Source organism: Triturus cristatus, chromosome 11, assembly GCF_964204655.1.
Source record: "Triturus cristatus chromosome 11, aTriCri1.1, whole genome shotgun sequence".
In the NCBI taxonomy this organism is placed as follows: domain Eukaryota; kingdom Metazoa; phylum Chordata; class Amphibia; order Caudata; family Salamandridae; genus Triturus; species Triturus cristatus.
The window spans coordinates 350,205,850-350,350,028 of NC_140594.1; positions in this window are offsets into that span (position 1 = coordinate 350,205,850).

Genomic DNA, 144,179 nt, shown 5'->3' on the forward strand with positions numbered 1-144,179 from the left:
GCTATATTAAAAAATGGCACAATCTGAAAGAGCCCGGTCTTCAGAGACTTTTTGAAACAAGCTTCGTTCTCTGGTAGCCAAAGCAGGACTGGTAGCTGATCCCAAGCTTTGACTCCCAAGGCCATAAATGACTTCCCTCTTCGGGATTTAAGCCTAAACGATGGAGGTTTTAACAGATTAGCATTGGACGATATGTGTGTCCTCTGAGTCCTGTAGTGACTGAGCCTACCAGTTAAATATTTAGGACCTGTGAGGTGAAAAACTCTGAAAAACTAAACTAGCATCTTAAATAACAGCCTCTTATGAATTGGTCGCCACTTTAGATCTCTAGGGGGCATATTATCAAGCTAGGCGATAAAATTATCGCCGCATTAGCGGCAGAAAACTGCTGCTAAAGCGGCGATAATTGACTTGATAATATGCTCTATGGAATTCCAATTGAAGCCCATGTTAGATGTCCTTCAGATCTAACATGGGTTTCAATTGGAATTCCATAGAGCATATTATCAAGCCCATTATCGCCGTTTTAGCGGCAGTTATCTGCCGCTAAAGCAGCGATAATTTTATCTCCTGTGTTGATAATATGCCCCTGAGTGCTTTAGAACCAGAACTATGTTTGAGAAGTTTAAGCACCAGTCTGGCTGCTGAGTGTTGACCATCCGGAGTTCGTGAAGCATTTGTTTAGATACCTCAGCATACAGACTAATACAGTAATTCAGCCTCGACGTTATGAAGGCGAAGGCAACCGTGTTCCTAGCAGCGAATGGGAGAAAGTCGAAGAAACTTTTTAAAGATTTAATCAATGAAAAGCACATACCACCTACTGATAGTGTTTATGGTCAAATCTAAGAGCACTATCAAACTTCACTCCAAAGTTTTTACGCACTTCTACTGTTTGAGGGCGAGAAGGCACAGAATCTAGCCACCACCTCAGGGGAGAAACATATTTGACTTACCGAACAATAGAATTTCTGTCTTGTCCTTGTTACATTTTAGATGTTTTTTTCCATCCAACAAATGATGTGAACAAAACAGTTTTTAAAATTCCACTGGGACCCAAAAGAACCCTTGTCCAGGGTTTTATCTGCATAGGAAGTAGTTGCAACTGGGACAAGATATTGCATTCTTAGTAATATGGAGTCATCTGGTAACCATAGCAACTTACAAGATCTAATGCCAACAAAACAGACATGCATTGGCAAAAAAGCCAATAGGTCTGACTTTACTGTGTAATGCATACAAAGACTTGCACAAATGTGCTAGTGCCCATATCTGTATTTCTATGGATTGTCGTATTAAAGCCATGTACATTGGCTTTGCCACTACTTGTTTCAAAGGCTGAGATATAGTATGGAATGGACTAAAAGAAGAAAACAGAAGAATCATGCTGAAGGGATCGCCTAAGCCACTCCTCGCTAAATTCAACTCCTGGGTAGGCTGCTCAAGTTTAAGGACAGTCAAAAGTACACTCTTGTGGTACTGCACTGGTAAGGATTGGAATGAGGAAGATGGAATCGGATTAATGTAATCATCAGTAAATTATTGAAGCGTCCACTTCCTCGTCCGAGTCCTTGCTACTTTGAAGATATGACTAAGCCTGTCATTGCCACAAGCCCCACGGGGATCATAGAGACTACACCCCTAAGCCTGCAATGCGGCTGTTCCACCGCGAACGTTGCCACCAGCGAGCCAGGAGGCACCTTTTAAACAGCTCTGGGCTCCCACAGCGTGGGAGCCTATCATTGCCACAAGCCTCATGGGGGTCCCCGAGACTTCACCCCACAGCCTGCATTTGCCACCAGCATGCCAGGAGGTGCCTCTTATATAGCTCTAGGGCTCCCGCAGCGTGGGGCTCACACATACGCACCAGGGCAAATCCCGGGCAAAGGGCGGGCCTGTCTGTGCCCGTCAGAGCCCGGAGGAGGCTGGGCTGGGCCTATCCTCTTGGTTCCTTTATCTTCACTTTTGATTCCGGGATTTTGGTGGCAAGATTCCACCTCATGGAGCTACATGACGGCAAAAGGTACCATTATTAATCTCCCTTAGTTGTGCATATATAAGGCAAACAGTATCATGGGAAAACGGAAACCTGTGCCTGCTCCATAAACTACGGATACTACCCTGGATGGTTTCCTCCAAAAGGTGGTAGGGGCCATTAGTAAGGAAATTGAGCTTGTTGAGCGAATACCTTCATTAGCTCTAATCCCTGACTCACTTGTTTCTCTTTCTGTCAGCATCGACCCTCAGATTGATGTGACTGAAATAGCCACTGAACAGAGGCCACAAGCTCCACTTTTGCCCACTGTTATCGTCTTGAGCCAGGGTGACCCACGTGCCGCGTGGGATGAAGTTGAGCCTACCTCCTGCTCAACTGCGGAGCACACTAGTCTACAGATTGTATCAAGGGGAAGACGAAACGAACTGAGCTGGCAGGGGTCGCCAAGGGTTAAGAGAACCAAACAAGCTCATATAATAGGAAATGCATGTAAATATCATGTAAGAGGAGGAAGAAGCACTGTACAGGATGGGTTTGATACCTCCATTAAAAAATTAGGTAAATTAGAACAGGAGGCCCTGGCATCTATCTTATATTGATTGGTTTGTATAGAAGATCAACTTGCCCGAGTTCTGAAGGATTTAGGGGAAAATTTGTCATCCAAAAATCAGACTGACATGGCAACTCAACCAAGCGGCTCAGATAAAAGGCTGGATGTTTCTGTTTCTGGACCCCCCCGACTAGGGTGGCCCCTATAAGAGCAACACCTACTTTAAATAGCTGGGTTTTTTCTCAAGATCCCCCCATAAAAACGCATATAATAAACCCTCGGTTCTGACACTTTGAGAACTTGCGCCCCAGGGGAATGCACGCATGAATATTCGAAATTTTGGACATGGGGTTATAAATCAAACAAGACCTGACCCGTTAAGTGGGGGCAGACCTCCGTAAGGAGTCACAACTATTAATGGCCTACCACAAAGTTCACCAAGTTGGCAGGGGTCTAAAACATACTAAATTTACCTCCTGATTGCACACCCTACACTTTGATCCTGACAGGGGTTCCTCAATTCCCCCCTGGTCAACAAGAAAGCTGTCAAAGCCTCATCAATAAATCAGCTCATTGGTGCGCCAGGAAAATACCCTCTCATTTAAACTGGTTTGAATACATTATCATGGCCAGGCCGGTTAGTTGGTTGGGTTTCATGGCTAAAAGCCTGCACGGGGAGTGTGTTGTGCTGAACTTTAATGATGCTAGTTGTGTGCATTTTGCTTTAAAGCACCTCAGAGATTCACCTGGTGAACTGATAAAGGCTCGTCCATTGGGTTCTTTCTGTCCTCCCAACCAGGTGACTGCCTTGAGACAGTGGCCTTACAACTAGGTCAGAACATATACACCCCCACAGTCTTTTTCATTTACCCACCCCAACCGCTTTGATGCCCTGTCTCAGGTTTGACTGAGGTCGACTGACTGACCATACAATCTGGACAGCCAGCCGATAAGGGAAGAAGAGGTTTGCAATGTATCCATGCAGAGAGAGTCCCATATGAATATGAACTCTGCAAAATAGAACCTTTAGATGTATCCGGCTCCGATCTGTATAACTCCACTAGTGCAAATGAGGATAAAGGCAAAACTATAAACTGTTTTCAGCCTCCAAATTCAATCACCAAGGGTAACCCCGGAGGGGAGAGGTCCGGCCATACACCTCCTGTTATTATTTCCACCACTAATACTACATCCGTTGGGTTGACAAATCGTGGTTATATTACTCACCCATTTAAAATCATTTCCTGGAATGTCACAGGCATCTGCCCTAAATAGTCCAACGTGGTCTGGTTGGAGAACATTAGGGATTTCAACATCATTTGCCTCCACGAAACGTGGCTTAAAGAGGACATTGTGTGGATGGTTATCAGTCTTTTACTGTCCATGCAACACGTTCGCCGGTCGGGAGGGCAAAAGGAGGGTTGGTGATGTTAATTTCAGTAAAATATGGGTCCATAAAAGCCTTTGGCATAAGCTCGCCACCCTGTTATCAATTGATCATGATTTCTAACCTGATGCAGGTCAGGTTACGAGTGGTTAACTGGTACTATAATATTTTTGACCAAAATAGCTGTTATGTCATTAAAGCCCTATAGGCAGAAGTAAATAATGTCTCTGAGATTTGGCAGCCATTATGTGTCCTTTGGGTGGGGGGTTTTAACTGTACCACTTGTGCGCATAGTACTAAACGAGTCTATGGGCTGCTGCATACAGAGGATCAGCCTCAGCCGCATTTGATCCATACACCGCAGGGCGAGACTTTAAATTCTATTATTATTGAGAATGACCTAGACCTCATCACTAGCCTGATAAGTAGTGCCTCATCCCAGTACCCTCTTTATGTTGGAGGTGGCAGGGAAAATGTTATTGATTTAATGTTAATTTCTAAGATGTTCTCATCGCTCGTTAGTAACTTCGAGGTGGCACCCAACATTGATAGTGATCATAATCCCCTCACCCTCTATTTTAGCATCACAGCTCAGGCAGGGAAAGGTGATGGTCGCCTGATTCACTATAACCCTAATAAAGGGGTAAAACTACATTGGGGTAAAATAAATCCTACCCAATTTGCGGCTAAAACATTCAAAGTAAATTATGTCCCGATTATGAGGTGCCTCCAACAGAATTCTCACTCTGACCAGATCGTTCGTTACATTGAAAGGATTTGTGCAGATGTAGCTAAGAGACTAACTCGACCCGTAAAGAGAAAGGAGCCCCAAGAGGTACGGTGGTTCAATGCTGAATGCACTAAAGCCCAAAAGAATCTGAAAATGGCCCTTCACGCTAGCCCTCGCAATAGAAACCAAATTAAATGTGCTAGCCAAGTGTTTAAAAGTACCATTAGCCTAAGGAAAGAGGAATTGAGGAGATTAGCCTGGGAAGACTCGGAGACAGCGAGTTCCCTTAAAGACAGTAAAAGCTTTTGGGATATCATTAATCGCCCTCTATTCATGGATGAGGTGAGGCAGATGGATTCTCTGATTTAGGGGGACACCTGGGAATCCCACTTTTTGGCTATATTTAACCCAAACTGTTTGCAGTGAGCGGAGAATAGGGGGGGCCGCCCCTGGATCTAACCCTGGCTTCCCAATTCAGTGCATCTCACTCAGTGGCCGAGGTTGAGGAGGCCTTAGTGAAGGGAATTTGTATGAAAGCTCCAGGTCTTGACGGTGTACCATTAGATTTGCATTAAAGGAATTCCAACCTTTAGGCACCCCTGCAGACTAATGTTTTCAAAGCAGTGGTGATTGGTCCCATCCCAGTAACCTGGAAGGAGGCCATTGTAGTTGCTGTGTTTAAAAAGGGCAATAGGAATGGCCCTGTCTATTACAGGCCATTTACCCATATTGATGCTATTGCAAAGGTACTGGAGAAGGTCGTCCTTGCCCGACTTGAGGCTTGGGCAAGTACCACGGGGATCATGTCAAAAACCCAATATGGCTTCAGGAGGGGGTTGGGTACCACAGAGAAGTGCCTCAATTTGTCCCTGATTATGGGCAAGTACATGAAGGTCAGGAACGGTTCCATTGACTTGGCCCTCATGGACTTGTCCAGTGCTTTCGATACCGTTAACAGGGAGAAATTGTGGGCGCTAACAGCGAAAATGGGCGTAGAGGAAACACTGATATCCCTTTTGCGAAGGCTCCATGCTAACACTACCGTTGCCATAAGATACAGTCCACATGGGGAAAAGACCAAGCCCATTGTCTCCACAGAAGGTGTCCGGCAGGGGTGCATTTTAGCTCCTTTTTTTCGTTAATTTACACTAATGGCCTAGAGGCATTTTTATCGGACAAGGAAATTGATTTCCCCCACATTAGGAGAATGCCTGTCCCGCTACTATCGTATGCCGATGCCACCGTGCTAATGGCTCTGACAGCAAATAGCCTCCAAAAACCACTCAATGCTTTTACGGATTTTATGTCGGCGCTTGATCTAAAAGTTAATTTTACAAAAACTTATATTATGGTGTAGGGCCCCAAATTGACTAAAACTACACATTTTGCTGTAAGGAGCAAGAGTATTAAGAGCTGAATAATTTTACTTATTTGGGGAACATATTTAATAATAAGATGAAGTGGGAACTACTCGCCACTGCAAGAGTTCAGCAGACAAGCAAGGTTGTGGAGGGGCCTTTCCGTTTTGCCTGTAAGCTAGGTCACAAGCCGGTGACAGAGCTAGTTACCCTCTACCAAGAAAAATGCTTGTCTGTTGCTTCCTATGGGGCAGGGGTCTAGGGCTACCATAAAAGTCGCCACCTACAAGTCATGGAAAACAAGTTTATAAAATGGCTACTGATGACTCAAATATCGCCTCTACACTCTTTTGTCACTGAGAGTTGTAGCTGGAATATGTAGAGGGCCGCATTGACATTGCCCCTTTGCTCCTATAAGCTAAAATCTGGCTTTCGGAGGAATTATTGTTCTCGAAGGAGGTCATTGAAGACTGTATTAATTTGGAGAGTGCACTGTCGATCCCTTGGCTCTGATTTGTGAGAGATAGGCTCTTTGAGATAGGCCTGGGACATTACTATGATTATCCTGCGAGTATTCGCACAAACACTCAGGTCGTTATAAAAGAGGTGCATTAGTCTATGGCAATTATGTGCCATACACAATCTGAGGCGGCAGGACCCTCTTGCTCTTTTCTTGCCCAACAGCAATTTTATCTAACTTTCACCACTAATGCACAGACACGATTTCTTTTAATTAGATTTCATTTAGGCACTCTGCACTGTTCAATGGCATTTCCAAGACAATCTGGGTGGGTCGACAAACTTACACCCTGCTCATTTGATAGTATGGCAGCTCAGAGCATGCTACACTTTACGTTATTTTGCCCCTTTTAACAAAGAGCCACGGGGAAAAATTTTAGCCCCACTCTTAAGGGATACTCGGCCTTGTACTTACATCGAAGGTTTTAACTACTTGCAGTCTTTGGCTACTTCTGTTATCTGTATTGCTGTCTCTCATTATATCAAAGTTGCAATGGCTATTAGAAAGCCTTATGAGCAATAGCATACAAATAGGAATGTTGTAATTTTTAATGCACAGTTTTAATTCCCATGAAATTTCATGATTGATGATATTTTTAACTCATTGGTTTTATGTATGCGGTTTTACAAAAATGATATGAAAATTTTAAATCGTAATGTTTGTTTGCTAAACTTTTACGGTCTTTGAACCGAATAAAGTTTTTTTTACTTGACTAAGACTGCTTATATACTGTCCAAGAATCCCAAATCAGACAAATCTGAAAACCGACGGTTTTAGTGCAAAGAAAAGGAAAAAACGTTAACATGCTTACTGACCCCTCTGGGCAAAACAGAAGACAGCACAAAATTAGCAAACGTTTTACTCACAGATCCCAAATCTACCCAGTAGTGAGAAATGCTGCTAGAAGGAGAGGACAAAAGGCCTGATTTTGAGTTTGGCGGACATTATTCCATTAAAAACATGACGAATATCCTGTCCATCTTATTACAAGTGCATTAAATCCTAATGCACTTGTAATAAGGCGAATCGGATATTCATCACATTTATGATGGAGTACCAGTCCACCAAAACCCAAATCAGGACCATAGTAGCTGCTGCACAAATATCCTGCAAAGAACTTCCATGTCCTTTGTCCAGTAAGCAGCCATGCTTCTGGTAGATTTTCCCATTTCACTTAATGGGGAAGACAGATGTGGAGAGGATGTGGCGTACTGCTAGACTGCCGACCTTGGAGCTGGGAAACCAAGGTTCGACTCCACATCCTGTGATTCTGGGCGAATCACTTAATCTCCCCGTGCCTATCAAAAAAAAAAAAAGAATGTGTCCTTGTGTAACGTAACTGGTGCTTATGTAAAGCACTCCAATACCTTCGGGTCGAGTTTGCGGTATATAAATCTGAAAAAAAAGATCAACCTGACTGAATGCTTCAGAAATGGTAGACCTCACTCCAGAAAGGGTTATCAAAGAGGGTTTAAACCTATGCCTAGCCGTACCAAAAATCACAAAAAACAAATATTCTCAGCCAAATGCACCTGAGATAGGGAGTGCAAACCATACTGATAGAGACGCCACCCAGTCTTTTTGCTCCTGTAAATAGAAACTAACTAGGAACACAAGGCCTCCAGTAGTAGAAAACTCTTTCCATGCAGCGCAAACCATCTCCAATGTCACAGATCGCTGATGTCTGGTGGTGTCAACCACAAAGAATGATTAGTGGTAGCTGACTTGGCAACATAATAGCTCCTCGATTCCCGCTTACAAGGTGTATGAAGCTTGAAAGAGTGTGCATAGTGGGAGCAGAAGTCCATATCATGGCTCCTCCCCAAGGGTGTAACACACGCCCCAGAAGACTCTGCAGTGCAGGTGGGCTCCTAACCTCTGAGAGTCCCTCATTCAGTCTAAAGCCTATGGATAGCTTTGAGAATGTGAGTCTAGGGTAGCCCCTTGTGACATTAGGTTCCTCCCTTCTGCAGGACTTCCTTTAAAATAATCTATGGCTCCAGGAGGCAAACTGTAATGTAGCATTTATATAGTTGAAAAAGGGGATTGGTGAAATACTTTACTGTCCTTTCAAATGAGTTAGGCAAGGAACCTCGACCCTGCAGGAGCTCATTGCCCAATATTTCCATATTCTCTGAGTCTGTTCCCAGCACCGATCCTAGGAAGAATTAAAATACAAAAAAATGGGTTTCCTGATTGAGACACAGCAGAGAGTTTGTACCGAGCAGCAACAATTCCAGGAGTAGGCTTTAGTGAGAAGGGTTTTATGGGTAGATCATTGTATTTTTAGGTCGAGCCCTGCCAGCGCATGTGCTGCTCTGTGAGCCATGCTGCATTGGAGTATGTACTCGAAGCCCTGCCTACTCTCCGCCCATATTTGTAATTGGCTTGTGTCATTGTTCTTCGTAAATTCTGGCTTATGATTTATTAGGCTTGTTAGTACCTCGTTAGCACCGCCTTGTCTTCATTTGTAACCTCCCATGAGGACTGGCCTTTTTACTTCGGTTGTTACACTCTGCACATTTAGTCTGTAGGCACTATTTACTTTAATGAGTTTCTCTTACTGTTGGAGGGTCTCTCATGCACAGTTGTGACCACCAGGTTGTTGAACTCATAGCAAAAGGGGAGCTCTTCAGGGGCCATGGGAGGCAGAATGAGGCAACTCCGCGATGCCTTTAGGGAGGTCAAAGGTGCATGATGTAAATGCCGCCATTTTTTTTTTTTGAAGGAGCATCTATGTTAAATAGAATATGCTTTAGGTTTGGTCCTTTGCCCACTTGCTAAAAACCATGACTTCAACAAAGGGCTCTTAACCTCATTTCTCAATTTGTTCCCCTGTGAAATGGATCCAAAATGAAAACAACTCTCTGGCAGCAAATGTCTCTTCAGACACACTCTTCTGCAACCACAAGTGAGAACCCCACCAGAAGGTATTGGAGCACTTTACTGAGCAGTTCTACAGTTCCAAAGAAGCACCAGTCTAGGAAAACTACAAGGTACAAAATTAAACTCCCTGCTGGGTACTAGGTTCCAAATCTGAGCATCACTCACGGAATGTGGTTCAGTGTGAGTGTTCGAAGATAAATAGTCTTGATATATAGACTGTGCTTTCCAAGTAATGACAATGTATTATTTTCTAACATTTTTTACTTTGATCTTAAAACAAGTGTTAATAATATTAACAAAGTTAACCGCCTCATTTAAGGCTGAAGTGCAAGGATTTCATCTGCACTCCGCACACATATTTCGAGTCGATGCATAAACAGATGCACCTTCCATTGTCTTGGTGCCCCACAGTCCACCCATGATGCAGCGCCAGATGGCACAAAAACCACAAAAAATTAGCAATGCAATTGTCCCCGCATTTGCAAGAGTTTAAGCTATTTGCATTGTAAATGAGAATGCTTTTTATTTATGTTTTAAAAACCTACACATAAATAAATGGCATTGTCGATTAATGCCACTAGCTCACAGTCTTGCAAATGTGAGACCTATTCCATTGCAAATGCTTATTCTTTTAAATGTTGGGGCGGCTTTTGGGACGAGGACGTGGATGAAGAGGTAATGATTTTGGAAGAGCCCGAAAATGTAACTGCTTGAATCCCCCTCTACCCTTCATTTCCACTGCACAATACCAACTGAACAGCTTGTTCTAGAATTGAGTACTGTTGGGTAGTAGCAACACCCATAATTTATAGTGCTTAGAAATGGTAAAGGTGGGATAAGTGCAATTTGAAAATCCATGCATTAATAATATCCTCCTTGAAAGAAATACATTTTTTGCCTGTAATACAAGGGCAAGAGTCCCTCAGACTTTAGTAGTTTCCAAGGCTGCCATACCTGGAAATGTGGTAACTTATGCAGGCCTCTGTTAAGTCTGATTCATAGGGATTGAAACAGGAGTCAATGTATGCTATCTCAGTGGCCGGGAAACATCCGATTGCCCGAACAACGACTTTGCCTTAACCACGCACATGTGTGGTTAAGGCAAAGGCGCTCTAGTGTTCGGAATGGGCGGGGAAAGAGGAGCGTCAGGAAGCGGATACGGACAGGTAAGTGGGGCTGGGGGTGGGTCTGGTGGGGGTTTGTGGGGTTTTTAGATAGTTTTATGGGGTGGTGGGGATTCTGGGTAGTTTTATGGTGTGGCAGGGGTTTGGGGTAGTTTTAAGGGATGGTGGGGTTTCGGGGTATTTTTTCGAGGTAGTGTTCAGGGGTGGGGGGTTCGGGGTAGTTTTCACGGGTGGGGGTGTTATGGGTAGTTTTTAGGGGTGAGGGTTCAGGTTAGTTTTAGGAGTGGAGGGGTGTATGGGGTAGTTTTTAAGGCTGGAGGGGGTTTGGGGTAGTTTTCAGGGGTGATGGGGATTCTGTGTAGTTTTCAGGGGTGGAGGGGGGTTTGTGGAAGTTTTCTGGTGTGGAGGGGGGACGGAGTAGTTTTCTGGGGGGTCACGGTATTTTTATAGGAGGGTTTCTTAGGGTTCGGGGAGGGGGCAGTTTTTAGGGATTAGGGGAGGGCAATTCGTTTTTAGGGCTCAGGGGGCTGGTAACCTTAGTCACGCATACCCCTTTAGCATGCATGCCTTTACCATGAAAAGCCGTGGTAAAGGCATGCGTAGGTAAAGCAATGCATGGTTAAGAGGCGCTAGTTATACAGATTGCGTTGTTTAGGTATGTGGGGTTGAGGAGCTCGTCGTTCCAACATACAACCTCCGTGGGCATGGTACATATGCCCTCATATTTACTTCACACACACATTGTCGATTTAGTGTACCGCAGTGGGTTTATCGATGGGTTCAGGGAAACCCAAATCAAATGAGATGAAAACGAGTGGGCATTCGTGTGCATTTTGCAATGTGTTTTCCACATTTATTTTCCTTCCTGTAACACATTGTGTGCGGAATTGTAGTTGTACTTATCTAGCCCCTGTGGATGCGCTGAACTAGAAAGATCTAGTAAGTGAAAGAAGCACCTACCTGTGTACGGATCACATAACAGCACATCACATGATGGGTTTAAAAGAGAAGATTTTAAAGAGTAAATTACATTTATTGGAAGAAGGAAAATCAATGTAAGGACAAAGTGAAATTTCCTCTTTTGGGTGTCCAGTACAAGTTCATAAGGAACTGATTCCTGACAAATTTTCAAGATAACTATTTACTTACATTCATTGTATGTACACATATTTTACTTGGTGAGCCTGAAAATCTGGCTTGGATTTTACTGTCCTGAACCTGTCGCTATTGTTTGTGAACTCTACACACTGACAAGTAGTGTATGCCGTGTTTAAATTACACACAAGCAAGTAGTAGGACGTTTGCGAATTCGCCCAAACATAGCTGCCAAGTGGCCCTGTGTCATGTGTGATGACTGTAACCATCCCTAGTTTTCAAGGATTGTCAAATTCCATTCTGGGACTTGCATTTTCAATGTTACTTCTAGAAGTTTGGAATATGCTAATTTACCACACAACCTATGAGACAGAATTTATATACTTCCAGCGTAGTCTAGTTAAATAATAAGCCCCTTATCAATCATAGCATTTGCTTGGACACACAAGACTAACTATACTGGACTAACCACTAACCTTGGGTTTCCGGAGCAGTGTGCTGACCAGCATAAAGTGCTTCAGCGCCTCGTTAGGTGTAGTAAGCTCTATATGAAAGGATTTACAGTTAAAATTACAAACTCAATCAACACGCGCCAATAAACGCTATTCACATTTGTCCATCTCCCAACCCCTTTCCATCAGACCAATGGTAGAATGTGTGCTATAGCGCTCAGAGGTCATGCCAATGGAAGAAAATGGGCTACAAGGCTGAGAGGTCATACCAGTAGCAGAATGTGCTCTATAGTGCTGAGAGGTCATACCAAAGCAGAATGTGTGCTATGGTGTCAAGAGGTCGAGCCATCGACACAATATGTGCTAAATTATTGCATCTAACATAACATTGTAAACTCCAAGCATGAAAGTGGTGTTGGCTAAAATTGAGGACAGGCTGAAGGTGTCATGCATGACATGGGGCAACTTGACAGCTATAAATTATCATAAATCACCACCAAACTTTACATTGTATTTTATGAGTGTTTTCATGATTAAGGACTGTACGCATCTAGTGGAAGAGGTGTGGCGCTGCGGCCAGGGCGACTGACTCCGGAATCTGGGGATCACGGTTTGATCTCCGGCGGCAGGTTAGCCCAGCGCCATGTGACTCTGGGCAATAGCTTGCCTAATCTTCCCGACGGCCCCCAGCGCCTAGAGACCCTTACGGGTGATTGTTCACGCTTTACAAATGTGGATTATTATTGCAGTTCAGAATGCAGTCAACTGAGGTACACACGGAGAACTGAGGTACACACGGAGAACTGAGGTACACACGGAGAACTGAGGTACACACGGAGAACTGAGGTACACACGGAGAACTTTCACATAACATTCAGTGCTTCTGTCTATTCTGAAGCATTCCTTCCAGGACAGCCAAGCTCTGGAAACCTTCAGGAAGCTGTGCAATCAGATATCTTGCTCCCTTTTTGACGCTCATCAGTGTAATTTAGCTGCACAGCTGATCATGCAAATGTATGTAAATTTAGCAAAGTATTTCATGTTATACTCCTGTGCCGTTGTGATAGCAGTGACCCTGCAGGTAATCCTTGGGGTGGGAGGCTGAGTAGGAAATTGCTCAGATTTGTTTCTGCGTGGATCTACGAGAGAGCATCTTGACCCATGGTAAGAGGGAGCAGAAAGAGGTTCTCTGAATCACCTGAAACCTGTAGATCCATAAGGATGCAAGGCCAAGGAATTCATTCATGGATCGAACCTGCAAGAGCTGCGTACTGTGGGCGTTTCCTGGGAAATCGACAGCGAGTACTGATTATTTAACCAACACCTTGTACCGCACCAGGGCCTGAAATTTCACTCCACCCCCCATTATCTGGGCTTCAATTCCAGTGTCCAATATGTTTTATAATACTATTTGTAAAAGTTTTTCACAGATGGAACAGGAAACAGCACCTGTATCCATTTCCCAAACACATTTCTATTTCCTACCTGGTGTATTTCATATTTGCTATTTTTAAAGCATGGGCCAGACCCAATAGGTGACCGAGCGCTTTACCCAATACCATCTCACAAGCGATGAAAAATAGAAACAATCACATTATCAAGTAGGGATGTTTGAACGGTATATGGATTAAAAGGTGTACACCGAAGGCAAACTCAACATTGAATGAGAACGCTCAAGCAAGCCTAAACAAGGGATAACATATACCTAATATGTAATGGAAATATAACACTTAAAGGCCTGCGGAGACAAAATAAATAGCAACCAAGAAATCAACTTATGTTTAATATTAATGTGCTCTAGTAGACCATACAGAAAAAGTAACCATGACAGGAGCCCTTTCATGTACAAGATCTGAAGTCTGCTGGCAAAACATACACGGAAGTGACACTGGAAGAATAAATATTTCACTCCTCTTTCAAATATTTCCAAAGAGGAGATAGTCTTGCTAGTTCGAAGAATAGCCTGGTTGTGGAGTCCTTTTCTTTATACATGCATGAGTTCAAGTAGGAGTGTGCCAGTGCTCCTCAGAGCACCGAAACCACCTGAAATGACCAAGAGGTGGAATTTTGAGAACAGACCTATTTCCCATTTGGTTGGGTCACAAGATTCATCATTGGTTGCAATCTGACCTACTTTATTGGGTTACAGATTGTGACTCCCTACAATTGTTGAGCATTACTGGAATAGTTGCTTGTAGGGGACATCATAGCACCACCTCCGTGATGGCTTTTTAAATATTTTGTATGAAACGCAGCCTGTTTTCCTTGAAGAAAACAGGACTGTAAATTAAAAAAAGTGCTCATCTTTTTAAAAACGTGTTTGAGAGTAGCCCGTGATCCCCTGGACCACTGACTACTCCCCAACAAATCTGTTTTTTTACATTCACAAAGAAGAAGGGATCCACAGGAGACCCCTCCTCTTTTGTGAATGTCTTACCACCATATATTGGAAGTAAATACAATTTCTATGTTTTGTGACTAGATTTTGGTTGCAAAACATTGTTACAAGGAATGGCAAATGGTTATTTGGAAAAGAAGCCCGAACCATGCTCCTTTCAAATAGCCATTCATTATGCCCTACTAAACTTATTTTGTAATTTGTCAACTAGATACCAAATCACAATATGGGTCTAGTACATTGGACATTTAATCACAGTGTTTATAACCACTAAATCACTTTCTATGCCTGGCCCATGATCCTGTGTGACGTAGCTGGTTGTTGCAGGCTGGAGTAACTTGTGGACAATGCAGCTGAGTTCCCACATGCTTCCGGCTTCAATAGGGAGCCATTTAGGCTTGACAAATATGAGCAAGATATGAGTGTGTCTTTTAGTACTTGAAATTAACCTGGCTGTGGCAGGGAGGTGTTGTAGCACTTTTCCCATGTAAATTTGGGGCCTGTACATTGCTGTCTGATTATTCCAAATCCCTGACTAATGCTAGTGAACAAATCAATACATTTAAATGACGGGAAGCACTTTAGAGTCCACAAGGAAGGCAGAGAACAATCAAGTTTTCAAACCAAAATAGGGTTTTTAAAAATGTTCAAAAGGTTTACAGGTTCAAAATCATTAAATTAATGTCAATCAATAATCAATACTCCAATTCATTTGGTAAATATGAGGTACAAATCGATCAAAGTCATATAAGTAAAAAGACAAATCAGTATAAAATTATCGCAAAGGAAAAAGGGTAAGTTAATCAGTTCTCCCACAAAGAAAACACACTACTCTGTTTGTCTGGGGACAAAAGCATATTCTGAAAGGCTCTGCACCAGCTTAAACCATACAATTATAACAATTGGAACATCTACACATGGTTGCCATAAAACACTCCAATCAGGTTAAGGCATACAGTTTCAATCTAAACTCGGTTTCTCAGGATCGTTCTCAAAGAAGCCTCTCTAAGGGGCATATTATCAAGCACGGCGCTAAAATTATCGCCGGTTTAGCGGCAGAAAACTGTCGCTAAAGCGGCGATAATGGGCTTGATGAGATGCCCTGGAGAATTCCAATTGAAGCCCATGTTCACATCAGAACCTGGGCTTCTATTGGAATTCTCAAGGGCATATTATCAAGCCCACTATCGCCGCTTTACTGGCAGTTTTCTGCCGCTAAACCGGCGATAATTTTTACCGCCGTCCTTGATAATATGCCCCATAATTTCCTTCAAAGGTAGAGTCATACGCAACAACACGAGATACATTGGACCAACTTGCATTCGGCAAGTTTACTGTAGCAACTCATTAAAACGTTCTGCAGTTATCACACAATCAGAAACATTTCACACAAGAAAGTAGGCAAAGTAACATTGCACTTGTTAATTGGAAATTCAGCTTCTGCTAGAAATAAAAAGTCATACGTTTATGAAACAAGATGGCAGCCAGATGTTAGCTATTTTAAAAAGCAGGGCTATTTATTAGCAATTGTCAATCGTGAATAATGCACTGTGAACACATTTGCATGTTTACATGTTAATTTCAATCTGAAAGCAGAACAGTTAATATGGGGAAAAAATTGCCATCAGAGGGCAGTAGTCAGTGGGATCAAGTGCATCTGCGAATAGTATCGAGTTGCCATTCTCAACCCTGATAGCTCTATAGTTGCAAGAACTGTTGTGAAATTGTTTCCCGGTATATCAGAAGTTATTTCTGTAATGCCAGGTTTTCATCTGTACGCAACATTTCTGACCAAGTGGTTTTGAAATCCCCTTGACATTCTTATTTTTTCTTATAATCAAAATTGTTCATATTACTATGTCTGTTGTATTTTATTCAGTTTATGATATATCACCAGACTTATATTAATATTTACCTACCTTTTCTTTTTATATTGCTATATGACTCTTTAGCTATGTTTGTTTAAGATTCCTGGAAATATAACTTACCTGTACTGTTATCATATCTTCCCCTTCCTTTTCCTTTTCCCCTTCCCTTTTATTCTTCAATAAACTTTACATTTTTCAAACTCAAAAAAGAAGCTATTTCTCTCTGAAGTCTGAACTGGAATTTAGACATAAAGTTAACATAACATAGGCTTGAATGTTTAGTTTTTGATTAAGCATGAAACCCGGGCACTTTGCACAGGTGATGATGTGGGAATGGTAGCCAAACACATTCATCAAATCTTACCAGGATGGAACTGGTGGAGCACAGAGAGAAGAAGGAATTCTGTTTTCAGTGTAATAAGCTTGAGCTAATGATTGTAATCCAAGTGTGAATACAATTTAGGATTTGGGCAAGGAGGGTGATGCCCTCTGTGCGGATAGTATTGCCAGTGTGTGAGCAGAAGGAGATGATTGGGTTCCTCAGGGAAAAGTCGAGGGTTCCTTAAAGAGGCTGAAAAGAATAATGGAGAGGCTCGAGCCTTGTAAGACTCTGTGCTCCAGAGGTGGGAGGGAGAAGATGGAGTATGGCATTGTTATTATTTGTTGGAGTCTGTGTTCTAGGTTTGATGTAAACAGGCTAACAGCTGTGCACTTGGACCCCATTATTTCCAAGTATTTATTTTTATAGAGGTTAAGCGTTTAATGGAGTCAAATGCCTCTGTCAGATCTAGAATAATAAGATGGCAGCCTTTATCCTCAGGAACGCGGAGAGTACCTTCATCACTTCTGCAGCCAGGACCGTCTCTAGGGCGGTGCGACCGGTGCCACCGCACCGGGTGCTGACTTCGGCATGGGGGCGCCTGTTTGTTAGTTTAGATTGTGCTTAAAAGCGCCTGCTGCCGCGTTCCTGGCCTCCAGCAATTTTCAGACAACCATTAATATGTCAATAAAACTCCGGTGATTTATGTTCTTCCAGGCGAGATCGGAGTTTTGACTCGTGGAAGTTTTGATTCATGGTAAGGTAGCGCAGAGGGTTAATATGCCTGCTGCAAAGAACATGTATCATGCAGATCACAAAGTAAATGTAATGTAAACAGGTCAGTGGGTTACTGCTTCTGTCAGAGACTTCCTTTTGTTAGTTGCAGTTTACAGTGAGCTATTAACTGTCAAAGAACTGCGTGCAGACTTCAAAGTATAGATTAGAGCGCATGGATTTTTTTCCCAGACTTTCATTATTCTAACTTGCAAAAAGGGTTCATTTGGGTACAAATCGGTTCTTGTTATTAATGAGAGCCCCAATCCATTGTGTTACATTTTAAATTCAGAGTTTGTGCTTCTCCAGACCAAGTACTCTTCAACTATACTGCCTACCTGTATGGATATTATGTGAATCCACCCCTTGTTGTCCTCTGTGTTATGTAACATTTCCTATACACTGATTTACACACCTATGATTGATAGTCTCTGTGTAATGTGTGTGTTATGTAAAGTGCTCTGACACCCATCACTTTTATGAGGGACGTTATAAAATTAAGTAAATGCATCCTAGAGAGAGTGATTATGGAGGCTGTTAAAGGGTGGTGGGGAGGGAATCCGTGGTGGAGGTGGTCATTGGGGGGCACCAAAAACATTGTCACACTGGGCGCCACCGGTGCTAAAACCGGCCCTGTCGGCAGCACGGTGGTTTCTGCACTGCATCCTGTCTGAAAGTCCAGTTGTAGTTAGTTCATTTAAGATGCAGATGTTTGTGGTGTAATGTTGAGCCACTATGCAGTGTATTCATTTTTTGATGGCGTTATTTTACATTTTCAATATTTTGTTTCACGATCTGATTTTTATAATTAATTGTGTTTTAAAAGGGCCATTTTTTCCCAAAATGAACTGTTTGTGTAGGAGTTATTTTTAATATTCTCAGATACCTCTGAGAGCAAATTCGTTTGTTGCAGTCCTCTGTTGTGTTTTGAGCTGCCATAGATCCGGTATACAGTGAATGAGTGGGTGATTACATCTATATAGCGCAGAATGCCGAGTGTGCCACCTTTTGGGGCTGGTAATTGTGCACAGTGGAATCACAGGTGCTTCCTGCCTTATGAGAATGGATGGTTCCTAAAGAGTTTTAAGAAGTGTAGATGGCTTTTGTCCCATGTGATGTTGAAAGGGAGGATTTCGAAAGGTGGACACCCGACTCAAATGCAAGTTTTCTCCAGAGGTCTTTCTGTAACACACACAAGCCCCAAAGTTCTTGCTGTAATGCAAACTTTCCTCCAGAGTCGTATTGTAATAAAACCTTTCATCCAAGGGCATACTGCAATACAGGTTTTCCTCCAGCAGCTTTGCTGTAATACATGTTTACCTCTAGTGGTGTTGCTTTAACACAAGCTTTCCTCTAGAGGTATTCTTGTATCAAAAAGTCGCCCCAGAGTTATTGTTGAAATACAAGCTTTCCTCTATTCATGCTCCAGTAAAAATTTCTCACTGTGGTCTTAATGTAATACATGCTTCCCTCCAGAGGTCTTTCAGCATAGGAGGGGATGTTACAATGATGAACAGAAGCGGAGAGCAAGGAGCATGAGGAATAAAAATGTCATATTAGTCCCACATTACTGAAAATCCTTGAACGTGTTCTTCCACCAAAGGGCACGGAGGTCCTTGCATGTGAATTTGAAATATGTTCTTCGGTGAAGAATCCAGTTAACTTTTTGAGTTGAGGATCAATATGACTGAGACTCTATTCCTACTCATCGCAACCTAGAGCTGAATTTTGCTGACTTGTTCTTTGACTACTCTGCTTCTTATCGACGTGACAGTACGCTAAAATATGTGAGGGTGTTTTTACAATGTGATGTAAGTACATTACTACTATGCAACAAGTCATGCCTCTAGAAGCTGGGTTAGTGGTTTGCCATAGAGCAATAGTCCACAAAAAGTATGATTTAAGTTTCTGAAGCTATCCTTGAAGGTAGGGATAGATGTTGTGGATCATAATTCTATAAAGAGTTAGTTCTGCATATAAGGTCCCTTGTATGCAATCGCAAGTCCTTCCATGGACTGCAGGCACAGTACAGCACTCGTGTCTGTTCTCAGATCCAAGTCATACTCTTGATCCCTTCTCTTGCCTCAATCAAAAGCTAGTGTAGTTGATCCCTAACTACTGAAACATGACATCCTTTTCTTAGCTAATTGGCCAGATCCACACCTGCATTTTGAGCTTCAAGCAGTGTAGGGTGTTTCTTGGTGGGCATCAGTTGATCAAATCGGGAATGGTCTTAGTGCCATTGCAATCATGCAAATTACCTTTCTTAGGCAACTTAGTTTGTAAAAAGTATCTTTATCACATAATTAATTATGTTAATATGTTCATAAAATGTACAGAGTGCATGAATGCCCCAGCAACGGGGCTTCCCATCGCTTCATATAATCTCCTCTCTCAGCAGGCGGGTTGACTTCTAGGTACCTTACTTCAGATGAACAACTTCTTCCAACATGGTAAGACTTCAGGTGATGTTCCCTTAACACTAGGAAGCTGGCCTGTCAGGAAGAGACCAGCTCTTGTTGCGCAGCAGTCCTGTTAGTTCTCTGCACAGCACTCCATTCCTTGGTCATAGAGAACTTGAAATCAGGACAGCAATTGGGTTATTGGAGCCCACGTTTATACAGATAAATTAGAAAGGAAAACAAGGAAAGGAGTAGAGAGGTACCACTCAGCGAGTGGTGGAGGTGGATACTTCCTCCCAGTCAATTGTACATAAACAAAGGGATCCACCCACGGGTATAAGGGATCTCCCGATTACTCAATATGTATCCCACGGTCGTGGAGAATACACATTAGTTGTTTAAATACCCCTCACACACCAAAAGGGCCCTTGGTGTCATGCTTCATCATAGGGGTCTTCCTGCCCCTCTACGGGACAGGGCGTGCTACGACCTACGTTTGCGTGGGAGCACTGTTGTTAGTGAGACAGCTATGTGTGATGCGGGGGTGTGAGAGGAAGGGTCAGGAGTGAATAAGGAGTGAGTTAAAAAATACCTGGCTCTCTGGTCTCGAAAAATTTATTCTGCCGTTCGAGCTGGTATTAGTAAAAGGTGGGGGGAGGAGGGTGTATGCCTCAATGAGCTATGCCTCCTAGTGGTGTCGACATGTTTCGAAGCTTCCCCGTGCTTCTTCGTCAGGACCTTAAGGATCCCTTCCTGCCACTAACTGTGATGTGTTAAAACAAAAATTATAAGCAAATAAATGAAAAAAGGAAGTAAATAGCCTCCAAGAAGTCGTAATGCCTTAATAGGTCTTACATAATCCTATTAACCTAAAGGGAACAAACATAAAAGGGAGATAAAGGAACATTAATCACGTAGGAAGTAATTCAATCCATCGTGTGAGTACGGTGATCTGTAAAAAAGGTGAAGAGTACTGGTCTCTTAACGCTATCCGTAACGTTATCACGTGATCTGTGATGAAGGCACTGTGTGACAAATGAACATACAACATTGGACATAACAAACATAAAACAAAAAGCACACACTCTATTCAGAATGGGACTGAAATCCCGCACTAATTCAGTGTATATCCATGCCAGTAAAGAGATCCCCAAAGTATGGACATACTTGCTAAAAGGAGATAAGTAACCTCATGAGCTCGTGGACCGAGTGGTGGGCGTGCCAGGTAGGCTACCTATATGAAGGGAGGAACGGGAGAGGAAAAAGTGGTCCAACGATCAAAGAGGTAGCGTTGTCAGAATATTACCTAGTTCACCCAGATGCGCCGTACTTACGACTCCAAGGATCAATGTCCCGCCAAACGAACCACCCTGGTCGGCTCCGTCGATGGAACTGAGTCGAAGGGAGCCCGTTTAAATGACTGCATCAATTAGTGTAATCGCGCCAAAAAAGGTTAACGCCCTATGCGCGCTGACTCTGCAAACGAAGACCCGGAACCGGAAGGGGACCGGACGGGTCACTAAGATCGACTGACTGAGCCGAGACTGAAAGGAGAAGGACCCCAGGGGGAAGACAGAGGTGTCTCAACCAAATGCCTGCATAGATACAAAACTGATGGAATAAAATAGAGAGCAAGTGCTGGTGTGAGAAAGGAATGGTAAGGTTTGAGAAATGCACAAACGCCACAGGGGAGAAGGGTGAACCTCAATAGAAAGGTAAAGGGGGCTGTGATCACCTGGGTTTGGGAGTGTGTAATAATAGTGGGCAAGGAGTATATTGACTCACAACAACCGAATGTAGATAGAGGGATGGGCATAACTCCACAAAGAAAGGGGAGGGGCCACTAAAGTGACGGGCTGAATAGCCGAACGTCATCAGGGAGAATCCGCCAGAGTGCCAAGAATGTACAGAGATGAAGCAATGAATCTAAGAATAAAAAAAATGAAAAATAGAATCTTAAAAATAGGAGGGGGTGACAAAAACCTCACAGTGGTGAGGGAGAGGTACCGGATAGGCATAATAGAGGAATAATCACCACCCAAAAAATGGAGACAGAGGGGGAGGGGGAAGGGGTTGGGGTCCATCTCAACAAATGGGAGTAAAGGAAACTCCAGTTAAGTTGTAGAACTCATAGTAGAAAGCATTCAGTCTGTAATCAGAACTCTTAAAGAGGGAACTGGTTCCATGGTATATCATCATTTAATCCATGAATGTGGGTACCCAAGCGAAAAACCCAACGCTGTTCTTTTTCAAGAAGGCCATGTTCGCTGCCCATTTGTTCAACCACTGTCCATTGTAGATCATCAACGCCATGTCCACTAGAGATATAGTGGTTGGACATTTTGGTAGTACTTCGCCCACACCTAACATTGCTACGGTGTTCGCCAATGCGTATCTTGATCGGTCTCATGGTCATGCCCACATATTCAAGACCACACGGGCAGGTGATTAAATAGACAACGTTTTTGCTATTGCAATTGGTAAAGCTCCTCTGGTCCCATTTCTCGCCATTGCGGAATTGAATATGTTTGCTTCTTTTTGTGAGTGGACAGGTGCTGCAGTTGCCACAGGGGTGATGACCCTGTACTGGAGGTAGCAGACCTTCAATTCTGGGCCGGGACGTGTTTTTGGGTCTGGTGTGGACAAGCATGTCTTTAAGGTTGCGACCCCTCTTATGTGCAAACATAGGTTTAGTGATGTTCAAGCCACAGCTGTTGAGGAGACGCCAATGTTTATTCACTATCTTAGTGATCTTGTTGGAATGTGTGTTGAAGGTGGTCACACAGATAGGTCTTTCATCGGTCTGAGTGACCACTTTATCTTCCAAGAGGGCCTCCCTGTTATTATTCCTTGCTCTCTTAAGGGCTTTATCAATGATCTGCTCGGGGTAGTTACGCTCGATCAGTTTCAGGCGTAGTTCAGATGCTTGTTTTTTTAACTCTTTTACCTCCGTGCAGTTTCTCCGAAGACGGAGGAATTGACCATAGGGTAGATTTATCCTAAGGTGACGGTGATGAAAACTATCAAACAGGAGTAAACAGTTCTTTGCTGTTGCCTTGAAATGTGTAGTGGTTTTCAGTCTGCCCTGTTCCGGGTAGATATTGAGGTCCAGGAATACCAGGTTGTGAGCCGATACCGTATGTGTGAATTTCAAGAACATATTCTGTTGGTTGAGCCACAGCATAAACGCATCAGTTGAGTTTGTATCACCTTCCCAGACGACCAGAACATCGTCTATGTATCTTTTCCAGACTTTGATGTGTGGGAGGAAGGGGTTCGTTGTGTGCAAGATCCTACTAGTTTCGAGATGGTGTACATAGAGACCTGCTAGACTGGGAGCGAAGGTACTCCCCATGCTGGTACCATGTCGTTGCTCATAGATGTCATCAGCATACATGAAGAAGTTACGAGTGAGCGCCAGTGATACACATTCCATCACTAGATTACGTGGTGTGTGATATTCCCACGGGGCAGAAAAAAGTACCTCCTCAATAATGAGTAATGTTTCGTCATGGGGGAGGCTGGTATACAGGCTTTCCACATCAAGTCCTAAGAGTAAATTCTTCGTAGGGTCAAAATCAATGTCGTGTAGTATTTGCAGGACATTCTTGGTGTCTCGCAGGTAGGTGCTAGTACCTTGAACCAGAGGTCGAAGGAACGCGTCCGCGAACCTGGACAATGGTTCCAAAATAGAATTTACGCCAGAAACGATGGGTCTACCAGGGGGGGAGCTCAGATTCTTATGAATTTTGGGTATCGTATAGAAGTAAGGGATCCTGGGATTGGTATTGACCAGGAATTCTGCCTCCTTCTTAGTAATCCAATCATTCGCTAGAGCTTCCTCCACCATCGTGACGATTCTAATCCTGATTCACTCGGTAGGATCTACCTGTAGAATGCCATAGTTTCTGCGATCGTCTAAAAGTTTCCTACATTCGATGTCATAGTTGACTGTAGTTTGTAACACAATAGCTCCCCCCTTTGTCTGCAGGTTGATGATAATATCATGGTTCATGGACAGTTCACGTATGGCCTCCTTTTCTTCCCTTGTGGTGTTATGAAAGGTGTTATTGTTCACTGTCGGGATATCCTGTATCTCACCCATCACTGCTTTTTCAAAAGCAAGGATTTCCACCGGTAGTGCAGAGTTAGGGGGTACAAAAGTGGATTTGTTGCGGAAACCTGTGTCTTTTAACATCATTACAGTAGTCGGTAGATCATTGAAAAACACTTTCAACTTCAATTTACGGATGAATTCAGTGATCTCAGTCAGGGTCTTAAATTTGTCAAATCGATTAGTGGGCACAAAACCGAGTCCTCTTTCAAGGACCTTGCTTTGTGTCGGTGTGAGGGCCAAGTCAGTGAGATTGACCACTAAGTTCACTTTCGACTCGTTGACGGTTGGGGAGGCATGTTGCTGGTCATGCTCCTGGTTGAGACCCGTGGGGTCTCGGTCTCTGGTGCAGACCAATGGACATTGTATCCCCCTCAGTTCCGCGCCCTCCGTGGTCCTTGGCGTGCCCCTAAAAAAGGTTGTGGGGTATAGTTGTACTCAAATTCTTGTGGAGGAGGTATCCACTGTGGGAAAGGTCCGCCCATCATAGGTGGACCATAAGCAAATGGGGGGTAGGTGGGGGGTCCTTGGTAGCCATTCCATCCACCACCCCTTTGGTAAAATGGGCGCTGGTTGTAATTACCCCTCCTTCTATTGAACCGTTTGCCACTGCCCCTGCTGGAATTTGAGTTATCTGAGCCTGTATCAGAGGAGTCATCATCATAGTTCTGATTCTGATTTTTAGGGACATAGTCGTCTCGTGTGTAAGGGTACACTCGTTCATGGCTGAACCGTGCAGTGTCCTTCTTAAGTTTATTGTATTTACTTTGTTTTAATGTCATTTCAAAATCAGTTATTTCCTGGTTGAGTTCCTCCAGGCGTTTTTTAAGGACACTCGGGGATATATAGGCCTTTAGACGGACTTCTAGGTTCAGAATCTCAACCTTCAGTTCTTGTGTTAGTCTGGTGGCTGTTTTTATAATCAGGACTAACCAGTCCCGGGTGCAATGCCACGAAATTAATGACCAGTCGCGTTTAAAGGTCTCATCTTGTTGAAAGATATAGGGTTCGTTACGGACTATCAAGCCCTGGGGGGCTGCATTTGCCTGTAAGTATTCAGTCATTAATAATCCATGTAGAGCAGTTCTGATCTGATTTCTCCTCAGGTTGGCTAGTTCATCCCAATCAGCATTGTTGGGCCCTGGGTCGGTGTTGCTTAGCCCTTCAAAGGGGTTAATGGCGGCCAGAATCCTTTCAACTTCGTCTTCTGCGAAGGTTAATCCCATGTTATCTGCCATCTTGGTATCTCATAGAATGTAGTTATAGTGTTAATGAATAAAGAGTGTGTGTCTGTCTAGAACTGTTATGTGTCCAATGTTTTATGAAGTAATCGTCTAAAGAAATTTACTATGTCACAGGGGTAGATAGCCCCTGGTCTACGGAGGTAGATAGCCTCAAGTAGAGAAAAATCACAGTGCTACTAATAACAGCACTGATGCCAGAAATCCTAGAGCTAAGAAAAACAAAAAAACTCCCACAGCTGTACGCTGTCTATCATAGAAAGGAAAACAAGGAAAGGAGTAGAGAGGTAGCACTCAGCGAGTGGTGGAGGTGGATACTTCCTCCCAGTCAATTGTACATAAACAAAGGGATCCACCCACGGGTATAAGGGATCTCCCGATTACTCAATATGTATCCCACGGTCGTGGAGAATACACATTAGTTGTTTAAATACCCCTCACACACCAAAAGGGCCCTTGGTGTCATGCTTCATCATAGGGGTCTTCCTGCCCCTCTACGGGACAGGGCGTGCTACGACCTACGTTTGCGTGGGAGCACTGTTGTTAGTGAGACAGCTATGTGTGATGCGGGGGTGTGAGAGGAAGGGTCAGGAGTGAATAAGGAGTGAGTTAAAAAATACCTGGCTCTCTGGTCTCGAAAAATTTATTCTGCCGTTCGAGCTGGTATTAGTAAAAGGTGGGGGGAGGAGGGTGTATGCCTCAATGAGCTATGCCTCCTAGTGGTGTCGACATGTTTCGAAGCTTCCCCGTGCTTCTTCGTCAGGACCTTAAGGATCCCTTCCTGCCACTAACTGTGATGTGTTAAAACAAAAATTATAAGCAAATAAATGAAAAAAGGAAGTAAATAGCCTCCAAGAAGTCGTAATGCCTTAATAGGTCTTACATAATCCTATTAACCTAAAGGGAACAAACATAAAAGGGAGATAAAGGAACATTAATCACGTAGGAAGTAATTCAATCCATCGTGTGAGTACGGTGATCTGTAAAAAAGGTGAAGAGTACTGGTCTCTTAACGCTATCCGTAACGTTATCACGTGATCTGTGATGAAGGCACTGTGTGACAAATGAACATACAACATTGGACATAACAAACATAAAACAAAAAGCACACACTCTATTCAGAATGGGACTGAAATCCCGCACTAATTCAGTGTATATCCATGCCAGTAAAGAGATCCCCAAAGTATGGACATACTTGCTAAAAGGAGATAAGTAACCTCATGAGCTCGTGGACCGAGTGGTGGGCGTGCCAGGTAGGCTACCTATATGAAGGGAGGAACGGGAGAGGAAAAAGTGGTCCAACGATCAAAGAGGTAGCGTTGTCAGAATATTACCTAGTTCACCCAGATGCGCCGTACTTACGACTCCAAGGATCAATGTCCCGCCAAACGAACCACCCTGGTCGGCTCCGTCGATGGAACTGAGTCGAAGGGAGCCCGTTTAAATGACTGCATCAATTAGTGTAATCGCGCCAAAAAAGGTTAACGCCCTATGCGCGCTGACTCTGCAAACGAAGACCCGGAACCGGAAGGGGACCGGACGGGTCACTAAGATCGACTGACTGAGCCGAGACTGAAAGGAGAAGGACCCCAGGGGGAAGACAGAGGTGTCTCAACCAAATGCCTGCATAGATACAAAACTGATGGAATAAAATAGAGAGCAAGTGCTGGTGTGAGAAAGGAATGGTAAGGTTTGAGAAATGCACAAACGCCACAGGGGAGAAGGGTGAACCTCAATAGAAAGGTAAAGGGGGCTGTGATCACCTGGGTTTGGGAGTGTGTAATAATAGTGGGCAAGGAGTATATTGACTCACAACAACCGAATGTAGATAGAGGGATGGGCATAACTCCACAAAGAAAGGGGAGGGGCCACTAAAGTGACGGGCTGAATAGCCGAACGTCATCAGGGAGAATCCGCCAGAGTGCCAAGAATGTACAGAGATGTAGCAATGAATCTAAGAATAAAAAAAATGAAAAATAGAATCTTAAAAATAGGAGGGGGTGACAAAAACCTCACAGTGGTGAGGGAGAGGTACCGGATAGGCATAATAGAGGAATAATCACCACCCAAAAAATGGAGACAGAGGGGGAGGGGGAAGGGGTTGGGGTCCATCTCAACAAATGGGAGTAAAGGAAACTCCAGTTAAGTTGTAGAACTCATAGTAGAAAGCATTCAGTCTGTAATCAGAACTCTTAAAGAGGGAACTGGTTCCATGGTATATCATCATTTAATCCATGAATGTGGGTACCCAAGCGAAAAACCCAACGCTGTTCTTTTTCAAGAAGGCCATGTTCGCTGCCCATTTGTTCAACCACTGTCCATTGTAGATCATCAACGCCATGTCCACTAGAGATATAGTGGTTGGACATTTTGGTAGTACTTCGCCCACACCTAACATTGCTACGGTGTTCGCCAATGCGTATCTTGATCGGTCTCATGGTCATGCCCACATATTCAAGACCACACGGGCAGGTGATTAAATAGACAACGTTTTTGCTATTGCAATTGGTAAAGCTCCTCTGGTCCCATTTCTCGCCATTGCGGAATTGAATATGTTTGCTTCTTTTTGTGAGTGGACAGGTGCTGCAGTTGCCACAGGGGTGATGACCCTGTACTGGAGGTAGCAGACCTTCAATTCTGGGCCGGGACGTGTTTTTGGGTCTGGTGTGGACAAGCATGTCTTTAAGGTTGCGACCCCTCTTATGTGCAAACATAGGTTTAGTGATGTTCAAGCCACAGCTGTTGAGGAGACGCCAATGTTTATTCACTATCTTAGTGATCTTGTTGGAATGTGTGTTGAAGGTGGTCACACAGATAGGTCTTTCATCGGTCTGAGTGACCACTTTATCTTCCAAGAGGGCCTCCCTGTTATTATTCCTTGCTCTCTTAAGGGCTTTATCAATGATCTGCTCGGGGTAGTTACGCTCGATCAGTTTCAGGCGTAGTTCAGATGCTTGTTTTTTTAACTCTTTTACCTCCGTGCAGTTTCTCCGAAGACGGAGGAATTGACCATAGGGTAGATTTATCCTAAGGTGACGGTGATGAAAACTATCAAACAGGAGTAAACAGTTCTTTGCTGTTGCCTTGAAATGTGTAGTGGTTTTCAGTCTGCCCTGTTCCGGGTAGATATTGAGGTCCAGGAATACCAGGTTGTGAGCCGATACCGTATGTGTGAATTTCAAGAACATATTCTGTTGGTTGAGCCACAGCATAAACGCATCAGTTGAGTTTGTATCACCTTCCCAGACGACCAGAACATCGTCTATGTATCTTTTCCAGACTTTGATGTGTGGGAGGAAGGGGTTCGTTGTGTGCAAGATCCTACTAGTTTCGAGATGGTGTACATAGAGACCTGCTAGACTGGGAGCGAAGGTACTCCCCATGCTGGTACCATGTCGTTGCTCATAGATGTCATCAGCATACATGAAGAAGTTACGAGTGAGCGCCAGTGATACACATTCCATCACTAGATTACGTGGTGTGTGATATTCCCACGGGGCAGAAAAAAGTACCTCCTCAATAATGAGTAATGTTTCGTCATGGGGGAGGCTGGTATACAGGCTTTCCACATCAAGTCCTAAGAGTAAATTCTTCGTAGGGTCAAAATCAATGTCGTGTAGTATTTGCAGGACATTCTTGGTGTCTCGCAGGTAGGTGCTAGTACCTTGAACCAGAGGTCGAAGGAACGCGTCCGCGAACCTGGACAATGGTTCCAAAATAGAATTTACGCCAGAAACGATGGGTCTACCAGGGGGGGAGCTCAGATTCTTATGAATTTTGGGTATCGTATAGAAGTAAGGGATCCTGGGATTGGTATTGACCAGGAATTCTGCCTCCTTCTTAGTAATCCAATCATTCGCTAGAGCTTCCTCCACCATCGTGACGATTCTAATCCTGATTCACTCGGTAGGATCTACCTGTAGAATGCCATAGTTTCTGCGATCGTCTAAAAGTTTCCTACATTCGATGTCATAGTTGACTGTAGTTTGTAACACAATAGCTCCCCCCTTTGTCTGCAGGTTGATGATAATATCATGGTTCATGGACAGTTCACGTATGGCCTCCTTTTCTTCCCTTGTGGTGTTATGAAAGGTGTTATTGTTCACTGTCGGGATATCCTGTATCTCACCCATCACTGCTTTTTCAAAAGCAAGGATTTCCACCGGTAGTGCAGAGTTAGGGGGTACAAAAGTGGATTTGTTGCGGAAACCTGTGTCTTTTAACATCATTACAGTAGTCGGTAGATCATTGAAAAACACTTTCAACTTCAATTTACGGATGAATTCAGTGATCTCAGTCAGGGTCTTAAATTTGTCAAATCGATTAGTGGGCACAAAACCGAGTCCTCTTTCAAGGACCTTGCTTTGTGTCGGTGTGAGGGCCAAGTCAGTGAGATTGACCACTAAGTTCACTTTCGACTCGTTGACGGTTGGGGAGGCATGTTGCTGGTCATGCTCCTGGTTGAGACCCGTGGGGTCTCGGTCTCTGGTGCAGACCAATGGACATTGTATCCCCCTCAGTTCCGCGCCCTCCGTGGTCCTTGGCGTGCCCCTAAAAAAGGTTGTGGGGTATAGTTGTACTCAAATTCTTGTGGAGGAGGTATCCACTGTGGGAAAGGTCCGCCCATCATAGGTGGACCATAAGCAAATGGGGGGTAGGTGGGGGGTCCTTGGTAGCCATTCCATCCACCACCCCTTTGGTAAAATGGGCGCTGGTTGTAATTACCCCTCCTTCTATTGAACCGTTTGCCACTGCCCCTGCTGGAATTTGAGTTATCTGAGCCTGTATCAGAGGAGTCATCATCATAGTTCTGATTCTGATTTTTAGGGACATAGTCGTCTCGTGTGTAAGGGTACACTCGTTCATGGCTGAACCGTGCAGTGTCCTTCTTAAGTTTATTGTATTTACTTTGTTTTAATGTCATTTCAAAATCAGTTATTTCCTGGTTGAGTTCCTCCAGGCGTTTTTTAAGGACACTCGGGGATATATAGGCCTTTAGACGGACTTCTAGGTTCAGAATCTCAACCTTCAGTTCTTGTGTTAGTCTGGTGGCTGTTTTTATAATCAGGACTAACCAGTCCCGGGTGCAATGCCACGAAATTAATGACCAGTCGCGTTTAAAGGTCTCATCTTGTTGAAAGATATAGGGTTCGTTACGGACTATCAAGCCCTGGGGGGCTGCATTTGCCTGTAAGTATTCAGTCATTAATAATCCATGTAGAGCAGTTCTGATCTGATTTCTCCTCAGGTTGGCTAGTTCATCCCAATCAGCATTGTTGGGCCCTGGGTCGGTGTTGCTTAGCCCTTCAAAGGGGTTAATGGCGGCCAGAATCCTTTCAACTTCGTCTTCTGCGAAGGTTAATCCCATGTTATCTGCCATCTTGGTATCTCATAGAATGTAGTTATAGTGTTAATGAATAAAGAGTGTGTGTCTGTCTAGAACTGTTATGTGTCCAATGTTTTATGAAGTAATCGTCTAAAGAAATTTACTATGTCACAGGGGTAGATAGCCCCTGGTCTACGGAGGTAGATAGCCTCAAGTAGAGAAAAATCACAGTGCTACTAATAACAGCACTGATGCCAGAAATCCTAGAGCTAAGAAAAACAAAAAAACTCCCACAGCTGTACGCTGTCTATCATAGAAAGGAAAACAAGGAAAGGAGTAGAGAGGTAGCACTCAGCGAGTGGTGGAGGTGGATACTTCCTCCCAGTCAATTGTACATAAACAAAGGGATCCACCCACGGGTATAAGGGATCTCCCGATTACTCAATATGTATCCCACGGTCGTGGAGAATACACATTAGTTGTTTAAATACCCCTCACACACCAAAAGGGCCCTTGGTGTCATGCTTCATCATAGGGGTCTTCCTGCCCCTCTACGGGACAGGGCGTGCTACGACCTACGTTTGCGTGGGAGCACTGTTGTTAGTGAGACAGCTATGTGTGATGCGGGGGTGTGAGAGGAAGGGTCAGGAGTGAATAAGGAGTGAGTTAAAAAATACCTGGCTCTCTGGTCTCGAAAAATTTATTCTGCCGTTCGAGCTGGTATTAGTAAAAGGTGGGGGGAGGAGGGTGTATGCCTCAATGAGCTATGCCTCCTAGTGGTGTCGACATGTTTCGAAGCTTCCCCGTGCTTCTTCGTCAGGACCTTAAGGATCCCTTCCTGCCACTAACTGTGATATGTTAAAACAAAAATTGTAAGCAAATGAATGAAAAAAAAAAAAGGAAGTAAATAGCCTCCAAGAAGTCGTAATGCCTTAATAGGTCTTACATAATCCTATTAACCTAAAGGGAACAAACATAAGAGGGAGATAAAGGAACATTAATCACGTAGGAAGTAATTCAATCCATCGTGTGAGTACGGTGATCTGTAAAAAAGGTGTGGAGTACTGGTCTCTTAACGCTATCCGTAACGTTATCACGTGATCTGTGATGAAGGCACTGTGTGACAAATGAACATACAACATTGGACATAACAAACATAAAACAAAAAGCACACACTCTATTCAGAATGGGACTGAAATCCCGCACTAATTCAGTGTATATCCATGCCAGTAAAGAGATCCCCAAAGTATGGACATACTTGCTAAAAGGAGATAAGTAACCTCATGAGCTCGTGGACCGAGTGGTGGGCGTGCCAGGTAGGCTACCTATATGAAGGGAGGAACGGGAGAGGAAAAAGTGGTCCAACGATCAAAGAGGTAGCGTTGTCAGAATATTACCTAGTTCACCCAGATGCGCCGTACTTACGACTCCAAGGATCAATGTCCCGCCAAACGAACCACCCTGGTCGGCTCCGTCGATGGAACTGAGTCGAAGGGAGCCCGTTTAAATGACTGCATCAATTAGTGTAATCGTGCCAAAAAAGGTTAACGCCCTATGCGCGCTGACTCTGCAAACGAAGACCCGGAACCGGAAGGGGACCGGACGGGTCACTAAGATCGACTGACTGAGCCGAGACTGAAAGGAGAAGGACCCCAGGGGGAAGACAGAGGTGTCTCAACCAAATGCCTGCATAGATACAAAACTGATGGAATAAAATAGAGAGCAAGTGCTGGTGTGAGAAAGGAATGGTAAGGTTTGAGAAATGCACAAACGCCACAGGGGAGAAGGGTGAACCTCGATAGAAAGGTAAAGGGGGCTGTGATCACCTGGGTTTGGGAGTGTGTAATAATAGTGGGCAAGGAGTATATTGACTCACAACAACCGAATGTAGATAGAGGGATGGGCATAACTCCACAAAGAAAGGGGAGGGGCCACTAAAGTGACGGGCTGAATAGCCGAACGTCATCAGGGAGAATCCGCCAGAGTGCCAAGAATGTACAGAGATGTAGCAATGAATCTAAGAATAAAAAAAATGAAAAATAGAATCTTAAAAATAGGAGGGGGTGACAAAAACCTCACAGTGGTGAGGGAGAGGTACCGGATAGGCATAATAGAGGAATAATCACCCCCCAAAAAATGGAGACAGAGGGGGAGAGGGAAGGGGTTGGGGTCCATCTCAACAAATGGGAGTAAAGGAAACTCCAGTTAAGTTGTAGAACTCATAGTAGAAAGCATTCAGTCTGTAATCAGAACTCTTAAAGATGGAACTGGTTCCATGGTATATCATCATTTAATCCATGAATGTGGGTACCCAAGCGAAAAACCCAACGCTGTTCTTTTTCAAGAAGGCCATGTTCGCTGCCCATTTGTTCAACCACTGTCCATTGTAGATCATCAACGCCATGTCCACTAGAGATATAGTGGTTGGACATTTTGGTAGTACTTCGCCCACACCTAACATTGCTACGGTGTTCGCCAATGCGTATCTTGATCGGTCTCGTGGTCATGCCCACATATTCAAGACCACACGGGCAGGTGATTAAATAGACAACGTTTTTGCTATTGCAATTGGTAAAGCTCCTCTGGTCCCATTTCTCGCCATTGCGGAATTGAATATGTTTGCTTCTTTTTGTGAGTGGACAGGTGCTGCAGTTGCCACAGGGGTGATGACCCTGTACTGGAGGTAGCAGACCTTCAATTCTGGGCCGGGACGTGTTTTTGGGTCTGGTGTGGACAAGCATGTCTTTAAGGTTGCGACCCCTCTTATGTGCAAACATAGGTTTAGTGATGTTCAAGCCACAGCTGTTGAGGAGACGCCAATGTTTATTCACTATCTTAGTGATCTTGTTGGAATGTGTGTTGAAGGTGGTCACACAGATAGGTCTTTCATCGGTCTGAGTGACCACTTTATCTTCCAAGAGGGCCTCCCTGTTATTATTCCTTGCTCTCTTAAGGGCTTTATCAATGATCTGCTCGGGGTAGTTACGCTCGATCAGTTTCAGGCGTAGTTCAGATGCTTGTTTTTTTAACTCTTTTACCTCCGTGCAGTTTCTCCGAAGACGGAGGAATTGACCATAGGGTAGATTTATCCTAAGGTGACGGGGATGAAAACTATCAAACAGGAGTAAACAGTTCTTTGCTGTTGCCTTGAAATGTGTAGTGGTTTTCAGTCTGCCCTGTTCCGGGTAGATATTGAGGTCCAGGAATACCAGGTTGTGAGCCGATACAGTATGTGTGAATTTCAAGAACATATTCTGTTGGTTGAGCCACAGCATAAACGCATCAGTTGAGTTTGTATCACCTTCCCATACGACCAGAACATCGTCTATGTATCTTTTCCAGACTTTGATGTGTGGGAGGAAGGGGTTCGTTGTGTGCAAGATCCTACTAGTTTCGAGATGGTGTACATAGAGACCTGCTAGACTAGGAGCGAAGGTACTCCCCATGCTGGTACCGAGTCGTTGCTCATAGATGTCATCAGCATACATGAAGAAGTTACGAGTGAGCGCCAGTGATACACATTCCATCACTAGATTACGTGGTGTGTGATATTCCCACGGGGCAGAAAAAAGTACCTCCTCAATAATGAGTAATGTTTCGTCATGGGGGAGGCTGGTATACAGGCTTTCCACATCAAGTCCTAAGAGTAAATTCTTCGTAGGGTCAAAATCAATGTCCTGTAGTATTTGCAGGACATTCTTGGTGTCTCGCAGGTAGGTGCTAGTACCTTGAACCAGAGGTCGAAGGAACGCGTCCGCGAACCTGGACAATGGTTCCAAAATAGAATTTACGCCAGAAACGATGGGTCTACCAGGGGGGGAGCTCAGATTCTTATGAATTTTGGGTATCGTATAGAAGTAAGGGATCCTGGGATTGGTATTGACCAGGAATTCTGCCTCCTTCTTAGTAATCCAATCATTCGCTAGAGCTTCCTCCACCATCGTGACGATTCTAATCCTGATTGACTCGGTAGGATCTACCTGTAGAATGCCATAGTTTCTGCGATCGTCTAAAAGTTTCCTACATTCGATGTCATAGTTGACTGTAGTTTGTAACACAATAGCTCCCCCCTTTGTCTGCAGGTTGATGATAATATCATGGTTCATGGACAGTTCACGTATGGCCTCCTTTTCTTCCCTTGTGGTGTTATGAAAGGTGTTATTGTTCACTGTCGGGATATCCTGTATCTCACCCATCACTGCTTTTTCAAAAGCAAGGATTTCCACCGGTAGTGCAGAGTTAGGGGGTACAAAAGTGGATTTGTTGCGGAGACCTGTGTCTTTTAACATCATTACAGTAGTCGGTAGATCATTGAAAAACACTTTCAACTTCAATTTACGGATGAATTCAGTGATCTCAGTCAGGGTCTTAAATTTGTCAAATCGATTAGTGGGCACAAAACCGAGTCCTCTTTCAAGGACCTTGCTTTGTGTCGGTGTGAGGGCCAAGTCAGTGAGATTGACCACTAAGTTCACTTTCGACTCGTTGACGGTTGGGGAGGCATGTTGCTGGTCATGCTCCTGGTTGAGACCCGTGGGGTCTCGGTCTCTGGTGCAGACCAATGGACATTGTATCCCCCTCTGTTCCGCGCCCTCCGTGGTCCTTGGCGTGCCCCTAAAAAAGGTTGTGGGGTATAGTTGTACTCAAATTCTTGTGGAGGAGGTATCCACTGTGGGAAAGGTCCGCCCATCATAGGTGGACCATAAGCAAATGGGGGGTAGGTGGGGGGTCCTTGGTAGCCATTCCATCCACCACCCCTTTGGTAAAATGGGCGCTGGTTGTAATTACCCCTCCCTCTATTGAACCGTTTGCCACTGCCCCTGCTGGAATTTGAGTTATCTGAGCCTGTATCAGAGGAGTCATCATCATAGTTCTGGTTCTGATTTTTAGGGACATAGTCGTCTCGTGTGTAAGGGTACACTCGTTCATGGCTGAACCGTGCAGTGTCCTTCTTAAGTTTATTGTATTTACTTTGTTTTAATGTCATTTCAAAATCAGTTATTTCCTGGTTGAGTTCCTCCAGGCGTTTTTTAAGGACACTCGGGGATATATAGGCCTTTAGACGGACTTCTAGGTTCAGAATCTCAACCTTCAGTTCTTGTGTTAGTCTGGTGGCTGTTTTTATAATCAGGACTAACCAGTCCCGGGTGCAATGCCACGAAATTAATGACCAGTCGCGTTTAAAGGTCTTATCTTGTTGAAAGATATGGGGTTCGTTACGGACTATCAAGCCCTGGGGGGCTGCATTTGCCCGTAAGTATTCAGTCATTAATAATCCATGTAGAGCAGTTCTGATCTGATTTCTCCTCAGGTTGGCTAGTTCATCCCAATCAGCATTGTTGGGCCCTGGGTCGGTGTTGCTTAGCCCTTCAAAGGGGTTAATGGCGGCCAGAATCCTTTCAACTTCGTCTTCTGCGAAGGTTAATCCCATGTTATCTGCCATCTTGGTATCTCATAGAATGTAGTTATAGTGTTAATGAATAAAGAGTGTGTGTCTGTCTAGAACTGTTATGTGTCCAATGTTTTATGAAGTAATCGTCTAAAGAAACTTACTATGTCACAGGGGTAGATAGCCCCTGGTCTACGGAGGTAGATAGCCTCAAGTAGAGAAAAATCACAGTGCTACTAATAACAGCACTGATGCCAGAAATCCTAGAGCTAAGAAAAACAAAAAAACTCCCACAGCTGTACGCTGTCTATCATAGAAAGGAAAACAAGGAAAGGAGTAGAGAGGTAGCACTCAGCGAGTGGTGGAGGTGAATACTTCCTCCCAGTCAATTGTACATAAACAAAGGGATCCACCCACGGGTATAAGGGATCTCCCGATTACTCAATATGTATCCCACGGTCGTGGAGAATACACATTAGTTGTTTAAATACCCCTCACACACCAAAAGGGCCCTTGGTGTCATGCTTCATCATAGGGGTCTTCCTGCCCCTCTACGGGACAGGGCGTGCTACGACCTACGTTTGCGTGGGAGCACTGTTGTTAGTGAGACAGCTATGTGTGATGCGGGGGTGTGAGAGGAAGGGTCAGGAGTGAATAAGGAGTGAGTTAAAAAATACCGGGCTCTCTGGTCTCGAAAAATGTATTCTGCCGTTCGAGCTGGTATTAGTAAAAGGTGGGGGGAGGAGGGTGTATGCCTCAATGAGCTATGCCTCCTAGTGGTGTCGACATGTTTCGAAGCTTCCCCGTGCTTCTTCGTCAGGACCTTAAGGATCCCTTCGTGCCACTAACTGTGATGTGTTAAAACAAAAATTGTAAGCAAATGAATGAAAAAAGGAAGTAAATAGCCTCCAAGAAGTCGTAATGCCTTAATAGGTCTTACATAATCCTATTAACCTAAAGGGAACAAATATAAGAGGGAGATAAAGGAACATTAATCACGTAGGAAGTAATTCAATCCATCGTGTGAGTACGGTGATCTGTAAAAAAGGTGAAGAGTACTGGTCTCTTAAAGCTATCCGTAACGCTATCACGTGATCTGTGATGAAGGCACTGTGTGACAAATGAACATACAACATTGGACATAACAAACATAAAACAAAAAGCACACACTCTATTCAGAATGGGACTGAAATCCCGCACTAATTCAGTGTATATCCATGCCAGTAAAGAGATCCCCAAAGTATGGACATACTTGCTAAAAGGAGATAAGTAACCTCATGAGCTCGTGGACCGAGTGGTGGGCGTGCCAGTTAGGCTACCTATATGAAGGGAGGAACGGGAGAGGAAAAAGTGGTCCAACGATCAAAGAGGTAGCGTTGTCAGAATATTACCTAGTTCACCCAGATGCGCCGTACTTACGACTCCAAGGATCAATGTCCCGCCAAACGAACCACCCTGGTCGGCTCCGTCGATGGAACTGAGTCGAAGGGAGCCCGTTTAAATGACTGCATCAATTAGTGTAATCGCGCCAAAAAAGGTTAACGCCCTATGCGCGCTGACTCTGCAAACGAAGACCCGGAACCGGAAGGGGACCGGACGGGTCACTAAGATCGACTGACTGAGCCGAGACTGAAAGGAGAAGGACCCCAGGGGGAAGACAGAGGTGTCTCAACCAAATGCCTGCATAGATACAAAACTGATGGAATAAAATAGAGAGCAAGTGCTGGTGTGAGAAAGGAATGGTAAGGTTTGAGAAATGCACAAACGCCACAGGGGAGAAGGGTGAACCTCGATAGAAAGGTAAAGGGGGCTGTGATCACCTGGGTTTGGGAGTGTGTAATAATAGTGGGCAAGGAGTATATTGACTCACAACAACCGAATGTAGATAGAGGGATGGGCATAACTCCACAAAGAAAGGGGAGGAGCCACTAAAGTGACGGGCTGAATAGCCGAACGTCATCAGGGAGAATCCGCCAGAGTGCCAAGAATGTACAGAGATGTAGCAATGAATCTAAGAATAAAAAAAATGAAAAATAGAATCTTAAAAATAGGAGGGGGTGACAAAAACCTCACAGTGGTGAGGGAGAGGTACCGGAGAGGCATAATAGAGGAATAATCACCCCCCAAAAAATGGAGACAGAGGGGGAGGGGGAAGGGGTTGGGGTCCATCTCAACAAATGGGAGTAATTCCTTGGTTATAAAGAACTTGAAATCAGGACAGCAATTGGGTTATTGAATCCCACGTTTATACAGATAAATGTGACAGGAGATATGGATCCACTGTCAGCACTTCAGAACTGGTTTCGGGTGGTTCTCCTTTCAAGTGTCACCTTCAGGCTGCTCTTCAGACACCGCTTTTGTGTAGAGTTATGCACCTCACAGATGGTTAGTTTCCTGCCTGGAGCTCCCACAACAGAGACACAAAGAGGTGTGCCCTCGCTGCACTGGAATGTCATCAGTCATACTTAACAGTTATCAGGGGAAAGGCAAAAGGCTTGCCTCATGCAAGGGGACTCTTTCAATGTGAACAATAGAGATAGCAGCCCCACCCTTCACCCCTCCATCTACCACCTGACCGTGCTACAGGAAGACTGGTCAGCAGCTTTTCTCATCAAAAGGCCTAGTTATAGCTCTAGAGAAGTTTTTTTACTCTCTCCCCACTTCAGTGAGTTTGTCTCCTCCCTCCAGCATCAACAATGTCAGCAATACACTTCCACTGTGAGGGAAGCAAATTCACTTTCATGTTGTGCACAATGCCAGGCCAAGGGTATCCAAAAAGGATCTCATGAACATTTATCACTCTGGTTCACTCTTGAAAACAATGCATGTAACAGGTAGGCCACTTGTTAATGCTAAGATCTGTGTATGTGCATGAAAATTGAACTTTGTCGGGGTGGGTTTTTAGGCCTCCACTCCAGTAATGCAGATGAAAAGGTCGAGTTGCAACTATAGATTTACAAAACATGGTATGCTGGCACCCCCGCTCTACATGCTACACCCATGACGGAGACAGTGAAGTGAGCACATGCTTGGTGCACACCTCTCGGTGCAGAGTAGATCCAGGACCTCTCTCAAATCAAGAGACAGGCACAGACCTCTGTGCACATACTAGATCAGTGTGAGGCTAGGGGCAAAAGCAAAAACCAGGATACTAAAGACACCTAAATGGGGGCTAGGAAGCAGATCACGATCAGGGTACAGTACTGTCTTAACCTAACTGCTTTCACCCTTTCCTCTCCGTCCATCTCTCTGCCCTCATTTCTTCTCTCTCCATTTCCCCATGTCAAATTACTCTATTTCTCCATATACCTAACCCTCTTTTTCTCTTATTATTACTCTCTTTTTTTTCTTCTTCTCACTCACTGTCTTGTATCCCTCTCACTTCTCATATTTACTCTCCCTCATCCTTGGTTTCCATGGGGGTTCCCCTTCTCTTCTGCCTAATTACATGCATCCACCGGTCCCTGCTCTTTTTGTCTGATCTCCCTATTTCTTAATCTTTCCTTTTCAGTCCATGCTGCTGACACCCTCTATCCCTGGCATGTCTCCTCATCCCCATCTGTTTATTCCTACACACCCTCTCAGTCTCACTCCTGCTCGCCCCTCCACCTCCCTCTCCTCATTGCTCGGAGCTGACAACAGTGACTGCTGATTTATGCGCTTTCCCTGGCTGCGTGCTGACTTATCACACCATCTTTTGTCTCCTAGATAGGGAGATGAGGCTCCGCTTTAATCTTAATTATGTTACACTGCAAGTCATCCACCATCTGCCTTCTTTGATTAACGCTTTGCGGGGGGAGGAGGGAGCCTGCAGAGTTAGATTCACTGTTGAAGAAGTTGACAGTGCTGGAAAGGAGTAATATTCCCAAAACACTCAGCTGGAGAAAGGAGATGTGCGGGTTCAGTCACTGCTGGAACGCCTCGCAGTGTGCTAATATACCGACTAGGACTAAGAGGACAGAGAACATCTAACAGTAGCCAGTGCCATTAGGCCCTGGTTGCTGAGTCTCTCATTTGCAACAGGTGTGAAAATCAGGCTCCTATAGAGATCAGATTACTGCCAAGTTTCCCAGGCCCATCTTGAGGTGCTGCTCCAGTTCAGTTTTTTAGGTCTCGCGTGGCATTGCAGGGTAGAGCCCTGCTCCGCCTCCGCGAGAGATTTTGTAAGAGAGGACTTTCAGAAGAGGGCTTTAAGCCCCACCCCTCATTTCCATTGACCGGAGTCACTGTTTATGCTAAACGGTGGCCTGCCATTGGAAATTAGGGTTTTCTGTGGACGCCCTTTCTCCCCGAGCCGGACTGGCTCTCCTGGTTTGCATCTGTCGTGAAGACATTTCTTATCAGCTTGTTTATTTAACACGCTGATAAGAAATGGCTTTACGAGAGCCGTGAAGGAGCATGCACCAGGCGTCCTGCAACCACGCTGGCTTCACGCCTGGAGCATGCGACAGTCAGCTTTCTCATGGTCTGTCGCTGGCTGGTGAGTGGACTTCAGTGCGGCAGTGCCATTCTCCCCCTCTCGCCTCTGTGTTTAGTGGAAGATGGTTCCCGCACTCCTCCCGTGTACTCTGCCTTGGCAGTGGCAGGCGGTCCCTTATCTGTTTTCACACACACTTTTGTGGTAGGGGCACATATCTCCCTTTTTACAAACACTGCTGCTGTGGAAGGAGGTGCTGGTATTACCACACTTTTGTGGTGACGGTAGGAAGTTTGACCCACCACCACCCCCAGCCTAAGAGCTACCAAACCCCGGGCAAGGATGAGCCTGGCTCATCCCTCACAGACCCACCTGCCTCTCATGCCGCCCACACGTCTCACTCCCGGCACTTGAGCAGCCACACAGCTGACCCTTCCCCACCCTCCTCCGCTGCGCGGCCTGTGCGTGCTTTCTCGCTTCGCAGAGCCGAGTTGTTGGAGGTTGACGAGTCACATACACCCCCGGCACGGCTGTTCGCCCCTTCCCTCTCCACAGCGCCGCACTTGTGCGTGTTCCACCCATCCGCGGTTCCGACAGAGCTCACTGTATACCGGAAAACACAAGCACTGTTGTGTGAGGTGGAAACACATACACCTCTTATGGTCCACTACAGGACCGCAGCCAGATGGTTTGCTAGTGGTGCACGCGCTGAACAGACCCGAGGCGAGTTAAGCGGTTCCGAGGGGCCGATGGCTGCGTGTTTCTACATATCTGCATGTATTCGTTGAGTGATTCCAATGTGTGTGTGTGGCTGTGTGCGTGATGGCTGAGTAGTGGCTTTTTGTGTGTAATGATTATGTTTCCAATGGATGCCTGCATGCAACTGTGTGATTGCAATACATATTGTGTGTGAAGGCTTTGTGCGTAGGTGGAGTGATGGTTGTGTTTGCAACCGATGTCTGCATGCGATGCAATGCTTTTTTTTTTTTGCAGGTTTATATCACGCAAACTTGGCTTAGAGGCATGTGATGGAGCAGGTAAAACAAAATGTTGTATACATCCTCTAATTTGCATGAAATTAATTGCGTAATCATTCTAAAATTAATTTAAAATAACATGTTTGCAGTGGAAGTGTTATTAATCAACCTTTACACCTTGATAAACATAAATACACATGGGAGTAAATTGCTAATTGCACGGCAGAACAATGAATTAATTAACTATGGTACGCAGACTAACCTTAGTTTGTGGTGAAATAGTAAAATTGCACGATTTATGTTGCTTTGTGATCGTTTGTGCTTTAAAGGTTATCAAGTGGTAAGTATTATTGCCAATAAATATTGCTACAGCTAGGAAAATACTAATAAATATTGGGATTATTATGGGTTTGAACATCAGAACTTTAATCTCTATATTTTAATTGCTAATATGTCTATTTCTGCTTAAGTTGACATTCGGGTCTATGAGGCCGCAGTACCCAAGACGGCGTTCTCTGAAGTAGATGCTACCATGAGCACGTGATGACTTTTGCGCATGCCCAGATGGCTCTTGAAATCACGAGTTAGTTTGAACTCCTGACATCGTGTTCCCTGCCAAGGACAAAAGTCGGGAAATTGACTGCAAGCCAGAAGATGACCGAATGAAAGCAAAGGAATAGACAAAGAGAGGACCTATCCGTAGGACCCTTTTACCTTGGAAAAAGATACAACTACTATTTCCCCACCTGGGAAATAAAACAGACAATTTGAGAACTTTGTGAAAAGTCATTATGGAGAACCAGTTTACACTGGGAAAAAACTCAATAAACTGCAGATAACCCTAAACTGTCCAATCCGAACATTAGGTCTGCCCCTAAAATTGCTTTATCTAAAATGAAGTAAGGCAGAAAAAGGGAATAAAACCCTCTCATCAATCATTACGTGTGTAGAGAGAGTGGGTGTTGGATTTGGAAGGGTTGGTTGCAGCAGCGTTCGTTCGTTGGTTCGTTCGTTGGGTCTCAGTTGTGGCTGCATATATCTTTGGGTTATTTCTTTGCGTTTCGCAAAATTCTATGTTATCAGTCTGAGAGTGGAATTGGTCCATGCTCCGGATTGATGTTCGGACTTTGCTGAAATTCTGAACTTTACTACGCTGTATCCTGTATTTTGCCGATGGTTTGATCCTTTGGTGAGGATTGGACTACCTGTTCGAGGGAGCCTTCCTTTGAGAATGCAGATAACTTCCTGTTTGATCTGAACCTGTCGTCATCTTTCAATTGGTAATGATTCAATGTACTTTTCTGAAAATCAGGGTCTAAAAGTAATTTCTGAATGTTCATATTTTTCTCTTTAATACATTTAATGATCAAATAACAAGCGCTAGAAAGTGAATGACAATTTAAGAGTTTAATTAATGGTAAGATAAACAAAATTTGAAATAATAAGAAATGAGTGTGTGGTTCTTAAACTAATTACAGAAAATAACAAATGTTTTCTAGCTGGTTCTAATTCACCATCAACCAGTCCAACTAATTTGTCCATCGACCAAATAGTGGAGTGCCTTGATGATAAAGTCAGGATTCTGAAACTGTATATAGAATGTGTATATAATGTAAAGCAAATTAATCCTGATAGGTAATAAGGTACCCACATGTCCAGCGCCTTTTTTCTCCTGTGTACAGATTTGAGTGAGATTGATTGAATGACGAGCGTGTTGGTGTTATGGGCCCCACCAATGAATGAGTGTATGAATGAGCTGTTGTGAAAAAGAATCTGTGACGTAAGGAGAATATATAAATGTTTGTCCTCCGTGCTGGATCACATGCGACCGCTTTACTTGAACACAAGGTTACATTACACAAGGTCCGACTTTTTTTATTGCTTTAGATACAGGGAGATTAAGTGCTTTGCCTAGAATCACAAGATGTTGACCAGGCGCCGGGACTCAACCCTGGTTCCCTAGCTTCAAAGTCAGGGGGTTAGGCTTGCGATATCTGTATGCCTGCCTGTGTGCGTGATGGCTTTGCGTGTATGTGGGGGAGAGGTTGCTATGGTAAGGTTTGCATGTAATGGCTGTATGTGAGGGGAATGATTATGTGACAGCATTATCTGCCCGGCGCCTGATTCATTTCCAAAATCTGCATATATTCAACACCTTGTACCCTCTGGCAACTCGATTCTTTGATCCTTTTTTTAATCCCCAGGACACCGTGTCTCCTAATTCTTGTGCAGTCCTTCTTTTATGTCTGTGGCTTGTATTTTTTGCCTTAGAAAGTCTTCACCCTGTCTTCAAGGGAGCTTTGGCTAATGTGCTTTATGGGAGAGCTAGATACTGTACATTCGGGTAGCATTAGATGTTGTGCCCGAGGTGAGCACTGAGTGTTTAGAGTCAGGGGAGCACTATTATGTACATGCCAAAGGCAAATGGGTGTGTGCATTATGAGAGACAGAGGATGATGCACAGCAAATTACTCAGAGGGTTGTACAAAGGGTCACACATCGTTCTATAGTAACTGGGCACAGGGATAGTTCCGAGAGGTTGAAGTTGTGCCATCCCGGCATGAGGATCTTATCACGTTCTGCTTTTAATTGCATTCCTGGACTTGTGATATTCCTTCATTATAAATGAAGGACTACTAGTACAAGATGTTAAGCCTGTATTTATGACGAATCCCCCTTGCCTTCGTCTTTAAAAATGCAATAGGTCTCGCCTTTCATTAAGTTAAAGCCATTTGCTTTGCTATACAATACCATTAGCAAAGCAAATGGCTTTAACTGAATCAAAGGCGCGACCTATTGCATTTTCAATGCTTGTTTTCTCTTTCAATTGGGAGAATTGTAGTCCTGTTTCATAATGCACTAAATAAAACTACAAATCCCAGAATTCAACGACAAAAACCGCACTAGAGCAGTGCATCACACATGGACCTGGGAAATTTGGCAGGGCTGCACGTTGACCTGATGTGCACAGCTTATTTGCAGATTTTGCAATCGTAGAGCAACTTTTTACAAGCAGCGATGCCCTTTTGCTGTCATTTCCGAATTGTAAGCAGGGCAGGGCAGGAAAGGGAAACTCCCATTATATTTGTGAATTGCAAAGGTATTTATCAATGATTGTGACCACAACTGCCGGACAGGGGCATAGCTTGGTCAGTAAGATTGGAGGGTGTGAACTTCAGATTTCCCCACAATCACGCTGGTTAAAATACCTTGGGGCAGATGTATGACGACTGGCGCATCCCTGCATATCAACAGGGATGCGCCAGTTATTATGCGCCACAGCTGCGCCACCATGGATGCGCCGCATTTATAATGCGGCGCACCATGGGGCAAAAACGGCACAGATGCGTGACGCATCTGTGCTGAAAAGTGGCGCATTGCTGGAGTTGCGTCGCAAGCGTGACGCAGCTCTAGCAATGATCTGGGGGGCCCTATCTCTACAATGCTGCGTCAATCCTTACGCCTGCTTCAAGCAGGCGCAGGGTTTTGACGCAGCATGGGCCTAAAAGTGACTGAGTGAAATCTTGTAGATTTCACTCAGCCACTTTTAGGAGGCGTTCCTGCGCCGGAACGCCCCCACCTGCCCTGGAACGCCTACATGTGGCGCAGGGCTTTACAACGTGACGCATCTGGGAGATGCGTCACGTTTGTAAATACCCCGCACCATGGCGCAGGATTTGCGCCGCTGCTGCGTCACAAAAGTGACGCAACGGCGGCGTAAATGAGGCGCAAGTCAAACATAAATCTGCCCCCCAATATGAGAAGCAGGGCAGGAGGGTGGGGGGTGGGGAGGCTTAAGGAACTGTATGAAGGGAGAGGAGTGCGGATTGTGAAGGGTACTTAAAACTCAATGTTTCATGAAATAACCACTTTTTTAAGACCTTTAAAACAGAGACGAGAGAGAGAGAGAGAGAGAGATAGTGTGTGTGTGTGTGTTCGACTGCGACTATGTAAAAATACCAAGTGAAATCAGAAAAACACCTCAACATACCCTTATTTAAAGCACCTGTACCCAGATATTTACAACAAAATACATTTATTAGGGGGTGCAACACCCCAAACAACCCCCTGAAGCTATGCCCCTGCATCCGGAGCATACCATTTAGGGCTGGTAACTGATTCGGAAACGGCAATCATGACGCACGATCACGGGGGGAGAAAACAGTGGCCCAGGAGACAACTGCAGAGTTCCTACAATGTCATTCCTATTAGAATGTTAAAAAAAAATATTACTTGTCCCAAGTTGGCCACAATGGTTTTGGCTCACAACGCCTACTGTCTAATTAATATTCATCAGATAAAAGGTTTTGTGACCTCCTACAAATTCACATTTTGCGATGCAACCTGTTGGTACATCAGTCGCATCACAGAATCACGGCAGGATCCTTACCCACTCGGTTTGCGTTTCGATGTGGCCTCTATTACATCAGGTTCCAGATTGCATCACACTGCGATCGCTGTACAAAGTCTGTTTGCAGTCACGAAGGCCACAGTTAACAAAATGACAGGTTTCAGGACTTCACATAGGCAAGCAGCAAAGTATTAAAGGCACATTGGTAGTCGTAATTGGCTACCAAATCACACAACATCATAAAATTGGCAAAGATAAAGAGAGCAAAAGAAGTTCTACTCGTCCTTGAAAATCGCAATGGTATGCATCAATGTTTTGCAACCATAATTACATTTGCACCGATTTACATTTTACCGACATATTAGATCAGTTGGTAGAAATTGCCATTTGTGATAGATTAATACATCTCTTACAGCCACTGTAGCTCCACTGTAGTGTATTGAGTTTTTATTGAACTTTTAGTTTTGCCCCTACTTCCTGTTGCAGGTATGGTCACACTTGAACTATATTACTAGTCAATTATTGTCCAAAGCAATTGCTGTATTTGTAATTCTGCTCCTATACTCATGCCTCAAGCCACTGCTGTTAGTAGTTTTGGTATTAATTCCATGCTTTACTTTTGCTTATGCCATGAGACTTGTCCCAAGCTGTTACAGTAATTCTAATTCTATCATACCTATGTCCCATGGCATTGCAATTCTTGTATTTCCAATATTTATTCTCACATCCAATGTCATTGCTAAGCTTGTACTTTAGTTATTACTCCTGCTCTAGGGCTACCTCACACTGACAGCTCCGCAATACTAATCCCTGAGACAGAACATAACATATTGCACTTATGTCCCATGTCACAACAAAACTGGCACTTTATATCCTTATTATTTTTGTACTGCTGCTGTTAAACTTCTTCCCCCAAACCGTTGTCGTCACGCGCGTTCTGCTATTAAACCTGTCTCCCTTGTCACTGCTGTACCTCTAGTCTGCTACCATCAAATATCATTGGTATAATTGCAGTTCTGTTATTAAACTCATGTATCTACCAAAATAGAACCACGGGATACCAGATACACACAGTTGTGGATGTCCCATGACAATGTTGTGCTTGTAGCTTTGAAATTGAACTCATGGCTAATGCAATTATTTTGCTACCAGTTCTGCTTTTAAACTCGTGTCCCAAATCATTGTTCTACTTCTGTCTCTACTTTTAGACTAATGTCCTAAGCTAATGCGGGGCATGCGGTATACAAACCTTTACAGTATGAGATGTCACAAAAATGGCATTGTATGACATAGCATGCACAGTCTCATATCACTGCTATCCTTACAGTAAGCTCTGGTTCACAAACTACTGTTGTGCTCCTTGCTCTGCTATTTCACTAATGTCTGTGCTGCTATTACACTCCAGTCCCATGTCAAATTCATACTTCAAGCTCTGTTAGTAGACTCATGTCCTGTGTCAATGCTGTTTTCCAGCCTCTGCTATTAGACTCATGTCCTGCGTCAATGCTGTACTCATAGCTCAGATAAAAGGCTCATGTCCTGTGCCAATGCTGCAATCCAAGCTCTGCTTTCATATTCCGCTCCTCTGTCAATACTGTACTCCAACCTCTGCTATTAGACTCATGTCCTGTGTCAATGCTGTACTCCTAGCTCGGATATTAGACTCATGTCCTGTGTCAATGCTGTAATCTAAGCTCCTCTATTAGACTCCTGTCCTGTGTCAATGCTGTACTCCTAGCTCGGATATTAGACTCCTGTCCTTTGTTAATGCTGTACTCCTAGCTCGGATATTAGACTCATGTCCTGTGTCAATGCTGTAATCTAAGCTCCTCTATTAGACTCCTGTCCTGTGTCAATGCTGTACTCCTAGCTCGGATATTAGACTCCTGTCCTGTGTCAATGCTGTACTCCTAGCTCGGATATTAGACTCATGTCCTGTGTCAATGCTGTAATCTAAGCTCCTCTATTAGACTCCTGTTCTGTGTCAATGCTGTACTCCTAGCTCGGATATTAGACTCATGTCCTGTGTCAATGCTGTAATCTAAGCTACTCTATTAGACTCCTGTCCTGTGTCAATGCTGTACTCCTAGCTCGGATATTAGACTCCTGTCCTGTGTCAATGCTGTACTCCTAGCTCGGATATTAGACTCATGTCCTGCGTCTATGCTGTAATACAAGCTCTGCTATTAGACTCATGTCCTGTGCCAGAGCTGAGCTCCAAGCTCTGCTATTAGACTCATGTCCTGCGTCAATGCTGTACTCATAGCTCAGATAAAAGGATCATGTCCTGTGCAAATGCTGCAATCCAAGCTCTGCTTTCATATTCCGCTCCTCTGTCAATACTGTACTCCAACCTCTGCTATTAGACTCATGTCCTGTGTCAATGCTGTACTCCTAGCTCGGATATTAGACTCATGTCCTGTGTCAATGCTGTAATCTAAGCTCCTCTATTAGACTCCTGTCCTGTGTCAATGCTGTACTCCTAGCTCGGATATTAGACTCCTGTCCTTTGTTAATGCTGTACTCCTAGCTCGGATATTAGACTCATGTCCTGTGTCAATGCTGTAATCTAAGCTCCTCTATTAGACTCCTGTCCTGTGTCAATGCTGTACTCCTAGCTCGGATATTAGACTCCTGTCCTGTGTCAATGCTGTACTCCTAGCTCGGATATTAGACTCATGTCCTGTGTCAATGCTGTAATCTAAGCTCCTCTATTAGACTCCAGTTCTGTGTCAATGCTGTACTCCTAGCTCGGATATTAGACTCATGTCCTGTGTCAATGCTGTAATCTAAGCTCCTCTATTAGACTCCTGTCCTGTGTCAATGCTGTACTCCTAGCTCGGATATTAGACTCCTGTCCTGTGTCAATGCTGTACTCCTAGCTCGGATATTAGACTCATGTCCTGTGTCAATGCTGTAATCTAAGCTCCTCTATTAGACTCCTGTCCTGTGTCAATGCTGTACTCCTAGCTCGGATATTAGACTCCTGTCCTGTGTTAATGCTGTACTCCTAGCTCGGATATTAGACTCATGTCCTGTGTCAATGCTGTAATCTAAGCTCCTCTATTAGACTCCTGTCCTGTGTCAATGCTGTACTCCTAGCGCGGATATTAGACTCCTGTCCTGTGTCAATCCTGTACTCCTAGCACGGATATTAGACTCATGTCCTGTGTCAATGCTGTAATCTAAGCTCCTCTATTAGACTCCTGTTCTGTGTCAATGCTGTACTCCTAGCTCGGATATTAGACTCATGTCCTGTTTCAATGCTGTAATCTAAGCTCCTCTATTAGACTCCTGTCCTGTGTCAATGCTGTACTCCTAGCTAGGATATTAGACTCCTGTCCTGTGTCAATGCTGTACTCCTAGCTCGGATATTAGACTCATGTCCTGTGTCAATGCTGTAATCTAAGCTCCTCTATTAGACTCCTGTCCTGTGTCAATGCTGTACTCCTAGCTCGGATATTAGACTCCTGTCCTGTGCCAATGCTGTAATCCAAGCTCTGCTATTAGACTCATGTCCTGTGCCAGAGCTGAGCTCCAAGCTCTGCAATTAGACTCCTGTTCTGTGTCAATGCTGTACTCATAGCTCAGATAAAAGGCTCATGTCCTGTGCCAATGCTGCAATCCAAGCTCTGCTATTAGATTCCGCTCCTCCGTCAATACTGTATTCCAGTGTCTGCTATTAGATTCATGTCCTGTGTCAATGCTGTAATCCACTCTCTGCTATTGACTGATCTCCCCTGTCAATGTTGCACTTAAAGCTCTGCTATTAGACTCATCTACCCCGTCAATAGTGTACTCCAAGCTGTGCTAGTAAACCCGGGTCCTGTGGCAATGTTGTACTCGTAGTTCTGCTTTTAAACTCATGTCCTGTACCAATGCTTTACTCCAAACTCTGCTATTAGAATCATCTACCCTGTCTATAGTGTACCTCAAGCTCTGCTATTAGACTCATATCTGGTGTCAATGCTGCACTCCAAGCTCTGCGATTCAACTCAACTCCCCTGTCAGTGCTGTATTTCAAGCTCTGCTGCTAGACTCGCGCTCGTGGTCAATACCGTACTCCAAGATTTGCTGTTCAACTTACGTCCTGTGTCAATGCAGCTCTCCAAGCTCTGCTGTTGGACTCATGCCCCATATCAAATCCTCACTCCTAGCTTGGCTAGTAGACTCATCTCCCCTTTAAGTGCTGTACCACAAGTAGGGTATTAGACTCATGATCACATGTCGTTGCTGTACTCCCTATTGGGCGCATGCCTGGTGTCAAATCCGTACTCTGAGCTCTGCTATCGGTCTCATCCTCCCTGTCAGTGCTGTATCACAAGTTATGTTATTAGATTTATGTCATGTGACAATGCTGTACTCCTAGCTCTGCTCTCTCATATCCTGTGCCAATGCTGTACTCCTAGCTCTACTGTTAGACTCCTGTCCCATCCAATGCTGTTCTCATAGTTCTGATATTAAACCAATGTCGATGCTGTGCTCCAATCTCTGCTATTGGGCTCATGACAGCTAAAGACCTTGCTTGTTTCCTACAATGAAAGTGGTGTTTACATGTATGTATATTTGTTTAAATGTTTCTCTCTGCAAATGTACGCATATGTGCACTATTAAGTATGTGTTGCGTATGTGGCTAGTGTTGTGTTCCTCCTCGAAAGACATCGTCTCATCCTGGAAGCCATTTCTGGTGTGAAGGAACATCAAATGTATACGGTGCCCCAACATAAGGGTCTCATCTCTGGCACATTTTTGGCTATTTCTCACATAATGGTGGCACTGGTTTAATAATGGTAAATATTTACATATATCGGGGATCCTTGGACTAATCATGGCATGGCAGCTATCATTGCCATGTTGTGAATATAATTGTGCCCATCCTTGGAATAATAATTGTAATGACTGACATGGTGTGGTGGTTCATTATGGGGTGCAGCCATTTTACAGCTGTGACCTTGACATTACAGAGCACATTCGTGGTATAACGTTGGAATCTTTGGTATTATAGGCCTCCCTGCTATGTGATGGTAATACCTGGATATAAGGATACAAATCTATCAATGAGAGGCATTTGTACTGGGGAAATCATAAATTGGAATTTAGAGACCATTCATGAAAATAGATATTTAAGGCAAACATTGATTTTCTTTTTAAAAAGACAAGATTTTTTTAGCCTATTAACCTACTATAGACAGGACATATTTGATAGAAAACATATTTTGAAAAACTGATATGCTGATGTTTAAAAAAAATTATTAAAATACCAAACCATATTTAAACTACTCTTTAAATAATATTCAAACCGAGTTGAGGAGATTTATAGTTGTTAGTATTTCCTTGTGTGATTGGGCACTTTCTGCTGGGGCTGTTAATTCATTAGTTTTGTGGAGGCATTGAATATTGATGAAGCTTTTCCTGACATTGCTGTTAGTAACACTGCCTTATGTGTTGGGGCAGTTGGCCTTCTACTACAGTATCATGTTTTAAATTTCCTCCTCCTGAAATATTGATTACAGTCTATCGGCTACCACAATATCGCTAAAGTAAGTATTTTAAAGAAAGTTTCATTTTGTTTACATAGTTAATTGGAGATTGATATTTTAAAGATATATGTATCCTCAAGATACATAGATGTAGAGATTTGGAATATCAATTCGTGCTTACATATATGCACATACTTTCATAATATTTTATTAGTCAATAATTCTGGTTGCGATATCTTGGCATGACAATACTTTTCACTCAATGTTGTGACATCCATCAGGATGGTTACTACTAGTAATCCTGCAAGATGTGGTCACTACTGTGATTGTATTTGATGTGGTCACTCATGCATTAATGATCAAAGCCATTAGTAGCTCTGGACTATTGTCATTCATCAGAAGCAGCTCCCATTATAGAAAAGGTTGGTGACCCCCATTCTCGCGTCTGGCATGGTTCCTTCACTGAGTATCCAACTGAATTTAAATGGCCCTCTCCTATCTAAAATATTGTGTTTATTTCTACCCCAATTTTCTCCAACAACATCCAACATAACTACACAGTTTCTGACGTTTAGTCTCTCTTGTGGAATGCCCACTTTCTTTGCGACTGGACCTCCTTATCGATTACTCCATCCTCCACGGGCCGCTTATGACTTAAATCCTCTGACTTTGAGTATGTATGAACTAGTTTTTTCTCTCTTTTTGTTATCTCCCTTTTTTGGCTGTTTGATCCTATTCTCTCTAGGGATGTTACCTACCATTGTATTTTATTTTTACCTTGACCATGCATTTTTCATTCTATTTAATTAGTTCTATCGTCTCAGCTACTGAAGGTGCACTCGTTTATCTTCTTTTGGTTTGTCCAGTCTTTCTTTTTGCCACTTGGTTTAGTTTTTGTCACTATCCTTGACACAGTTCACATTTTGACTCATGAGTCATAACTGTTTCTTCCTCCTAATTATCTTAATATTTTCTCCATCCTTTCATCCACAGAATGCCTTATGTTCGAATTGTGTGCTAAATAAGGCTTCCCTGGCTTCTAAACCCTTTAAAAAATATTTTAATCTTTTTTCCAGGGGATCCTTTTCAAACAATTGCATGAGGTTTTTCTACTCTGGTGAGGCTTCTTTATGTTGCAGTCTCAAACGAATGTAATGAGAAATCCACGCTTGAATCTCTTTTCTCCTTCATGTTGTTTATAATGCCCATCTTTCCCTGATGGTGTTAAGAGTTTGTGAATTGTTTAAATCTTGCTGTTTTGGGCTGTATAAAGGGGATACATCTGCTTTCCTCCTTTTATATGTGTTTTCGTCTTTGTTTTAGAAGACGCAAGCACCTTTTTAAGGCTTAAATCCCAAGGATTTCCTAATGGACCATGGAAGGTTCTATTTCACTGACTTATCTATAAGGGATATTAAAATTATCTTTTTTTACTAAACTTTTCAGCGTTTCCTTATACAGGAGGTGTTCCAGGGCATAATCTGCCTTCCTGTAATTTTCTGCTTTTTCCACATGTTCACATGTTCTCACATTTCTTCATGCCTTTATCCCCCTCATTCACAGTAAGCGAGTGCTCCTGCTCCAAGGATGTCCCGTAAGCACCTTCATTAGGATCACAGTCAGTTTTCTGAATCCTTCACGTTGTATAGTAGGGCTGTGTGTGTACCTATAGTCATTCTTCTTAGCTTCTTTGGAACTGGTTTGAACTTTTCCTTAACTGTCCCACCAGTTTACCTCTTTAGTCTGTGCGAGTTGGGGATACTTACAGAGCATTTTACTTCTACATTTACAAGATACATTCAGCGTCCTCTCCATCAGTCAACGTTCAATTCCATATTTGCTGTTAGACACAAAAGAGAGAGAAACAAACACTATCCTCCAGTGGCAAAACCATTATCTGCACATTAACCAAGCCCCCTCTCTCATTCTCAATATGAAAGTGTGTGAATCAAGTGGTGCCCGTCCTTAAGTCCTTAAAGGCACTGTGGCTGCCTTTGCTTACCACATCTAGCTTCTCTTCTAAGTTGGTTTGTTGGGAGAAAGAAAACCTGCTCCAAAAGCTAGTTTCACACCACCACCATCAAATTATCTCAATTGATTTTCTTACAATAAATGAGGCAAATGAGCTAAACCCATCAGACTCACTTTATGTCCCATGGCCTAAAGCTCCTGTGAATATCTAGCTGTATGTGCCCCAGGCTTCTGGAATGGTTTGTTGATGTTACACTTGTTGGCTGCACAGTTGTCTGTCACAATATCAATTTGAAAGATATTGAATTGCACATAAATTGACTGGACAGCATCAATTACTAAAATATCACCAAGTTAAGCATATCTAAAGAAAGATAAGTTAAATATTCCTAACTCCCTGTCTCCTTACGTTGACGATATGTTGGTATTTGATGTTGTGGAGTTGATATAAGTGCAAGTTGCTATTTTCAATTTTACATCATGGTAGAATGTCATCTGTGCATATGCCCAAAGCTCCTCACATTCAGCCCATGTGCTCAAGCCTTCTAGCACTCTCTGCTGTTAACCCAAAGCTCGTTGAACAATCTGTCAAAGGACGCAGATCTAATCAAATTGGCTGCCCATGCCTAACAAGCTGTCTACACTGTCTGTTCATGTACCCCACTGCTGCACAGGTGGGCGAGAGAAAGCTCTGAACCCGGCTCCTGATATGTTCAGGCCAATGATAACCATAAAAGGGAAATTGAAGTCCTTGCTTTTTTTCGAATTTGTTGTTTAAAAGGTCTTTTGAAAATATATATTTTGTTGGTAATTAAATACTTGATACGTCAATACCATTGCTACCAAGCCAGCTCTGATGTAAATGAAGGTACATTTGCTTTTAATTTTTTTTAAATTCAGCTATTTGTCTGTAGTGCAATATTGTTTAGACACATGCAATAATTACGTTATGCACCACAATGAGATGACTCCTTTATGCGTGTATTTGGTATGGTATCATGCAACCAAGCACAGGGTTGAAGACAGAGATACAAATCATTTAGGTGGGTTGCTGGATTGTGAAAGTGAGGTAGCCTCTTGACTGTGTTGCCACGTAATTTTCTACAAGGAGGCTTGTCTTCAGTTCTTTCCTAAATTGACGGAGGGTGGCGGTGGTCTTTAGTGATACGGATGTTGTTTCAGATCCTTAGTGAATGAAAAAGGTCTATTACCTATTTTATTCTTTTTTTCTCTTCTTTCTCATCAATCTGATAGCATCCTGGCTGTCTGTGTGCTGGGGACTCGGATGATGCTGAGCTTGTCAGTCAGATTGGGGTTGCTGTCCATGAGGACTTGGTAGATGAAGCAGCCGCCTTTGAAGGTGGTGCAGGCCTGCCTGAGCAGCCACTGAAGATCTGGTAATGTGTGCGTGATATGGTAATATTGTTTTAGGTCCTTTATGACAAATGCTATGGCATCTAGTGTGTCCTTAAGGGTGTCCAGTGTCCTGTATGAGAGGCTTTGCAGTAGGGTGTAGCCACCGCCCAGATGCAACCCTACAAATGCTTAAACAGCCGTTCTGAACCCGTCTTCTGGGACTAATGGTATCACTTTCTTTAGTAAAAAGAGGCAGTACCAGGGCGTCTTGGCAACTTGTTTCTTGAAGGAATCTTGCAACCATATGAGATTTTAAAAGACTTGCTTTGTTTGTAAGTTGGGCTTTGAATCCATAGAGGTTCATGCCGTTGAAATAGGCGTGGGATACATTTTGTTGTTGCTTAAATAGGAGGAATTCAGTTTCAGGGCCTGATTATGACTTTGACAGTCCTGGAGAGGTCCGCCACGCCGACGTCCCGCTCCAAGACTGCCAAACCCGTAGTCAGACTGTCCGCCAGATTATGAGTTTTCTCCTGGTTTGGCGGGCAGGCCTTTGGCTGCGCCTGTTAAAAAGGCACCGCAATAGTAACACCAAACCCGTTCCTGCATGGCATGATCTGTAAAGTCCATGCCATGCAGGAAAAGGGATGCATGCAGACAGGGGGGGCACACCATGTGCCCCCTGCATGCATTCAACAGGGAGCCCTGTAGGGATCTCTAAGTTTTGTCACTGTGACCAGGATGGCAGCCAGAGCGGATGCAGCTTGAGAAGCTCTGCAGTCGGCCTATCAATAACCCGTTTATTTCTCCTACCCATCCAGTTGCTACATACCAGTACTGTCACTGGTGCTCGGTGGCAAGAATCTGTACTGAGTGGAGCAGTATCACATGTCGGGACCCACAGAATCTACATCCTCCCAGGCACCGAAGGCGGAAATGGACACGTCCCGGCAACAGCAAGCTCTCGAATAGGCCTCATGCCATGGACTGGCTGATCCTGCTGGCCTCAATGCTGACGACAGGGGCAGTCGCCGTGTTCCCTGCAGGCCCCGGTACTGGCTGCTGGAGATGTCTGTATTTGGCAAGCGAGGCCCGATGTGGAGGAGTGATGCCCGGGACCTCGCGTGATGGCTGCTTCTCCCGCAGATCCACAAGGAGAGAGCAGAGATTGCCCCAGCCACTGCGCAGCCTGGATCTGCCCACAGAAGGCATGAGGAAGGCGTGAGTACGGCGGGCCTTGCGGGGGGCTGTGCCTGCATTCCTACGCAAGGCCCTGGCTGAGATTGGTGGCTGGGCCGAGCCGCGGACCAAGTTGGTTTGCTAGGCCTCCCCCGGACTGTTGCTGTATCCCGACTTGGCCACCAAATGAGGCGAGTAGCCAGAGACGCCTTATAGGTTCGGGTCCAGCTGTGAGTACAACCAGAGCAGATTGAAAACTGTTGGACACATTACTTCCTCCCTCCTCACCAATAGCTAAAACAAATGCTGCTGCTGACAATTGGGGAGAGGATTGCACCTGGTCAGAGACCCCTGGGCCTCATCACGCAGCAAACACAAGGAGATGATGGATGGAGTGCTGAAACATTTCAGACACTCACCCCCAGTCACGTATATGGGTTGAATCCATCATCGTTCTTTAGCTCACTTCGCCACCCTAGTTCAGACCCAGCCATATGCAAATCAGTCTTGACCCTGTGCCTCATGGGAACAGTCCATCCCGAACTGCCTGGTCAGGCTTTCCCTGGACCAGAAGCAAGCATCCTGGGATCGGTTTTGGGGTAACATCCCTCATCAGCCAGGCTAGCTTGAACCCAGTGGCAAAGTGAGCTAGGGACCCACGTCTGGGCATAACCTGCCAACTTAGGGCAAGCAAAGCAAACACAAGGAGATGATGAACGGAGTGCTGAAACACCAAAGAATACACACCACTGAGCTGGTGGGGCCACCCCGGGGTGGCCATGGCAGCAAAGAGTTAATACAGCTGCTGCCGACATGTTCCAGTGTGCCTCCACCTGAACACTAATTAAATTACTCCATACCTTGCTCCACTGGGTCCCTAGACTGACCCTGAGCCCATACATAAGAGCCACAACAGCAACATGGGTACAGGTAAGTCAACGGGTACGTAGAGGCAGTTGTTGGCTTTTGGATGGTGCACTGTGGGAGGCCATTGCAGTGAACCATAATGGAATCCACTGACGTGTACCTGGGGTGCCGCCTTGGATGCACGATTCAACCCCTGGATCTATGATGTCATGCCAAATATAATGCCACATTTGTGACACACGAAAATTGTCCGTACCCATATAGCTACCTAAAAAAAAACATAACCACGGGCAAAGACTGGCCACAGAGATGAGCACAGCAACTGAAGATGGATCAATACATGGCACAGGAAGGTGCTTCGAAGTCAGATCCCCCATGTGAGAATCCATTGCAGAGCAAAAATGCACAGACAGTCCCTACAGGAGTCCAAATTCTAGCAGCCATAGAGACTTTCATGGTGGCCGTACAGGCCAAGAATGACGCAATGTCCCTCGATATCGGACTATTGCGGGTTGAACTTCGCACTGTAGTGGAAAGATCCATAGCAGCTGAACAAAATGTCACTGAATTGCAAAGTGAGGTCTCCACCCTAAAGGCACCCCTTACAAGCTTATCTGCCAAGACCGCGGTTTTGAAATGTCAGGCCGAAGATGCAGAGGGCTGCTCTCGAAGATGCAACCTTCGATTTGTCAGATTTCCAGAGGAACAGAAGGGAGAAACCAAGAACTCTTTCTCGATAAATAGATCAAAGAAACATTGCCCAAGACGGAACTCTCTGTGATCTTCGTAATAGAACGAGCACATTGGGCTCTTCTTGCCGCCGCCTGCTGCAGGTGCCTTGCCCCGAACTCTCATTACGAAAGTCCTAAATAACAGGGATAGTGACTGTATACTAAAAGCTGCTCACCGAGATAGAGACCCTGTCTTAAAAAATCATGTAATATGCATCTTCCCAGACTACGCACGCCTAGTGCAACAACAGTGAGCATCCTTCAGAGGGGTGACTTAAAAACTTAGGGTGATGAACCTAAAATATATGCTTCTTTACCCAGCTAAGTTAAAGGTTCTACATGGAGATAATGTTCATTTCTTTACATCGCCAGAGGCCGCATGGGACTGGCTAGAAGTGTGTGGAGAGGGGAGGACCCAGCACCGAGGGGGCACGCTGGTAAGGACCCCAGGCACGATGAGAAAAAACAGTGGATGAGGTAGGATATCTAGACGAGCCTCGCATTTGACTCAGCGAGTGGTGGTACGTCATAAAGGAACACTAGATCTAGAACAGTCAGACTCTGGCAGCGAAGACAGAATGTTGCATAGAGTTGACCCGTTGCTACAACAGGCTGGGCGTGAGGCTGCAAGGGTCCTAGGGGAGGAAGTCACCGCCTCGAACTCTGATGCCAGCATGGGTGTTGTGGTAGAAGACACCCCCCAAACAGACAATCCCTGAAACAGCCATGGACTGAGGCTTCATATGTGAGATGGTCGATAGCTGGAAGGGTGTGACTAATACCTGACAATGGAGGAATGGGGCCGGGATGAGTGTTGATGGCAACTGGGTGGATAGCTGTCGACCTGGGCCGGTATACAGAGTGACTCAGATGGGAACTGACTAACCCTGGGCGTCAAACTCCGCTCCGCCGGTGGAGTTTTCGGAGCTTTGCAAACTCAGCGCTCCAGTGGGTACGTGGAGTTCAGGCAAAAACACTGACTCCGTGGCGGAGCGGAGTTAGCCCCTGCCTACCCACACCCAAAGAGCAAGAAATAGACACTTACTTGCTCTTGCGTCCCAGGGCTTCCCTCCTCCTTTCCGTGGTCTCTTCTCCTCCTCGCCATCACAAACGCTGGTTTGTACATCTTGGGAGGACTGCGCATTTGCAATCCTCCCAAGACGTACAATGTAGGGGTTTGCGACCAGTGAAGACGGCAAGTAGGAGACCACGGCAAGGAGGAGGGCAGCCTGGAGATGCCTGAGCAGGTAAGTGTTTCTTTCCTACTTCTTAAATTTATATTGTAGGTGGAGGGAAGCGGAGCGGAGTTCCACAGAATTTCTTTTCAACTCTGTGGAACTCTGCATAGTGGCGCTCCACCAACTCCGCCCACCCTTTGAACTGTCACAAGATGGGCGGACACTCTCCTCTTCTTCTCTGCAAACCCTTCTTTCGCTCATTTCTCATATTTGCTTTTTTACTTTCCTCGAATCATTGATCAATATTTCTTTTTCCACTGATAATTTCACTACATAGAAAGGTATGACAGATGAGTGATAGGACGTATGTTTGGGCGTGAGTGGAGACCGGGGTTGGTAGGGTGCTGCTGATGAGAGCCACACTGTGGCCAAACTGCACACCAACCCAGCCTCGTGCTTAGCATATTTTCGATGATTGAGAGTGAGTTGTATTGAGGCATGGTTATAGACGCAAGTTGCCGTCTACTGAATGCATGGTTGATGTCTAGTGTGATTTTGTATTTTTTTCTAGCCATGATTTATTGCTCACTCGTCATGAAAGGTCGAATTATGGAGACTGTTTTGGTCCTTTTTTGGATTGAGGGTTTGGGAGGGTCCAGCGGGAGTTGAAAATACATGTGGATGCACATATTATTTTGCAGTGACTACCCGGGGGGTGGGATGTTTCAGTTGTTAATTTTATGTTAATTGCTGGCAGCAATGGTGGTGGAACAGTGGGCAGACGGAGTGGGGACTGTCACAGGTTATGAAAGATAGGGCAATTTAAATTTATAACATGGACCATGACAGGGCTCAACTGATTTGTGAAGCGCTACAGAGTTCAGACTTACCTGACCAGGCAGGGAGCCCATGTGGTGATGGTGCAGGAGACTCACCTGTTAGACCCGGAAATCCAAAAGTTGCATAGGAAATGGAAGGGACAATTATTCTCCTCTACCTACTCCACAAGCGCCAGGGGGGTGGCAATCTGGGTAGCCCCACAGGTCCCGTTCCTGGTACATGGCTATATATCAGACAGAGAGGGGAGATATGTGGTGGTACATGGCATGGAGGTTTGTCTGGTGAACGTCTATGCCCCGAATGTAGATAATGGCGAGTTTAATTCAGATCTAAAGAAACTACTACTCCCTTATATAGGGACGCCATTAATATGGGCAGGAGACTTTAAGTGTGTACTGGACGGCAGTCTAGATAGACATCACCCAAAACTAAATACCAAACCCAGTATGTTGGCAACTCTGTGGGGCTTGATAAGACGCTTTCAGTGCATCGACATCTGGCACGAGACGCACCAGTGCTGCTGGAATGGGGGCTGGAACGCAGTAGGCCAAGGGCACCATTGTAGCATATTCGACCGGAGGCCTTCCGAGACACCATCTTCAGAGGAGAGATTAGGGAAGCCATTGCAAGGTTTTTTAGACACAACGTTGCCATCCACCCCCAGCAGGGGAGTGGAGTGGTACATGCTAAAGGTGGATAATGTTTATCGAAAGTTAGGGGTACAAGGAGATGATTAGAATGGGAACTTACAGAGGCAGAAGAGGAGCTGATGAGGCTGCAACATGGGGTACAGAAGCTGGAGCCACACAACCAATCCATTTTGTGGGTACAGCGCCGAGTCGGCGAGGTGTGGGACAGGCTAGATTGTTTTACTAGATGAGAATATTTCCAGTTGTTGCAATGGGAAGGCAACAATTTGGGAACGACCTCCCCTCTTATATTGACACTTAATCTCTCAGATGGAACCACTGCCATTACACAGGCTGGAGTTACCCCCCTGTTGCATGACCACTTAAGGTGCGGTATATCGGGAGGGCCTCACGGTTGCTCCGCTTGATGCTCTAGAGTTCCTAAATGATGTACCTCCCCCTCGCCTCACCGAAAGCATTTGACACTCTGTGTTGGACGATATGTGGGAGGTCCTGAGGAGAACTGGACTAGGTAGCAAGTACATGGCCTGGGTCAGACTTCTCCATTATCAGTCATGAGCTCGGGTTTGCAGTGGCCGCCTGATATCGGAGAATATATCCATTGAGAGAGCCACGAGGCAGGGGTGTCCATTATCCCCGCTTCTTTTCGCCTAGGCGATGGAGTCATTGACGATCCGTCTATGATGAGACATGGACCGGTGGGGCATTACCATAGATGGTCGCACCCACGTAATTTCACTGTACGCAAACATTGCACTTCTCTATGTTTGCCAGTTGGAGGAAGTGGTACCAGAACTCCTGGATATATTAACCTCTTTTGGATTGGCATCAGGCTTGCATAGTAATCATCAAAAGTCATTCATATTCCCATTGGCGGCATTAGCATGGGGAGACACCTCGGACCTCCATGAGGTGGAGTTTAGCTGGGAGTGGGATCATTTTCGCTACTTGGGCATATAGATAGCTCATTCACCAGATGCACAATAGGCACTGAATATGGATGCGATTATTACTGGCCTGAGGGAATCAGCACATCTTTGTAACAGACTTCATCTCTCGGTTGGCAGGCTTGTGGCCATGGTGAGGATGGTTATGCTCCCCGTTGTCTCTACGCTCTCCAAAACTCATTCTGCAGTGTCCCGAGGTCCACTTTTGACACCTTGAACAGTCTCCTAATCTCATTGGTGTGGGCCGGAGGACACAGCAGGGTAAAACTTGAGATACTCAAGTTAGATGCAGACTCGGGGCGGGGGAGAGTGGGACTCAACTATTTTGCTGGACTGCTGCAGTGGTGCGCCAAGGGCCGTAATGTAGAAAAGGCACTGCTGGTAAAGTGGGGGGACAGCAGAAAAGAGTTGCCAAGAAATGTCATGATGGGCTCCTGGGCCCCTGGGGAATGCCCGTACATAATCCGGCAGGTACCAGAGGCCTGGGAGCAAGTTGTTACCCTGATTTTCCACAGGGTTCCATACAGTAGCTCACTTCCACTTCGGTGGCTACAGGGTTTCTATCAAATGCAGTCTGTTATGGATATCACTAAATGGTATAAGGGGGGCTGCACAATGGCAGAGACTTGTATTTGAACCAGACCTTCTTATCCTTCGATGAGGCAATGGAGTGGCTTCAAGTGCCAGATGGTCACAGCCTATAATATCATGCACAGTTCGCGAAATATGGACCTCGTTTCCAGATGAGCCAGAGGAGTCACACACATTAGCATTGTTAATCGATCTGGGATCCACTGGAGGACTAATCTCAGGTATATATAAAGCCTTGAACGAAGACCGCACAGTTAAGGTATCCATGATAAAAGACAGATGGATAGTGGACTTACCGTCTCCACTCACTGAGGGCAAGTGGAATAGAGCGTTTGCTAAGTACGTAAGGTAGCCAGTAATGCAAGGTTTAAACTTGCTCAGTTTTTCCACCTACACCGTATATATTTAAAGCCTCAGAGATTAACATACTTCAATCCGAGGCACTTCTTGGCTTGCCCCTGATGTGGCACAGACCCGGTGACATTTATACATATGACCTGGACATGTGTCTGCCTGCAATTGTATTGGTAGTAAGTGATCCAGGTGCTCTGAACGGTTAAAGCTGTGCGAATAGAGGTGTCAGTTAAGCAGTGTTTACTAGGAGTACTTCCAATGCCAAAAACAGGAACCCGTATGAGGTACAAATTCACCCTTCTAGGCCTTGACTTAGCTAAACGTCGTATTGGAATACACTGGACCAATGCTGTCCCTCCTCGACTAGGCAGATGGAGGACGAACATGCAACAGTGGGACGAGGCTGAGGAGGAGTGACGCCTGTGAGTTGTGCATACGGACGAGAATGCAGAGCATGATCTGGAAGAGTGTGGATACATGCTGGACTGATTGCAGTTGACAGAGAGCCAGAATGAGAGGGAGGTAGGCTCGACGCAGACGTTGAGTCATACCACCGCAACGCCGAACTCAGGGTGTGGAGTGCGCCCCCACTTTTTTTTTTTAGTTCAGAATTAAAGTTTATTAAAGGTAAAGGGCTGGAAACAACAATACATATTACTAATCAAGAAGAAAAACAATACATCTTGTACATATTCCGGCAAGGGTATAGAAATAAGAAAAAAATGTAAATATAAAACCCCAGCAAAAGGATAAAACAACTAGAAACATAATGCATACATAAGTGAAAAAGTGAGAAAAGACAGCAATGGAAATCACGGGGGTTTAAGTACTTCCTGTTGAGATGGGGTTAGTAAGGAGTATTTTAAGGCACATTTATCAAAAAAGGTTGTGACGGGTGACCATAACTGAGTTCGCTTCATGGCCATTTGTAATGGAAACAGGAGAAATGTATCCAGTCTATGATGGTGGCATACATCATACCACCAAGCTTTATAAAAAATCTTCGAAGAATCCTTCCAATTTCTCGTTATCTGCTGAAAACTAGTAAATCAACAATATTGATATTAATTTCATAGTTATCCCAAATTGGGGAAAGGCTGCCTAGGAAAATGTCCTTTGCATCAAATGGGGCAATGGCACCAAAAATTAGATTGATTTGAGACCAAACCTGTTTCCAAAACTTATTTACAAATGAACACGAGAGAAGCATGTGAAACAAATCAGCATCAGGTGATGAGCATGACCAACATGTATCCTGTACATCAGAGAATCTTTTGTTTAAAGTGTGAGGAGATAGTAAAAGCCTGTTGTATGTATAGAATAAAGTTTGTGTTAAACTAGCTGTTCTGGAAGTTTTACGTATCTTAGCCCAAATCTTACTCCACGTTAACGGGGACCATTCTACACTAAAGTCTCTTTCCCAAGCGAGTTCAGTCGTGGATTTTTGTCTAGGTGTAGCCTTAGATTGGAGAAGAGTGTATAGAACAGAAGCTTTAGGTTTAGTGCGCAAAAGAGTGGATAAGTCAGTAGGCACTTCAACGATGCGAGAAATACTAGAATCATTGGTAAACCTGATGTATACGTCAAGTACTGTATTCCTAAGAGTATGGTATTTAGAAATCAAGGCAGTATGCAGGGTATAAGTCTGTCGGAGCAACGGGAAGGAAATAAATTCATTATTGAAAAATAATTGATGGATCCAAATCAAACCATGTTGCCTCCAAGACTTCCAGTAAAAAGGTTTATTCCTTATTAATAGAGCCTTATTATGCCAAATGATGGACGCCATGAAGTATTCAAGAGTATCAGAAGCAAACGGAAGTAAAGGAGATAGAAGCTTGGAAGTAAATTTAAATATGGGAGAGGACACCGATTGGGGTTTGCGGGAAAAAGAGAGATATTCTTGAAATGAAAAGGGGGACAAAAACTAACTTTCAACTGATACCCATAAGGAGCAATCGTCTGTGAGATCAACCAACCAATATGAGGCTTGCCGCAATATAAAAGCCTTTTGATAAACAGGAAAGTTGGGAAAATTGACCCCACCCTCAGTTTTAGGGCATATTAACTTGGAAAGAGATATGCGAGCTTTTTTAGAGTTCCATAAGAAGGTCGATAATACTGAGTTAATCGATTTGAATAATTTAGGAGAAATAGGGACTGGAATGTTGGAAATGGCGTATAAAACCATAGGGGAGAGCATCATTTTTATGGTATCTAAACGGCCCCACCACAAAGGTATAGGGGATGCCATTTCGTAGTGAGATCGGAAAGTTTTTTAATGCAAGTATTCAAAAATAAAGTAACTGTGTCCTTAATCGTGGGCATAAAACTCAATCCCAGGTATTTGATATGAGAAGATTTCCAAGTGAAGTTCGTTGAGGCAAAATCAAACTTAAAAGTAAATTTGGTCAAAGGTAGGATTTCACACTTATCGCTATTTAATTTATACCCAGAAACCTTTGAAAAAGATTGAACTTCCTTGATAAAGGCAGGAACTGATTCACTAGGGTTGGAGATAAAGAGCAAAATAACGTCAGCGTATGCTGCTAATTTGACGTTGGTAGTCGGAGTCTGGAAGCCATGTATTTGTGTGTTTTGACGAATCTTTGATAAGAAGGGTTCCAGGGCTAAATTAAAAAGAAAAGGAGAAAGGGGGCAGCCTTGACGCACGCCCCTGCCAAGGTCAAAAAAGGGTGAGATGAGACCATTAGCACAAACCGCAGCGCGTGGGCTAGAGTACAAAAGCGAGATTAGGGTTGTAAACTTAGGACCAAAACCAAACCATTGGAGGGCATAAAATAAATATTTCCATTCAACTCTATCAAAAGCTTTCTCTGCGTCAAGCACTATAGCAGCAAGAGAGTGTTGTAAATGCGGAGCTTTAGCTAGAATATTAAAAAACAACCTTGTGTTATCATTAATGACCCGTCCTTTCACGAAGCCAGAATGCTCCTTACCTAGAATATTCGGTAGAATAGGGTCCAAGCGCAAGGCCAGTGCCTTTGAAAAGATCTTGTAATCTATATTTACCAATGAAATGGGTCTATAATTCTTGCAGTATTTTAGATCCTTGCTCTATTTAGGAATTAGACATATATGAGCCTCTGTGAAAGAGCCTGTTGATTCTCCCAGAGATCTGAAAGAATTAATGAGACGGAGTAATTTGGGCAATAATAATTTAGAGAAGTGAAGGTAGAATTCGACAGTGAATCCATCAGGCCCAGGTGCTTTATCTTTTTTTTAAAGTTGAAGTGCCGCCAAGAGTTCTTGTTGTGTTGTGTCTGCTTCTAAGGACGATACCTCAGGAAAGGTTTGCTGAGGTCTATGTATAGTTGAAAAGAATTGTGAAAGGATAGGGTTTGTGGGATTCGTTTCGGGAGTGTATAATGATTTATAAAAAAGTGCGAATTAATTCAAAATTTCCGTGTCATTAAATTTTAAAACAGAGTTTTCATCAAAAATAGAATCAATATTTAGTTTATTGTGTTTAGTTTTTAAGTAGTTGGACAAAATTTTACTTGCTTTATTTTTCCCACCATAGTATTTTGCGCTGGACCTCAGGAGGTAAAATGAAGCACTGTCAGTAGACTCCTTATTAAATTGCAGTTTCGCTTTTATGAGGGCATCAAGAGCATCTTTTGAGTTGGAAGTATAGAAAGAATGCTCCAGTCTCTTAATATCTTGAAGTAGGGCGCTCAAACGTTTGCGAGCAATGTTACGCTTCTTTGCCACAAAGCTGATAATAAAGTTTCTCGCTGAGGCCTTGAAAGCGTCCCAGATAGTTGAAAAAGGTAAAGAGGTGGATTCATTTAAGGAAAAATAATCATCGAAGAAAGTGGAGAATGAGGAGGATAATGCAGGATCCAGAAGAAGAGAGTTGTTGAATCTCCATCTTCTGGGCGTGTTAATTTTTGGTAAAATATCCAAATCGATTGAGATGGGGGCATGATCAGATAACAATATAGGTCCTATTTCAGCATGCAAAAGTGCTTGTGAAATATGATGAGAAACAAAAAAATAATCAACACGTGTTTGAGAATGATGCACAGGAGAATAAAATGTATATTCTCTGGTGGTGGGGTTGCACAACCTCCAGGCGTCCAGAAGTTTGTGCTGGGTAATAGCATGAATGAAGGACTTATGTGGTTTGTTGGGGATGAATGAAGCTTTGGAATTTCGATCAACAAAAGGATCAAAATCTGATTACAATCCCCTGCTAGAATAAAATTATCTTCCATGCAAAGGGCTAACTGCTGGGCAATTGAGCACCAAAAGGAGGTATCGTCACCAGTGGGACCATATACATTAAAAAAAGAGACTGGAACATCCTTCAGCGACAGTTTAACATGGAGCCAACGGCCTTCTGTATCAGATTCCTTTGATATCGATTTACAATCAAGTGACTTATGACAGAGCATCATAACCCCATTACGTTTGCCATCACCATTAGAATAAAATATTTTCCCCACCCAACCTCGTTTTAGTTTTGATGACTCATTCTCCGTTAAGTGAGTCTCTTGTAAAAATACAATATCTGCATTCATCTTTGCTAAGTGGGACATAACTCTTTGACGTTTGATGGGGGAATTCAGCCCTCTAATATTCCATGATACTAATCTTATCGGCATAACAGTTCAAGAGTAAGATAGAACAGAAGGAAAGAACAGCAGCAAATCGTTGCAGTGAAGTGATCCGAGAGGATATACAATACAATCAGAAAGATGGTTGCCAGGGTCAAAATGTAAGAGAGAAGACGAAGAAAAAGTAAGGAAGGAAGATGAGCAAAGCTGTAAGAGAAAATCGAGAAACAGGGGAAAATATATCCGGAATTTTGATGGGAAAGCGAAGGATAAAAAAAAAATAATAATATGTGTAAGACAAGAAGAATACATAACAGTAATAGCTGTGAAATAACCACCTCAGAAAGAAGATCAGACTGATCTGATAAAAGAACAGAACAAAACATGTGAAAGGAAAGGAACTCGATTGCAGTCTAGGAGGAAATAAAAGGGATAAGTAAAAGGGAAAAAAGCAGAAGGAAAAAGAAAACAAAAAGGATGAGTGCACAAAAGGGAAACATACCTACATAGGGAGTGGCCAAGCAGAGACAGAGAGGGGGGTGGAACCACATGGGATGGACGACGCACCAGGGATCGGCAAAGCGGAGGGCCGGGAAGACATCATAAAGCAAAAGTAGGGAACCTGTGGGGACAAAATTGAATCAGTGTAAGAATATTCCGTACAAAGAGACATTAACCGAAAAACTAGGGGACATGAACAGACAAAATCTCAAAAGGGGGAACACAACAAAACATCTACTAAGATACTGTTTAATAAGAAAAAGAAAAAAGAGAAACAACCAGCAATTTACCAAACATCTGAAAGGAAAAAACAAGAATTAGGTCAACATGTCAGTGAAAAAACCATGTTAAGGACTCAAAGAGCAGATGCAGAACCAGAAGAATCCATGACGGTCGGCCTGCAAGAATTGATAAAACTTTGCAGACGCACAGGATCTTCATATGCGGTGGTTTTGTTATTATATGTGACTTTAAAGAGGCACGGATGAAAAAGACCATATCTGGCTCCAATTGAACGCAAGTCAGCACGCATGTTCAAAAAGGCTTTGCGTCTGTTAGCAGTAGCTTTAGCATAGTCTTGCGCAAAATACAGTGACGAGCCAGACCATATGACTTTAGGAGATGCTCTGACTGCTGAGAGAACCTTCATCAGATCTGTGTATTCGAGAAAGTATAAGATGACTCCTCTGGGTCTTGGTGCAGGCGTAGTTTGTGCTGGGAGACGACCTAGCCTATGCGCTCGTTGGATGTTAAGGATCGTCCCTTCCGGCATATGGAGCAGCTTAGGGAGGAATGACTTGAAAAACGCAAGAGAGTCTGTCTCTTCAAGACCTTCTCCCAGGCCATAAATGCGTAGGTTGTTGGGTCTGCTACGATTTTCCAAGCCTGCAACTTGCTTTTGAAGCGTAGAAACTTGAGAGTGCAGATGAGATACAGTAACACAGGTTTCCTTAAAAGAGGATACATTATGCTCTACTGACGAGACCCTAGCCTCCAATTGAGACCAATTGTCCATTAAGACTTGTAGTTTGGTGTTAGTTTCTTCCATGAATGGCCGAAGAGCTCTAATTTCCTCCAATAGTAACTCCATTGATACTGGTGAGGTCGGTTTAGGCGGCGATGGAGGATCTTTCTTTAGGCGTTTGGTGTTGGATTTCCCTGAAGCTGTGGACGAGAGCTCCATTGTTGTATCTGGACTTGAAGCTAAAGATTTTTCTAATTTAGAGACTTCTAAAAAAATCTTCGAATTTTTTATAAAAATGAGTTTTGGTTTGGAGAAAGAAGGATGTGGTGTCTTTGTTCTACACATAAAACGCTGTTAGCGTATTCCAAGCCCGTGCTAGTGTGCTAGTAATCAGACACAATGAGCAGGCACTGGGCGCAAAGAGCAACGACGAAGTGGAACAGGAAGAGCTCTATTAGTCAAAACATTTGTTGATATCCTGTCACCATGCTATCGGCAGAGCATTGGTATGACACACACAGAAGTGCGCAAGCCAAAAAGCTGATGAAAGTGCCAAAGAGGGTGTGCTACAGCCTGTGACACCAGTGTTTTTAAATATAAGAACAATAAACTCAAATGAAGCACTTCAGAGTCTAATTATGAGAGGTTTTTTCCGACAGCAATCTCCTTTAAAAAAAATGAAGCTGAAGGTAAAGGAAAACAGTGTTTCCGCAGTAAAGTAGTATTTCATCCTGAAGGCAAGTTGTGAAAAAAAGAGGGTGACCCCATAATAATTACTGAGGGTGAAGAAGCTGAAAGAATAACAAAAAGGAAAGGCTGAAGCACTAAAACGCCTCAGTTCTCCCAAGAAAAGTAGCTGCCATTTAGCTTTGTTGGTATATTTGGCAATGAGCAAAGTAAAGTAATAGGGAGAAATAGCATTCTGATTGTTTTGTGAGGAGACGCGCACTCGCGCGTTTAAATTCAAAATGGCGGGCACGCTCGAAACGGCACCGCTGGAGCACTCACTTCAGGTATAATAATGTCCTATTGCCGCCGTGGAGGTCCGCGAGGGCTCCAAAACATGCCCTGAGTTTTCACATGCCCATGGACGTTCTCCTCCGATCTGCAGCTGTCCTCAGAGCGCCGAGTCTTCCCAGCGAAACACGGAGCTTCACCCGGGCTCTGCCATCCACTCGGGCGCCAAGCCATGCCCCCCGAGTGCGCCCCCACTTAACTAATAGAAATAGCCTTCCTGGAGGGCAAAGAACTCGCCTCCTACTTCCCCTGAAACCTCTGTTGGCCGTTTGATAGTCCTGCTCTAGATATACTACTTCTGTTCCCTATGGGATGGGCCTCCGCCATTGATAGCTGCCAAGGTTCTTTATGCTATCATTAGTCTCTTGTTATAAGTTACAATGCGTATTGCTGCACACATTTCTTCTGGGTTGGGAAGGCTGTATATACTGTATAGTTATCATTATATGTTCAGGCCAATGATACCCATAAAAGGGAAATTGAAGTCCTTGCTTTTTTTCGAATTTGTTGTTTAAAAGGTCTTTTGAAAATATATATTTTGTTGGTGATTAAATACTTGGGGGCAGATTTATGAGCCCCTTGCGCCACTTTTGCGTCACTTTTAACATGGGGAAAGTGACGCAAAAGTGGCGCAAGGGGCTCATAAATCTGACCCTAGATACGTCAATACCATTGCTACCAAGCCAGCTCTTATGTAAATGAAGGTACATTTGCTTTTAATTTTTTTTAAATTCAGCTATTTGTCTGTAGTGCAATATTGTTTAGACACATGCAATAATTACGTTATGCACCACAATGAGATGACTCCTTTATGCGTGTATTTGGTATGGTATCATGCAACCAAGCACAGGGTTGAAGACAGAGATACAAATCATTTAGGTGGGTTGCTGGATTGTGAAAGTGAGGTAGCCTCTTGACTGTGTTGCCACGTAATTTTCTACAAGGAGGCTTGTCTTCAGTTCTTTCCTAAATTGACGGAGGGTGGCGGTGGTCTTTAGTGATACGGATGTTGTTTCAGATCCTTAGTGAATGAAAAAGGTCTATTACCTATTTTATTCTTTTTTTCTCTTCTTTCTCATCAATCTGATAGCATCCTGGCTGTCTGTGTGCTGGGGACTCGGATGATGCTGAGCTTGTCAGTCAGATTGGGGTTGCTGTCCATGAGGACTTGGTAGATTAAGCAGCAGCCTTTGGAGGTGGTGCAGGCCTGCCTGAGCAGCCACTGAAGATCTGGTAATGTGTGCGTGATATGGTAATATTGTTTTAGGTCCTTTATGACAAATGCTATGGCATCTAGTGTGTCCTTAAGGGTGTCCAGTGTCCTGTATGAGAGTTTGCAGTAGGGTGTAGCCACCGCCCAGATGCAACCCTACAAATGCTTAAACAGCCGTTCTGAACCCGTCTTCTGGGACTAATGGTATCACTTTCTTTAGTAAAAAGAGGCAGTACCAGGGCGTCTTGGCAACTTGTTTCTTGAAGTAATCTTGCAACCATATGAGATTTTAAAAGACTTGCTTTGTTTGTAAGTTGGGCTTTGAATCCATAGAGGTTCATGCCGTTGAAATAGGCGTGGGATACATTTTGTTGATGCTTAAATAGGAGGAATTCAGTTTCAGGGCCTGATTATGACTTTGACAGTCCTGGAGAGGTCCGCCACGCCGACGTCCCGCTCCAAGACTGCCAAACCCGTAGTCAGGCTGTCCGCCAGATTATGAGTTTTCTCCAGGTTTGGCAGGCGGGCCTTTGGCTGCGCCTGTTAAAAAGGCACCGCAATAGTAACACCAAACCCGTTCCTGCATGGCATGATCTGTAAAGTCCATGCCATGCAGGAAAAGGGATGCATGCAGACAGGGGGGCACACCATGTGCCCCCTGCATGCATTCAATGGCCCTGAGGCAACAGGGAGCCCTGTAGGGATCTCTAAGTTTTGTCACTGGGGGTGTGACCAGGATGGCAGCCAGAGCGGATGCAGCTTGAGAAGCTCTGCAGTCGGCCTATCAATAACCCGTTTATTTCTCCTACCCATCCAGTTGTTACATACCAGTACTGTCACTGGTGCTCGGTGGCAAGAATCTGTACTGAGTGGAGCAGTATCACATGTCGGGAACCACAGAATCTACATCCTCCCAGGCACCGAAGGCGGAAATGGACACGTCCCGGCAGCGGCAAGCTCTCGAATAGGCCTCATGCCATGGACTGGCTGATCCTGCTGGCCTCAATGCTGACGACAGGGGCAGTCGCCGTGTGCCCTGTAGGCCCCGGTACTGGCTGCTGGAGATGTCTGTATTTGGCAAGCGAAGCCCGACGTGGAGGAGTGATGCCCGGGACCTCGCGTGATGGCTGCTTCTCCCGCAGATCCACAAGGAGAGAGCAGAGATTGCCCCAGCCACTGCGCAGCCTGGATCTGCCCACAGAAGGCATGAGGAAGGCGTGAGTACGGCGGGCCTTGCGGGGGGCTGTGCCTGCATTCCTACACCAGGCCCTGGCTGAGATTGGTGGCTGGGCCGAGCCGCGGACCAAGTTGGTTTGCTAGGCCTCCCCCGGACTGTTGCTGTATCCCGGCTTGGCCACCAAATGAGGCGAGTAGCCAGAGACGCCTTATAGGTTCGGGTCCAGCTGGGAGTACAACCAGAGCAGATTGAAAACTGTTGGACACATTACTTCCTCCCTCCTCACCAGTAGCTAAAACAAATGCTGCTGCTGACAATTGGGGAGAGGATTGCACCTGGTCAGAGACCCCTGGGCCTCATCACGCAGCAAACACAAGGAGATGATGGATGGAGTGCTGAAACGTTTCAGACACTCACCCCCAGTCACGGATATGGGTTGAATCCATCATCGTTCTTTAGCTCACTTCGCCACCCTAGTTCAGACCCAGCCATATGCAAATCAGTCTTGACCCTGTGCCTCATGGGAACGGTCCAGCCCGAACTGCCTGGTCAGGCCTTCCCTGGACCGGAAGCAAGCATCCTGGGATCGGTTTTGGGGTAACATCCCTCATCAGCCAGGCTAGTTTGAACCCAGTGGCAAAGTGAGCTAGGGACCCACGTCTGGGCATAAGCTGCCAACTTAGGGCAAGCAAAGCAAACACAAGGAGATGATGAACGGAGTGCTGAAACACCAAAGAATACACACCACTGAGCTGGTGGGGCCACCCCGGGGTGGCCATGGCAGCAAAGAGTTAATACAGCTGCTGCCGACATGTTCCAGTGTGCCTCCACCTGAACACTAATTAAATTACTCCATACCTTGCTCCACTGGGTCCCTAGACTGACCCTGAGCCCATACATAAGAGCCACAACAGCAACATGAGTACAGGTAAGTCAACGGGTACGTAGAGGCAGTTGTTGGCTTTTGGATGGTGCACTGTGGGAGGCCATTGCAGTGAACCGTAATGGAATCCACTGACGTGTACCTGGGGTGCCGCCTTGGATGCACGACTCAACCCCTGGATCTATGACGCCATGCCAAATATAATGCCACATTCGTGACACACGAAAATTGTCCGTACCCATATAGCTACCTAAAAAAAAACATAACCACGGGCAAAGACTGGCCACAGAGATGAGCACAGCAACTGAAGATGGATCAATACATGGCACAGGAAGGTGGTTCGAAGTCAGATCCCCCATGTGAGAATCCATTGCAGTGCAAAAATGCACAGAAAGTCCCTACAGGAGTCCAAATTCTAGCAGCCATAGAGACTTTCATGGTGGCCGTACAGGCCAAGATTGACGCAATGTCCCTCGATATCGGACTATTGCGGGTTGAACTTCGCACTGTAGTTGAAAGATCCATAGCAGCTGAACAGAATGTCACTGAATTGCAAAGTGAGGTCTCCACCCTAAAAGCACCCCTTACAAGCTTATCTGCCAAGACCGCGGTTTTGAAATGTCAGGCCGAAGATGCAGAGGGCTGCTCTCGAAGATGCAACCTTCGATTTGTCAGATTTCCAGAGGAACAGAAGGGAGAAACCCAGAACTCTTTCTCGATAAATAGATCAAAGAAAAATTCCCCAAGACGGAACTCTCTGTGATCTTCGTAATAGAACGAGCACATTGGGTTCTTGTGCCGCCACCTGCTGCAGGTGCCTTGCCCCGAACTCTCATTACGAAAGTCCTAAATAACAGGGATAGTGACTGTATACTAAAAGCTGCTCGCCGAGTTAGAGACCCTGTCTTAAAAAAACATGTAATATGCATCTTCCCAGACTACGCACGCCTAGTGCAACAACAGTGAGCATCCTTCAGAGGGGTGACTTAAAAACTTAGGGTGATGAACCTAAAATATATGCTTCTTTACCCAGCTAAGTTAAAGGTTCTACATGGAGATAATGTTCATTTCTTTACATCGCCAGAGGCCGCATGGGACTGGCTAGAAGTGTGTGGAGAAGGGAGGACCCAGCACCGAGGGGGCACGGTGGTAAGTACCCCAGGCACGATGAGAAAAAACAGTGGATGAGGTAGGATATCTAGACGAGCCTCGCGTTTGACTCAGCGAGTGGTGGTGCGTCATAAAGGAACACTAGATCTAGAACAGTCAGACTCTGGCAGCGAAGACAGAATGTTGCATAGAGTTGACCCGTTGCTACAACAGGCTGGGCGTGAGGCTGCAAGGGTCCTAGGGGAGGAAGTCACCGCCTCGAACTCTGATGCCAGCATGGGTGTTGTGGTAGAAGACACCCCCCAAACAGACAATCCCTGAAACAGCCATGGACTGAGGCTTCATATGTGAGATGGTCGATAGCTGGAAGGGTGTGACTAATACCTGACAATGGAGGAATGGGGCCGGGATGAGTGTTGATGGCAACTGGGTGGATAGCTGTCGACCTGGGCCGGTATACAGAGTGACTCAGATGGGAACTGACTAACCCTGGGCGTCAAACTCCGCTCCGCCGGTGGAGTTTTCGGAGCTTTGCAAACTCAGCGCTCCAGTGGGTACGTGGAGTTCAGGCAAAAACACTGACTCCGTGGCGGAGCGGAGTTAGCCCCTGCCTACCCACACCCAAAGAGCAAGAAATAGACACTTACTTGCTCTTGCATCCCAGGGCTTCCCTCCTCCTTTCCGTGGTCTCTTCTCCTCCTCGCCATCACAAACGCTGGTTTGTACATCTTGGGAGGACTGCGCATTTGCAATCCTCCCAAGACGTACAATGTAGGGGTTTGCGACCAGTGAAGACGGCAAGTAGGAGACCACGGCAAGGAGGAGGGCAGCCTGGAGATGCCTGAGCAGGTAAGTGTTTCTTTCCTACTTCTTAAATTTATATTGTAGGTGGAGGGAAGCGGAGCGGAGTTCCACAGAATTTCTTTTCAACTCTGTGGAACTCTGCATAGTGGCGCTCCACCAACTCCGCCCACCCTTTGAACTGTCACAAGATGGGCGGACACTCTCCTCTTCTTCTCTGCAAACCCTTCTTTCGCTCATTTCTCATATTTGCTTTTTTACTTTCCTCGAATCATTGATCAATATTTCTTTTTCCACTGATAATTTCACTACATAGAAAGATATGACAGATGAGTGATAGGACGTATGTTTGGGCGTGAGTGGAGACCGGGGTTGGTAGGGTGCTGCTGATGAGAGCCACACTGTGGCCAAACTGCACACCAACCCAGCCTCGTGCTTAGCATATTTTCGATGATTGAGAGTGAGTTGTATTGAGGCATGGTGATAGACGCAGGTTGCCGTCTACTGAATGCATGGTTGATGTCTAGTGTGATTTTGTATTTTTTTCTAGCCATGATTTATTGCTCACTCGTCATGAAAGGTCGAATTATGGAGACTGTTTTGGTCCTTTTTTGGATTGAGGGTTTGGGAGGGTCCAGCGGGAGTTGAAAATACATGTGGATGCACATATTATTTTGCAGTGACTACCCGGGGGGTGGGATGTTTCAGTTGTTAATTTTATGTTAATTGCTGGCAGCAATGGTGGTGGAACAGTGGGCAGACGGAGTGGGGACTGTCACAGGTTATGAAAGATAGGGCAATTTAAATTTATAACATGGACCATGACAGGGCTCAACTGATTTGTGAAGCGCTACAGAGTTCAGACTTTCCTGACCAGGCAGGGAGCCCATGTGGTGATTTTTGCAGGAGACTCACCTGTTAGACCCGGAAATCCAAAAGTTGCATAGGAAATGGAAGGGACAATTATTCTCCTCTACCTACTCCACAAACGCCAGGGGGGTGGCAATCTGGGTAGACCCACAGGTCCCGTTCCTGGTACATGGCTACATATCAGACAGAGAGGGGAGATATGTGGTGGTACTTGTCATGGAGGTTTGTTTGGTGAACGTCTATGCCCCGAATGTAGATAATGGCGAGTTTAATTCAGATCTAAAGAAACTACTACTCCCTTATATAGGGACGCCATTAATATGGGCAGGAGACTTTAAGTGTGTACTGGACGGCAGTCTAGATAGACATCACCCAAAACTAAATACCAAACCCAGTATGTTGGCAACTCTGTGGGGCTTGATATGCCGCTTTCAGTGCATCGACATCTGGCATGAGACACACCAGTGCTGCTGGAATGGGGGCTGGAACGCAGTAGGCCAAGGGCACCATTGTAGCATATTCGACCGGAGGCCTTCCGAGACACCATATTCAGAGGAGAGATTAGGGAAGCCATTGCAAGTTTCTTTTGACACAAAGTTGCCATCCACCCCCAGCAGGGGAGTGGAGTGGTACATGCTAAAGGTGGATAATGTTTATCGAAAGTTAGGGGTACAAGGAGATGATTAGAATGGGAACTTACAGAGGCAGAAGAGGAGCTGACGAGGCTGCAACATGGGGTACAGAAGCTGGAGCCACACAACCAATCCATTTTGTGGGTACAGCGCCGAGTCGGCGAGGTGTGGGACAGGCTAGATTGTTTTACTAGATGAGAATATTTCCAGTTGTTGCAATGGGAAGGCAACAAATCGGGAACGACCTCCCCTCTTATATTGACACTTAATCTCTCAGATGGAACCACTGCCATTACACAGGCTGGAGTTACCCCCCTGTTGCATGACCACTTAGGTGCGGTATATCGGGAGGGCCTCACGGTTGCTCCGCTTGATGCTCTAGAGTTCCTAAATGATGTACCTCCCCCTCGCCTCACCGAAAGCATTTGACACTCTGTGTTGGACGATATGTGGGAGGTCCTGAAGAGAACTGGACTAGGTAGCAAGTACATGGCCTGGGTCAGACTTCTCCATTATCAGTCATGAGCTCGGGTTTGCAGTGGCCGCCTGATATCGGAGAATATATCCATTGAGAGAGCCACGAGGCAGGGGTGTCCATTATCCCCGCTTCTTTTCGCCTAGGCGATGAAGTCATTGACGATCCGTCTATGATGAGACATGGACCGGTGGGGCATTACCATAGATGGTCGCACCCACGTAATTTCACTGTACGCAAACATTGCACTTCTCTATGTTTGCCAGTCGGAGGAAGTGGTACCAGAACTCCTGGATATATTAACCTCTTTTGGATTGGCATCAGGCTTGCATAGTAATCATCAAAAGTCATTCATATTCCCATTGGCGGCATTAGCATGGGGAGACACTTCGGACCTCCATGAGGTGGAGTTTAGCTGGGAGTGGGATCATTTTCGCTACTTGGGCATATAGATAGCTCATTCACCAGATGCACAATAGGCACTGAATATGGATGCGATTATTACGGGCCTGAGGGAATCAGCACATCTTTGTAACAGACTTCATCTCTCGGTTGGCAGGCTTGTGGCCATGGTGAGGATGGTTATGCTCCCCGTTGTCTCTACGCTCTCCAAAACTCATTCTGCAGTGTCCCGAGGTCCACTTTTGACACCTTGAACAGTCTCCTAATCTCATTGGTGTGGGCCGGTGGACACAGCAGGGTAAAACTTGAGATACTCAAGTTAGATGCAGACTCGGGGCGGGGGAGAGTGGGACTCAACTATTTTGCTGGACTGCTGCAGTGGTGCGCCAAGGGCCGTAATGTAGAAAAGGCACTGCTGGTAAAGTGGGGGGACAGCAGTAAAGAGTTGCCAAGAAATGTCATGATGGGCTCCTGGGCCCCTGGGGAATGCCCGTACATAATCCGGCAGGTACCAGAGGCCTGGGAGCAAGTTGTTACCCTGATTTTCCACAGAGTTCCATACAGTAGCTCACTTCCACTTCGGTGGCTACAGTGTTTCTATCAAATGCAGTCTGTTATGGATATCACTAAATGGTATAAGGGGGGCTGCACAATGGCAGAGACTTGTATTTGAACCAGACGTTCTTGTCCTTCGATGAGGCAATGGAGTGGCTTCAAGTGCCAGATGGTCACAGCCTATAATATCATGCACAGTTCGCGAAATATGGACCTCGTTTCCAGATGAGCCAGAGGAGTCACACACATTAGCATTGTTAATCGATCTGGGATCCACTGGAGGACTAATCTCAGGTATATATAAAGCCTTGAACTAAGACCGCACAGTTAAGGTATCCATGATAAAAGACAGATGGATAGCGGTCTTACCGTCTCCACTCACTGAGGGCAAGTGGAATAGAGCGTTTGCTAAGTACGTGAGGTAGCCAGTAATGCAAGGTTTAAACTTGCTCAGTTTTTCCACCTACACCGTATATATTTAAAGCCTCAGAGATTAACATACTTCAATCCGAGGCACTCCTTGGCTTGCCCCTGATGTGGCACAGACCCGGTGACATTTATACATATGACCTGGACATGTGTCTGCCTGCAATTGTATTGGTAGTAAGTGATCCAGGTTCTCTGAACGGTTACAGCTGTGCGAATAGAGGTGTCAGTTAAGCAGTGTTTACTAGGAGTACTTCCAATGCCAAAAACAGGAACCCGTATGAGGTACAAATTCACCCTTCTAGGCCTTGACTTAGCTAAACGTCGTATTGGAATACACTGGACCAATGCTGTCCCTCCTCGACTAGGCAGATGGAGGACGAACATGCAACAGTGGGACGAGGCTGAGGAGGAGTGACGCCTGTGAGTTGTGCATACGGATGAGAATGCAGAGCATGATCTGGAAGAGTGTGGATACATGCTGGACTGATTGCAGTTGACAGAGAGTCAGAATGAGAGGGAGGTAGGCTCGACGCAGACGTTGAGTCTTACCACCGCAACGCCGAACTCAGGGTGTGGAGTGCGCCCCCACTTTTTTTTTTTAGTTCAGAATTAAAGTTTATTAAAGGTTACTAATCAAGAAGAAAAACAATACATCTTGTACATATTCCGGCAAGGGTATAGAAATAAGAAAAAAATGTAAATATAAAACCCCAGCAAAAGGATAAAACAAGTAGAAACATAATGCATACATAAGTGAAAAAGTGAGAAAAGACAGCAATGGAAATCACGGGGGTTTAAGTACTTCCTGTTGAGATGGGGTTAGTAAGGAGTATTTTAAGGCACATTTATCAAAAAAGGTTGTGACGGGTGACCATAACTGAGTTCGCTTCATGGCCATTTGTAAGGGAAACAGGGGAAATGTATCCAGTCTATGATGGTGGCATACATCATACCACCAAGCTTTATAAAAAATCTTCGAAGAATCCTTCCAATTTCTCGTTATCTGCTGAAAAGCAACTGCTATTAGTAAATCAACAATATTGATATTAATTTCATAGTTATCCCAAATTGGGGAAATGCTGCCTAGGAAAATGTCCTTTGCATCAAATGGGGCAATGGCACCAACAATTAGATTGATTTGAGACCAAACCTGTTTCCAAAACTTATTTACAAATGAACACGAGAGAAGCATGTGAAACAAATCAGCATCAGGTGATGAGCATGACCAACATGTATCCTGTACATCAGAGAATCTTTTGTTTAAAGTGTGAGGAGATAGTAAAAGCCTGTTGTATGTATAGAATAAAGTTTGTGTTAAACTAGCTGTTCTGGAAGTTTTACATATCTTAGCCCAAATCTTACTCCACGTTAATGGGGACCATTCTACACTAAAGTCTCTTTCTCAAGCGAGTTCAGTCGTGGAGTTTTGTCTAGGTGTAGCCTTAGATTGGAGAAGAGTGTATAGAACAGAAGCTTTAGGTTTAGTGCGCAAAAGAGTGGATAAGTCAGTAGGCACTTCAACGATGCGAGAAATACTAGAATCATTGGTAAACCTGATGTATACGTCAAGTACTGTATGCCTAAGAGTATGGTATTTAGAAATCAAGGCAGTATGCAGGGTATAAGTCTGTCGGAGCGACGGGAAGGAAATAAATTCATTATTGAAAAATAATTGATGGATCCAAATCAAACCATGTTGCCTCCAAGACTTCCAGTAAAAAGGTTTATTATTTATTAATAGAGCCTTATTATGCCAAATGATGGACGCCATGAAGGATTCAAGAGTATCAGAAGCTAACGGAAGTAAAGGAGATAGAAGCTTGGAGGTAAATTTAAATATGGGAGAGGACACCGATTGGGGTTTGCGGGAAAAAGAGAGATATTCTTGAAATGAAAAGGGGGACAAAAACTAACTTTCAACTGATACCCATAAGGGGCAATCGTCTGTGAGATCAAGCAACCAATATGAGGCTTGCCGCAAAATAAAAGCCTTTTGATAAACAGGAAAGTTGGGAAAATTGACCCCACCCTCAGTTTTAGGGCATATTAACTTGGAAAGAGATATGCGAGCTTTTTTATAGTTCCATAAGAAGGTCGATAATACTGAGTTAATCGATTTGAATAATTTAGGAGAAATAGGGACTGGAATGTTGGAAATGGCGTATAAAACCATAGGGGAGAGCATCATTTTTATGGTATCTAAACGGCCCCACCACAAAGGTATAGGGGATGCCATTTCGTAGTGAGATCGGAAAGTTTTTTAATGCAAGTATTCACACATAAAGTAACTGTGTCCTTAATCGTGGGCATAAAACTCAATCCCAGGTATTTAATATGAGAAGATTTCCAAGTGAAGTTCGTTGAGGCAAAATCAAATTTAAAAGTAAATTTGGTCAAAGGTAGGATTTCACACTTATCGCTATTTAATTTATACCCAGAAACCTTTGAAAAAGATTGAACTTCCTTGATAAAGGCAGGAACTGATTCACTAGGGTGGAGATAAAGAGCAAAATAACGTCAGCGTATGCTGCTAATTTGACATTGGTAGTCGGAGTCTGAAAGCCATGTATTTGTGTGTTTTGACGAATCTTTGATAAGAAGGGTTCCAGGGCTAAATTAAAAAGAAAAGGAGAAAGGGGGCAGCCTTGACGCACGCCCCTGCCAAGGTCAAAAAAGGGTGAGATGAGACCATTAGCACAAACCGCAGCGCGTGGGCTACAGTACAAAAGTGAGATTAGGGTTGTAAACTTAGGACCAAAACCAAACCATTGGAGGGCATAAAATAAATATTTCCATTCAACTCTATCAAAAGCTTTCTCTGCGTCAAGCACTATAGCAGCAAGAGAGTGTTGTAAATGCGGAGCTTTAGCTAGAATATTAAAAAACAACCTTGTGTTATCATTAATGACCCGTCCTTTCACGAAGCCAGAATGCTCCTTACCTAGAATATTCGGTAGAATAGGGTCCAAGCGCAAGGCCAGTGCCTTTGAAAAGATCTTGTAATCTATATTTACCAATGAAATGGGTCTATAATTCTTGCAGTATTTTAGATCCTTGCCCTATTTAGGAATTAGACATATATGAGCCTCTGTCAAAGAGCATGTTGATTCTCCCAGAGATTTGAAAGAATTAATGAGACGGAGTAATTTGCGCAATAATAATTTAGAGAAGTGAAGGTAGAATTCGACAGTGAATCCATCAGGCCCAGGTGCTTTATCTTTTTTTTAAACGAATCCCACAAACCCTATCCTTTCACAATTCTTTTCAACTATACATAGACCTCAGCAAACCTTTCCTGAGGTATCGTCCTTAGAAGCAGACACAACACAACAAGAACTCTTGGCGGCACTTCAACTTGGGTACGTGGCATTCGTCAGGACCTTAAATATTGGGCTCCACATCAAGGTCTACCGAATGACAACTATTTTGAGTATTATATGTTTGTCTCACCCCCTCTCTCTTACAGGTTTCTCTAAACAGGTGGCAGCTGGCTATAGGCCTACGCCCCCAGTGGTAAGATTGGAGCCCAATATTTAAGGTCCTGACGAATGCCACGTACCCAAGTGGACAATACAGGCAGAAACATGTTGACCCCCTATTAACAATCACTGATTCACAGCAGCGACGGGATGATAAGGTCCCCACTCACCGCACTTATATATTTTAATCCCACATAGTAACCCCATAGAATAAAAATTGTTCAGGTATACTATGATGGTTTTTAAATTCACTCACTCCTTTTTTTGTTTGGGCCCCCACTTAGTTTAAAAGTGCATCCCTGTCTTCAGGTGTATGCCCGCCCTCTATCAAACGCGGTTTTTAGAGGGCGAGGACTGGCAGATGATGAAGCATGACACCTGGTGGTGTGTGATGCCAGTCCGTCATTTTTTGTGATTTGCCCCCACTAAATTGGGCATCTCTTAGACACAACTAGGGACGGTCCTTTCTGTGGTTCATAGCTTTGGTTGGAGGCTGACCGTTCTCTAGTGCCCTAACGCCTCTAGTTCCCTCCCCGGGCCAGACCCTGGGTGTAACTGTGGTTCTTCTCTTCGTTATTCATATGCTTAACAGCAACTAAATACATGTTAGAATATTCATATAGGTTTTTTTCATTATGGAATACTGTTAGATCTGGGGGTCTCTAGTTGGCAGAGGTAAGCACCTTAGACCAAATAGGGACCCTTGCTTCTAGTCAGGGTACAGGGACACACACGGTAGATAACCCCTGCTCACCCTCTAGGTAGCTTGGCTCGAGCAGACAGGCTTATCCCCAAGGCAATGTGTAAGGTATTCGCACTTAACAACTACAATGACCCCCCTAGTACACCACAAACGTAGACCACACAGGTAAGTATATCAAAAATATAACTTTATCTAGTTTCAGCAGTGGAAATCAATTATCATAGCGTTGCACATCAATCTTTTTCTTAGGTTGTTAGGAGCGTAAAAAGATAGTCTCTAGTCTCTCGTGGGACTTCGTATTCAAAGGAAAGGAATACGTTCGTAGGTTTTCAGTATTTAAGTAATCACGTTCCTCCAGCGGTACCTCTTGCGCTTAGAACTAAAGCGCTCCTCTCAGGCTTCGTGGTGCAGGGCTTTCACAGCTCCCGAGCGATGGACCAATCTGGTCGCGGCTCCCTCGACGAGCCCCCAGTGATTATGTCGACGTCACCGGAGTCAGCCACTCGCAGCGCGGCTCCTCCAGCCAAGCCTCCGGTCCGCAACCGATCAGGTCGCAGCCTCCTCGTTCTCTTCTCCGCGGCTTCGCAGAGCGGGAAGTGCAGCTCTTGATCAGTTTCAGGCCCCCGGGCCGCGGCGGTGTATCGCGGGCAGAATATTTCACGCCGCCCCGTGTCAGCGGGTCGATCGTGACGCCGCCAATCTGTACAGCGGCCTAGTTAGCACGAGGGCGCCCTCAATCCTGCGGCCACAGAAATACACGTGCCGATGAGCACGTCGGTCTTCACAATGCGGCAACCGGTGTCAGGCCAGAATCAGCGCGGCACTCTCCAGCAAAACAGAGAGCGGCCAGCGCACTTTCCGGGGCAGATGTTTAGAAGCTTGGTAGAACAGTCCACGGTCCTCGCAGCACACAGCAGCGCAGATGGGACACAGCAGAGTCTTAAAGTCTTGGCAACCTTTCTATCCCTGGGTTGCAAAACAGGAGGCCAGCCCTTCTCAGGCCCTTGGAGATTCCGAGTTGAAGAAACAGCACACAGCAAAGTCTTGTTAGGTCAAGTAGGTAGGGTCACAGCACACAGCAAGGCCCCTTCTCCTCCTCAGCTTCAGTTGCACAGCAGAACAGGTCAGCCCTTAGAGCACACAGCAAGGCAATCTTCCTTTAGTCCTTCAGCAGTCCGTCTTTCAGCAGAGGTTCCTCTTGATGGTAGAATCTAAAAATCTGTTGTCAGGGGTCTTGTACTTATACCCCTAAAAGTCTTTGAAGTCTTTGTGCAAGTGGGTCCTGAGCCCGGTCTGATCCAGTTCTGGGTGTTGCTGAAGCACTTTGTTTTCCTGGCTTCTTCTTTCCTTTCAGAGTGAGGGGCAGAGTCGTCAGCCGCCCAGCAGGAGGTGGAGCCAGCACTGTGGCAGGCAGGCACATCCCTATTCACTCCCAGGTGCTACCTCCTCCCTCCACTCTACTTGCAAATGTCGTCATTCCGCAAAGGGCTGACTCAGCCAACCTCCTGGGGGATCCCCAGCCCCTGTCACTCTCAAACCAGACAGTCAATCCACAAGCATGCCCAGGCACACAGAAGGGTCAGACAAGAGAACAGCTACTCTCTAAAAAGTACTATTCTCCAACTCAGGATTTAAAAACAACCTCTCCTAAAAGATGTGTTATTAAATGCTGAGCTCAGGGATATCAAACACTCATGTCTTATCTTGTTCCTATGAGAAGATAGGCTGATAGCCATTGGCACCAGCCTCCCCCATGTTAGCCTATGGAGCAAGATAACCTTGCAGCAGTGAACACACAAAATGGCCGCTGTTCACTACCAGAGCATGATACCTGCACTAGTACATGCTCTACCTTTTACATACACTGCACCCTGCCCAGGGGGGTACCTTGGGCCTTCCATAGGGATGACTGACGTGTATAAAAAGGGAAGGGTTAGGCCCGGTCAGTGTGGACACTGGCCAGGAGGACATGGCAGTCCGGAGACTGCAGGCAGGCCTGCGGTGGCAGGCCTGAGACGCCATTTTAGGGCTACACAGGTGGGTGGCGCAATCAGCGCTGCAGACCCACTAGTAGCATCTGTCATCACCAGCCCTGGCACACACAGTGCACTTTACTAGGGACTTCATGGTGATACAGATAACAAATCAGGTATATCCTATCAATATGATATTTTACACAGGGAGCACTTACACTCTGGCACTGATTAGCAGTGGCAGAGTGTCCAAAGCATCTAAACCAACAAAAACGAAATCCAGCACAGCATCAAAAATCCAGGTAGCAGAGGCAAAAGATAGGGGAAAAACCCACGCCAAGGATGTCAGGTCTAACACGTGTCCCCTCCAGCTGAAAGTGGGGAGAACTACCCACCCTCTTGGGAGTTCTCATCACTAAGGCGGAAAAACCTGGACAGACCATTAGCATTGGCGTGCTCTGTACCGGGACGGTGTTCCACCGTGAGGTCCATTCCCTGTAGGGAGATGGACCACCTCAACAGTTTTGGATTCTCACCCCTCATCTGCATTAACCATCTGAGGGGCCTGTGGTCGGTCTGAACACGGAAGTGAGTTCCAAACAGGTAGGGCCTCAGCTTCTTCAGGGCCCAGACCACAGCAAATGCTTCCCTTTCAATAGCACTCCACCTCTGTTCCCTGGGAAGTAGCCTCCTACTAATGAAAGCTACAGGTTGGTCCCCGCCCTCGTCGTCCATCTGTGAGAGTACTGCTCCCACACCTTGCTCTGAAGCGTCTGTTTGCACAATGAACTCACTCGAAAAATCAGGTGCCTTCAGCACTGGCGCTGTGCACATTGCAGTTTTCAGGGCATCAAAAGCAGTTTGACAGGCCTCGGTCCAATTCACTTTCCTGGGCTGATTTCTAGAGGTTAGTTCTGTCAAGGGGGCAACAATGGTGCCGTAACCCTTGATGAACCGTCGGTAATACCCGGTGAGTCCTAGAAAGGCTCTCACCTCTGTCTGCGTCTCGGGGGGTTCCCAAGCCAGAATGGTATCAATCTTCGCCTGTAGGGGCGCCACCTGGTGTCCCAAATACACCACTGATCCCTGCCCTATCTGGCACTTACTGGCCTTGATAGTGAGGCCTGCCTTTTGCAGAGCCCTCAACACTTCACAGAGGTGTTGCAAGTGTTCCTCCCAAGTGGAGCTGAACACAGCAATGTCATCCAAGTATGCGGCGCTGAATTGTTCAAGCCCGATCAGTACCCGGTTGACCAGTCTCTGGAAGGTGGCAGGGGCATTTTTCAATCCAAAGGGCATGACGCGAAACTGGAAATGCCCCTCTGGTGTTGAAAATGCCGACCTCTCCTTTGCCCCCTCAGTTAAGGCAATCTGCCAGTACCCCGAAGTCAAATCAAAGGTGCTGAGATACCTGGCAGCTCCCAACCGATCCACGAGCTCATCAGCTCTGGGGATGGGGTGCGCGTCAGTCTTGGTGACCGCATTGAGCCCACGGTAGTCCACGCAAAACCGAAGTTCTTGCGGGTCACCGGGTGTAGCAGCTTTCTTGGGAACTAGGACCACTGGGCTAGCCCAGGGACTGCTGGAGGGCTCAATTACCCCTAACGCCAACATCTTGGAAACTTCTTCCTTGATGCTGGCCCTGACTTTGTCAGCTACTCTGTAAAACTTCTGTTTCACAGGTAGACTATCTCCAGTGTCCACATCATGGACGCACCAATTGGTGACACCTGGGGTCAGGGAGAACAGGGAGGCAAACTGACCCAACACCTGGCGACAGTCTCTCTGCTGTTCTGGGGTCAGGGTGGGCGAGAGGACCACACCATCCACTGACCCGTCTTGCTCCTTGGTCGCCAGGAGGTCAGGGAGAGGATCACTATCCTCTTCCCCACCATCATCTGTAGCCATGAGCATCGTCACTTCAGACCTCTCAAAGTGGGGCTTGAGGCGGTTCACATGCAAGACTCTCAGGGGCTGCCTAGGAGTCTTCATGTTGATCAGGTAGGTCACCTCACTCTTGCGCTCTACCACCTCGTATGGCCCGGTCCACTTGTCACGGAGCGCACAAGGCTCCACCGGCGCCATCACCCACACTTTCTGCCCAGGATGAAACTCTACCAGAGTGGTATTCTGGTCGTACCATTTTTTCATCTCCTCCTGGCTGGCTTCTAGGTTCTCCTGAGCGAGCTTCCTGAAGCGCTGTGTCTGGTTGCGGATGGCCAGCACATAGCTGAACACATCCTGGGGGGTTTTCCCACGGGATTTCTCCCACCCCTCCTTCACCAGTGTGAGAGGTCCTCTAACAGGGTGGCCATACAGCAGTTCAAAGGGGCTGAACCCTAAGGACTTCTGAGGCACCTCCCTGTAGGCAAACAACAGGCATGGTAACAAGACATCCCACTTCCGTCTCATGGGCTCCGCTAGGCCCATAATCATACCTTTCAGGGTGCGGTTGAACCTTTCAACCAACCCATTTCCTTGAGGGTGGTAGGGAGTGGTGAACTTATAAGTTACCCCACACTCCTCCCACAGAGACTTCATGTACCTAGAGATGAAGTTGGTACCCCGGTCGGAGACCACCTCTCTGGGAAACCCCACGCGGGAAAAGATCCCCATCAATGCACGGCCCACCACGGGTGCTGTAATTGTCCTGAGAGGGACTGCTTCCGGGTACCGGGTGGCGTGGTCCACCAAGACCAGGATGAACCTGTTGCCTAAGGCAGTCTTGGGGTCCAGGGGCCCTACGATATCAATGCCCACCGGCTCAAAAGGGGTGCTCACCACAGGAAAAGGTTGGAGGGGTGCCACGCACTTTCCTCCGCTCTTACCACTGGCTTGGCATGTTTGGCAAGACTTACAAAAGGTACTGACGTGCTTCTTCATCTGGGGCCAGTAGAAGTGGGTGACAAGCCTGTGATAGGTCTTGTCTTGCCCCAGATGTCCTGCGAGAGGCACGTCATGAGCCAGACCCAGTAAGAAGTTCCTGAAGCGCTCGGGTACCACCAGCACACGGGCTGCACCGGGCTCAGCAAACTTAGGCTCACTATAAAGTAAGTCATCCTCCCAGTAAATCAAATGTTCCTTGGACCCTAGGCCCGCTGCCTGGTCTGCAGCCTGCTGCCGCACACCAATGAGAGAAGGGCACTCCTTCTGAGCCTGGCAGAATTCCTCCCTGGAGGGACCACCTTCTTGCTGTCAATGGGTCAGCTCAGGCAATTCCCCCAGTTCGGCCACCTGTTCCCCTGTAGGTTCCAGGGCATCCCCCTCAGGTTCTGCTTCCTCCTGGACCGTGGGAACAGTGGGGGCCGGTTTCCCACGCCCTCTGCCCCTTTCTCTCCTGACAGGTTCCTGGGCCATTGTTCCAGGCTCCGGTTCTACTAATCCACCCTTACTGGCTGTCATGGCACGTGTGGATACACAGATCCACGCTGGCAGTCCTAACATCTCCAAGTGAGTTCTGTGCTCTACGTCCTTCCATGGAGAACTCTCCAGGTCGTTACCCAACAGACAATCTACCGGCAAGGCATCACTGACACAGACTTCCAAGGTACCAGAGACTCCCCCCCATGTAAAGGGAACACGCGCAATCTGGCAGAGGCGCGCTGAAGTGTCAGCTGCCACTACTGGGCGGAGCACATTGGGAATGACTTGCTCTTCAGACACCCACTGACACCTGACAGATGTCACACTAGCCCCGGTGTCTCTCAGAGCCTCTATCTCCCTCCCATTGATGGTCACCTTTTGCCCGTATTTTTTAGTGTTAGCGGGTATCAAGGTATCCTGGACCATCTCTTGGTCTCCTAAAGAGACAAGGGTCATCATAGCTAATCCCTCTTCCCCACTGGAAATCAAATCCCCTCCCAAAGCTACACTAGCTAACCCTGGGACCGGAGCAGCAGCTGGTGCTGGGGGTTTCTTGGGACATTTAGGGGCGTTGTGCCCCACTTCCCTACAAGCATAGCAAGTAGGCGGTGGTCTGTTATCCTGTCTGCCCTTATGGGGGCCAAGACTTCTTAGGCTTGGGGGCTTGGGACTCCTTTTCCTGGGAACTGTTTTGGGGCCATTTAGAGAACTCCTTATTGTTACCCTTGTCCTCCCCACCTTTCTGCTGGGGACCCTGTCCACCCTTGGCTGGGATACTTACCACCCCTTTGTTGACCCTGGTGCTAGTCCAGTGGTCTGCCTCTTTAGCAAGCTCACTGGGATCAGTTAACTTGCTATCTAAAAGATGCTGGCGCAGCTCTGGAACACATAGACTACTCAAGTGCTCCCAACTAATCAAGTGACACAACCCCACATAATCAGTAACTTTGCTGCCCTTTATCCAACCTTCCAGTGCACGCGTGTACATACTCACACACTCCACCCAAGTACTTGAATCAAGCTTCTTGAAGTTCCTAAACTTCTGGCGGTACTGTTCTGGTGTAAGCCCATACCTGAGGCATAAGGCCTCCTTCATAGTGGGGTAGGTTAAGGTACCTGCTGCTTCTAAGGGTGCTAAGACATCCCTCCCAGAGGCCTCAAAATGCTTCCACAAACCTGCCCCCCAACTCTTCTCAGGCACTTCATTCATCTTCAAGGCAAGCTCATAGGATCTAAACCATGCATAGATATCCTCACCCCTCTGATAATTCTGCACCAAATCTTTCGGTATGTATACTTTACCCGCCTGTACTGGTTGTGCGCTGCCACCATTCGGACTGGACTCCACCTGTTTAGCTTTAATGTCCAGCTCCCTCATGCTCAACTCATGAGCCAACTGGAGTTTTCTCTCTTCCAAAGCGAGAGCATTCCTCCTCTCCTCCGCCTTCTTCTCACTGTCAAGGCGCAGTTTCCTCTCTTCTGCTTGAGCTTTGAGCTTAAAAAGTTCAATCTCATGGGCCCTAATCCTCTGATTTTCCTCCAGCTCCTCTGGAGAGAGGCCCCGACTGGAAGGGGTGCTGCCAGCCCTAGACGCTGGTCTATTCACTGGCAAATCACTGGATCCAAATCCATGCTCCTGTGCACCGTCGTCTCCAGTCAAATCCTCTGGCTCAACATGTTTGGCCTCCCACCAGGCCCTCAGAGCTTTCTGTAGCTCTTCTTTGTTAGCGCTGCCCTTCACTGGGCATCCTAGCTGCTTGCAGAATTGCTTCAGCGGCTCTTTTTTGTATGAGAGCAACTCCTTTACTTCAAATTGCAATTCCATCTCCTCGCCTACTCCATTCAGAGACATGATGCTTCCTAGGCCTTCCAAAATAGGTTTCAAAAACTTTGTGCAATGCAACTGCTAACTAGACTAGTGATGTACAAAGAATCACTGTAGGTCAAGTGCAAATACTGGTTCTGATCCGCACCGCTGCCCACCAATGTTAGATCTGGGGGTCTCTAGTTGGCAGAGGTAAGCACCTTAGACCAAATAGGGACCCTTGCTTCTAGTCAGGGTACAGGGACACACACGGTAGATAACACCTGCTCACCCTCTAGGTAGCTTGGCTCGAGCAGACAGGCTTATCCCCAAGGCAATGTGTAAGGTATTCGCACTTAACAACTACAATGACCCCCCTAGTACACCACAAACGTAGACCACACAGGTAAGTATATCAAAAATATAACTTTATCTAGTTTCAGCAGTGGAAATCAATTATCATAGCGTTGCACATCAATCTTTTTCTTAGGTTGTTAGGAGCGTAAAAAGATAGTCTCTAGTCTCTCGTGGGACTTCGTATTCAAAGGAAAGGAATACGTTCGTAGGGTTTCAGTATTTAAGTAATCACGTTCCTCCAGCGGTGCCTCTTGCGCTTAGAACTAAAGCGCTCCTCTCAGGCTGCGTGGTGCAGGGCTTTCACAGCTCCCGAGCGATGGACCAATCCGGTCGCGGCTCCCTCGACGAGCCCCCAGTGATGATGTCGACGTCACCGGAGTCAGCCACTCGCAGCGCGGCTCCTCCAGCCAAGCCTCCGGTCAGCAACCAATCAGGTCGCAGCCTCCTCGTTCTCTTCTCCGTGGCTTCGCAGAGCGGGAAGTGCAGCACTTGATCAGTTTCAGGCCCCCGGGCGGCGGCGGTGTATCGCGGGCAGAATATTTCATGGCGCCCCGTGTCAGCGGGTCGATCGTGACGCCGCCAAGCCGTACAGCGGCCTAGTTAGCACGAGGGCGCCCTCAATCCTGCGGCCACAGAAATACACGTGCCGATGAGCACGTCGGTCTTCACAATGCAGCAACCGGTGTCAGGCCAGAATCAGCGCGGCACTCTCCAGCAAAACAGAGAGCGGCCAGCGCACTTCCCGGGGCAGATGTTTAGAAGCTTGGTAGAACAGTCCACGGTCCTCGCAGCACACAGCAGCGCAGATGGGACACAGCAGAGTCTTAAAGTCTTGGCAACCTTTCTATCCCTGGGTTGCAAAACAGGAGGCCAGCTCTTTTCAGGCCCTTGGAGATTCAGAGTTGAAGACACAGCACACAGCAAAGTCTTGTTAGGTCAAGTAGGTAGGGTCACAGCACACAGCAAGGCCCCTTCTCCTCCTCAGCTTCAGTTGCACAGCAGAACAGGTCAGCCCTTAGAGCACACAGCAAGGCAATCTTCCTTCAGTCCTTCAGCAGTCCGTCTTTCAGCAGAGGTTCCTCTTGATGGTAGAATCTAAAAGTCTGTTGTCAGGGGTCTTGTACTTATACCCCTAAAAGTCTTTGAAGTCTTTGTGCAAGTGGGTCCTGAGCCCGGTCTGATCCAGTTCTGGGTGTTGCTGGAGCACTTTGTTTTTCTGGCTTCTTCTTTCCTTTCAGAGTGAGGGGCAGAGTCGTCAGCCGCCCAGCAGGAGGTGGAGCCAGCACTGTGGCAGGCAGGCACATCCCTATTCACTCCCAGGTGCTACCTCCTCCCTCCACTCTACTTGCAAATGTCGTCATTCAGCAAAGGGCTGACTCAGCCAACCTCCTGGGGGATCCCCAGCCCCTGTCACTCTCAAACCAGACAGTCAATCCACAAGCATGCCCAGGCACACAGAAGGGTCAGACAAGAGAACAGCTACTCTCTAAAAAGTACTATTCTCCAACTCAGGATTTAAAAACAACCTCTCCTAAAAGATGTGTTATTAAATGCTGAGCTCAGGGATATCAAACACTCATGTCTTATCTTGTTCCTATGAGAAGATAGGCTGATAGCCATTGGCACCAGCCTCCCCCATGTTAGCCTATGGAGCAAGATAACCTTGCAGCAGTGAACACACAAAATGGCCGCTGTTCACTACCAGAGCATGATACCTGCACTAGTACATGCTCTACCTTTTACATACACTGCACCCTGCCCAGGGGGGTACCTTGGGCCTTCCATAGGGATGACTGACGTGTATAAAAAGGGAAGGGTTAGGCCCGGTCAGTGTGGACACTGGCCAGGAGGACATGGCAGTCCGGGGACTGCAGGCAGGCCTGCGGTGGCAGGACTGAGACGCCATTTTAGGGCTACACAGGTGGGTGGCGCAATCAGCGCTGCAGACCCACTAGTAGCATCTGTCATCACCAGCCCTGGCACACACAGTGCACTTTACTAGGGACTTCATGGTGATACAGATATGCCAATCAGGTATATCCAATCAATATGATTTTTACACAGGGAGCACTTACACTCTGGCACTGATTAGCAGTGGCAGAGTGTCCAAAGCATCTAAACCAGCAAAAACGAAATCCAGCACAGCATCAAAAATCCAGGTAGCAGAGGCAAAAGATAGGGGAAAAACCCACGCCAAGGATGTCAGGTCTAACAAATACTATATTGAACAAACAGAAATAATGTAGATAACTGTAGACTATAGATAAACAGTCTAGGTAAAACGGTATTTCCGCTATATTTGCTTTTTCACAAGCAATAAATATAATTTGCCTCTTGATACTAAATTCCATAGACCGATGGAGTATCGTGTTGGGTCAACAAGTTATGTTATGTGATGTGTTATATATAACATTTTTATATACTACAGCTCCTAGGGAATTGGAGGCCACTGTTCTTTGTTGGTAATTGGGGTACACAAATTGTATTACGCCTGCTTGGCTAGTGACATTTTGCATACCAAAAGAACATTTGACGCATGGGATGGACTCAGAGTGGGCACATCTATACATGTTCATTGCCTTTACTATGAAATGTCACTGTTGACGATTTAGCCAAAATGTGATTTTAAGGCTGACAAGCTTAAACTTCTTTACATTTTGAAAACCAGGGTGAGAGGGCTGGCAGGGCTCTGCCATGGGTAGGAGGGTCGCTCTGACCCGTGCCTTGACAGCTGGCCCAGGTCTCCAGGCCCCAGCCTTCCATGTGGTCTTTTCCTATCTCTTACTGGGGCTTCTTGGAGCTGGTTGGCTCAAAGAAGTATGAGACTCCTCCTTATGCCACCCTACCCTAGCATTGAGAGGTGGCTGGTGCCTAATGTCAGGGCCCAGGGATCAGGACCCATGAGTCTGTGTGGACGTTTTGGTCCTCTCACTGGCGCTTCTGGGAGTTGGTCTTGCATACAAAAATGTCACCAGTGATTTTGGTGTGACAAATTTCCCACACCCCTCGGTCTGATAAATATCACACCAATGTAATTTCCCACACCCCTACTGGTAACCAGTTCAAGTTAACAAATATGAATCATGTGGAACTCTGGAATAGAACATAGTAAACATTAATTTCATTAACAAAATCATTACATTTTAAGAATTGTGCTCATGTAAAGAGAAGAGAAAAATATAAATAACAGGTATTAATTAGGAAGCACAAAGGGCATGGCATCTAGAACAGAGTTGAGAAATTAAAAAAGGGACAGAGAAGAGCTATTTAAAGAGATATGTGTTAAAAAGAAATGTTTCTTTTTTTCACTGTTCTTGGAGGTTCTCTTGCTACTTTAGGTCTATCAGTAAATAGTTTCTACATTAACAGATGACAAAGACACATAATCTTATTCGGATAGGTCCCCCTACATAGACCCAGACCACGCTTCTACTCATCATTCCACAGTCATTTATGCTGCCTCTTCGTCCTCCGCAGCTGCCATCCAGGCTTTGATGATGTTCCTGGCCCTCTTTTCTCGCATGAAACACAGTCACTGATAGGGCTCTTCATCCAGGCATGAGCAACATCATACTGATCCAGCTCTATCCCATCTTTCTCCTTCACTTCAGTGATCAAAGAGCGCACTTCCACCCCATCCCATCCTTCCTCCCTACATTCAGTATCTATTTTTCTTAGCTCCTGCCCAAAGAATTGTTTGGTAATCTGGACTTTTTGCCTCACATTAACACCTTCTCATCTGCTCTTGTTCTTGCTAGACGCTTAGAATTAGGAAGCTCTTTACTGTTTTGGGGAACATATTGACCAGAGTCAAAGTGATCTGTTGATGTAACATTTGGTTTTGTTTTACATTGTCTGAATATTGGATTGGTCCCACCACATTAGACTACTTGATGGATTATATTTGATAGTGCCTGGCCAGGGTGGAATAGATAAGTGCATTGTTTAGTGAGAAATTATCTGAGGTGGGAGTCCGCTCAATCCTTTTATGGATCTGTGCACCAAAGATCAATGCAGATTGTTTCATTTTGTTTGAGTGTTCTGCTGTTTACCATTTGGCTTCAGGTGGATGCTTGAAGACATTTTCACTCATGTCGCTTCGATGAAATGCTATTTGCACATTGGTTTGGTAAATGTAAGTTTACTTTTTTTAGAGAAATGCTTTCCTTTCAATTCCCTGTGAAAAGACAAAACAACTAGCTGAGGACCCTGTATCTCATGGCACGTTGTTGCTAAAGAAACTTTACCTGTTATAATTCACCATCCTCCTACCCATGGACATTCATTGAGGGATTTCATCACAAACAGGCATAAGTTGGCTTACAAATTTCAATTGAGGAGTACCCTCTTATAAACATCACTCATTCCAAATAGAAGCTTACAAATACATTTATGGTCAGGTGAACACTCTATTAAATGCAGATTCATCAACCAAAGAAAGACCTTTATCAAATACGGTCAACAATCTCTAGCTTAATTCAGCCCTCTTGCAGCTCATCCATCGATTATTTTACATTCTCGGCCACAAAAGAAGCTCAGAAGTGACGAGCACTGGCAAAGTCAATAGGGCTTACCTTTGTGAGATTTATTGGCTTTTTAAAATGTTTTTTTAACTATGTTGCAAATGGCTGAAAGGAATGTAAAAAAAACTGTATGACACAGCCATTGTTGTCCACATAGTATCGCTTTTTTTTTCCAATTATGCTGCACTGAAGGTAGCACTGCTCTATAATAGGGCTAAAGACATTGACAAAGCCAATAGATCTCGTACCAGCAAGACCTATTGGCTTTGCCAAAGCTTGGTTTTGAACACCATATGGTAAATTATAAGTATTTGTATAATGTTTACACTGGCTGAAGTGTTAATGTTATAAAATAGAGAATGCTCTTGCCAAGGTGTTAGTGTGTCCAGATTCAGATGCATATTAGGACCATGCAAAAACTGTGAAAATGTGCAATATTAATGTGGTAAATGTAGCATAAGTTGTAGGGAGAGGAGTGGCGCAGCGGCAATGGCAGCTACCTAATGAGCACAGGTCTTGAAGTTCGATCGCTGGCAGCAGCTCAGCACCATGTGACTCTGGACAATAGCTCAATTAATCTCCGTGACGGCCCCCAGCTCCTTGAGACCCTTTGGGGTGATTATTTCATGCTTTACAAATACCTGATTTAGATTTAGGGGTCGATTCCGATCCGGGTCGGACAGCTCTCCGAGAGCTGTCCGTAGCCTTACCGTGTGACCGACACGTACCCGTAGCCGGTCCGTCCTGTAGATGAAGTACGATGCGCATAACTGCCAAAAACACGACCGACACGTAGGCTGTGATTCAAGCTTCATTCTCCGTCCGAGTCATAACTCCGAACGCCGAACCGAGTCGCCTGGAAGCAGTATCCATAGCAGTTTCCGCCCTGAAAAGTACGATGCGTACTTCCTACGCGCCGGACGGGTCACCACGTACGGCACGTGACAGCATCCGGAAAACAAGCATATTAGCTACGATTCGCGCCACAACTCAATCCACGGCTACGAGACAGACCAGCTTGCAACGGGGATGAGACAGAGCAACAAGCAGCGTGTACGACACGAACACATCGTGAATCCCATCACGCAGGTCATACCAGTACTCTACATCTATGACCGGATCAGGAACTGACGCCGACGGCGCAGACGGTAAGTCAGACACCTACCACACAAACAACACGTTCCCGCTAAATGGCACACACACACAGGGGATCCACATCCTGGCCACTAACAACAGCCCACCATAGGGGTTGTATGGCCAGCACCATTAACAGCCCCACCCATAGGGCTTATGTTGCCCATCACCCCTGCCACCCCTACTCATAGGGGACCTGTTGCCCAGCACTACTGCCAACCCTAGGGCTTATGTTGCTCATCACCCCTGCCACCCCCACTCATAGGGGACCTGTTGCCCAGCACTACTGCCACCCCCACCCCTAGGGCTTATGTTGCCCATCACCCCTGCCACCCCTACTCATAGGGGACCTGTTGCCCAGCACTACTGCCACCCCCACCCCTTGGGCTTATGTTGCCCATCACCCCTGCCACCCCTAACTCATAGGGGACCTGTTGCCCAGCACTACTGCCACCCCCACCCCTATGGGACCTGTTGCCCATCACCCCTGCCACCCCCACTCATAGGGCTCATGTTGCTCATCACTACTGCCACCCCCACTCATAGGGGACCTGTTGCCCAGCACTATTGCCACCCCCACACATAGGGGACCTGTTGCCCATCACCCCTGCCACCCCCACTCATAGGGGACCTGTTGCCCATCACTACTGCCACCCCCACCCATAGGGCTCATGTTGCCCATCACCCCTGCCACCCCCACTCATAGAGGACCTGTTGCCCAGCACTACTGCCACCCCCACACATAGGGGACCTGTTGCCCATCACCCCTGCCACCCCCACTCATAGGGGACCTGTTGCCCATCACTACTGCCACCCCCACCCATAGGGCTCATGTTACCCATCACTACTGCCACCCCCACACATAGGGGACCTGTTGCCTATCACCCCTGCCACCCCCACCCATAGGATGGGTGATGCGCCACACATCCATCATACTCCAACATTATGTATTTCAGCAAAATACATTCCCCTAACATCATGACAACAGTGTGTAGTCTGTGACAAATGCCCACAACAGTGATTATGACTTCGAACATACAATGTAACTAACAGCACATGTGTGACCAACAAATGAGTGTGCCCTACACAAGGCAAGCATCACTATAGCACTGTGTCAATGTAAAACTAACACCCCCTCACTGTGTAGAACAAAAGTTAAGTATGGGGTTCCAAACTTAAGCAAATGTCGAGCATTGTGGTGATGGGGTCTAAACCCCCCTCATCACAGTGACCAAAAGGTAAGTGTCATCATGGTCAAACCTGTAAATAACAAACAGCATGTATGATCCCTGCTCCCAACACATTAAACACTTCTGGGGCAAACTAGTGGTTGTGTCCCATACCCACAGAGATGTGGTGAGGCTAACAGTGCAGTGAAAACAAAACATACTCTCGGCCATGTGCAGACAAGCACCACACATGGGGGCTGACAATGCATACAGTGTACAATGACACAAGAGCAGAAGTGACCATCACAAAGCATACACACATCTCAAAAATAGACACACTAATCAAAACAACCTGTGTAGGCTGTAGGTGTCAGTGCACAAACTCCCATTCCATGCCAGCAATGGCACCTAACAACCAGTGTGAATGTGCACAATTATGTGATATGACTCACAGGGACTGCAGGGAAAATCACAGAAACAGCATCCAGACAATGGCCCACAACAGCAATAACAATGCACTGATGCAGATGCACAAACACAAACAGGCAACCTCACACTGCACATCTGACACAACGTGTGTGTGTGTGTGTGTGTGTCTCAGTATCCCCAGGTAAATACACAACACATGAGGGGGCAGAACCACAGTGACACAGATGTGGACACAGTGCCATACAAAAGTAAACCATCATTGGGACACCCTTAGTGGGCAATCAGGCATTGTGAGATGAGAGGGAGCACAACAGACACATGTGACACAAGCTGGAATGAACACCAACTAACACAGCAAGAGACTGACACACAACAGCACTACCCCCAGGGACCAGACATTGGGATGACACAAGCATGCATGACACCTCCACTGTGATGACAAAGGTAGATGTCGTACAAACTGGGAAACCCAGACATGTGTCCTGTGCCACAAACGTACATCACACCTACACAAACAAAAATCACTCAGCATGGCCCGTCGTCCATGGACAAACGGTAGCTAGGGGCCCATCCATGCAAACATTTACATCAGTCCACCCTCAACACCACACACCCTGAACTGCAACAATGTGCATCTGTGAAGCCCACATGGACAGGGACATTGCACATGCACCCATGACAAACACAGGAATGTTGGGAGGAACTAAGGTGCACAGACTCATCACACAAGGACAGTTTACAACCCTGGTGAATGACAGACATACTGCACAGTATGCGGTACATGGCCATGACGTCAAAGCTCACGTAACATTCTGAATACCTGCCACAGTCCCAGGGCAATGCAGAACCCAAAGAGAACCACAAGGCACACATGCTGACACCTGCAAACATTGCAGCCCTGAACCCGACAAGTGGGAGCAGTCACACACATACACATGTCTCAATCACTTAAAGGTACCACCTAGGGACAACTACATGATATTGCGAACAAACAAGTGCCTTGGGGAACCCTGACTGTGTCCCATCTGCGTCTGACCACATCATCACCACTCAGAACAGACAAATCCCAATGATGAACCACCAATTAACAGTAGTGTGTCATGCACCCATACATCTGGTAGCCCATGGCAAAGTTGTGGGATGAACACAGTACCACTCAGCAAGCATCAACAACAGGAACATTTCAAGGGAACACTGCCTGTGTATGAAAAGGGATGTGGACACACACACACATGCTCATACAACATACACCATGGGCCCAGGCTATGTTACTGGACAACACATCCGTGACATAGCCTGAGGGGACCCAACTCCTGTGTAAGTCCAGCTGTGCCAAACATAGTCACAGCACGTCCCACTCATGTCAGCAGAACACTAGGTCAGTCAGCCATCAGTTACCACACAATGAAGGCTCTGATCACAACAGCCTGGGTACATGAGTCTCCCCTAAGTCATTTGCACATACTCAACACATATGTACAGCAAGTTGCACAGAGGACCCAGTTGCTCCTATACCAATGATGCCCACACCGTTAGGTCCAGTAGAGATGCGCCCACAGTCAGGGAAATAGACAAATTGGACAATGGGAAGCACATCATATGTGCATGGGTGCAAGCCACAGATGTGACCATGCAAATGAAATGTTTACAGAGATGTTCTCAAATTGTTAATCATGACACACCCAGTTAGCTGCAAAAGATGACATGGATACCAACCAGAATAGGATACATATCTCATGGACCACATGGAGTACCTCACATCAACACCTCAGTATTCAGCATTGGAAACCAAGCATTACAGGTGCAAGGGCATGCTAAACATCATCAACCTAATGTACAGCTAAATCAAGTTCACAAGGATAAAGAAAAAAGCTTTATTCAGCATATGAAAATTGAAACGTCCATTCAAACAAAAGGCCAATGGCCAGTCCATCATCAAATCACAAGGAGTGAACTTGAGTGACAACTGTCACACATTGCTTGCCTGCACTGGAAGGACAGGGGACATCACCTCGGAGGGGCATACATGGGGGCAGGCCAGGCAACGCAGGGACAGGATCAGGGCGCAGCAGAAGGAGGCAGTGATGGGGTGGTGGATGCAGGAGAGTCACTTGCAACTGTAGTGGAGCTGACTGAAGTGGTGGGTGCAGTCACAACTGTGGGGCACAAGTCAGATGGGGTGGGTGCCGGCACAATTTCAGTGGGCAGGTCAGATGGAGTGGTTTGGGACCCCAAGTCGGACGGGGTGGTCGTGGACTCCACTGCAGTGCCTAAATCCATGTGAGCGGAATGGGGTGCAGGTGAGGTTGGCAGGACAGAGGGAGGGACACGGTCCCCACATCAGTGGCACTAACCGTCTGACCGGGTGTGGAGGAGCAAGTGGTAGGGGGGAGGGCCTCAGCATTTTGAGGATGGTGTATCTGTGGGTGGGGGAACCCGGGGCAGGGTGTGGCGGTGGAACCTCTAGAGTGGTGGCCTGGGGGATGGAGGATGGAGACTTTGCCTTGGAGCTGCGTGGCGGCGGTGGGGTCTTGCTCTTCCGGCTCCGGGGGGACTTGCGGGTGGGGGTCTCAGTCTGACTGCACCTAGGGGAGGGTGTCCAGGTGTGAGGGGCACTCCCCTCTGTGTGTGGGGACTTCCTCTTCCCCTTGTAATCTGGATCTGCTAGGTCGGTGGGGAAGAGGCCAAGGTCACAGAGGAAGAGCTTCTGTGGAGATGGGGTTGCAGGTGAGACAAGTGAAGGGGGCTGGGAGGGAGAGGTTTTGGAGGACTGCAGAGTGGTTGTGGATGACTGTGTGTGTGTCTGCAAACCATCACCTGTGAGTGTGGTATCAGTCCCCTGCGCTTGTTGTGTGCCCGTCTAGCCCTTGGTTTGGGTGTTTGTGTGCTGCCTGTGTCTGTGGCTTTGTGAGAATGTGCAGGTGTGTGTGTGCTTGGGATAGGTAGGCGCTAGGAATTGTGGGTGGTGCAGGGGATGGAGGGGTGCAGGACTGTTGGAGAAGGGACACTACTGCCGTCAGGGTGGAGGTCACGGACTGATTGGTCCTCTGTAGGCCAGACATGCCCGATGAAATGCCCTCCATGAACGACACCAGTTGCGTCAAGAGAGTGGTGTGTGCATAGAGGACACTCAGCATCGATGTCTGCCCTACATGGATCTGTCTAAGCAAGTCCACAGACTCCTCACTCAGGGCAGCAGGGGACACAGGGGCAGGGGGTGCAGTGCCTGGCACAAAGGAGACATGCTCCCGAATACAGGAGCCTCCACGGACCTCTGGGATGGGAGCCGATGGGAGGGTGGTGATAGTGGTGGTGGGGCCGGTGGCGGGGACAGCCTCACTAGCTGGGGTTTGGTGGCTGCTGACACCTGCCTCCACAAAGGAGTCATCCTCAGAGCTGCTGTGGCCTTCAGCTGGGGGGATGGTGCTGACAACTCCTCGGTATGGCTCCACTATCCCTCCGTGCCACTGGGTCCCCCCGACTCCTCTCCTTCTGTCCCTGTCAGTCTCTGTGGCTCCTCCTGGTCCATGGAGCTGTCCCCTACTGTGGCCGTGGATGTATCTGGATGTGAATAGTAAGAAAGAGAACAACATCAGTCACCTGCACTGACTGCACACACCACAGTGAGTACATCACATCACAGGGCAAGCCCTGGCATCATCAGCTGAACACTGCTCAAAGTGCCAACACTGTTTAGAATAAGAAACTTGTCATTCTCAACATCAACCATGGCACACATATCCCTCCTTGACTTGCACCCATAGGTCTGTTGCATGTTGAATGCTAATACCCCAATGTCTCGACATGCACCACCCACACATCAGTTGGACATGCAAGTGAACATGTAGGAGTATGTCACTATACACACAGCACATCTCTTTCCACTGACTCAGAACAGGTTTCCGGATGAAGGGATGGGCAGAGACTAATTTCACATGCTTGTGATGCATGCCAGCAACACACACTATGATGTTCTCATGTCCAATGCCACAATGGGGTGCATGGTGCACACTTGAACACAATGCTGGATCACTCATAGCAAATTAAATGCCATGGCACTGGCATGCCTGGAAAGTCAGTCAACATTGTCTCCTGTCACAGGGGCAGGGCATCCAGACAACAACAGTATGCACTGTGTCACAATCATAGCTCAGGGCTAAAGCAAAGTCTGCAGCTAACAAGTGCACTTGCCCATCCCCTGCAAACAGCATTTCCAGGACCCAGAAGACCCCACATCATGCAAATCAGACATATGAGTCTCTGCAAACACAACTCCATGTACATAAGCACATCACAATCTGTCGTGCATGTAACCCAGCTGCCTGAAGTACACAGTTGCATACACCATTGTGCACTGTCAGATGATCACACACCTATATGTCACACAGGTCTTGTCTCTCACAGTCACATCTCAGATGTCCTGCTGATCCTCAAAATCATGGACACCCAGTTGTACTTAACAGGAAACCACACCATAATGACACAGAGGCAGACACCTGAAGGCACATGTCACAAAGCACAACCTGTAAGTTGATACACAGGAGTGGGATTACAGAGTGTTTCTAAATGCCCTTGAGGAGGCATGACTGCCCAGGTCTACGTGAAACAGTGTTTGGCCCTAGACAGTAGTCAGGTGGCTAAGCAAGTGTGACATACTTGATATACATACTCCTGAGGCCCCCAAATTGGAGTCCCCTGCTGCATGGGTTTGTTTGAAATACCCCAGCCACATGTGGCGAGTCAGACCAGCAATTGGAACACATATCAAGGGCACACACAGATCACATGTCAGATAACAGGCATTGGGCAAACAATTGAACCACCCATGAAACACACAACAGAGTCACGGGAACAGATGCTGTCCGGTAGCTGAGGCATAGCTGACTGCAGGGACACAGTGCCCTAGTGACACATGCAACAGACTGTAGGGGCCACACCTGTGGAACAGATGAGGAGGGTGCATCACACAATTGAGGGACCTGAGTATTGGACTACAAGACCTACGTAATATGGCAGTGTGACCAGGCCAAAAGACTGCAATTAGCATGTCAGACATAGTGCACAGATTAGGCATGGACTTACCCCCTTCTTGCTGCTGTCTGGCCTTCAGCTGCCTATCCAGGTCCGGAAAGACCACCGCCAGGATCCGGAGCATGTGGGGAGTCAGGGTCCGGTGACCGCCCCTCCTGAGTGGAGGTGACAGCTTCAGCTGGACTCTATCTATCCTCCGGGTCCAGCCCCGAAGGTCCTGCCACCTCTTCTGGCAGTTGCGGATCGGCGCTTGTAGACCCCCACCGAACGAACTGCCCGGGCGATGGTCAGCCATATCTCCTGCTTCTGGTGGGCATCAACCTGTGAGGATGACAAAGTTAAAAGTACATTAACATACATGCCCCATATTTGTGCTACACACATTTGGATGTACATGTCATCATCACAAAGGGAAATGAGTTACACAGGTAGTGCAACCATGGGGAAGGACAAATCGCCTGCATGTCTGACATGTTAACAATGCCTGGGAAGTTTAAGCTTTCACTAATGCACATTAGCAGCAGAACACCTGTTCATTACATGTACCTAAACACTTTGGGTGAGGAAAGTAGTCAGTGAGAATGCTTGCCACTGGTGTACACACTGCTAGTACTGCTAGTCAGACAATATGCACAATTAGGAAGGCAGTGGACTGCACACTCACCTGCTCCCCTGGTTTCCCATACAGCTTGCTGTACTGTGGAAGGAGCCCGTCCAGCAGGGCCTGGTTCTCCTCCGCAGTGAAGGCTGGGGCCCTCTCCAGAGTGCGTGCCATAGCAGGAGTCAGAGGATGCAGAGACAGCAGCAGTGGTAGCAGGGATGTGGTCCAGGAGCATGTAGTGCAGGCAAGTGAGCTCCCTGGGGGCCGGCCAGCCTTATATCTGTGCTGCAGAGGCAGAATCTGTGCCATGTGTCCCAAGTGATAGGTCCAACATGGTTGCATTCTATGAATCTGGCCAATCCATGGAAATGTACGACTCGTACACACCTTCCGCATTGTTCAAATATTTGCCTTCATGAAACACTAGTAATTGCAACATTGTTGTAGGCATCCAACTGAATTTCCAGCGCACAACTCGTACAAGTTTTGAATCCGCATCCGTCTCCACGACAGTCCAGAGCCAATGGGTGCATCCGGCTCGTTCAACTGACTGTACAACGTGTATTTTGTAAATACACATGCACCCGTCTCCATACGATTTAATGGCCAAGGCATACGCCTGTCTCGGACCATGCCTGCCCAACGCGTATGCATGATAGTCACCCCCGTCGGACCTCATTGCAGTCAATGGCAAAGCTTACGCACGGCTCGGTCATGAACCGTGCAATGCGTACGCATTGTCACCCGCGTCGGACCTCATTGCAGTCAATGGCAACAATGGCAAAGCTTACACATGGCTCGGTCATGAACCGTGCAATGCGTACGCATTGTCACCCGCGTCGGACCTCATTGCAGTCAATGGCAAAGCGTACGTACGGCTCGGTCATGAACCGTGCAATGCGTACTCATTGACACCCGCGTCGGACCTCATTGCAGTCAATGGCAAAGCATACGCACGGCTCGGTCATGAACCGTGCAATGCATACGAATTGTCACCCGCGTTGGACCTCATTGGTGTGACTATTCGACAGATTCAACACACAATTACTTGCCAGGGACACCTTTGCACACCTACCACACTACAGCATTGGCCACACAGTGTCCCATGGCATGTAAGGCTGCATTCCCTGTGTTTTGGGGGGGGCCACATTTGGTTTGTTGGGTGGCACTTTTGTTCAGCCACTCCCAGGCTGTGCACGTTTACATGGGGGCAGAATCTTTTGTGTGTCGTGCACATTACCACTGTGATGTGCAAATGTACAGTAATGGGCATTAGTCACGGACACAGTTTCATGTTGGATATGTTTAGGACATGTCACATACACCCTGAGTCCTGGGGATGATGGCATGTATGTCACAGTGAGACCTGTAGCCACAATTCTGATGTGCACCCACAGTCTGTGTGCATGTTGTGTCTCAGATGTGGCTGATCAAATGTACCCAATGGGAGACAGTCTCCACATCCATGTGGTATATGCATCTACCTTGATGCTGTGTGTGTCTGAGAGACGTACATGTAGGGCCTGCAGGGACAACAGTGGCCACTACCTGTTGGACTCACGCTTGCCGTGTGGTATGTACGTGATACGCCATGTCCATTGCATTGTCAATGTGGCAATACAGGGACCCTGGGTATCTCCATGGCAAAGATCTGTGATGCCTGGGAGACATCAGGCCTCACTTGTCACTGTGTTGTGTGTTTGTAACGTCACAGCAGTACATAGGTCGGGTGACACAGCCAGATGAGTGGCCATTGCACTACATGGGACTCATGTGGACATGTGGAATTGAGATGTGAGGTGATGGTCATGTAGGTGACATATGTGTCCATGCCCAACAGCACACACCTCAGTACATTGTGTAATGTCATGATGTATCATGTGATATTGAGCCTGGTCATGGCCACATGGGTGGATGAACCGACAATCTTCCTTTGTTCATCTCTGTTCTGCAGGGCACCAGCTGTCCATCGACCGTTCCCAGACCTTGCAACCATGCAGGAACACGACTGCATCCAACGGTACCACTTCCCCAGGCCACTGATTGAGGAGTTGGCAGAGCAGTTGGCGCCACATCTGCTACCTGGCCGAACATACCCTACAGCACTGACCCCAGAGGTGAAGGTGATGGCAGCCCTGCACTTCTTTGCTACTGGTACCTTCCAGTACACTGTGGCTACAGCAGGTGGGATGTCGCAAACTATGTTTATTTGTGTGCTACGCGATGTCTTGTAGGGGATGTTGCATTTCCTTGACCTGTACATCAAGTTCCCTAGCCCAGCTGACCTCCCTGAAATAAAGGATGCCTTTTATACACTGGGGAGGATGCCGAACGTCATCAGTTCTATTGATGGGTCACATGTGGCCCTGATACCACCACAGGCACATGAGCAGGCATACCGGAACAGACAACATTTCCACTCGATCAATGCTCTGGTGGTATGTCTTGCAGACATGTGTATCACACATGTGTGTGCACGGTTCCCTGGTTCTGCGCATGATGCCTACATAATGAGGAGTAGTCGCATTGCAACGCTGATGTCACAGATGCCAGCTCAGCATGCCTGGCTTGTCGGTGTGTACTGACTGTTTATCATTGTGTGTGTTTGTCAATGTTGTATTCTGCAATCCTACAAAACGCAGCTACTTGTTCATTTTTGTGTGTGTAGGTGACTCCGGATACCCCAACATGCCGTGGTTGCTGACACCCCTCAGGAACCCTGTGACACCAGCCGAGATGCGCTACAATGAAACACATGGTCGGAGCAGGAGGGTGATTGAGCGGACATTTGGTCTCCTGAAAAGCCGCTTCCACTGCCTGGACAAGACCGGAGGGACCCTCCCATATGAACCTGCAAATGTGTGCACAATAATCCTTGTATGCTGCATGCTACACAACATGGCAGTGCGGAAGAAGGTGCCTCTCATCCAGGATGACGATGACCAACCTCCGGCACCTGTGGAGGATCCCGGCCTGGGCCAAGATGCCAGTGATGCTGAGGATGAGGGTGACATCCGCTCACAGCTCATCAACAACTTCTTCACCTGAATGTGAGTTTCCAGGGTTGTTATGTCAATGTATGGAGTTAGCCTGGAATGTGTTATGGCTGCTCTGTTGCTGTCTGAGTGTGTCTGTGTGCCACTTGACTGGTGGCGTGCAGTGATGTGTCCATTCAGGTGGTGTGTACTCCACAATAGGGTAGTACTGCTAACTTGTTTTTGTGTAGGTTTATTGTGACATGTTTTGTGCATGTGCATTGCATTTCTCTCCTGATCTGCTGTGATTTTGACTGTGTCTTGTGTCTGTCCTTCACAGGGTAATTTGCCTGTTGTTTGGTCAACACTGACCCCCAACACCCAGAATCCGACACCAGTGTGGGAGTAGTCAATTGACATCAAGTGATGTGCCACACACCCCTGGACTACAATCCTCAGACACTCTGTGACCGTGTGTCCACCGTAACGTACAATTGCCTTGCAACTATTTTTGAATAAACATGTTGCTGATGTGTAATGAACCTCTGCTATGCTTTGTTAGGTGCGTTGTCTGTCTTCCCACATCTGAGTGACATTTGCTTACCTCACCTGTGGACTTGTTACCACTGACTGTGGAAACGTGTTGGGGTTGTGCATACCTATGTGTTTCAGGTCAACATCATTGTGTGTGATGAGTAACATGGCCATGGTGAGTATGTGTTGTGTTGCCATAGTGGTGTGTCTCCCTCACATGTGTCACATCACCATGACTCACCTAACGTTGGTCACATTGTTGCAGTATTTGGCATGCACTGTGTTGTGTAGCAGATCGACATCTCCATGACACATGACAATTTGGAATCACAACAGAGGCAAGTATGGTGTACTGGTGAGTTTATTTTCGAACATGTGTGAGGAAAGTGCACAGGATGGTGGGTGCTGTACATTGGTTTTGGAATCCAAAGTTCACATTAGAGTTGGAAGTGCTGGTAGATGAAATGTCCAGAGTGAAGTCCACAGTCATCTGCTACATTGGCCCAACATGAACCCTCCATGTCACTTGGGCGAGTTGTGTGCGATTGAACAAGGTGAACGGGTTGCGCACAAAGAACATTGTCCAGAACAGGTTTAGAGGCCCTGGGGGATGTGTTGGGGCATCTGCCTCTCACATGTCCTTCTTCGGACGAACCCTCTTCTTCCTGGGGGGAAGATCCTCAGGTGCAGACCTCTGCGGTGCAGGGGACTCTCCGCCAGAGTCATCCTCCCTCCCTGTGGTGCTGGCAGATGGTGTTGCAACAGATGTTGTGGCCACGCAGGGAGGTGTGGACAGGTTTGTGTTGATCTGGCGGAGGCATTGGAGTATGTCCCAATGCACCGCAGTAAGGGCATCCCACTTGGCCTCCATGCGGGCATGGTGGGCAGCCTGCTCCTGTTGCATGTCCTTGAGGATCCCCACTACCTGGCCAAATCCTCCGGTGCTATCCTGGTACACATCTATGATGCGTGCCAGTTGGGGGTCATCATGCAGTCCAGACCCCTCTGCAAGGCGCGCCCTCTGCCTCCCACCCCTTCCAGCACCCCTATCCACACGGGCAGGACCAGCGGCGGGACGCACAGGTGACACTGGGACCCCTTGGGTGGTGTTCCTGGTGGTGTTTGCTGTAGCTTTCCGGGGGGCCTGTGTCCCTGTGCTGTGGGTGTTCAGTGGCCTTGGTCTGTCCGTGTTGGCGGGGATGCCCTGTTGGTGTCCAGATGCTGGAGGCATGGGTACAGGGGGTGCAGATGTTGATGCTGCTGGTGCTGCATGATGACTCACACCGGAGGGGCCAGGTTGGTTGTCGTCATCCTAAGAGGACAGAGACAGAATCAAACCAGAGAGCTCAGTGTTCACCAGAGTCTGGGCCTGGGAATCCTCTTCTTTTGGTGCTGGGTCCCCAGCACCACCTGTGTTTGGAAGAGACACAATGTGAGTCATGTTTCTACAGGCATCAATCGTTCACAAACATGACATTTTCTAATGTACGAACAGATGCCTGCCTGTACACTGCTTTTTTTCCAGCTTGTCATGGACAGAGTTTGATATTGTTGTCGCCCATTTCCCAGCAGGGCCTTGTGCTCCCCACAACAGAGCCCAGTGTCAGACATCTTGTCAGTCCCTTCCCACTCCATGTGAGGCGAGCATGGTTCAGTGTATGATTGCTGGGCCATGTGGGTGGGTGTAGATTGTCTGTGACTGCGACTCCCATCATACTCTTGGCTACACCCCCCTTCCCAGCATGCCCATACTTCCTCCCTCTTGACTCTGCTTCCCTGTGAGGGGGTGTGATGGCAATGGCAAGATGGCTGACTGTGAAATCCTGGTGTTTGTTTGGCTACAAGTCCAAAGAGTGCCCGTGCTTCACACATCAGCACCCAGTAGGGGGTATCTTTTGATGATATTTCATAGAGGTGTGGGTCAATGCATTTTACCCGGTGAGTTGTGTGGAGTTTGTGTTGAGGGGGGTTGTGTCTCCACATGCTGGTAAGTATGGTCAGAGCTGTCAGTCCTCCTTCCCACCCGGCCAGACATCCCACCATGAAACGTGCTTCCATTGCAGGGCGTGCAAGTTGTCTTTCAGGATGTCAGTCAGTGGTGTCCTGCTTCTGATTTGCGCACAAGCCCTACCAGAGCCTTGTGCTCCCCACAGCAGGACCCAGTGTCAGCCATCTTGTCAGTCATTTTCCACTCCCTGTGATGTGGGCATGGTTCAGAGAGGTCTTGATGGGCCAATCAGTATGGGGGGAGCATTATCTGTGACTACAAACCCCATCATGCTTATGGATACACTCACTTCACCTGCATCCCCACTATTCCTTCCTGTCAGTCAGCTGCACTGTGAGGTAGTGTGTTTGTGGTGGCAAACTGTCTGGCAGTGTCAATTTAGCTTTGTGCCACTGACTTGCTCTATTTGTTTGTAGGTTGGTGCATGTCATGACACAGTTCCAAGTCACTATGAGATGGCAGGTATTGTGTTTGTCTGACTGGCATACACATCTTGGGATGATTATCTATTGGTTACTGTAGCTTTGCTTGCGGTGCATGGTTTCATTGTCCCCTTGCCACACAATCTTGGGTATGTTGTTTGTGTACTTACCAGGCTCTGGTATGTCTGTTAGCCCCTGGACGCTCTCTGGTGGTAGGATGTCCCGCACCTTCTCCTCCCAGGTCCTGAAGTAGACTGGTTTGGCAGGAGGGCCACCGCCGGTGCACTGACTCAGGGCGTGATCTTTTTCAATGAGTTTCTTGACCCTCCTGCGCATATCATACCACCTGTTCTGGATATCATCCTTTGTGCGCCTTTCTGGTGCTTGAGCGTTCACCTTGTCCACAATCCTCGCCCACATCTCGGTTTTCTGTGACATGGGGGTCCTTTGGACCAATGTACCAAACAAATGTGACTCTACTCTGATGATCTTGTCTATCAGCACGTCTAACTCACTATCTGTGAACTTTGGATTCTTCTTTGGGGGCGTGGTGATGGGTGGTGGTGTGAGGGATGTGTGTGTGAGGGTGCAAGTGAGGGTGGGTTGGTGTTGGTTTTGCTGGCTGTACGTGTGTGTGCTTTTGGATGAGGTGCTGATGGTGTGTGAGTTGTGTGATGGGTGAGTTGTGAGTGTGTGTTTGGTTGCTGTGTAATGGTGTTTGCTGCTGGCTGTGTCTCCTGCTTGCAAGGGATCATGGTAGTGATTGTAGTCCTTTATATAGTTGGAGTTGTGGGAGTGTCTTTGTCCTAGGTTTTTTTTATTTGATATTTTTTGGCTTTGTCATTGCTTGTTTGGTCCTTTTTTTTGTCTTTTTTCCTTTGGGTTTTGTAGGCATGAAGGAGACGTTCATCTGACGGAAACAGACGCTGATGTTGGCTCATGCAGGCTTATCCGCCTCGTTCACGCTGCCTATTCTGTGTTTCATACGCATCGGTTGCGGAGATCTCTATTACTTGTGGGCCCAGTTTTCTGTGCGTGTCGGTCATGCAGCTTGTTCTCCGTGCCAGTCGGTCTGGTTTTACACGCATTGCATTTTACTGCGCGGGTCAGACATCGCGGATACGGGTCGGTCGGGTTCATTCCGGGTTCGTGTCGGTCAGTGAAAATCACGTCGGTTTTCTGTGCAGTTCACTATTTTCCCTACTGCTCGGTGGTACGGCTTGTATTCCGTATGTGTCGGTTGTAATTCACACGCGTTGCATCGTACTGCACGGGTCGTACGGCGCTGGTCCATGTCGGTTGGTATCCAGTCCGGGTCCGTGTCGGTCGGTACAATTTGCAACCGGAATCGGAATCACCCCTTAGTAGGTAGACAGAAAAGTCCAATAGGTTACAGCTTCCTTAACAGTGATGCTTTAGCCTATGTGTTACTTTGGGTGCAATGGTTACAAAATAAGCAAAAAAGTACTCCTGACTGCTTGTCTAGTAGTAAAATATAGCATTAATCTGTGTTCAGTGGGTTTCCTAGATATTTTGGGTCCTGTGCCACTGCACTTACTGTACCATTCAAATCATGACTCTTGTGCCTACAAGGTAATTGCACTTGTGACTGCTTCTTTATAAGTAGAATATTGCAATATTCGGTGTTAAGTAGGTTTACTAGAGCTTTTGGCCCTTGTGCCACTGCGGTATTCAGTCAAAATATCGAGTTGGAAATGTCGACTTGCACTAATATCGATTTTTAAATATTGTAACAGAAATATCAACAGCAAGAACATCGTGGTCAAGAATATCGACTTTATGGTAGGAAATATTGATTTAAAAAATATAGAAGTCAATGGTGCCGATCACGATCCGGCAAAAACCGGGTACGAACCGTCGGACGGAGCATATTCTCCGTCCGACGCGTACCCGGTCGTCAAAATATACAAACATGGAATTACGATTCGCACGGGTACACCATTACCGTACGAATCGTAAAAAAGACCGACCGAACAAAAAACACCTACCAATGCGATCCGGGAAAGCGCCGACCTGACGTCGGGACGCACGCAGCCAGCCATTCACGACCCAGGAATCACGATTCGCACCGACGTCACCCCGCACGGTGAATATTTTGCGGCAGCCAAAAACTGCCGGGAAATCAGGACGACGCGAACAAGGACCACCAGTACGCGACGGACAGACGGCGACGCGAACAAGGAGGACCAGTACGTGACGGACACACAGGACGACGCCACCAAGGAGGACCCGTACGCGACAGGACGACGCGATCAAGGAGGACCCGTACGCGACAGGACGACGCGAGCAAGGAGTACCAGTACGCGACGGACAGACATGGACCCGAACCTACGAGTCATCCCTGCCCTCATAGCAGTACACCTCCTCTACAGGTTACGACGCAGACGCCGCAGAAGGTCAGAATAACTAAGGGAGGGGGGAAAGTGGGGTGGGGTGGGGGTGGCACGACCAGGGCAGGCCACAAAACAACCACATGAGTGACACACTACACATGGCCTGGACATACCTGACTCCCATGCCCTGGTCACCACGAGGGGGTGGGGGCGTGTCCTGATAATCCAGCGACCGCCACAACGGAAGTCCGTCACCACGCGAACCGGCAACACAACCAGACAGGTACGTCCCGTACCCACGCCTGAAGAGCGTGGGTACGAGTCGGACCACGCCCACACACGTCACCCCAACAATGGCGGGACGGATCGCACCCACGTGGCAAAGGCCTGGGTACGGGCCGCACAAACATCACATAGCGTGGGGACGGATATGTACGGACCCTACCCCCACCCCGTATGCAAGGAGCGTACCCCCCAGCCCAACAGTGCAAGTACGACCCGTACCCCCACCCGCGGACGTACGGAGCGTACCCCCAGCCCAACAGTGTAAGTACGACCCGTACCCCCACCCGCGGACGTACGGAGCGTACCCCCAGCCCAACAGTGTAAGTACGACCCGTACCCCCACCCGCGGACGTACGGAGCGTACCCCCAGCCCAACAGTGTAAGTACGACCCGTACCCCCACCCGCGGACGTACGGAGCGTACCCCCAGCCCAACAGTGTAAGTACGACCCGTACCCCCACCCGCGGACGTACGGAGCGTACCCCCAGCCCAACAGTGTAAGTACGACCCGTACCCCCACCCGCGGACGTACGGAGCGTACCCCCAGCCCAACAGTGTAAGTACGACCCGTACCCCCACCCGCGGACGCACGGAGCGTACCCCCAGCCCAACAGTGTAAGTACGACCCGTACCCCCACCCGCGGACGTACGGAGCGTACCCCCAGCCCAACAGTGTAAGTACGACCCGTACCCCCACCCGCGGACGCACGGAGCGTACCCCCAGCCCAACAGTGTAAGTACGACCCGTACCCCCACCCGCGGACGTACGGAGCGTACCCCCAGCCCAACAGTGTAAGTACGACCCGTACCCCCACCCGCGAATGCAAGGAGCGTACCCCCCTGCCCAACAGTGTAAGTACGACCCGTACCCCCACCCGCGTATGCATGGAGCGTACCCCCCATGCCAACAGTGTAAGTACGACTCGAACCCCCACCCACGAATGCAAGGAGCGTACCCCCCTGCCCAACAGTGTAAGTACGACCCGTACCCCCACCCGCGGACGTACGGAGCGTACCCCCAGCCCAACAGTGTAAGTACGACCCGTACCCCCACCCGCGGACGCACGGAGCGTACCCCCAGCCCAACAGTGTAAGTACGACCCGTACCCCCACCCGCGGACGTACGGAGCGTACCCCCAGCCCAACAGTGTAAGTACGACCCGTACCCCCACCCGCGAATGCAAGGAGCGTACCCCCCTGCCCAACAGTGTAAGTACGATCCGTACCCCCACCCGCGTATGCATGGAGCGTACCCCCCATGCCAACAGTGTAAGTACGACTCGAACCCCCACCCACGAATGCAAGGAGCGTACCCCCCTGCCCAACAGTGTAAGTACGACCCGTACCCACACCCGCGGACGTACGGAGCGTACCCCCAGCCCAACAGTGTAAGTACGACCCGTACCCCCACCCGCGGACGTACGGAGCGTACCCCCAGCCCAACAGTGTAAGTACGACCCGTACCCCCACCCGCGGACGTACGGAGCGTACCCCCAGCCCAACAGTGTAAGTACGACCCGTACCCCCACCCGCGGACGCACGGAGCGTACCCCCAGCCCAACAGTGTAAGTACGACCCGTACCCCCACCCGCGGACGTACGGAGCGTACCCCCAGCCCAACAGTGTAAGTACGACCCGTACCCCCACCCGCGGACGCACGGAGCGTACCCCCAGCCCAACAGTGTAAGTACGACCCGTACCCCCACCCGCGGACGTACGGAGCGTACCCCCAGCCCAACAGTGCAAGTACGACCCGTACCCCCACCCGCGGACGTACGGAGCGTACCCCCAGCACAACAGTGTAAGTACGACCCGTACCCCCACCCGCGGACGCACGGAGCGTACCCCCAGCCCAAAGAGCAGAACACTACTACAAATCCCACACACCCAAAGCCTTAAACACCACCCAAAACAATGTAGCAGCCCCACCAACACCAATACCACCATAGCAGGAGTGTGATAATGAAAAAAAAAATAAGCTTTAATCAGCATGAGCACAATGTCCGTGGATCAACGGCAGTTCAAAGTCAACAAAGGCCATAGGGCAGTCAATTATTCCCAGCTGCATGGGGGACACAGTGGGATGTGTGTCCCCTACCTTGCCTGCACAGTCAAATGCCATCGTCTTCCATACTGGTGAGGGCATCAGGGGGGGGGGAAGCAACAGGCACCGCAGGGACATCAGGGCAAAGGGGCGGCGTTGTGGGTGCAGGGATGGAGGACTCAACCACAGGGGGTGTGTCATGGCCAAAGGCGGAGGCCAGGATGGCACTACACACCTTAGCAAGGTCCTCCAGGGAGTCCCCTGCACCCGAAGTGACCTCAGGCCCCAAGGAGGGGGGGGGGTTCAGAGGGATGGGTTGCAGCGCCACCGGGGGAGGGTGGAGACAGGGGGGGAGACTCAACCACCCTGACCGAGGACTTCCTTGACCGCTTGCGTGGTGGCGTAACTGTGGGGCTCAGGGACAGAGCGGCCATGAAGGAGTCCTTGGGGGAGATGTGGCCAGGAGAGCTGAGGGGAGGGGATTTGGAGGGAGTGGATTGTGTGGAATGCGGACTCCCACTCTGGCTGCGTGTCACACGTTTGCCCCCCGACCCAGTGGGTGTGCCTATCTCACCCTGTGTGTGCGTGTCAGGAGGAGTGCGGTGGACCTTCCCTGCTGGTGTGGTGCCTGTGTCTGTTGTGGTGGGTGCATGCCGACGTCTGGGTGTACGTGGGACAGGCATGGAAGTGGGAAGTGTGGATGGGGCAGGGGTAGGTGGGGGGAGGTCGCGCTGCAGGAGACCCACTGCTGCAGTCAGTGTGGAGTCTAGGGACCTCAGCAAGTTGCGTTGGTCAGCCTGCAAAGAATGAATGCCCTCCAAGAATGCCTCGATGTTGGTGAGGGTTTTCCCGTGGGAATGGAGGACATTCAGGATCGCAGCCTGACCAACCTGCATTTGCCGCTGGATGTCCATAGACTCAGCATTGGCGGCAGCAGTGGAGACAGGGGCAGGGGGTGCGGTGCCTGGCAGGAAGGAGACATGCGGTGACCGGGCACGCTGGGAAGGGACACGAGCAAGTGGGAGGCGGTTGGTGGGAACTGAGGGGGCGGTGGCAGGTGTTGTTCCACTGTCAGCTGCTGGTGCAGCCTCCGCCAACCCTGAGACATCCTCCTCGGACCTGTCAGCTTCGTAGTCTGATGTGCCAGTCGACAGGTCCTCGGCCACACTATCCTCCGCCTCTGTCCCACTCGATGTGCCAGCCCCGATGTCACGGCTGCCACTGGTGCTCGGTCCCTCCGCCTGGTCCGTGTCCATGTCTCCCTCTGTGTCCCCCGACGATGCTGTGGGCAGGGTGGAGAGACAGAAATTAATCAGACACCTGTACACATCTGTCACATGAGTCCAATCTACATAGTCAACATTGCATAGCCTGAAGAGGCAGATCCCTAACATCTGCAAAACAAGGTACCGATGTAGGGCATGAAACACAGTTGGTTGAGCCACCATGCCACTGAAATACCATGGAGAGCATGAGACAATAGCTGATGACAGGAAACGGAGTCTGACATAGCACCCAGGCCCTGGGGACAATCCTGCACTGCCTCTGCACCACACAGCGTTTGTGAAAATACCTATGACCAGGGACAATATCCATGAACTTGAGACACATGCTGCATAGGTAATGCTGCAAACATGCCCAACATAACTCGGTCACTGCACCTTGCGTGTGTGTCCAGTAACATCACACACTGTCCAGACCCAGCAATTAGGAATCAGGATTTGACACATAGGCATTGCCCGCCCCAAGCAACCCCCACACGATGCTAATTGCTGAGACACAGGTGGCACCAACATCTCATAGTCTGGGTGATAAACACAGTGGCAGGCAAAAGGCAAGATTGGACGCAAAACAGCAAAGGTGCGCCTGTACAAATAATGAGGTACCAGTGCCCATCCTCAGATGAGTATAACAAGACACACAGGCACTGGCAACTGTGAGTATGAAGAGGGACAATCAGGTCAGGCTGCACAGTGGACACCTGTACATAATAGCACGTCTATATACATGGTGACAGGGGACAATGGCACAGAGCACAACCTACGCTGTAGACAGTGAGAGTGTCCACGTTGATGATGACACAAACAACACTGAGGATAAGGTGCCCCAGGGGACAGTATTGGGCACGCAACTACATGCTACTGAATGGGAATGACTGCTACACACGTCACCATCCCTGCACTATGCGTAGCGCACACTCATGCACATCATGTCACAGGCCACTACATAGGACATGCGCGCTGTAAGGCATGACACATGAGAGACCAACTCCCATGTCTGGAGCCAGCATCAGTGCCAACTGACATGGAACCCACATGCAGTGAACTTGACAGTTCACAGGCAAGGTCCCACAACCTGTTACCCACCACCACCACCCATGATGCTACAGTCATTGTTCTCGTGGACAAAGCGCCAGCCTACATTACCTTGTGAAGGAGTGACTACACACAGACCAGGGAACACATTGAAAGGAGGGGAAGGGTGGCAGGGGCGCAGCGCTACACTTGGGCAAACTGGATGGGCACAGCACCCTTAAACCCTGCCAGTGAATTAATGCCACTGTGCCCTTACAAATGCCGGTGACACACAACAAACGCACATGTACCTACCCCCTTCCGCCTGCTGCATCGCCTGTAAGCGCCTCTCCAGGTCTGGAAAGACCACCGGCAGCACACGCCTGTGGAGGTGGGTCAGACGGCGGCGGCCGCGGTTCTTGTGGCTCTCAGGTGAGTCCCCCAGCAGGAGCCGTGCAATCCTCCGCGTCCAGCACCGGATATCCTGCCAGCGTTTCCTCACCTGGGACAGGCTCCGCCTCCGACCATCCACACGCCTCACGGCACTGACGGCGGTCAGCCAGATCTGCTCCTTGGCAGAGGCGCCTACCTGTGAGGAAGTACAAGTGACACCACATCAATACACCAGCCACATGTCACAGAGAGACATATGTGAACATAATAGCTGGTTACTACATGGCATGTAATGCAGCCAACGCATTGCACCTCTGTCATAGGGACATCATCCTCAGGTGAGGGAAAAGGCAGTACGTGCCATAGTGGGTACTCAGGTGGAATGATGGCAATGTCACAATCAATGATCAAGGCTCACACTGTGCATCACACCCACACCTCCTGTCTCAGGGCACTGCTGGGAGGACTCTGCACACACACCTCCTGTCTCAGGGCACTGCTGGGAGGACTCTGCACACACCCCTCCTGTCTCAGGGCACTGCTGGGAGACATCAGGCACCCCCCCCCTGGTACCCCCCCGACAGTACATGGCATGTGTGTCACACCGGGTCACAATGCCTGAAGACACAGTCACAACATAGGGACAGTCTGTGGCAGTGGCCTATGCACTCACCTGATACCCTGGTCGCCCATACAGCATGGGGTACTGTGGGAGGATCACATCCAGCAGAGCCATGTTCTCCTCCAGGGTGAATGGCTGTGTCCTCTCCACAGCCCTTGACATGGTTCCAGGGAATCAGTAGCAGCAGCTTGGTCGACAAATGCAAAGATGTGCAGGCAAGTAATCCCTCATGGGACCTGGCTGCCTTATATGTGGCCTTCTGCCCAGTCTCATGCACAGGAGTACAGAGTGATTGGTCACTCACATTTGCATCCTATGTTTCCACCAATCCCTTCAAACCTAGCAGTCTGTGGGTTCTCTATCGGTTTCATTCTCCTGCATGATGTCAGCCCCACAAACACATTGCAACAAAGTAGAAGAATTCCAACTGACTTCTGCTGTGCACCTTCCAGAACAAAATCGAAATTTGAACCTGGTCGCCATGACAACCAGCATGCATGTAGGCCTTAATACTTGTCCCCTATGTAATTAGGAGAATCACACACAGGTACGGTGCGTTTCCGGGCCCTAGGGCACCCCAAATGCATGGCAACGGCCCGTACATGCATGCCTACGTTCAAAATCACTATGGGTCTGCACGCGTATGCGTACACGTAGTGGTACGGACCGTACACACGCATGTACGCTCACTATCACTATGGGTCTGCACGCGTATGCGTACACGTAGTGGTACGGACCGTACAAATGCCTGTACGCTCACTATCACTATGGTTCTGCACGCGTATGCGTACTCGTTGTGGTACGGACCGTACAAATGCCTGTACGCTCACTATCACTATGGGTCTGTGTACCCGTAGTGATAGTGAGCGTACATGCGAGTGTACGGTCCGTACCACTACGTGTACGCATACGCGTGCAGAACCATAGTGATAGTGAGCGTAGATGCGAGTGTACGGTCCGTACCACTACGTGTACGCATACGCGTGCAGAACCATAGTGATAGTGAGCGTACAGGCATTTGTACGGTCCGTACCACAACGAGTACGCATACGCGTGCAGACCCATAGTGAGAGGGCCGTACACTCGCATGTACGCTCACTATCACTATGGGTCTGCACGCGTATGCGTACTCGTTGTGGTACGGACCGTACAAATGCCTGTACGCTCACTATCACTATGGTTCTGCACGCGTATGCGTACTCGTTGTGGTACGGACCGTACAAATGCCTGTACGCTCACTATCACTATGGGTCTGTGTACCCGTAGTGATAGTGAGCGTACATGCGAGTGTACGGTCCGTACCACTACGTGTACGCATACGCGTGCAGAACCATAGTGATAGTGAGCGTAGATGCGAGTGTACGGTCCGTACCACTACGTGTACGCATACGCGTGCAGAACCATAGTGATAGTGAGCGTACAGGCATTTGTACGGTCCGTACCACAACGAGTACGCATACGCGTGCAGACCCATAGTGAGAGGGCCGTACACTCGCATGTACGCTCACTATCACTATGGGTCTGCACGCGTATGCGTACTCGTTGTGGTACGGACCGTACAAATGCCTGTACGCTCGCCATCACGATGGGTACACATACGGCAGCACTCCCACAGTGATTGGGGAACATACACAGGCCCTCTTAGCAGCAGTACGCCGGTTTGTACACATCACTGTGGTGATAGTCGACACACAGGTAGGAATAGGGCGGACATACTTGTCCATGGATGGACATACTTGTCCAGGAATGGACATCAAGGCATCGTCTGTGCATTACTACATGTGTGGGGCACAGGTGTGACAGGCTGTGATGTGGAACATGCCTCCTGAGTGGAGGAGGCACCAGATGTATGATGAGATGTGTACAGGTGTACTGTGTGAGGGTGCAATGTGTGCCAGGCATGCCCTTGACTCCTTTGACATGTGTGCATGTCGTACTGCGCACTTGGGGTGAGCGTCACTGGCATGGCACGGACACCAACACACGGAAGTGTCCCATGATGCCCGGTACAGGGGTCATGACACCTGACTTGTCACTACCCACAGTGCACAATGTGACTATGTCATTTATGTGTCCGGGATTTACATCAGGTTGATGTTGTAGCACCCTCAAAAGCTGCAGCCGTTGCAGCAACCAACATGTGTCTGTGTGTAGATTGTCATTGCACACTGTTCCGCACACCATGCCACATGTGGTATCTGATGTGAGGTGCACATGTATGCATGGGACACGGAGTAGCGTGACAAGGCCATGTCAGCATCCTCACAAGGAATGTGTGGTGAGTCATGACATGTGCACCTTCATGGCAAGGTGTGTGGGCAGGCCTAGTGTAATGTCATGTGACCTGTGGCTCCGGTGTTCCGCTACCAGTCTCTACAATCGGCATCCTACTTCTGCTGATGTGTGGGTGTATGTCACTTCTGTCTTGCGTCGGGCTGTTCACTTGCACTGGGACACAGCTATTCCCATGGCGTGGCATGGGGAGGTTCTCAATCACCGTGTGTAGCTGGGTCTTGGAAGGAGTGTCACCTTGCATCCATACGTGTCCTGGGCATGTAGCACATGCCTGACTCCCTATGTGGCATGTGTGTATTGGCAGATTTACATGTGCTCAGTAGACATGAGTTGTTCTCGTAGTGCACTCACTCTTCCTTGTCACTTCCAAATTACTGCAGAGCGCCTCCTGTTGCCCGAAGAATTCCAGACTTGGCCACCATGCAGGAGAATGACAGGGTCCGGCTCTACCGCTTCACCCAACCGTTGATTCTGGAGCTGACGGCGAGACTGGCACCACACCTGCAACCGCAGCACAGGTATCCTACGGCACTGACACCCCAGCTGAAGGTAATGGCTGCCCTACATTTCCTTGCCACGGGTACCTTCCAATATACCATAGCTCATGTTGGTGGCATGTCCCAGAGCATGTTCAGCGGTGTGCTGCATGATTTCTTGGAGGCCATGTTGATTCACCTGGATGACTTCATCAAGTTCCCAACCCCTGAACAGATGACTGAGGTCAAACGTGGTTTCTATGCCCTGGGAGGGATGCCCCATGTCATTGGGTCCATAGATGGGACACATGTAGGTTTGGTACCACCACACGCACGGGAGGTGGCGTACCGCAATCGGAAGCACTACCACTCCATCAATGCCCTTGTGGTGTGTCTGTCCAACATGGTGATTTCACATGTCTGTGCTCGTTTTCCAGGATCAGCACACGATGCCTACATCATGAGGCGTAGCGGGATGCCTGATATGATGATGCAGCTGCGCAACGAACGTGCATGTGTTGTTGGTGGGTACAGTCTGTCTGTCCTGTATTCTGTTTGGCCGAGCAGCACTACCGCTTCGCCTGTTCTAACGATATCCATGTGCTTTCCATTTAGGGGACGCTGGCTATCCCAACATGCCTTGGCTGCTGACACCTCTCCGCAACCCCATCACGCCGGCCCAGCTCCGCTACAACACCGCCCATGGCCGGACAAGGCGAGTGATAGAGAGGACGTTTGGCATGCTGAAGAGCCGATTCCGGTGCCTCCACAAGACCGGCGGCGCACTCCCATATGCCCCGGCGAAGGTCTGCAAGATCTTCATGGTCTGCTGCATGCTGCACAACATGGCAGTTGAAAGAGCTGTGCCCCTCATCCTGGATCAAGATGACGAGGACCATCCACCCGTGGAGGACGAAGGGCTTGGCAATGGGGCTAGTGATGTGGAGGATGTGGAGCCGCAAGAGGACATCCGGACTCGGCTCATACGCGACTTCTTTGCTTAGTGGTGAGTACCAGGGTCTGAGTGTGCACGCATTGGTCCCCGTGTGGCATGCGTTGTGATGTGTGTCTCCACCTGCATGTATGGCACGTGGGTCAGAGGTGTGTGTGGGTGTGTCACTGGAGTGATGGTGGCAGTGATGGTAGTATTTCCCCAGACATAATTGTGACCTAGCATGTTGTCATACATACATGTGTCGAGTACATGCACATGCAAGTGGCTGTGCTTCTTGTGGCTGACTTCTTGTGTGTCTCTCTTCCCCAGGTACCTGCGCATGCCGTTTGCTGGTTGCATTGTTGTGGCACTGCTATTCCTCATGGACATGGCATCGTGGGCTGACTCAGCGTTACAGGCACGGACACGTTTGGAAGTCTCCATGGGGTAAGGGATGCATCTGGGGTGTATTGGGTGTGGCAGTTGTTCACGATGTGTGCACACTGCCCCGGTCGGGGTTTGGGTCCTCTGCAGACATGTGGCATCCCCATGGGACACGACATGCAGCTGGGTACACCTGAATAGATGGGCTGCCTGGTTGTCAGTCATCAGTGATGGGATGGTGGATTGTGATGAAGGCATCAATGTGTGTGACACTGCCCTCGGACACATACGGTTAACATTGTCTTGACATGGCGTGGGACTTCCACATCAGCGGATGTATGGTGTATGGCAGGCTCTCCGTGAGCAGCTGTGGGTATTTAGCTATTATCCGACACTTGTGTGCCAGTTCCATGGCTATCACGCATTTGTGCTGCAGAAGGGGGGTGCCAGTGTTGGAGCCACATGTTACTCCACATGATGTGTTCATGTGTACTTCAAGTTGCCTCTGCAATCCCAAACACATGACTATTAAAGGTGTCCCTATGCCTCCAAGGTGCCTCTTCTCAGTCAATGCTGGTGTGTTGGCACGGTGCATCCTGCATGTCTGGCATGGTATTCCCTGATTGTGGCTATGTGTCAATGTGTCGAGTGGCAAGATGCAAGCTGTGTGTGTGTGCTGAGACTGTGTAATGGGCATGATGTCCATGACTGTGTGGGTATTGTGACATGTGCCATCCCCATGCATCCAACGTTGTCCATGACCCCATTCTCTGCATCCACCGGACTCAAGCTTGCAGGACATGGTTCTGCCACCTGTCTACACGTACCTGGGTGCCCCCCAGGACACGGGCCAGGATCCCTGACCTCTGCGCATGACTGTTGCTGTACTCAATGTGTCTGTCAGCACGGTTGTTCGGCCACCCCCTCAGCTGGTTCTGACCATCACGGGTGTGTATGGTGCTCCATGTCTGTCTTGCCTAGAAAACTGTGACCCATGTGTCCTGTGCCAGACTCAGGCCCCAGGGTGTGGATGGTTGAAGTGAACAGATGACTCAGGCATGTTTAGACTGTACAAGACACATGTTAGGTAATAATGCTACCAGCAGGCATCTACTCTTAATAGTGTGATTTATTATTGGGGGGGGGGGGCCAAGTGAGGGCCTTTCCGGGATTAGGGAATCCAAAGTTCAGTAGGGGAGTTGGTGTCCTTGCCATTGGAAATCCTCAGAGTCCATGCCACAGTCTTTGTCAACATTGGTCAGCCAGTGACCAGCAGGGCCATGTGGCAGAGAATGTCTCTTGATGCTGTGATGCTGTTGCTCCAGTGGGCCAGGTGCCAGGCCAGGTGTCCTGGGAGATGGTGATGTAGCAGCCACCCTCACGGTCCTTTCCGTGGACGACCAGGCTTCCTGCAGGGAACCTCAGCAGCAGGCCGTGACGACGTCTGGGATGCTCCGTCGGATGTTTCCTCCTCCTCCTCATGATCCCTCCCTGTGGGTGGTGATGTTCTCCGCCTTCTGGCACAGGGAGGGTCGGCCATGGTGTCGGCCATCCGACGGAGTTCAGCGTGAATCCCCTGGGACGCCGTCACTTGCTCAGCCTGTCTGTCCTCCATCCTCCGTTGGTGTAGCTGTAGACAGGCTATTAGCTCCGCATGTTGCTGGGCCTGCTGGACCTTGATCCCCTCGAGGACGGACACAACCTGGGCCATGCCCGTGGTGTCCTGCCGGTATGAGTCCAGGATGTTACGGACATGGGAAAATACCGGATCCCCAGCCAACTGGTCAGGCTCGCGCCTCCGCCGCTCTCCACTCCCACCACCCCTGCCCACTTGCGTCTGGCCTGCACTTGTGGGCACATGGGGTCTCCGGGACCCCTGAGGGGTGGCATTGGCGTTGTCGCCTGCCTCCTCCTGGGTGCCCGGGACACCGTGTCCCTCCTGGCGAGCCTGGCTGCATTGTGGTGTTGGGGCAGGGATCCTGGGTGTCTCCTGGGATGTGGCAGGAGTGGGGGTGGTGGTTGGCACGGTTGTACCTGACGCAGGTGCTGCAGGTGGTTGGACACCAGAGGGGCCAGGTCGGTCGGGGTCGTCCGCAGAGTGGTGAGAGTGGTCGCTGCCGGTGGGATCGGTCTCCTGCAGATCCGGGTCCTGTGAGTGTTCCCCCCCAGTGTTGGGGGGTGCAGCACGACGTTGACCTGTGTGTGAGAGAGACAATGTTACTTTTGATCCATGCAACATCCATGTTGCATCCGTTACAAAGTTGGCACATTTCCTCTTGGAATTAGGATCTGTCTTGCATTCCACTCACAGTGCACTTGTGCATGTGTGTGTCCCTTGGGCATCAATTTGGCCCCTTTAACTATGTGTGGCACAGTCTTACTTGCTGCGTCAAGTGTGACTGCAGTCAGCAGTGGAGTGTGCATGTGTGCCGAGCTATGCGTTTGCGCCTTCCTTGTAGCACTGTACATGTGCACATGGAGTGGATCCACACACTCATATGATGCAGGTGGCTGTCCTTGTGCTCGTGTACAGGTTGTAACATGGCCCTGCGTTTTGCCATGATGAAGAGGGGGGGTTCTGGCACTGGGCACCCTTGTCTACATGCACGCAGTCCACCTGCTGACGAGCAGACATTCCCACACACCAAAGGACTGATTTGCTCTCCCTGTGTCTCCCTCCTTCTCTGTCCCCCTCTCCCTCCCTCTCTGTCCCCCTCTCCCTCCCTCTGTGTCCCCCTCTCCCTCCCTCTGTGTCCCCCTCTCCCTCCCTCTGTGTCCCCCTCTCCCTCCCTCTGTGTGTCAGCCTCCTCCCTCTGTCCATCTTCCTGTGTCTCCCTCCCTCTGTGTCCCCCTCTCCCTCCCTCTGTGTGTCAGCCTCCTCCCTCTGTCCATCTTCCTGTGTCTCCCTCCCTCTGTGTCCCCCTCTCCCTCCCTCTGTGTGTCAGCCTCCTCCCTCTGTCCATCTTCCTGTGTCTCCCTCCCTCTGTGTCCCCCTCTCCCTCCCTCTGTGTGTCAGCCTCCTCCCTCTGTCCATCTTCCTGTGTCTCCCTCCCTCTCTGTCCCCCTCTCCCTCCCTCTCTGTCCCCCTCTCCCTCCCTCTCTGTCCCCCTCTCCCTCCCTCTGTGTGTCAGCCTCCTCCCTCTGTCCATCTTCCTGTGTCCCCCTCCCTCTCTGTCCCCCTCTCCCTCCCTCTCTGTCCCCCTCTCCCTCCCTCTGTGTGTCAGCCTCCTCCCTCTGTCCATCTTCCTGTGTCTCCCTCCCTCTCTGTCCCCCTCTCCCTCCCTCTGTGTCCCCCTCTCCCTCCCTCTGTGTCCCCCTCTCCCTCCCTCTGTGTCCCCCTCTCCCTCCCTCTGTGTGTCAGCCTCCTCCCTCTGTCCATCTTCCTGTGTCTCCCTCCCTCTCTGTCCCCCTCTCCCTCCCTCTCTGTCCCCCTCTCCCTCCCTCTCTGTCCCCCTCTCCCTCCCTCTGTGTGTCAGCCTCCTCCCTCTGTCCATCTTCCTGTGTCCCCCTCCCTCTCTGTCCCCCTCTCCCTCCCTCTCTGTCCCCCTCTCCCTCCCTCTGTGTGTCAGCCTCCTCCCTCTGTCCATCTTCCTGTGTCTCCCTCCCTCTCAGTCCCCCTCTCCCTCCCTCTGTGTCCCCCTCTCCCTCCCTCCGTGTGTCACCCTCTGTCACCTTGGCCCAGCTTCCTGGGCACACACTGTTAGCAGATCTTTGAGTGGCCCTTGGCCTGTTGATGTGAGTTTGTTTCTGATCTCCAGGCACCCATTTTGTCTGCTGTGTGTCTGTGCGCTGCTGCTGTGGTGGTGTGTGCTGCCACTCTTTCACACTGTTGGCTGTTCATTAGCTGCTGGCATGTGCAAAACAGTGCCTTCACCCCCATGTGTTGATGCAAGGCATCCGCCATTTGCTGGCAAGTCATTCCTGTGTTGGGACACAGTGTTTGTCTGGCTGTGACCTAGGCCATATGGGCAGAGGGCATTGTTGTCTGCTTTGGAGTCGCACTATGTGATTCTTGGTGCCCACACTCCCGCCATCCGGGTTACCGTGTCATGTGTTGTTGTCTTCTGTGGCCTGTGACTTGACATTGTCCAGCTGGGTGCATGGGGCATGGTGGCAGCAGTGGCATGTGCCTGCTCATGGAGTGTGGTTGAGTAATGCGATGGCTTGTGGTGTTTGCGTGCCTGTTATTAATTTTGGTTGTGGTTGCAGTTCCCCCCATGTGAGGTGCGTTGTTTGTGTACTCACCCGGGTCTCGGAGTCCTTCTACTCCTTCAACTGCCTCCACCGGCAGTATGGCCATCACCCTCTCCTCCCAGGGATGGTACTGTACGGGTCTGCGGGAGGGCCCTCCTCCGGTGGCGTTGGCCTGGTCGTGTTCCTCCTGTCTCTTGGCTCTGACCCTCCTCCGCAGATCGTACCACCTGTTCTGGCAATCCTGCTTGGTCCTCCTGGTGTCCGCAACAGCATTCACAGCATCGACGATGGTCTGCCACATGGCTGTTTTGGCTGCCTGGCTGGTGCTTCTGACCAATGTTCCAAAGATCTGTGGCTCGACTCTGAGGATTTGATCAACAAGGACCTCCAACTCTCGGTGACTGAACTTTGGATTCTTGGTAGTGGGCATGGTGAGGGGTGTGGGTGGGGATGGTGTGGGTGTGGGGGGTGTGTGGATGTTGGGGGGGGGTGTGGATGGTTGTGTGTGTGTGTGAATGTGATGAGAGGGTGTTTGTGAGGGTGGTCGTGTGAAGGTGTGCAAGTGTAAGATGTGGTGTCGCTTGTAGTCTGGTTCTGTGGTGTCTGGCAGCAGTGGGTCTGTTGCAAAGGCTCATGGTTTGTGTGTGTGGGCCCTTTTTATTGGTCCATGGGTGGGTGTGGCAGTGTTTGAATTTTGGGTGGGTGTGTTATAAGGAGTGGTGGTGTATTGGGCCTCTGTTTGTTTTTGACAGTTGCAGGTCAGTGATTGTGTTATTTTAGTGGTTGTTGGCCATGTTTAGTGGCTGTGTGCCTTTCGAATGGTGTATTGTTGAGTTGTTTTGTTTTGTCCTTGTTGTGTACGTGCGTTTTGAGCGTGTGTACGGTGTGTACATGGGCCATTTGGTTGTACGATTTGGTCCTTGTGTGTGGCTTTGTACGACTCGTACATGCGGTTGTGATGTTGGGGCATGGGGTGCGCTCCGTACTTAGGAGGTTGTGTTGGGGGTGCGCCAGGAACGTACTGGGGTGGGGGTACGACTGGAACGTACTGGGGTGTACATAGACGGTGGTACGACACGTACAGGGGTGGGGGGGTGTACATAGACGGTGGTACGACACGTACAGGGGTGGGGGGGTGTACATAGACGGTGGTACGACACGTACAGGGGTGGGGGGGTGTACATTGACGGTGGTACGACACGTACAGGGGTGGGGGGGTGTACATTGACGGTGGTACGACACGTACTGGGGTGGGGGTACGACTGGAACGTACTGGGGTGTACATGGACGGTGGTACGACACGTACAGGGGTGGGGGGGTGTACATAGACGCTGGTACGACACGTACAGGGGTGGGGGGTGTACATTGACGGTGGTACGACACGTACAGGGGTGGGGGGGTGTACATTGACGGTGGTACGACACGTACTGGGGTGGGGGTACGACTGGAACGTACTGGGGTGTACATAGACGGTGGTACGACACGTACAGGGGTGGGGGGGTGTACATTGACGGTGGTACGACACGTACAGGGGTGGGGGGGTGTACATAGACGGTGGTACGACACGTACAGGGGTGGGGGGTGTACATTGACGGTGGTACGACACGTACAGGGGTGGGGGGGTGTACATTGACGGTGGTACGACACGTACTGGGGTGGGGGTACGACTGGAACGTACTGGGGTGTACATAGACGGTGGTACGACACGTACAGGGGTGGGGGGTGTACATTGACGGTGGTACGACACGTACAGGGGTGGGGGGGTGTACATTGACGGTGGTACGACACGTACTGGGGTGGGGGTACGACTGGAACGTACTGGGGTGTACATAGACGGTGGTACGACACGTACAGGGGTGGGGGGGTGTACATTGACGGTGGTACGACACGTACAGGGGTGGGGGGGTGTACATTGACGGTGGTACGACACGTACTGGGGTGGGGGTACGACTGGAACGTACTGGGGTGTAGGTAGACGGGGCTGTGACACGTACTGGGGTGGGGGTGTGGCTCGAACGTACTGGGGTGTAGGTACACGGGGGGTACGACACGTACTGGGGTGGGGGTGCGACTGGAACGTACTGGGGTGTACATAGACGGTGGTACGACACGTACAGGGGTGGGGGGGTTTACATTGACGGTGGTACGACACGTACTGGGGTGGGGGTACGACTGGAACGTACTGGGGTGTACATAGACGGTGGTACGACACGTACAGGGGTGGGGGGGTGTACATTGACGGTGGTACGACACGTACAGGGGTGGGGGGGTTTACATTGACGGTGGTACGACACGTACTGGGGTGGGGGTACGACTGGAACGTACTGGGGTGTACATAGACGGGTGGGGGTATACATATACGGGGGGTACGTGTCGGACGTACGGGGGCTGGGGGGAGTGTTGGGCGCGTATGCGGGCACATGTCTCCATGGTTGCTATTGGTGTTCGGTGCGGACGGTGTTTTTTCCATACGGTTGTAGGCTCGGACGCACGGGATGGATCGTGATTCCTCGGTCGGACTTGGATTTTTACGTTTGTAAGGTAAATCGTCCGAGGACGTGTCGGACACATTTTCCGACCCGAGGACGTGTGGGGAATGATTCCCGGTGCGGGTCGTATGGACTTTTTACCATGCGAATCGTGATTGCCAGTTCGTACGGCACTTGTACGATTCGTCCGGTAAAAAGACCCGATACGAGTCGCACGGGGGAATTTTTTACCGGATCGTGATCGGCACCAATATATTTTGCAAAAAAAAAGTTCTTTACAAGTATGTGATGTATTTTTTTGTATAAGTATTGTTTATGTTTTTTTATATATGTGTTACATTTTTAGTAGTTATTAATTTTATTTTAATCACATTTTGTGTTTTTGAGTTCCGTAGAGGGTTGTGGGTTTATAGGAATAGGGTGGGAAGTAATTTAATTATAATAAATTAATTAATACAAATATTTATTTATATTCTTTTGAGATTTTATCATTTTAATTGTGTTTTATATTTTTTGGGGTAAATTCTAGGTGCGGGTTGTGGGATTTATTGGGGTAAAGGGTGGGAAGTCATTTATTTCTAATTAATTAAAAATTAGTTGTTAATTAATATTAATTAATTGACAATTCATTATGGTAATTGTGTAATTAATTTTAGGTGCGGGTTGTGGGGTTTATCTGGATAAAGGGTGGTAAGTAATTTATTTTGAATAATTAATAAATAGTTGTTAATATCAATTAATTAGTGGTCAATTAAATATGGAAATTGTGTCATTAATTTTAGTTGCAGGTTGTGGGGTTTTTAGGGTTAAAAGGTGGGACATAATTTATTTTTAATTAATTAATGATTAGTTGATAATTAATCTTAATTAATTGATAATTAATTAGTGTAATTGTTCAATAATTTTTTGTGAGTGGGTTTTGGGTTTATAGGGGTAAAGGGGGAGCAAATTAATTTTACTTACCTTATTATTAGTTGTTAAATACTACTAGTTATTTAATCGAAAACATTTTTAATGGTGTAATTCATTTTTTACAGTTTAATTTTAGGAGTGGGTTGTGGGGATTATAGGTGTAAGCATGGGAAGTTAATTACATTTTATGTATTTTAGTTTTCTTTTTTTTTAATTGATAATTATGGTAATACATTTTTTTATTTTCGATGTAGGTTGTGAGTTGTGTGGTCTTATAGGGGTAAGAAGTAAATAGACACATTTATGTAATAATTAATGTTTTTGTTAATAAATCATTTTTAAGTAAAAATATGTGTTTGAATTTTGTAAATTTTATTTAATATAATATTTGAAGGTATTTTTGATATGTATTTAACATTATAATATGTTTTTATTTTTTATATTAAATGTATTTAATTTTTATTTTTAACATATTTACATGTTTTTTATTTACTTTTTCTTTATTTATTAATATTTTGTTTGTTTTTAATTTTGAACTGACTGGAGTGAGAATAGTCAATTCTACCCCTCTGCAATCCAACACTTTCCCAATTGAGGCACTGACTGGAGAGGGAATAGTACATTTTATCCCTCCACTATCCAACACTTTCCCTACTGTTGCACTTCCTGGAGTGGGAATAGCAAATGTCATCCCTCCGCTATCCAACACTCTCCCTACTGTTGCACTCATTGGAGTGGGAAATTGAAAGATTTTTAAATAGTTTGTTTTAATTTATAATGGAATGTTATTTTTTTTTTTTTTAAGTAGATTTTATCTTATTGGTATATATATATATATATATGTAGATATTACCTACTGGCGGTCGCCAGTAGGTAGTTATAGTTAGGACCACGTTTCCATAGGAAATCCGCAACATTCTATTTTGAACAACTTTGGCGCCGGTTGACGAATCCTCGCGAATTTTTCAAAATAGGAGGGGCGCTACGCTACGCTCCTACCCTGAAAGTCTCGGGGGGATTCGTCAAGCGGGGGCTGAGATAAAAGGGGGGTCCCAAAACACGTTTTTCCCATGCATTTTTCCATAGGACCTTTAGACACAGCTACAGCCCGAACGGCTGAACAGAATTACTTGAAATTTGGCAGAGAGGTAGTCCTCAGGTCAAGGAAGTGCCTTTTGTAGGTTTGGTGTAAATCTGTTCAGTAGATTCTGAGAAAATAGCCTTTAAATCAATATATATATCTGAGCCAGCTTACGGTGCGCTTACGGTGCGCTTACCGTACGCGTACGGTGGCGTGCGCGAGCGCGATTCTGATTGGCCCTTAGATCTTAGTAAACATTCGAATCGGTCGAAACCAGGAAGCGGCGGCCGCCATTTTCTCTCTCGCACTCTGACAGGGGGTTGAAAAACAAAGTGCAAAAACATGTAAAGGGGCTGTTTACACAGCTCCCAAGCACCTAGCCATGTCGAGGGAGTCCCCAACGATCCCCCAAGTGAAACAAGGCAATTTTAATTTTTTCGAAAATTTCTCCGATGACGCTTACCGTACGCGTACGGTAAGAAATAATAATTAAAAAAAAAATATCCACATTCTCCCCACCCCATGTGCCAAAGGTGCCCGAAGGGCACCTTTTGTGCCTGGCTCATCAGAGTTAACCAAAACATATATTTTACCTGTCACAACGATGCTCATCATATGTCCTCCATGTGCGCACGGTGCGCGAAGCGCATCGTGCGTTCATGGCCCATCTAGCGTAACGTGGGCACGCGGTGCGCGAAGCGCACCACGTCCTCACTGTGCGCGCACGGTGCGCGCACGGAACGAACTGCGTTAAGTGGGCGCGCACGCCACAAATGGCGTAAAGTAACTTAGCATTTAAAAAAACGTACAAATTCACTGAAAAAACCATAGGTTTCACACACGTTATAGTTAGGAATTAGCATTTAAAAAACCTTGCAAATTCACTGAAAAAACCATAGGTTTCACACATGTTATAGTTAGCTGGACATTTTACTGATAAAAAACCAATGAAATTCCCCCGTTATAGTTACTGTAGGCAACTATAACTCACGCGACCGTAATCCTCTGCTGATGACATATGTGTCTTTATGAAAAAAAAATATTTGAAATATATGTATAGCTAAAATTTAATGGAAGAAGACATGGGCAAATAAGTGTCTAAATACAGTATTAGCATCAGCAGAGGATTACGGTCGCGTGAGTTATAGTTGCCTACAGTAACTATAACGGGGGAATTTCATTGGTTTTTTATCAGTAAAATGTCCAGCTAACTATAACATGTGTGAAACCTATGGTTTTTTCAGTGAATATATATATATATATATATATATATATATATATATATATTTTTTTTTTTTTTTTTCCAAAAGGTGGCCAGAAGTGAAGCCGCACTCCGTGGATTGAACTGCAGGTTCCAGCATGCAGCGTGAAAATAAATAAATTAAGTGGCACACCGGAGGCAATTTTATTGACTCAGCATGCAGGGAACAATACAGTTGCACAGAATGCAAGTTTCTCTTGTGGGCCTCTGAGGAAAGGGGATGATTCCCTGAAACGGGTCAGGCCAAGGGATAATTACGGAATGGGAAGCAGTTTGTTTTATAATAAAAGGTTGTTACCTACCTGAACACGGAGTGCGGCTTCACGTCTATATATAAATATGCTTTTTGCTTGTTAACAACCATCGCGGCTCCTGAACAAAGGGCGCGACGTCCGGACGGATCATCCAAGCTCGATCCGTAATAAATTTCACAAAGTTCCCATTACCAAAGTAAAGGATGACGACACTATGTCTTGCTGAAAATATGCATTTTAATCGTCAGCTGCTGGATGCGTTTCGCCTGTCCTGCAGGCTTGTTCACCAACCATTGGTATCTTATTGGTGTATATATATATACATTCACTGAAAAAACCATAGGTTTCAGGCACGTTATAGTTAGGAATTAGCATTTAAAAAACCTTAGAAATTCACTGAAAAAACCATAGGTTTCAGGGGCGTTATAGTTAGCTGGACTTTTCACTCGTACAAAACCATTGAAATTCCCCCGTTATAGTTAGTTCAGCTAATTATGACTCGCGCGCCCGCAATGCACGGCTGATGACATCACTGACGACATGGTCAGTGACATCACTCATGACATCACTGATGACATCTCAAATGACATCACTGATGACATCATCCAGTGAATGTGTGTTTATCTGAAAATTACATATGTTTTATATATGTATATCTCAAGGTCGATGGAAGAATAAATGGGTATATAAGTGTCTAAATGGATGATTTGTTTTTGAAAAATTGATTGTATAACTGACTGATTAAGTGTATCTTAGTGAATACATGGCTTAGTGAGTAATGTTTAAATGTGTAAATATCTGTATCAGTCTCTCACTTTGTGTATAAGTGGCTGCACGGGTTGGTGAGTAGCTACATGAGTGTCTATATAGGTTATTAGGTGGTTTTTTGAGTATCAGTATGAGTGTCTGAGTGTCTGTATGGTTCGGTGGGGGGTATTACGTAGTGCATAGGTGCATGAATGAGTGACTCACTGTTTGTATGTGTTGAAGACAGCATGTGTGCAGGACTGTATGGGTGGATGAGTGTGTGCATGGGTGTGTTAGTGAGTGATAGACTGTCTCAATAGTGTCTTTATGAGTAACTACATATGTTTTAAACTAGTATATGTGACTATTGGTGTATATAAGTGAGTATATGTGAGAGTGAGAGATTGAAAGAGTTCCTGTATGAATAAGTATGTGTTTCTATAAGTGATTGTTTAAAAGACTAAGTATGTGTAAGTTTCTGTAGAAGCAAGTGTGGTGGTGTGTGTATAACTGTATATGCAAGTAAATGGATGTTTGATTCTTTATTAGCATGAGTGACTATGTGTGTGAGTAACTCTATGGATGAGTGGCGTTGTGTAACAGGATGTATAGGTGTGTGAGTACATATGATGAGTGAGTACATGTATGAGTGACTGTATAGGACTGTTGGTGAATGAGTGGGTGTGTATGTTGATCTTAGAATTACTGAATAGGTTGTTGTAACTGGTATTGGTATGTCCATTGTTTTGAACATTGTAGTTTCTATTTTTGAATGTGTGTATCAAAGGTTATATTAGGGGAAGAGGAGGTCTGCCACTCTATCACAAGGATGATGTCATCAGTGATGTCATTAGTGATGTCATTTGAGATGTCATCAGTGATGTCATGAGTGATGTCACTGACCATGTCATGAGTGATGTAATATGTGACGTCATCAGCAGTGCATTGCGGGTGCGCGAGTTATAGTTAGCTGAACTAACTATAACGGGGGAATTTCAATGGTTTTGTACGAGTGAAAAGTCCAGCTAACTATAACGCCACTGAAACCTATGGTTTTTACACTGAATTTCTAAGGTTTTTTAAATGCTAATTTCTAACTATGCCAGGGGGGCCAGGTTGGTTGTCGTCATCCTAAGAGGACAGAGACAGAGTCAAACCAGAGAGCTCAGTGTTCACCAGAGTCTGGGCCTGGGAATCCTCTTCTTTTGGTGCTGGGTCCCCAGCACCACCTGTGTTTGGAAGAGACACAATGTGAGTCATGTTTCTACAGGCATCAATCGTTCACAAACATGACATTTTCTAATGTACGAACAGATGCCTGCCTGTACACTGCTTTTTTTCCAGCTTGTCATGGACAGAGTTTGATATTGTTGTCGCCCATTTCCCAGCAGGGCCTTGTGCTCCCCACAACAGAGCCCAGTGTCAGACATCTTGTCAGTCCCTTCCCACTCCATGTGAGGCGAGCATGGTTCAGTGTATGATTGCTGGGCCATGTGGGTGGGTGTAGATTGTCTGTGACTGCGACTCCCATCATACTCTTGGCTACACCCCCCTTCCCAGCATGCCCATACTTCCTCCCTCTTGACTCTGCTTCCCTGTGAGGGGGTGTGATGGCAATGGCAAGATGGCTGACTGTGAAATCCTGGTGTTTGTTTGGCTACAAGTCCAAAGAGTGCCCGTGCTTCACACATCAGCACCCAGTAGGGGGTATCTTTTGATGATATTTCATAGAGGTGTGGGTCAATGCATTTTACCCGGTGAGTTGTGTGGAGTTTGTGTTGAGGGGGGTTGTGTCTCCACATGCTGGTAAGTATGGTCAGAGCTGTCAGTCCTCCTTCCCACCCGGCCAGACATCCCACCATGAAACGTGCTTCCATTGCAGGGCGTGCAAGTTGTCTTTCAGGATGTCAGTCAGTGGTGTCCTGCTTCTGATTTGCGCACAAGCCCTACCAGAGCCTTGTGCTCCCCACAGCAGGACCCAGTGTCAGCCATCTTGTCAGTCATGTTCCACTCCCTGTGATGTGGGCATGGTTCAGAGAGGTCTTGATGGGCCAATCAGTATGGGGGGAGCATTATCTGTGACTACAAACCCCATCATGCTTATGGATACACTCACTTCACCTGCATCCCCACTATTCCTTCCTGTCAGTCAGCTGCACTGTGAGGTAGTGTGTTTGTGGTGGCAAACTGTCTGGCAGTGTCAATTTAGCTTTGTGCCACTGGCTTGCTCTATTTGTTTGTAGGTTGGTGCATGTCATGACACAGTTCCAAGTCACTATGAGATGGCAGGTATTGTGTTTGTCTGACTGGCATACACATCTTGGGATGATTATCTATTGGTTACTGTAGCTTTGCTTGCGGTGCATGGTTTCATTGTCCCCTTGCCACACAATCTTGGGTATGTTGTTTGTGTACTTACCAGGCTCTGGTATGTCTGTTAGCCCCTGGACGCTCTCTGGTGGTAGGATGTCCCGCACCTTCTCCTCCCAGGTCCTGAAGTAGACTGGTTTGGCAGGAGGGCCACCGCCGGTGCACTGACTCAGGGCGTGATCTTTTTCAATGAGTTTCTTGACCCTCCTGCGCATATCATACCACCTGTTCTGGATATCATCCTTTGTGCGCCTTACTGGTGCTTGAGCGTTCACCTTGTCCACAATCCTCGCCCACATCTCGGTTTTCTGTGACATGGGGGTCCTTTGGACCAATGTACCAAACAAATGTGACTCTACTCTGATGATCTTGTCTATCAGCACGTCTAACTCACTATCTGTGAACTTTGGATTCTTCTTTGGGGGCGTGGTGATGGGTGGTGGTGTGAGGGATGTGTGTGTGAGGGTGCAAGTGAGGGTGGGTTGGTGTTGGTTTTGCTGGCTGTACGTGTGTGTGCTTTTGGATGAGGTGCTGATGGTGTGTGAGTTGTGTGATGGGTGAGTTGTGAGTGTGTGTTTGGTTGCTGTGTAATGGTGTTTGCTGCTGGCTGTGTCTCCTGCTTGCAAGGGATCATGGTAGTGATTGTAGTCCTTTATATAGTTGGAGTTGTGGGAGTGTCTTTGTCCTAGGTTTTTTTTATTTGATATTTTTTGGCTTTGTCATTGCTTGTTTGGTCCTTTTTTTTGTCTTTTTTCCTTTGGGTTTTGTAGGCATGAAGGAGACGTTCATCTGACGGAAACAGACGCTGATGTTGGCTCATGCGGGCTTCTCCGCCTCGTTCACGCTGCCTATCTTCTGTGTTTCATACGCATCGGTTGCGGAGATCTCTATTACTTGTGGGCCCAGTTTTCTGTGCGTGTCGGTCATGCAGCTTGTTCTCCGTGCCAGTCGGTCTGGTTTTACACGCATTGCATTTTACTGCGCGGGTCAGACATCGCGGATACGGGTCGGTCGGGTTCATTCCGGGTTCGTGTCGGTCAGTGAAAATCACGTCGGTTTTCTGTGCAGTTCACTATTTTCCCTACTGCTCGGTGGTACGGCTTGTATTCCGTATGTGTCGGTTGTAATTCACACGCGTTGCATCGTACTGCACGGGTCGTACGGCGCTGGTCCATGTCGGTTGGTATCCAGTCCGGGTCCGTGTCGGTCGGTACAATTTGCAACCGGAATCGGAATCACCCCTTAGTAGGTAGACAGAAAAGTCCAATAGGTTACAGCTTCCTTAACAGTGATGCTTTAGCCTATGTGTTACTTTGGGTGCAATGGTTACAAAATAAGCAAAAAAGTACTCCTGACTGCTTGTCTAGTAGTAAAATATAGCATTAATCTGTGTTCAGTGGGTTTCCTAGATATTTTGGGTCCTGTGCCACTGCACTTACTGTACCATTCAAATCATGACTCTTGTGCCTACAAGGTAATTGCACTTGTGACTGCTTCTTTATAAGTAGAATATTGCAATATTCGGTGTTAAGTAGGTTTACTAGATCTTTTGGCCCTTGTGCCACTGCGGTATTCAGTCAAAATATCGAGTTGGAAATGTCGACTTGCACTAATATCGATTTTTAAATATTGTAACAGAAATATCAACAGCAAGAACATCGTGGTCAAGAATATCGACTTTATGGTAGGAAATATTGATTTAAAAAATATAGAAGTCAATATATTTTGCAAAAAAAAAGTTCTTTACAAGTATGTGATGTATTTTTTTGTATAAGTATTGTTTATGTTTTTTTATATATGTGTTACATTTTTAGTAGTTATTAATTTTATTTTAATCACATTTTGTGTTTTTGAGTTCCGTAGAGGGTTGTGGGTTTATAGGAATAGGGTGGGAAGTAATTTAATTATAATAAATTAATTAATACAATTATTTATTTATATTCTTTTGAGATTTTATCATTTTAATTGTGTTTTATATTTTTTGGGGTAAATTCTAGGTGCGGGTTGTGGGATTTATTGGGGTAAAGGGTGGGAAGTCATTTATTTCTAATTAATTAAAAATTAGTTGTTAATTAATATTAATTAATTGACAATTCATTATGGTAATTGTGTAATTAATTTTAGGTGCGGGTTGTGGGGTTTATCTGGATAAAGGGTGGTAAGTAATTTATTTTGAATAATTAATAAATAGTTGTTAATATCAATGAATTAGTGGTCAATTAAATATGGAAATTGTGTCATTAATTTTAGTTGCAGGTTGTGGGGTTTTTAGGGTTAAAAGGTGGGACATAATTTATTTTTAATTAATTAATGATTAGTTGATAATTAATCTTAATTAATTGATAATTAATTAGTGTAATTGTTCAATAATTTTTTGTGAGTGGGTTTTGGGTTTATAGGGGTAAAGGGGGAGCAAATTAATTTTACTTACCTTATTATTAGTTGTTAAATACTACTAGTTATTTAATCGAAAACATTTTTAATGGTGTAATTCATTTTTTACAGTTTAATTTTAGGAGTGGGTTGTGGGGATTATAGGTGTAAGCATGGGAAGTTAATTACATTTTATGTATTTTAGTTTTCTTTTTTTTTAATTGATAATTATGGTAATACATTTTTTTATTTTCGATGTAGGTTGTGAGTTGTGTGGTCTTATAGGGGTAAGAAGTAAATAGACACATTTATGTAATAATTAATGTTTTTGTTAATAAATCATTTTTAAGTAAAAATATGTGTTTGAATTTTGTAAATTTTATTTAATATAATATTTGAAGGTATTTTTGATATGTATTTAACATTATAATATGTTTTTATTTTTTATATTAAATTTATGTAATTTTTATTTTTAACATATTTACATGTTTTTTATTTACTTTTTCTTTATTTATTAATATTTTGTTTGTTTTTAATTTTGAACTGACTGGAGTGAGAATAGTCAATTCTACCCCTCTGCAATCCAACACTTTCCCAATTGAGGCACTGACTGGAGAGGGAATAGTACATTTTATCCCTCCACTATCCAACACTTTCCCTACTGTTGCACTTCCTGGAGTGGGAATAGCAAATGTCATCCCTCCGCTATCCAACACTCTCCCTACTGTTGCACTCATTGGAGTGGGAAATTGAAAGATTTTTAAATAGTTTGTTTTAATTTATAATGGAATGTTGTTTTTTTTTTTTTTAAATAGATTTTATCTTATTGGTATATATATATATATATATATATGTAGATATTACCTACTGGCGGTCGCCAGTAGGTAGTTATAGTTAGGACCACGTTTCCATAGGAAATCCGCAACATTCTATTTTGAATAACTTTGGCGCCGGTTGACGAATCCTCGCGAATTTTTAAAAATAGGTGGGGCGCTACGCTCCGCTCCTACCCTGAAAGTCTCGGGGGGATTCGTCAAGCGGGGGCTGAGATAAAAGGGGGGTCCCAAAACACGTTTTTCCCATGCATTTTTCCATAGGACCTTTAGACACAGCTACAGCCCGAACGGCTGAACAGAATTACTTGAAATTTGGCAGAGAGGTAGTCCTCAGGTCAAGGAAGTGCCTTTTGTAGGTTTGGTGTAAATCTGTTCAGTAGATTCTGAGAAAATAGCCTTTAAATCAATATATATATCTGAGCCAGCTTACGGTGCGCTTACGGTGCGCTTACCGTACGCGTACGGTGGCGTGCGCGAGCGCGATTCTGATTGGCCCTTAGATCTTAGTAAACATTCGAATCGGTCGAAACCAGGAAGCGGCGGCCGCCATTTTCTCTCTCGCACTCTGACAGGGGGTTGAAAAACAAAGTGCAAAAACATGTAAAGGGGCTGTTTACACAGCTCCCAAGCACCTAGCCATGTCGAGGGAGTCCCCAACGATCCCCCAAGTGAAACAAGGCAATTTTAATTTTTTTGAAAATTTCTCCGATGACGCTTACCGTACGCGTACGGTAAGAAATAATAATTAAAAAAAAAAAATATCCACATTCTCCCCACCCCATGTGCCAAAGGTGCCCGAAGGGCACCTTTTGTGCCTGGCTCATCAGAGTTAAACAAAACATATATTTTACCTGTCACAACGATGCTCATCATATGTCCTCCATGTGCGCACGGTGCGCGAAGCGCATCGTGCGTTCATGGCCCATCTAGCGTAACGTGGGCACGCGGTGCGCGAAGCACACCGCGTCCTCACTGTGCGCGCACGGTGCGCGAAGCGCACCGTGCGCGCACGGAACGAACTGCGTTAAGTGGGCGCGCACGCCACAAATGGCGTAAAGTAACTTAGCATTTAAAAAAACGTACAAATTCACTGAAAAAACCATAGGTTTCACACACGTTATAGTTAGGAATTAGCATTTAAAAAACCTTGCAAATTCACTGAAAAAACCATAGGTTTCACACATGTTATAGTTAGCTGGACATTTTACTGATAAAAAACCAATGAAATTCCCCCGTTATAGTTACTGTAGGCAACTATAACTCACGCGACCGTAATCCTCTGCTGATGACATATGTGTCTTTATGAAAAAAAAATATTTGAAATATATGTATAGCTAAAATTTAATGGAAGAAGACATGGGCAAATAAGTGTCTAAATACAGTATTAGCATCAGCAGAGGATTACGGTCGCGTGAGTTATAGTTGCCTACAGTAACTATAACGGGGGAATTTCATTGGTTTTTTATCAGTAAAATGTCCAGCTAACTATAACATGTGTGAAACCTATGGTTTTTTCAGTGAATATATATATATATATATATATATATATATATATATACATATATATATATATATATATATATATATTTTTTTTTTTCCAAAAGGTGGCCAGAAGTGAAGCCGCACTCCGTGGATTGAACTGCAGGTTCCAGCATGCAGCGTGAAAATAAATAAATTAAGTGGCACACCGGAGGCAATTTTATTGACTCAGCATGCAGGGAACAATACAGTTGCACAGAATGCAAGTTGCTCTTGTGGGCCTCTGAGGAAAGGGGATGATTCCCTGAAACGGGTCAGGCCAAGGGATAATTACGGAATGGGAAGCAGCTTGTTTTATAATAAAAGGTTGTTACCTACCTGAACACGGAGTGCGGCTTCACGTCTATATATAAATATGCTTTTTGCTTGTTAACAACCATCGCGGCTCCTGAACAAAGGGCGCGACGTCCGGACGGATCATCCAAGCTCGATCCGTAATAAATTTCACAAAGTTCCCATTACCAAAGTAAAGGATGACGACGCTATGTCTTGCTGAAAATATGCATTTTAATCGTCAGCTGCTGGATGCGTTTCGCCTGTCCTGCAGGCTTGTTCACCAACCATTGGTATCTTATTGGTGTATATATATATATATTCACTGAGAAAACCATAGGTTTCAGGCACGTTATAGTTAGGAATTAGCATTTAAAAAACCTTAGAAATTCACTGAAAAAACAATAGGTTTCAGGGGCGTTATAGTTAGCTGGACTTTTCACTCGTACAAAACCATTGAAATTCCCCCGTTATAGTTAGTTCAGCTAATTATAAACCGCGCGCCCGCAATGCACGGCTGATGACATCACTGATGACATGGTCAGTGACATCACTCATGACATCACTGATGACATCTCAAATGACATCACTGATGACATCATCCAGTGAATGTGTGTTTATCTGAAAATTACATATGTTTTATATATGTATATCTCAAGGTCGATGGAAGAATAAATGGGTATATAAGTGTCTAAATGGATGATTTGTTTTTGAAAAATTGATTGTATAACTGACTGATTAAGTGTATCTTAGTGAATACATGGCTTAGTGAGTAATGTTTAAATGTGTAAATATCTGTATCAGTCTCTCACTTTGTGTATAAGTGGCTGCACGGGTTGGTGAGTAGCTACATGAGTGTCTATATAGGTTATTAGGTGGTTTTTTGAGTATCAGTATGAGTGTCTGAGTGTCTGTATGGTTCGGTGGGGGGTATTACGTAGTGCATAGGTGCATGAATGAGTGACTCACTGTTTGTATGTGTTGAAGACAGCATGTGTGCAGGACTGTATGGGTGGATGAGTGTGTGCATGGGTGTGTTAGTGAGTGATAGACTGTCTCAATAGTGTCTTTATGAGTAACTACATATGTTTTAAACTAGTATATGTGACTATTGGTGTATATAAGTGAGTATATGTGAGAGTGAGAGATTGAAAGAGTTCCTGTATGAATAAGTATGTGTTTCTATAAGTGATTGTTTAAAAGACTAAGTATGTGTAAGTTTCTGTAGAAGTAAGTGTGGTGGTGTGTGTATAACTGTATATGCAAGTAAATGGATGTTTGATTCTTTATTAGCATGAGTGACTATGTGTGTGAGTAACTCTATGGATGAGTGGCGTTGTGTAACAGGATGTATAGGTGTGTGAGTACATATGATGAGTGAGTACATGTATGAGTGACTGTATAGGACTGTTGGTGAATGAGTGGGTGTGTATGTTGATCTTAGAATTACTGAATAGGTTGTTGTAACTGGTATTGGTATGTCCATTGTTTTGAACATTGTAGTTTCTATTTTTGAATGTGTGTATCAAAGGTTATATTAGGGGAAGAGGAGGTCTGCCACTCTATCACAAGGATGATGTCATCAGTGATGTCATTAGTGATGTCATTTGAGATGTCATCAGTGATGTCATGAGTGATGTCACTGACCATGTCATGAGTGATGTAATATGTGACGTCATCAGCAGTGCATTGCGGGTGCGCGAGTTATAGTTAGCTGAACTAACTATAACGGGGGAATTTCAATGGTTTTGTACGAGTGAAAAGTCCAGCTAACTATAACGCCACTGAAACCTATGGTTTTTACACTGAATTTCTAAGGTTTTTTAAATGCTAATTTCTAACTATGCCTACAGAGATAGGACATGTGAAGAAAGAAGAAAAAACGCACAGAAAGAAAAAAAAGAAATGCAGAAAGAAGCAACAGAAGTCATCAAAGATGAAGAAAAGTGCAGGAAGAAGGATAACGTGCAGAAAGAACAAACAGAAGAGCAGAAAGAAGCCTTGTTGCAAAATCATCTTGTACCCTCAACTTTTTCAGACGGATACTGGTGGTAACTAAGTCAGACTAACCAGTCCTAGAGCCAGTGCTATGTTAAAAGACACTCAGAATACAGTGAAAACACCTACATACACTAGGGAACACTATGCATTGGGGTCCCCCTGTGATCAGCATGACCTCCTCTGTAAGCCCCTAGTATATAATAGGGCAGGGGATTAAACCTACCTCTTAAAACGCACCACAGGGCGTGTTTGCACACGTCACCTCAGGCCCCGTCCCCTCACTTCCCCACTGTGTAAACATGCCCTGTGGCCGTTTTAAGTTGGGAGATTAAGTCCCCTTGAATCCTGAGGGTCCCTAGGGTCCAACTAGACCACTAGGTACCTCCAGTAAGCGCCACAGAGCTGCGTTGCAGAGAGATGTAAAAAGGGGCACGGCCTAGACCACCTCTCTGCAACGCAGCGGAGTGGTGCTTACTGGAAGCACCTGGTGGGCTAGTTGGCCCCCAGGGTCCCTCAGGATTGAAGGGGAATTATTTCCCCAACTTAAAACGCGCCACAGGGCTTGTTTGCACACGTTAACTCAGGCCCCGTCCCCTCCCTTCACCACTGTGTAAACATGCCCTGTGGCCATTTTTAGTTGGGAGATTAAGTTCATTTGAATCCTGAGGGTCCCTAGGGTCCAACTAGCCCACTAGGTACCTCCAGTATGCGCCACAGAGCTGCGTTGCAGAGAGGTGTAAAAAGTGGCACGGCCTGGACCACCTCTCTGCAACGCAGCTCAGTGGCGCTTACTGGAAGCACCTGGTGGGCTAGTTAGCCCCCAGGGGCCCTCAGGATTGAAGGGGAATTATTTCCCCAACTTAAAACGCGCCACAGGCCTTGTTTGCACACGTTAACTCAGGCCCCGTCCCCTCCCTTCACCACTGTGTAAACAAGCCCTATGGCCGTTTTTAGTTGGGAGATTAAGTTAATTTGAATTCTGAGGGTCCCTAGGGTCCAACTAGCCCACTAGGTACCTCCAGTATGCGCCACAGAGCTGCGTTGCAGAGAGGTGTAAAAAGTGGCACGGCCTGGACCACCTCTCTGCAACGCAGCTCAGTGGCGCTTACTGGAAGCACCTGGTGGGCTAGTTAGCCCCCAGGGGCCCTCAGGATTGAAGGGGAATTATTTCCCCCACTTAAAACGCACCATAGGGCGTGTTTGCACACGTCACCTCAGGCCCCGTCCCCTTCCTTCCCCACTGTGTAAACATGCCCTGTGGCCGTTTTTTAAGTTGGGAGATTAAGTCCCCTTGAATCCTGAGGATCCCTAGAGGCAAAATAGCCCACTAGGTACGTCCAGTAAGCGCCATTGCATAGAGGTGTAAAAAGGGGCACGGCCTGCACCACCTCTCTGCAACGCAGAGCAGTGGCACTTACTGGAAGCACCTGGTGGGCTAGTTGGCCCCCAGGGTCCCTCAGGATTGAAAGGGAATTATTTCCCCAATTTAAAACGCGCCACAGGGCGTGTTTGCACACGTCACCTCAGGCCCCGTCCCCTCCCTTCACCACTGGGTAAACGCGCCCTGTGGCCGTTCTAAGTTGAGAGATTAAGTCCCCTTGAATCCTAAGGGTCCCTAGGGTCAAACTAGCCCACTAGGTACCTCCAGTAAGCGCCACAGAGCTGCGTTGCATAGAAGTGTAAAAAGGGGCGTGGCCTCAGAACACCTGTCTGCAACGCAGCTCCCTGGCGCACACTGGAGATACCTGTTGGGCTAGTTGGCCCTCAGGGACCCTCAGTATTGAAGGGGAATTAATTCCCCAACTTACAACTGGCCAGGGGGTGCGTTTGCAGAGTGCTGCAAGGAGGGGGCGTGGCCTCCAGCGCGATGCCGGTCTTTTATTTATTTTATTTTTTTAAGAAGGAGGGCTGTGTGGCCCCCCTTCTTTTTATAATTTACTGGCTCTGGGGACCCCATCCTCCAGGGCCTGCACCCAATCCCCATGGTCATGGCCTTTTTTTTATTTAAATTCTTTAGGAGGGGGCTGCGTTGCCCCCCTCCTCAGGCCACTTATGGCTCCGGGGACCCCATCCCCCGGGGCCGGCCTTTGTTTTTTATTATTTTAAAAATATATATATTTATAGAAACACCTAGGACATTCTGGACAAACCGTATGTACCTATCACCATTACGATTTGCGTGATATTCATTAAAAGGCGACTATGCATAGAATGAATTCACATGGAATGTATTTACACCGCTAGTGAAGCTCTGACGTGTCTGACGCCCTACCGTGCCTAATCCCGGCGCCCCCGCCGGTGGGTACTCTCCAAGTAGACACCCTTGTTGTTTATTTATATAAACATGGGTAGCTATTGACGGGCACATTTAATATACACACACACCAAGCCATTCAAAGGGGATTTGACAAAAATTCGACCAAACTATGCAAGAAACCCCCCTCACGGTTAATAAAAAACACATCCACCGCCGGATGTGTAATACTTTTTATTTTACTCTCTGGAAAGGAGACGAACCTCACTTGAGAGTCACAGCGTGCTCCTGGCTGAGCCCAATGCTGTGTTACACCCACCAGTGCCCGCCGATTGCCTCACACCTCTGTGTTGTATTCCACCAGCTAGTGCGTATTCTATGACACTCTCTAGCCCATGTGCACTGTAACACCACCCCGTGAATATGTCATGCCACACTTGCCTTCACACGGGTTATATTGCCCCATCTAACGTGCCTTCCTCGATGTGTATGTTATAACGCACAGCGCTATGCCATACATATTACAATCTGGGATCCATATCTTTGTCACAGTGCATAGGCAACGTTACACTCCCCAGCACATATTTTATATTACAACTTTAGAGACTAGTTATGTTACACAACACTGCCCTGTGCATATTACACTCCAAGGCGCATATCGCATAGCACGCGCTAGTGCCTGTGCTATCTCGCGCTCTCCAATGAATCTCTCATTGCGCACAATGTATTGCATATTATATTTCACGCCCCGGTTCATCTTATATCACACTTTTTGGTGCATAATTTATACCATATACTACATCTATTTTTCATTTTCAATCGTGCTCTCAGGACTATGTTCTATATAACACTGCGTCCACCTACCCTTTTCACGGGCATTACATTTTGCGATGGGGGTGGAGGGTCAGGGGGTGTTTCTGCCAAGTGAGCCCGGAGTCACAGTCACAAACGTCCTCTTCTTCCTGAATAAAAGTGAGATTATGCTGCATACTTGTTCATATTTTAAGTAGTTCGCACAGACACACATTTTAAAAACAATAAAGTTCCTAATACCCACCTTCTCTGAACAGTTAGCTTGCTGCCCCATCCACCTCCTCCCTATCCTCTGTTTTCTGAATCCATGGACTAGCCTCCTCCCTCCTGCCATGCATGGTCTGATGTGCTGCCACTGCCCTCCATTTAGCATGATGTTCCAGTCCACCCCTCCTGCCCTCCATTGCCCAAATCTATGGCCCATCATTGACCTTCTGATTAGCCTCTGTGCTTAGCTTGCTGCCCCTATTCTCCTTCCCCCTGCCCTCCGATGTCTTTGGGCATGCCCCTGGTCCATCCTTTTTGCCCACTATGTTCCATGGACCTGCCACTCCTATCTACTCTGAGTGTTCTGTTGAGCTGCCACTCCCCTCCCACCTGCCTAGCATTGTCAGATGACTGTAACCTGTCCCTGCCACCTCCACCCTGCCTGTCCACATGCCATGCCCCTATCCCCTTCCTCCTGCCCTCCTGCCCTCCATGGTCCATTTTACTGCCACACCCTTCTGCCCTCCCTGATCTGTTGTGCTGCAACTGCTCCTCCTGC